We start from the raw sequence: 105,334 nt of genomic DNA, 5'->3' as shown, positions 1-105,334 counted from the left end.
GCAAAGGCAGTGCTAAGAGGGAAATTTATTGCCCTAAATGCCTATATCAGAAAAGAAGAAAAAGCAAAAATTCAGGAATTAACTGTCCACTTGGAAGAACTGGAGAAGGAACAGCAAACTAACCCCAAAGCAAGCAAAAGGAAAGAAATAACAAAGATTAGAGCAGAAATAAATGAAATTGAAAACAATAGAGAAAATCAATAAGACCAGAATTTGGTTCTATGAGAAAATCAATAAGATTGATGGGCCCTTAGCAAGACTGACAAAAAGAAGAAGAGAGAGGACACAAATAAATAAGATCAGAAATGGAAGAGGAGACATAACCACTGACCTCACAGAAATAAAGGAGGTAATAACAGGATACTATGAACAACTTTACGCTAATAAATACAACAATTTAGATGAAATGGACAGGTTCCTGGAAAGGCATGCACAACCAACTTTGACTCAAGAAGAAATAGATGACCTCAACAAACCAATCACAAGTAAAGAAATTGAATCAGTCATTCAAAAGCTTCCTAAAAAGAAAAGTCCAGGACCAGATGGCTTCACATGTGAATTCTACCAAACATTCCAGAAAGAATTAGTACCAACTCTCCTCAAACTCTTCAAAAAAATCGAAGTGGAGGGAAAGCTACCTAATTCATTCTATGAAGCCAACATCACCCTCATACCAAAACCAGGCAAAGATATTACAAGAAAAGAAAACTACAGACCAATCTCTCTAATGAATACAGATGCAAAAATCCTCAACAAAATTCTAGCAAATCGAATTCAACAACACATTAAAAGAATTATACATCATGACCAAGTAGGATTCATCCCAGGTATGCAAGGATGATTCAACATAAGAAAATCAATTAATGTAATACACCATGTCAACAAATCAAAGCAGAAAAATCACATGATCATCTCAATTGATGCAGAGAAGGCATTTGACAAGATTCAACATCCTTTCCTGTTGAAAACACTTCAAAAGATAGGAATACAAGGGAACTTCCTTAAAATGATAGAGGGAATATATGAAAAACCCACAGCTAATATCATCCTCAATGGGGAAAAATTTAAGACTTTCCCCCTAAGATCAGGAACAAGACAAGGATGTCCATTATCACCACTATTATTCAACATTGTGTTGGAGGTTCTAGCCAGAGCAATTAGACAAGAAAAAGAAATACAAGGCATCAAAATTGGAAAGGAAGAAGTAAAACTTTCACTGTTTGCAGACGATATGATACTATACGTCAAAAACCCGGAAAAATCCACAACAAAACTACTAGAGCTAATAAATGAGTACAGCAAAGTAGCAGGTTACAAGATCAACATTCAAAAATCTGTAGCATTTCTATACACCAGCAATGAACAAGCTGAGGGGGAAATCAAGAAACGAATTCCATTTACAATTGCAACTAAAAGAATAAAATACCTAGGAATAAATTTAACTAAAGAGACAAAAAACCTATACAAAGAAAACTACAAAAAACTGTCAAAAGAAATCACAGAAGACCTAAATAGATGGAAGGGCATACCATGTTCATGGATTGGAAGACTAAATATAGTTAAGATGTCAATCCTACCTGAATTGATTTACAGGTTCAATGCAATACCAATCAAAATCCCAACAACTTATTTTTCAGAAATAGAAAAACCAATAAGCAAATTTATCTGGAAGGGCAGGGTGCCCTGAATTGCTAAAAGTATCTTGAGGAAAAAAAACAAAGCTGGAGGTCTCATGCTGCCAGACTTTAAGGCATATTATGAAGTCACAGTGGTCAAAACAGCATGGTATTGGCATAAAGATAGATATGTCGACCAATGGAATCGAATAGAATGCTCAGATATAGACCCTCTCATCTATGGACATTTGATCTTTGATAAGGCAGTCAAGCCAACTCACCTGGGACAGAACAGTCTCTTCAATAAATGGTGCCGAGAGAACTGGATATCCATATGCAAAAGAATGAAAGAGGACCCGTATCTCACACCCTATACAAAAGTTAACTCAAAATGGATCAAAGATCTAAACATTAGGTCTAAGACCATAAAACAGTTAGAGGAAAATTTAGGGAGATATCTTATGAAACTTACAATTGGAGGCGGTTTTATGGACCTTAAACCTAAAGCAAGAGCACTGAAGAAAGAAAGAAAGAAATGGGAGCTCCTCAAAATTAAACACTTTTGTGCATCAAAGAACTTCATCAAGAAAGTAGAAAGACAGCCTTCACAATGGGAGACAATATTTGGAAACGACATATCAGATAAAGGTCTAGTATCCAGAATTTATAAAGAGATTGTTCAACTCAACAACAAAAAGGCAGCCAACCCAATTACAAAATGGGAAAAAGACTTGAACAGACACCTCTCAGAAGAGGAAATATAAATGGCCAAAAGGCACATGAAGAGATGCTCAATGTCCCTGGCCATTAGAGAAATGCAAATCAAAACCACAATGAGATATCATCTCACACCCACCAGAACGGCCATTATCAACAAAACAGAAAATGACAAGTGCTGGAGAGGATGCGGAGAAAGAGGCACACTTATCCACTGTTGGTGGGAATGTCAAATGGTGCAACCACTGTGGAAGGCAGTTTGGCGGTTCCTCAAAAAGCTGAATATAGAATTGCCATACGACCCAGCAGTACCATTGCTAGGTACTTAAAAGGACTTAAGGGCAAAGACACAAACGGACATTTGCACACCAATGTTTATAGCAGCGTTATTTACAATTGCAAAGAGATGGAAACAGCCAAAATGTCCATCAACAGACGAGTGGCTAAACAAACTGTGGTATATACATATGATGGAATATTATGCAGCTTTAAGACAGGATAAACTTATGAAGAATGTAATAACATGGATGGACCTAGAGAACATTATGCTGAGTGAGTCTAGCCAAAAACTAAAGGACAAATACTGTATGGTCCCACTGATGTGAACCGACATTCGAGAATAAACTTGGAATATGTCATTGGTAACAGAGTCCAGCAGGAGTTAGAAACAGGGTAAGATAATGGGTAATTGGAGCTGAAGGGATACAGACTGTGCAACAGGACTAGATACGAAAACTCAAAAATGGACAGCACAATACTACTTAATTGTAATGTAATTTTGTTAAAACACTGAATGAAGCTGCATCTGAGCTATAGTTTTTGTTTGTTTGTTTGTGTTTTTTGTTTTTTTATATACATATTTTTTATTTTTATTTTTTATTATTATTATTTTTATTTTTTTCTCTATATTATCATTCTGTATCTTTTTCTGTTGTTTTGCTAGTTCTTTTCCTAAATCGATGCAAATGTACTAAGAAATGACAGTCATACATCTATGTGATGATATTAAGAATTACTGATTGCATATGTAGAATGGAATGATTTCTAAATGTTGTGTTAATGTTTTTAATTAATAAAAAAACAAATAAATAAATAATAGGGGGAACAAATGTTAAAAATAAATTTAGTTTGAAGTGCTAGTGGTAAATGAAAGCAAGGGGTAAGGGGTATGGCATGTATAATCTTTTTTTTCTGTTATCGTTTTATTTCTTTTTCTGTTGTCTTTTTTATTTTTTTCTAAATTGATGCAAATGTTCTAGAAATGATGAATATGCAACTATGTGATGATATTAAGAATTACTGATTGTATATGTAGAATGGAATGATATCTTAATGTTTTGTTTGTTAATTTTTTTTAATTAATAAAAAAATTTGAAAAAAAAATAAAAAGGGGATATCTATGTAATGCATAAGAATAACCTCCAGGATAACCTTTTGACTCTGTTTGAAACCTTTCAACCACCGACACTTTATTTTGTCTCATTTCTCTCTTCCCCGTTTTGGTCAAGAAGTTTTTCTCAATCCCTTAATGCTGAGTCCCAGCTCATTCTAGGATTTCTGTCCCACATTTCCAGGGAGGTTTACACCCTAGGAGTCATGACCCACGTAAGAGGGCTAGGGCAGTAACTTTGCGTGCCATGCCGTGTCAGCTGAGAGAGAGGCCACATCTGAACAACAAAAGAAGTTCTCTGGGGGTGTCTCAGGGTTAACTTTAAGGAGGCTCAGCCTATCCTTTGCAGGAATAAGTTTCATCGGGGCAAACACCAAGATTGAGGACTTGGCCTATTGATTTGGTTGTCCCCGCTCCTTATTTAATAAAGAATTCTAAGTCAAAAGACCAATTGATTAATGTACTGGAGCCAAACATGCCCAGCTTTGACACCTTTGTGACACTGGGAAAGTTACTTAACATCTCTGGTCCTTTTTTCTCATCTCCAAAATGAGGGAAAGAGTGACAGCCTCATAGAGTGTGATGGCCATTCTGATCGTAAATGTGATGATATGTTTTCAGTAAATTTCATAGCACAGTACCTGGTGTGGTAAATGTTAGCTATTATCATCATTATCATTGTGATTATATCTTGCTTTTCTATAGAATAAAATTCATAGCTTTGTAATAGTTATTTTCCTTTTCATGAAGAAGTCTTTTTTTACATATTTTCTTGAACTATGGTTTTTAAAAAAGGAAAATCAAAATAACTATTTGAATAAATATTTTACATCTTTGATGGAACTTTCAAACTGAAGTGGATCACACCATGGTTGTCACTCAATTTGCCCTAATTTTTCCCACTGATAATTGCAAACAGTCTGGACTTAGAAAACCGCATTTCTATTCTTGGTTGGAGATTGTATACCCAAATTTTCCCCACAACCTTATTTTCAAGTTAGACTGGATTCTGGGGAAAGAGGAATTTAATCTAGGTTTCCCCAACCTCTAGCTTGAAATTTTCTGGTGTTAACACTAAATCAAAGACAAATTTTTCAAGCCTGTTTTTGGTTGGAGATGGTACCAAAACTTGAGAAAATTTTGAAATTGGATGACCCATCATTAGCTTATTTTAATAGTAAAATTACTTCAAAGAGGTCTTTTTACTTGCTTCTACATTCAAGACTATAAATTAGGTTGCTTTTGGTTGCAAGTAACAGAAATCCCAAGTCAAATTGATGTAACTGCCACACCCAGAGCTAAAAAGAACTGAAACACGGTCTGACTCTGTTCTTACTAACTCCCTTGGTTTGGTCTTTTTTCTGAATATTGTTTTCAAACCCTCACTTAGGTCCCTTGAGTAAGGCAGCTGTCAACCACAACGAAAGCTACATCCATTCACTTCCAGGTAGAGAAAGAAAGTGCCCCTGCCCACTTTAATCTTGAGATTTGTACTGATTGGAAAAACTCTTTTGTTTTGTTTCTTTGGTGGAATTTGATAAGCTGATTCTAAATATAAAGGGTCAAGAAGAAACAATATGCTTCTTGTTTGAGAACAAAGTAGAAGGAATTGCTGTACCAGGAACAGAATAAAGAACCCACTAACTTACCTACACATATGGACACTCGCTACCTAACAGAGGTGGCCTGTGTGGAGGGCCAGGAGCAATCAATCAGGCCCAAGCAGGGACAGTCCCCACACCATTGGGGCGGAATGTCCCCAAGAGTTAAACAATAACCAATGTTAGGGAACTGAGGGAACGGGATGTGTTTTGGCAACAGCTAATGGCATTCTTCTGCTTCTATGATACGCTTGCTTGCTAGCAACTGCAAAACCACAACATGGTTTTAGCCTTTATAAGCACATGTTGAAAACCTCTGGGGGCTGCTCTCTGAATCTTCCTTCTTGGAAGTTTCTGAGGCAGTCGCCAGCCGGCTAATAAAGACTCCAAATTGGCTTGCAGTTTTGAATTATGTGGTCTCTCTTTCGATGCACCCCATAACAGCCTGCAGATCTATAAGGAAAGAACAGACTTTTTAATAAGCTGTGCTGATAAAATTGAGCATCCATGTAGAAAATACTGAAGTCGTACTTCTATCTCACATCATGCACAATATACAATTTCAGTGGAACTGACCTAGGTATAAAGGGCAACACTAGAAAGGTTTTAAGACAATATGAGAGAGCATTTCCTGACCTCTACAGGTGGAAGACTTTCTTAAACAATAGTCAGAAAGCACTAACCATAAAGAAAAAGATGAATAACTTTGCTTACTTAAAAATTAAAATTTTCTGTTCTTCTATGGATACCATTATTAGAGCAAAAAGACGAGAGTGATACAAGACTAGTATTTAAATACATGAAGAATTCTAGCAATCCAGTAAAATAGAGACATATAACCCAAAAAGGAAATGGACAAGAGACTCAAATAGGAACTTCACAAAAGATAAAATCTAAAGGTACTTACCTTCATTAGTAATCAGGGAGACACAAATTAAAATTGATGTGATACCATTACATACCAGATTAGCTAAAATTAAGATGAGCATATCAAGTGCTGGAGAGGATATAATATGACAGGCATTTTCATCCACTGGAGGTGGGAACATGTGTTAGTTTGCAGGTTGCCAGAATGCAATATACCAGAACTGAAACGGCTTTTATAAAGGGGAATTTAATAATACAAGTTTACAGTTCTAAGGCAATGAAAATGCCCAAATTAAGGCACCAAGAGGTTACCTTAATTCAAGGAAGGTCCATGGGTTAGGAACGCCTTTGTCAGCTGCGGAGTCATGTAGCTGGCATCTGCCTCTTCAGGTTCGGGCTTGCTTAACGTCTAATGGCGACGTCTGCTGATCTCCAAGCATCTCCAAACATCCATGTCTCTATTCTCCATGTGTCCCTGTCTGCATCAGCTCAGCTGTGAAGTTTCTGTTGGCTCTGTCATTTCTATTGCTTCTATCTTTTCTCCAAAATATTTCCCCTTTTAAGGACTCTAGCAAACTAATCAAGACCCACCTGGAATAGGTGGAGTCACATCTCCAGCTAATCAAAAGTTAATCCACAACTGGGTATGTCATAGCTCCATGGAGATACTCTAATCAAGATATTCCAACCCAGGTGGTTCAGTGGTAGAATGCTCACGTTTCATGCGGGAGACCCGGGTTGATTCCCAGACCATGCACCCAAAAAAAAAAAAAAAAATTATATATATATATATATTCCAACCTACATTATTAAATCAGGATTAAAAGAAAGGACTGCCTCCACAAGACAGAATCAAGATTAAAACATGGCTTTTTCTGTGGTACATAATAGATTCAAACCAGCACAGAAAGTAAACTAAATCAGTCACTTTGGAAAACGGTTTAGCATTATTTGGTAAATATGAAGATACACATATGCTATGACCAAGCAACTCAATCCTAAGTGTATATTCCAGGAAAACTGATGCAAAAATATTTTTCAAAAAAATAGCATCACTCACTAACATCCGAAAATTAGAACAAGTTAACCCTTACTTCTTCAAATAAATAAATAATACCTAACACTTATAGTTCACTTACTATGTGCCAAAGATTCTACTAAGAGATTTACTATATAATTAATCATTACAAATACTAATATAGGATTTACTATGTGCCAGGTAATATTCTAAACATGCTTCATATATTTAGTCATTTTATCTTCACAGTAACCCTATGAAGAGGGTGTACTATGATCCCTATATTTCAAATGAGGAAATTAAGATCAAGAGGTTAACAAACTTATTCAGTTCACTCAGCTACTTAGGGATAAATTTGGGATTCAAAACAAAGCAGTCTGCTTTCATGAATCTTCACTACTAGAAAAGTTTTGCAGGCAAAACCTTAAGAAAACCACTAGGTAAGGAGTTAATCAATGAAGGGAGGCTCAGGGATTTAAAATAAAACAAGGGGGACAGGAACAAAAGTGTTTTTTTGTGGTTGCCAGAGGGAATTGAAAGGAAACATGGAGTAGAGATTTTTTATAACAACTTTATCGAGATATGATTCACATGCCATAAAATTTGCCCTTTCAAAATATACAATTCAGTGGGCTTTATTATATTTACGGAATTATACAATTTTAGAACTTTTTCAATACCCCAAAAAGAAACCTGTACCCATTAGCATTCACTCTGCATTCCCAGTCTTCCCTTCCCCACCCCCGTACCCCCAGTCCTAGGCAAACACTAATCTACTATCTCCGCATATTTGCCTATTCTGGACATTCCATATAATCAGAATCATAATATGTGGTCTTTTGTGATGGCTTCTTTCATTTAGCATGATGTTTTCAAGTTTCATCCATGTTGCAGCATGTATCAGAATCTAATTTTTTCTTATTGCCATAAAACATACCATTGTATGGATAGTCCACATTTTAACTATTCACCAACTTACAGACATTTGGGTTGTTTGTACTTTTTGGCTATTATAAAAAATGCTGCTTCGTATATTCATGTGCAAGTTTTTGCAGGAACATATGTTTTCATTTCTCTGGGAAGTGGAATTGCTAGGAGTGGAATTGCTCAGACATATGGTAAGTCTGTGTTTGATTTTGGAGGAACTGCCAAACTGTTTTCCATAGTGGCTGCACCATTTTACATTCCCACCAGCAACAGAGCAAGGCTCCAATTTCTCCACCTCCTTGCCAACAATTGTCATTGTCTGTCTCTTGATCATAGCTATCTCTAGGGTGTGAAGTAATAATTCATTGTCATTTGGAGTTCTTAACTTTAGGACGGTGTGCCAGTTTGAATGTTATGTACCCTAGAAAAGCCACATTTTAATCCTGATCCAATCTTGTGGGGCATCCATTTCTTTTAATCCTAATCTAACATTATATGTAGAAGTTTTTTATTAGACTATCTCCATGGAGATGTGAAATGCCCAATTGTGAGTTGATGTTTTGATTGGATGGTGCTGTGACTCCATCCATTCAAGGTGGGTCTTGATTAGTTTACTAGCGTCTTTAAAAGGGGGAACATTTTGGAGAAACCTTAGAAATGACAGAGCCGATGCAGACTCTTGGAGAACAGTTGCTTCAGAGCTGATAAGGCCAACACAAGTCCCAGACTTTTGGAAATGCAGGGCCCAGCAGACATCACCATGTGCCTTCCCTTGAGATGCTAAGCAAGCCAGAACCCAAAGTTGTGTCACAGAGGAGCTAAGTGAAGGTCCACAGATGCCAAGTGAGGACCACCCCCACAGGAAATAGAGGCTGAAAGCAATGGATCCCAGGAGCAAGGGACCAGCAAATGACAGCCCTGTGCTTTCTCAGCTGACAGAGGTGTTCTAGATGGCATCAGCTTTTCTTGAATAAAGTTAATCTCTTATTGGTTCCTTAGTTTGCACATTTTCTTGACACTTGAACTGTAAACTTGTAACTTATTAAATTCCCTTTTTAAAAGCCATTCCATTTCTGGTTTGTTGCATTCTGGCAGCTTAACAAACAACTACAGGTGGACTTGACCTTGAACTGCACAGGGGAATTCCCTTTCATCTGCAGACTTCATGTGCCTCCGCCTAGTTAGACTGCAAGGAGGAATGGTTTCCTGCCTATGAGTGAGGATGGGTTAAGTCCTCTATTCTCAATTTAACCTTCCTACGGGTCAGGGGTAGACTTTTGGGTACCCTTGCTTGATGCCCTCAAAACAAACAAACAAAAAAGTTTCTCAGAATCTACCCACAATGAAGAAAGCTATTTTTTCTGTGGTCTGAGCCTGGCATGTCCTTTTAGATAGGATTCCATTCTTGTGTTGAAAGTGTTACCAGTGCTCTGTTGACACCAGAGTCAAGTTCTGCTCCAGGCTCAGAGTCTCACAGGAGAAAGAATTCAAGGACCAAAAAGTAAGTAGCAGTAAGCAGTGAAGTTTATCAAAGGATTAGTACAAGCTAAAGAAATTAGCACTGATGAGCTCAAGAGAGAAATGCACCAAGTGGTGTGAGTTTAGCTTGTTTTATGGGGAGGTTTTGCTAGCAGTGATTTTCCACCTCAACCTCTGAATGCCAGATGTCATCTTTGTTTCAGGAAGAGATAAGTGTCAGTGCTTGTAGTCTCCTGTCACTTGTTTGGGGCACATAGTTTAACAATCTTTATGACCCTGGGGTTTCTGTTATTAACTAAGAGTTCATTTTGGATCCATGATTTTATAAGCTTTATGGTTTGGGGGTGCTTGGGGGCTTTAGGGGGAAATTCTTATTCTAGGAAGTTTGCAATTATGCATTAACCTCTTCAAAGCCAGGTAGGGAACCTGTGACCACAGCCTCAATGCCCTATTCTATCCTGCCTCAAAAGACATTGGATTCCTTCTCTATCCACTTTGGTAAGTTTTTCCCAGAGAAACATTTGGCCTCTATTAACGTCTCTTTATTGCCCTGGGAAAGATTTAATTTGCCTTTGTTAGGAATAGGCATTTGGGGGTGGTTTATTTAATGGGGAAGGGATAAATTCCATCTACCACAGTTACTCAGACATCTGCTATTTAAAAACTAAAATATTTTCAGCCCTTCATATGAAGGAATAGGCCTGTATTACTATTGATGAGTGTAGAGGCTCTTTCTATTAGGACCTGTGTCAATGGGATTTTGAGAAGTAGTCCCCAAGGACATGTGTGTGTCTGGTGAATCAAGGAAGACCCATGGATGTAAGTGCAGGTGGTATATGGAGCCAGAAGGGTTTGGCCATTGACTAGGTGTGGTCATCTTTTCTCTGCCAGTAAAGAGAGAGCCAGAGACACCACTTGCTCTGATAAGGGGACTAGATGGGAAGTTCAAAGACAATTTAATAGATTAAAAAAGAGGTAGAGACTGCTGCCTCTGAGCTCTTTCTCATGCTGTCCTTCTGTTTAAATGGCCCCTGTACTCTACCCACCACCCAAAACTTTTCCACTGTGCTTATGGGCCTCACTTATTATTGGCCGTTGACCCTGGTCAGATGACAGTAACAGGAAGCATCCACTGAACCCTGACACACCTGATTTACCTTCTCCTCAGTGCTTCCAAAGCATCTGGAACTTACTTCCTGTATGGCAATTATCACATTGTGATGAGGTTACCTCTTTATACCAGGGCTCACAAATCCAAATACCTCCAGAGGCCAGAAGATAAAAATAAGTACAGTGGGACAAACATAAGAGTAACCTTGGCTTTAAAACAAAACCAGAAAAAATAGATAAGTGGGAACTCCTCAAAATCTAATGCTTCTGCACCTCAAAAGACTTTGTCAAAAAGGTGACGAGGCAGCCAACTCAATGGGAGAAAATATTTGGAAATCACATATCAGACAAAAGTTTGATTTCCTGCATACACAAAGAAATCATGCAACTCAACAACAAAAGAACAACCCAATTATAAAATGGGCTAAAGATATGAATAGGCATTTTTCTGAAGAGCAAATGCAGATGGCTCAGAAGCACATGAAAATGTTCAATTTCACTGGCTATAGGGAAAATACAGATCAAGACTACAATGAGATACCAACTCAAACCTATAAGAATGCCTGCTATTAAACAAACAGGAAACTATAAATGTTGGAGAGGTTGTGGAGAAACTGGGACACTTATGCACTGCTGGTGGGAATGTATAATGGTGCAGTCATTATGGAAAACTGTTTGGTGTTTCCTTAGGACACTAAATATCAAGCTGCCCTATGACCCAGCAATAGCACTACTTGGTTTATACCCAGAAGAGCTAAAAGCAACAACACAAACAGACATTTGCCCATCAATGTTCATAGCAGCATTATTCATAATCACCAAAAGATGGAAATAAAGCAAATACCCATCAACAGAAGAGTGGATCAACAAAATGTGGTATATACATACAATGGAATATTATGCAGCAGTAATGCAAAATGACATCCTGAAGCACATGACAAGATGGATGAGCCTTGAGGACATAATGCTGAGCGAAATTAGCCAGACACAAAAGGACACATACTGTATGATTCCACTTTTATGAACAGCATAAAGGTATAACCAGAGACTTATAATACAGAATACAGAGGACTTAGTGATACGTAGAAGCTAAAGATGGGTGAACTGTTAGCTAATGAGGTTGAACTTCAATATAAGGGAATAGATAGGAGCAAAGGTGATTCTCTAGTGGGTCTAGAAGTAACATTACCATATTGAAGATGAACTATAGAAAATGCACTATAGAAAAAGAAGACCTACGTGTCCCACTGACTCACACTAGAAATATGAATGAGTCCTTATAAGAATTACATCAAAGATATGATTCTTGTATAAAGAGTGTTTAAGTCCAGGGTACAGGGGGAAAACTGCTATTGCATGCTATGAGCTATGTTCAAAAGTAAGCCACCAGCACTACCACAGCAACAGCAGAGGTAAATAATGGGGTGAGGGACAAGAGTTAAGAGAAGGTTTAGATTTTCTATTTTGCGAGGGTGCATTTATTGATTTTCTGTCTCTTGGGAACAATGAAATTATCTGAAATTGAGAATGTTGACGGACTGTGATGTTTGGGCACTCTACATGATGCTCAATGAATGCAGGTGGCTGAAGGATGCACTGACGGAGAAGTAAGTTGGCAAATGATGGTGTATACTTATGGACAAAGATTGTGCTGCTACAAAAAGGAACAAAGTCATGAGGCATGCAATGATGTGAATAAACATGTGGGACATTTGGTGAGACAAAATAAGCCAGAAACAAAAGAACAAGAATGGTATGGTCACCTTCAGAAAATGCTTATAAGAAAACAGAGACCTAGATTGTAAGCTTTTAGAACAGACACATTAAGTCCAAAGTGGTGATTATTATTTCTGGATTTTGAGAGGCTGTTTTATATGTATAACTTGATATTTAGAGATTAGAATGAAGCCAACAGGTTAGGGTTAAAGTAATTCAGAACATAGGGGTAAGGAAGACAGTGTTTATATTTTAGAACCACACATACTCTTTGAAACCAATGGAAGAAAGGTTTATTTGATCTGGAACTGAAATTTTCTATAGTGCATAATCTAATTCAACCTATCTGTATAGTTCATTTGAACAACTGAAACACAGGGAGCACAGAATGAAAAAGACATCCTTTAATCCTGTATAGATTATTGTAATGCCTGGAAGCATCCTAGAGTATATTAACCAGATAATCAAAAAGTATTGGCAAAGTCCCCTGAGGGATGAGAGAAAGACTATGAAACTATTAAACCTTACCATCAGGGAATCCCCTGATACTGTGTCAGACTTTAGGGGCACCCAAATCAATAGGCCATGCCCCCGATCATGAGGCTTACTCTTGTGAATCTTATGTGGGCAGCATAGAAGCTTAGGCTACCCACAGGCATGCCTAAGAGTTACTTCTGGAGGACCTCTGTTGTTGCTCAGATGTGGCCTCAGTCTCTCTAAGCCCAACTCTGCAAGTGAAATCATTGCCCTCCCCTCTACGTGGGACATGTCATCCAGGGGTGAAAATCTCCCTGGTGACGTGGGAGAGGACTCCCAGGGATGAATCCGGACCTGGCACCGTGGAATCAATAATTCCATCATGACCAAATGGGGGGAAAGAAGTGTAATTAATAATGTATCAGTTCAGAGAGAGTTCAAATATAGTGGAGAGGCTACTCTGGAGGTGGCTCTTTCTCAAGCCTCTTTCTCAGGCAGACCTTGCTACCTAACATAACCTGCCAACCCCCAAGCAGGACCATTCCAGCCAATCCTAAAGAACACCTAGGGCAATTTATAAGATTCCACAAGGGTTCCAGGCACTAGAGTAACTTTCCAGAAACCTACAACCTCCAGATGGGTCCCTGGTCCAGATAAATTCTGAAACCTAGCCCAGCCTCTCCAGAACATTAGATATTTCCATCTCCCTACCCCACATTAGTGACAGACCCTTTCAATATCAAAAATTTAAAATTACCATAGCCCAAACAACCTCAATGAGAGGTATGGAAAGATCAAAGTTGATGGTGGAATTATACATACAAGATAGGACTTAACAAATGAATATGAATGCTGAATCATTAAATTGATATCTGTTTTAGTCTCCAGTATTTCAGAGCAGCTAGAAGTAAAAATCTAAAATTGTGAAATTTGTAACCCATGTCAAAGTCTGAAATATGTTCTACAACTAACTGTGGTGCTGTGCTTGGAAATTTATAGCTTTTTTGTATATATGTTATTATTCACAAAAAAAGAAGGAAAAAAGTCCATTGTGATGATAAAAAAGTATTTAAGCCCTCTAGCCTCCTATATTCTGGAGCAGCTAGAAGGGAAAATATGAGCAGATCATATGCTAGCCCATGACAAACTCTGGAATCTATCCTGTAACCACTTTTTGAAGAGCGCTTTGAAAACTATTGCTTATTTATTTCTTTGCTTTGTATATATGTTATACTATACAGTAAAAAAAAAAATTTAAAAACCAAAACTGTGTGCTGCCTAAAATGCCTTACTGCAAGTTGGAGGACTAATTCAGAAATTACCTGTGAAATTAAGGACAGCCATCCCCATACGGGGATGTATGTACTTTTCTGCTACAGTGCAGCATTTTCAACAACAGCCCCTAAAGTGCAGAAATGCATGATATCCTGAGACCAGTCTCCTACGTGGAAGAACAACACTTTCCCTTCCCTGCGGATGTGACCATATAACTAAGTCTGTCTGTTATATCGATGGATCAGCACATGGCCACTTGCCACAGGGACAGCAGTAGACATATGGACACTATATGGTGGCCAAAGAGCTGAATTAAGGACTCTATGGATGGTCATTGTTCATGAACCAGGAAATGCATTAACTATTTGTGCTGACGATTGGGCAAGGCAATGGGGCCTGGCCATGTGAATGGCCACATGGAAGCAAGAAGAGTGGACCATTGTATGCCACCCCTTATAGGGAAAAGAAACGTGGAAAGATATCTGGACTACCTATTGTTTTTTGTCTCTCCCCATTACACAGATTCTTTACCTGGCAATATTAAAGCAGATGCTTTAGCAAATATTCACAGTCTAAAGCCAATGTCGCATGATGCTGCTGAATGGTTGCATAAAAAAACGACACCACAAGTACCAGATTCTATGGAGACTGGCATAGCAATTCCAGCTGCTCATCACCAGACAATAGTTGAAAGAAGTCGTGGACACCTGCCCCTCCTGTTCGTTGCAACACCCAAGAATGCTTACTCATCAACTCTGTTACATCGGCCATGAGCAGGTAAATTATATGAGGGCCCTCCCTTATCTAAAGGTGCATTATATGCTTTTACATCCATATGTATAGCCACTGGACTATTGCTGACCTTCCCAGCAGGAAAAGCTAACCAAAGAACTATAGTACATAGTTTAGAAAAGCTCACTGAATTCTTTGAGCCCCCCACACATGAGGACAGTGATGGGGGACCCCCTCTTTTGGACAACTATCCCAAGCCTGGTTATTGAACATGATGTCTTCTGGACATTTCATTTGCCTTACAGTGCTATGGCAGTGAGGTTAATTGAAACGATGAATGGGCTTTGTTTTTTTTAATAACATTTTTAATTGTGAAATATGGCAGGTATGCAGAAAGATAATAAATTTCAGAGTATGTTGTGACAAGTAGTTGTGGAACAAATTTCAGAGTTTGGTGTAGGTTGCTGTTCCACAATTTTATAGTTTCCTTCTGGCTGTTCCAAGACACTGGAAACTGGGAGAGGTGTCAATATGATGATTCAGCAATCATTAAAAAAATGTTATCGGAAGATCCAAAAGAAGTATTTTAATATGTTAAATACTGAACTGCATTCCTGAGTAAGAGGAAATACAATTGTAAAGATATCAGTTCTCTCCAAGTCAATTTACAGAACTCAATGTCAATCAAAATTCCTGCAGATATTTTTAAAGAACTCAACAAACAATTATAAATTTCATTTTGAAAAAAAAGGGAATGAAGGGAATATCATTCTTTTTGTTAATTAATTTATTTTTTTTGCATTTTACATAGATTTATTAAACATATTTAACAGGCAATAAAATTCACCCCTTTAAAAGGTATCGTGGTTTTTATACTCATAAAGCTGTGCAACAAACACTACTATCTAATTTTAGAAATTCTTCAACACCCTCAAAAGAAAGCAGCAGTCACCCCCCCTTTCCCACTCTCCCCACTCCCTTATCCCTGACTGCCACTGCCCCGGGTAACCAGTAGTCGACTTTGTCCCTATGGATTTGCCTATTCTGAAAATTTTATATAAATGGAATCATACAATATTTGGCTGTTTGGGACTGGCTTCTTTTATTTAGCATAAGATTTTCAAAGTTCAAGCATGTTGTAACATGCCTTAGTACTAGCTTCCTTTCTATTGCCGAATAATACTCTTTTTATGGATATATCACATTTTATTTATCCAATCATCAATTGATGCATGTTTAGGTTGAGTATACTTTTTGGCAATTATAAATAATGTTGGTATACTACTTTTTCTGTGAACATGTATGATGGCTAATTTATGTGTCAACATGGCTAAACTATAGTACCCAGTTATTTAATCAAATACTAATCAAGATGTTACTCTGAAAATATTTTGGTTACAGATGGTTAACATCTGTAATCAGTTGACTTTAAGGAAAGGAGATTTCCCTTGATAATGAGGATGGGTGTGCTGGTTTGAAAGGATTATGTACCCTGTAAAAGCCATATTTTAATCCTGATCCGATCTTGTGGGAGCACAAGATTAATCTCTAATCAGCACTATAGGTTAGATACTTCATTAGATTATCTCCACGGAGAAGTGACTCACCCAATTGTGGGTATTAACATTTGATTAGAGGGAGCTGTAACTCCACCCATTCCAGTTGGGTTTTTATTAGTTTACTAGAATACTTTAAAAGAGGAAACATTTTGCCCAGAGTCTCTTTTTAGAGTCACCAGAACCACAAGAACCCATACAACCTGAGACCTTTGGAAATGAAGAAGGAATATACTCCCGGGGGAGCTTCATAAAATAAGAAACCTGGATAGAAAGCTAGCAGAGGTCATCATGTGCCTTTCCAGTTGCAAGAGAAATGTTGAACTTCATCAGCCTTTCTTGAGTGAAGGTAACCTCTTTTTGGTGCCTTAATTTGGACATTTTTATAGACTTGCTTTAATTGGGACATTTTTGGCCTTAGAACTGCAAAATAGCAACTTAATAAATTCCCCTTTTTAAAAGTCATTCCATTTCTGATATATTGCATTCTGGCAACTAGCAAACTAGAACAATGGGCCTCATTCAATCAGTTAAGAGGCCTTCAGAGCAAAAACTGCTGTCCTCAAAAAACATCTTAAAGGCTGCAGGATCATTTTGAATTTCCAGCCTGCTGGTCTGCCCAACAAATTTCAAACTTGCCAGCAACCAAAATCACATGAGACAATTCCTTAAAATAGATCTAACTATATCTCTATCTGTCTATCCATCTGTGCCAGTTTGAAGCTATTATGTACCCCAAAAAAGCCAAGTTCTTTAATCCTCATTCAGTATTGCTGTATGGGAGCTTTTTTTTTAAAATTTTTTTATTAATCAAAAAAAAGAAAAGAAATTAACACAATATTTAGAAATCATTCCATTCTACAAATGCACTCAGTAATTCTTAGTATCATCACATAGATGTATGATCATCATTTCTTAGTACATTTGCATCGATTTAGGAAAAGAACTAGCAAAACAGCAGAAAAAGATATAGAATGTTAATATAGAGAAGAGAATTAAAATAATAATACTACTAATATATATATATATATATATAAAGGAAAAAGAAAAAAAACAAAAACAAAAGATACAAACACACAAACAAACAAACAAAAAACCATATTTCAGGTGCAGCTTCATTCAGTGTTCCAACCTAGTTACATTACACTTAGGTATTATTGTGCTGTCCATTTTTGAGTTTTTGTATCTAGTCCTGTTGCACAGTCTGTATCCCTTCAGCTCCAATTACTCATTATCTTACCCTGTTTCTAACTCCTGCTGGTCTCTGTTACCAATGATATATTCCAAGCTGATTCTCGAATGTCGGTTCACATCAGTGGGACCTTACAGTATTTGTCCTTTAGTTTTGGGCTAGACTCACTCAGCATAATGTTCTCTAGGTCCATCCATGTTATTACATGCTTCATAAGTTTAGTCTGTCTTAAAGCTGCATAATATTCCATCGTAGGTATACGCCACAGTTTGTTTAGCCACTCGTCTGTTGATGAACATTTTGGCTGTTTCCATCTCTTTGCAATTGTAGATAATGCTGCTATAAACACTGGTGTGCAAATGTCCGTCTGTGTCTTTGCTCTTAAGTCCCTTGAGTAGATACCTAGCAGTGGTATTGCTGGGTCGTAATCCATTCTGCCATTCTATGTCTTTTGATTGGGAAATTCAGTCCATTAACTTTTAGTATTATTACTGTTTGGATAATATTTTCCTCTACCATTTTGGCTTTTGTATTATATATATCATATCTGATTTTCCTTCTTTCTACACTTTACTCCATACCTCTCTCTTCTCTCTTTTCGTATCTGACTCTAGTGCTCCCTTTAGTATTTCTTGCAGAGCTGGTCTCTTGGTCACAAATTCTCTCAGTGACTTTTTGTCTATAAATGTTTTAATTTCTCCTTCATTTTTGAAGGACAATTTTGCTGGATATAGGAGTCTTGGTTGGCAGTTTTTCTCTTTTAGTAATTTAAATATATCATCCCACTGTCTTCTAGTTTCCATGGTTTCTGCTGAGAAGTCTACACATAGTCTTATTGGGTTTCCCTTGTATGTGACAGATTGTTTTTCTCTTGCTGCTTTCAAGATCCTCTCTTTCTCTTTGACCTCTGACATTCTAACTAGTAAGTGTCTTGGAGAACGCCTATTTGGGTCTATTCTCTTTGGGGTGCGCTGCACTTCTTGGATCTGCAAATTTAGGTCTTTCATAAGAGTTGGGAAATTTTCAGTGATAATTTCTTCCATTAGTTTTTCTCCTCCTTTTCCCTTCTCTTCTCCTTCTGGGACACCCACAACACGTATATTTGTGCGCTTCATATTGTCATTCAGTTCCCTGATCCCCTGCTCAAGTTTTTCCATTCTTTTCCCTATAGTTTCTGTTTCTTTTTGGAATTCAGATGTTCCATCCTCCAGTTCACTAATTGTAGCTTCTGTGTCTTTAGATCTACCATTGTAGGTATCCATTGTTTTTTCCATTTTTTCTTCTTTGTCCTTCACTCCCATAAGTTCTGTGATTTGTTTTTTCAGATTTTCTATTTCTTCTTTTTGTTCAGCCCATGTCTTCTTCATGTCCTCCCTCAATTTATTGATTTGGTTTTTGAAGAGTTTTTCCATTTCTGTTCGTATATTCAGCATTAGTTGTCTCAGCTCCTGTATCTCATTTGAACTATTGGTTTGTTCCTTTGACTGGGCCATATCTTCAATTTTCCGAGCATGATCCATTATTTTCTGCTGGTGTCTGGGCATTTGATCAGATTTCCCTGGGTGTGGGACCCAGCTGGTTGAAAGCTTTTTCTGTGAAATCTCTGGGCTCTGTTTTTCTTTTCCTGCCCAGTAGGTGGCGCTCGTGGCGCTCGTCTGTCTGCACGGCAGTCGGCCCGGGAAACCGCACGTGGAGGCGGGGGTCGCTGGCCGCTGCGGCTTGGGAGAGTGCCGGTCCTAATTGCCCAGCTGGCCCGAAACGCCAAGCGTGACGGGAGGGCCCCGCTATCCAACGTTCCCAGTCAGACCGGGGAGCCACGTGCGTGGAGGGGACCCCAGTCGCCAGCCGCCCCGGCCGGGAAAACGCGCGCCCCTCGGGTATCTCACCGCAGCAGATTCTCCCTGCCCGTTCAGCTGTTCCAGAATGGGGTACGCTGTCTTTTTGGTCTCTGTCGTGACTCCGGGAGCTGTTTCGTATTGTTTCTGTTTCTTTAGTTGCTTTTCTGGAGGAGGAACTAAGACCCGTGCGTCTTACTAAGCCGCCATCTTCTCCGGAAGTGTATGGGAGCTTTTTGATTGTTTCCATGGAGATGTGACCCACCCAGTTGTGGGTGGTAACTTTTGATGAGGTGTTTTCCAAGGAGATGTGTCTCTACCCATTCAAGATGGGGTTGCTTACTGGAGCCCTTCAACAGGGAACCATTTTGGAAAAAGCTTTAGAGCCACAACAACCACCAGAACTGGCAGAGCCAAGAGAGCCCACACAGTCAGAAATCTTTGGAGATGAAGAAGGAAAACACCCCCAGGGGAGCATCATGAAACAAGAAGCTGGGAGAGAAAGTTAGCAGATGTCACCATGTGCCCTCCCAGCTGAGAGAGAAACCCCCGAACTGCATTGGCCTTTTTTTGAATAACAATAACCTCTTGTTGGTGCCTTACTTTGGGTATTTTTGTAGCCTTGCCTTAATTTGGACATTTTCACAAACTTAGAACTGTAAACTTACAACATAATAAATCCCCTTTTTTAAAAGCAGTTCTGTTTCTGGTATATCGCATTCTGGCAGCTTACAAATTAGAACACCATCTATCTATCATCATCTGTCTATTACCTATCTATCTATCTATCTATCTATCTATCTATCTATATATCTATATATCTATATATCTATCTCTCTATCCATGCTGGTTTGAAATTGTTGTGTACCCCAGAAAAACCTTGTTCTAATCCTAATTCAATAGTGTAGGATGGGACCCTTTTGATTGGATTGTTTTCATGGAGATGTGACACACCCATCTGTAGGTGTGGCTTTTTTATTAGATGGAGATGTTACTCCACCTATAAAAGGTGGGTCTTTATTAGTTTACTAGTTTACCCCTTTTAAAGAAGAAACATTTTGGAGAAAGCTCAGAGCCAACACAAGACCCAGATGTTTGCATATGCAGAAAGAAAATGCCCCCCAGGAAAGCTATTTGAAACCAGAATCCAAAGACCCCAGAATATATCAGCCATTTGCCTTCTCAGCTGGCGTTGAGAAGGTGTTCTGGACCCATTGGCCTTTCTTGAATCAAGTAGTTTTTATCTGGATGCCTTAGTTTGGACATTTTTATGGTCTTAGAACAGTAAAGTTTAACTTACTAAATTTCCTTTTTGAAAGCATTTCAATTTCTGGTATATTACATTCCAGCAGCATTTAACAAACTAATACACTATCTATGTATGTATCTCCTATTGATTCTGTTCTCTGAGGAAACCTAGATGGTATAACGACATATGTTTAATTTTATTGGGTATATATCTAGGAGTGGAATTTCTGGGTCAAATGGTAACTGTATGTTCAACATTTTGAGGAACTGCCAAATAGAATAGTTTCCCAAAGCAACTGCACCATTTTACACCAGCAGTGTAAGAGGGGCTCAATTTCTCCACAGTCTCATCAACACTTGTTAATGTCTGTCCTTTTTTTTTTTTATTTTCGTCAACCTAGTGGGTATAAAATGGTATTTCATTATGACTCTCATCTGAGCCTCCCTAATGACCAGTGTAAAGGATTTTTATGTGCTTATTGTTTATTTGTATATTTTCTTCTAAGAAATGCCTATTCAAATACTTTGCCCATCTTTTAACCACATTGTCTTTTTATTGTTGATTTGTAAGAATTCTTTATATATTCTGGATATGGTTCCTTATCCGATATATGATTTGCAAGTGTTTTTTCCCATTCTTTCAGCCATCTTTTAACTTTCTTGATGGTGTCCTTTGAATCACAAAAGTTTTTAATTTTGTTGAGCTACAATTTATCTATTTTCTCTTCTATCCCTCATGGTCTTAGTGTCATATCTCAGCAACTATTGCCTACCCCAGGGTCACAAAGGTTTACTTCTATATTTACTCTGGGAGTCCTATAGTTTTAGTTCATACATTAAGTATATGATCCACTTTAAGAAAATATGTATGTTTAGAGTGAGCTGGAAGTCCTTGTGCTTTTTAACTTGTTCCTCTATCCACTGAATTTCCTTTGAAATGGACCTTAGGTATGACTTTACCATGTAATGGGAGGACTTCAAATTGGAAACATCTAAAGTCAGATTGTCCCCATATTAGTGAGGCTAAAGTGATGTTGGCCAGATCTCTCCATTGTAAAGGTGCATTTTTTCTTTTGCAATTACTAAACAATCTATGGGTCTAACTTTTTAAACCATACTTTAATACAAACCAGTACTTTGATTAAAATATTTTTTGTATTGGGAGAGCATATAAAAGACTTCTAAAAAAGGGAGAACCGTGAGGTAGGGTAGCTGTACTTGTTACCAGAGAATGATCATGAAGCAGCAACAATTAAAGCATAATGGTATCAGAGCATAAAACACTGCTGTTGAAATAAACATACATCATATAGGTGAATTGAAGGTTAATTGGAAGATACCTTGGAAATAAAATTGAATTCAGTTGTCTCACTGTACAGATGCAAAACCTGAAGCTCAAGAAGTTTAATAAATGTTGTTAAGGCTAGAAGAATTCCAAAATGAAGATATTGGTAAGGCTAACTTTCTCCAGAAGTCTGTAGCATTCTGGTGCTGGCTACCTGCAACCCTTGGGGTTCCTTGGCTTGCATCTCTGCCCCCTGTCACATGGCAATCTCTCTCTCCTTATGTCTGCTCTTCTGATTTCTGCTGATCACTGGCTTCTGGCTCCTTTGCTTTTCCTCTGACTTCTGGCTTCCTGTTTCTTCTCTTTATAAGGCTCCATTACCCACCCTGATTGAATTGGTCACAACCTTACCTAAAGAAAACATCTTCAAAAGATACTATTTACAAATGAGGAACATATCCACAGGAACACATATTAAGATTAAGAAAATGCATTTTGTTGGGGCTACATAATTCAGACTACCATACTACCAGATCAAGCTTACATATGATTAATAATCCCACATGTGCCAAAATAGTTTTTTGTTTCCTTTTTGGCTTATATGCTGTGGCAGGTACCCCAGAAAAACATGTCCTTAAATCTAATTTCTTCTTGTGGGTGGGAATCCATTGTAAGTAGAAACTTATGACATAGTTACTTCAGTTAAGGTACATTCAGGATGGGTCTTATGATCTCCAGAACTATTAGAAAACAAATGGATGTTGTTTTAAGCTGCTAAATTTGTGGTGATTTTCTATGCAGCAATAGAAAGTGAATACATCTTCTTTTCCCTTACTTTGAGTCCTTTATAAATGGAATGAAATTCAGAGAGAGAGAGAGAGAGAGAGAGAGAGAGAGAGAGAGAGAGAAAGCCACAGGAAGCAAGAACCTGAAATTCAACAAAAACCAGAAGAGAATGAAGAGGCCACAAGAGGCTGCCATGTGCATTGCCATGTGACAGAGGAACCAAAGACCAGGGATCACCGGCAGCCAGCTCCAGAGCACCAATCTTTGGGAAGTAAGCATCACCTTGATGACACCTTGATTTGGACTTTCTTTTAGCCTCAAAAACCATAAGCTAATTAACTCCCATTGTTTATCTTAATTCAACCCATATTATGGTGTTTTCTTGAACAGCCCAAGAAACTAAAACAACACCCAAGATATCCTCTTCCCTACCCTCATATACATTCCTGGCACAATCCCTGGAGCTGTAAATATGATATCATTCCCCTGATTGTGTTGTATTATGTGGTACAGGTGACCTTAAGAAGATTGCTTGGGTGGACCTAACCTAATCACATGAGCCCCTTAAAAACAGAGTGTTTTCTCTGGATAATAGCAGAAGAAAATGTGAGGGAGATGTGTTCCAGCTGACCTGGAAGAAAGCAAACATCCATGTTGTGAATTGCTTATGGGGATCAGGGGAAAGGACCTGAGAAGTGCCCTCTAAAAGTCAAGGGTGATCCCCTATTTACAGCCCACAAGTAAACAGGGACCTTCATCCTAGCACCACAAGAAACAAGATCCTGTTAACAACAAAAATGAGCTTGGACTGAATTCTGCAAGGAAAATTGTTGCCCTCCTCCCTATATGGGACATTACATCCAGGGGTGAAAGTCTCCCTGGCAATGCGGGACGTGACTCCCAGAGATGAACCTGGACCTGGCACCATGGAATTGACAATGCCTTCCCGACCAAAAGTGGGGATGGAGATGTAATAAAATAATGTATCAGTGGCTAAGAGAGTTCAAATAGAGTCAAGAGCCTATTCTGGAAGCTACTCGTAATGCAAGCTTCAGCTATATGTTGCTAATTACCACAGTTTGCCAAATCCCAACCAAAGTCTTTCCTGTTAACTCTAAAGAACACCTAGGGCTCTACGTGAGATTCTATAAAAGTTTCACACACTAAGGTTACTTTCCAGAAACCTACAACCTACAGCTGGTTCCTAAGCCAGATAAGGTCTGAAACCCAGAGGACCCAGCCTCTCCAGAACATCAGTTAATTCCATCCCCTTATCCAATAATGCTGACACCCCTTTCCAACATAAAAGAGCTAGAATGGGTATAGGCAAAATATCCCTAAAGATTGGGAGAACGATCAAAGGAGAAAAAGGAGTTATAACAAAGAAAATAGGATTTAACAAATGAGTTGATTGCTGAAACATTATATTGATATTTCTTTTAGTCTCCAGTGTTTTGGCACAGCTAGAAGGAAAAACCTGAAATTATGGAACTGTCATACATAGCAAACTCTGAAAACTGTTCTATAATTACTTGTTATGATGTACTTTGAAATGTATTGCTTTTTGTGTATATGTGTTATATTTCACAATTTTAAAATGTTAAAAATATATGTATATTCCATTTAAAAAATGAACTTGGACACAGATTTTTCCATAGAGCCTACAGAACTCAGCCTGACTGACTTCTTGACCTCAGCCTTGTAGGATATCCTGAGGAGAGAACTCACCCCTGATATGCCAGCCTTCTGATCTCCAGAACTATGAGAAAACAAATGGATGTTGTTTTAAGCTGCTGAATTTGTGGTAATTTGCTATACAGCCATAGGAAGTGAATACATCTTCTATTCCCTTACTCTTCTTAAGAATACACATTTTATGAAACCCCTTTGTGACTCTAGAAACCCAAGGAGTGCCCTGAATCACAGTGGTTCAGAATAAATGTTGCTGATGCTGAATGAAGGTAAGTAGGGCTTTTTAATATCTAGGTAGTAGTTTTTAATTTTCATACAGGGTTGCATTTCTGGCATATTGCAATCCAGCAGTTTATAAACCAAAAGAGATTTTGATGCCAGAGAAGTGGGGTGATATTGTGGTTTGCAAATACCAAAATGTTGGAACAGTTTGCTAAATAGATAAGGGGAAGATTCTGAAAGAGTTGTGAGGATTTTGATAGAGGAGATCTGAATTTCTTTGAAAAGATTTTGTAGAATAGACTCTAAAGATAACTCTGATGAGAGTTTAGACAGAAATGATAAATGTGTGTTTCCAAACTGGAAGGAAGGCATTCTTTGTGGATGGAGGGCAGAATTTGACAGTAATAAACTTGGATATTAAGCAGAAAAAAAATTCCAGATAAATGTAAGAAATGCAGTCTAGCTGTTCCTTGCAGCTTTTAGTAAGGTGCAACAGGAAAGGGATCAGTTGAATCGCTTCTCGGCCTTTTGGCTAAGATCAAGTGTAGGAAAGATATAAGTTGAGAACTGAACTCTTGAGTACAAAGAAGTTGATGGTCTGTGAAATTCTAGGCTTCAGAAAATGAGATCCTAGTAGATAGGATCCCACATGAGGATTTAATCAAACATGGAACCAGTTAGCCAATTCAGAAAAAGCCAGAAATGGAGATTGAGTTATCCAGAAAGGGTTTATGGAAAGGCTTATTGTCTGATGGGTATGATCCTAGTATACTGCATAGAAAACTAAGAAGTTTGGATATTTATAAACACAACCACTGCCAGTCTGGACTAAAAGGGACAGTAAAGGGACAAAGTAAAGGGAAAATGTTTCAGAGGAAAAACCATGGAAGCTAAGGTCTGGAGCCAGGTAATCATGGACCAGGAGAGCAGATAAACCCATACATGTGGAAAGGGTGACCTTGCCCCAGAAGCAGAGAGAGGGCCTTCCACTTCATTGCTTGGGAAGAGTTGTGCTGCATCAGTTCTCAGAGAGGCTGGAGTGCACGAACGGGGCATTGAGGGGAGCCTGGCTGCCATCCCATTGTTCTGGAGGGGTTGAGCAGGTGCCTGGGAGATGGCAGAGATCCTGGGTGCTTCCCAGATGTATGGAAAGGGTAAAATGAGAAAAAGGTGGTCCCCACAATGAACCCCAGTGTTGGAACACACCACAGCATTTGGAAAGAGAGCAAGGCCACAGCATAAGCCGTTGGAAAAGTTGTGACTGCTGTTCTCTAAAGTCCTGAGGATAAATGACTCTCAGACTTTGAAATCTAATGAAGTTTGCCCTGCAGGTTTTAGGAACTGTTTGGGTTGGTTGACCTCTGTTTACCTTTAGATTTTTCCTTAAGGTAATGGAAACATGTACCCTATGACTGTCCCTCCTTTGTATATTGGCAGCAGATAACTTGTTCTGAGTTTCACAGGTCCAGAGCCAGAGAAGAATTTTTGCCTTAAAACAGACCATGCATGTAATATACTTTGATAAGATGTCGTACTTGTTTTAACTTTTTATTGTATTTGTATTGGTACTGAAATGATTTAAGGCTTTTGTGGTATTGTGATGGAGTAATGTATTTTGTATATGGAGAAAACATGTCTTTTGGGGTGTTCAGGGGATGGAATGTGCTGGTTTGAAGCTATTATGTAACCCAGAAAAGTCATGTTTTAATCTTGACCCAATCTTGTGGGGGCAGCCATTTCTTTTCATCTTGATTCAATAATGTAGGTTGGAAACTTCTGGTTAGATTATCTCCACAGAGATATGGCGCTCCCAATTGTGGGTGTGACCTTTTGATTAGATGGAGATGTGACTCCACCCATTCCAAGTGGGTCTTGCTTAGTTTACTAGAGTCTTTAAAAGGGGGACCATTTTGGAGAAGTGACAGAAACAACAGAACCAGCAGAGAGAGCAGAGACAGAGATCTTTAGTGATGCTTAGAGCCCAGCAGACATTGCTGTGTGCCTTCCCATGAGATGTTAAGTAAGCCAGAATCTTGAGAGAGCCAAGGGAAGCCAGGAAATAAAAGCCAGCAATGGAGAAGCTAAGGAAGGAACTCTCACAGGAACAGAGGCTGAAAGAAATGGAGCCCAGGAGTAAGGGGCCAGCAGGTGCCAGTCACGTGACTTCCCAACTGACAGAGGTGTTTCAGATCCATCAGCCTTCCTGAATTAAGGCATCTTTCCCTTAATTCATGAGTTAGTTTGGACACTTTTATAGACTTAGAGCTGTAATCTTGTAACTTTTTAAATCCCCTTAGTAAAAGCTCTTCCATTTCTGTTATATTCCAATCTGGTACCTTCAAACGAATAATACAGCAAATCTGATTTTTCTTGGCATATAATTCTATGAATTTTAATGCATACAGATTTATGTAACCATCATCACAAACAGGATACAGAGCAGTTCCATCCCACCTAAAAAACTCACTTGTAGTGGTCACACCTCCCCCCTAGCCCTAAATCCCTGGCCACCACTGATCTATTCCCTGTCCCCTTAGTTTTGTATTTTCAAGAATGCCATTTATGGAATCATAGACTACGTAACCTTTGAGACTGGCTTCTTTCACTAAGTATGACACCTTTGAGATTCATCCAAGTTGTTAGATGTATCAATAATTTGTAGAAAGAGAAATGTTTAAACCTCATTGTTCAGAGGTTTAATTTATTTAAAAAAAAATATCGAGAATAAAAGGGGATCCTGGAGATTATCTGGGCCCTCTCTGTCTTTTTCAGAAGAGAAAACTGAAATCCAGTGAGGGTGAGCTTCTTAGTTTCCAGGCTGCTATGACAAATGCCAAACACTGGGTGGGCTTAAACAAGGGAATTTATTGGCCCTCTGTTTTGAGGCTAGAAGAAGTCCAAAATCAAGATATCAGCAAGGCTTGCTCTCTCCCAGAGTCTGTAGCATTCTAGCCTAGGCTGCTGGCAATCCTTGAGGTTCCTTGGTTTGTATCTTTGCCTCCCATCATATAGTGATGTCCTCTCCCTTCTGGCTTCTGTGACTTCCGGGTTCTGTAAATAAGGCCTCCAGTAACATGGATTAAGGCCTATTCTCATTGAGTTGACCTTACCTTAATTTTTTAAAAAAATTAATCTTCCAGAGTTCCTATTTACAATTGGTTCACACCCATAGGAATGCAAATTAAGATAAAAAAATATGTTTGCTGGTGTACATATTTCAACCATCCACAGTATGGCCCTATCCAACTCGGTGCAGGCATAGGTGATAGGGATACAGTGATGAGAATGAGAGGGTTTTCTGGAAAAAGCGGTTTTATTCACAGACCATACAATCCATCCGGTGTATACAATTAATGGCTCTTAGTATAATCATATAGTTGTGCATTAAATACTACAATCCATTTTAGAATATTTTCAGTGCTCTGAAAAGAAAAACACCATAACCCCCATACCCCCTTACTATTGACTCTTAGCATTACTGTGGTAACCTTGTTACAACCAATGAAAGAATATTGTAATATTACTTTTAACCATAGTCCATAGCTTGCAGTAGGTGTATTTTTCCCCATCTGTTTCTGTTTGCTAAAGCTGCCAGAATGCAATGTACCAGAAATGGATTGGCTTTTACAGAAGGGATTTATTAAGTTATAAGCTGAAATTCTAAGTCCATGGAAATGTCCAATTAAGGCATCAACAAGAAGATGGCTTCATTGAAGAAAGGCCAATGGTGTCTGGGTTCCTCTGTCACATGGGAAGGTACATGGTGACATATGCTGGCTTTTCTCTCCTGGATTGGCTTCAAAATGGCTCTCTCATCTCCTGTAAATCCTTCTGGCTTCTGCTGGAGCACTTTCTTTCTCTAAGAATCTGTGAGTCCTCCCTTAACTTCTCTTCTTCTTCTGGGCAAACTCTAGATTTCATCTCTTGACTTAACATCTCCCGAGGTGTTTTTTCTCTCTAAGTGTCTGTTCTTTCTCCAAAATGTTTCCCTCTTAAAGGACTCCAGTAAGTGGATTAAGACCCACCTTGAATGGGCAGGGTCACAGGTCCATAAAAACAACTTAGTCCAAAGGTACCACTCAACAATAGGTCTGCTTCCACAAAATTGGACTAAAGAAGATAGCTTTTCTGGGGTACATAATCATTTCAAACCAACATACCACCCTGTTATTAACACCTTGCAATAATGTTGTACATTTGTCCTAGTTCATGGAAGAACATTCTTATATTTGTACTGTGAACCACCTTCGTCATCTAAACAGTGTCTACTGTGCTATGCAATCCCATGTTTCATTCTCTAGCTTTCCTTCTAGTGACGTACACAACCCTAAGTTCCCCTTTTAACCACAATCACACACACAATTCAGCACTTCAGTTGCATTCGCAATAATGTTCTGCCATCACCTCTATCCATTTCTAATAATTTACTATCAATCTTACTAAAAATTCTGGACAAATTAAGTATCAGCCCCCCATTTACTAGCCTCATTCTATCATCTCCTAATCTATATTCTAGATATTAACTCCATGAGTTTGCTCATTATACTTAGTTCATGTTAATGAGATCATACAATATCTGTCCTTTTGTGTCTGACTTATTTCACTCAACATAATATCCACAAGGTTGCCCCATTTTGTCACATGCGTGAGGACTTCATTTCTTCTTACAGCTTAATAATATTCCACCGGATATATATGCTACATTTTGTTTATCTATTCATCAGTTGATGGGCACTTGGGTTATTTCTATCCTTTGCAATTGTGATTATGCTATTATGAACATTGGTGTGCAAATATCTATTCACATCCTTGCTTTCAGTTCTTCTGAGTATCTATACCTAGTAGCAGGATTGCTGTATCATATGGCAGTTGTACATTTAGGTCCTCAAGGAACTGCCACACTGTCTTCTATAGAACTATTAAACTCACCATTTTAAATTCCCACCAGAAATATGTTCTCAATAGGAATAAATGTTCCTATTCCCCACATCCTCTCCAACACTTGTAGTTTTCTATTTATTTAGCAGGGGCCATTCTAGTAGGTGCGAAATGATATCTAATTGTGGGTTTGTTTTGCATTTCCCTAATAGCTAGTGATGTCAAGCATCTATTTGCTTTTTAACCATTTGTATTTCCTCTTTGGAAATATGTCTATTCAAGACTTTTGCTTATTTTTTAATTGGATGCTTCATCTTTTTATTATTGAATTGTAGGATTTCTTTATATATTCTTGAAATTAAGCCCTTAACAGATATGTGATTTCAAAATATTTTCTCCCATTGAGTAGGCTGCTTTTTCATCTTTTTGACAGTGTCCTTTGAAGCAGTAATCTTCAATTCTGAGAAGGTCCTATTTTTCTATTTTTTCTTTCATTGCTTATGTTTCCAGTGTAAGGTTAAAGAAACCACCAATGAACACAGGGGTAAAGAGGACACTGTCTATACCACACATACTCTGAGACCAAAGGAAGAAAAGTTTATTTTGTCTGGAACCTAAATTTTCTGTGGCTCATAATCTAACTCAACCTATCTGTATAGCTCATTTGAACAATAAAACACAGGGAGCCGAGAAAGAGGGTCTTTAATCCTGTATAGCTTAATGTAATGCCTGGATACATCCTAGAATATATTAAGCAGATAATAAAAAAGTATTGGCAAAGACCTTTGAGGGATGGGAGAAAAAATATGAAACTATTAAACTTTACCATCAGGGAATTCCCTGATACTGTGTCAAACTTTAGGGACACCCAAATCAATAGGCCATGCCCTTGATCTTGAGGCTTACTGTTGTGATGTTTATGTAGGTATCTTAGAGCAGCTAGAAGTAAAAATCTAAAACTGTGGAATTGTAACCCATGCCAAATTCTGAAATCGGTCCTACAGCTAATTATGGTGCCGTGCTTTGAAATTTATTGGTTTGCTTTTTTTCTTTGTATATGTCATTTTTCACAAAAAGAAGAAAAAGTTGATTATGATGATAAAATGTATACATATTCCTTCTGACCTCCAATGTTCTGGAGCAGCTAGAAGGGAAAATCTGAGATGATGATATGGTAGCCCATGACAAATTCTGGGATCTGTCCTGTAATTCTTGTTGAAGAGTGCTTTGAAAGCTATTGCCTTTATCTTTCTTCGCTTTGGAAAAAAAGAAAAAGAAAAAGAAAAACCCTCAAGACTCGTCTTGCTTCATTTATACTCCACCTACTTCCCTTTCCTCAATATTTTGAAGCAGATCTCATTTATTTTATCACTTTCTCAAGGATTATGCTTAACCCATAATTTCCGTGTACCTAAACATATAATTTAGAACACATATGCACATTGTACATACCAGGAGTTTTCTAAAAGTAACTCTTTAAAGGATAACAAAATACTTTCCCAGGAGTGTTTCACGTGAGAACACAATGTAAAAAAAAAAAAAAAGTTTTGAATGTGAACGTTTTCAGAGCGTCCAAGAACTGTTCATTCGCCGGTTTCACGACTTGCCAATATGTGAAGTCCCCGTCACCTTTTTATTTAATGTGAATAACCCCTGAAGGGTTTTGTGTTTAAGACTCTACTAGGGAAATGGGACTGATTTAGGATAAAAATAACAAAGCTGCACTAAAAAGCATCTTCCTCCAACTTTGTTATTTTGCCTAGGGAAGGTATATGTGATACTTATGCACGTGTGATGTATTTATTCTTCTTAATTGAAGCGATTAGCCAATGATAATTACTTAGTCGGGTTAAACGCGAGCATAATTGTACTACTGTTCAACGAACTACAAATCCCAGAAGGCCGTTCGGCTAAGGCGCCTGCGCTTCGCATGCTCCTTCCTTTCCCCGCCTCGTCGCCGGGAAAGGTCCGCCCCTCGGTGCGGTCGGTAGCGCTGGAAGAAGCGGAAGAAGATGGCGCTCACCAGGTGGGTTGTTGATTCGGGTCCTCGATACGGAAGGCTCTGGGAGAACCCACCATTTTCATTTCTCTGACTACTGTCTCCGGGCGGTAATACGGCCCAGGGCACAGAGCGACGTGGGCTGAGGGCATGGGTAGGCCCTCCCGCCGGCCGCCGCGGCCACTAGGCCTCGCTGAAGCTGGGGTCTCCTCTGGGCGCCTTTTCGGGTTGAGTTCTCCCTGTAAGTGGGGCCACAACCACGGTGTGGCGAATAGTTTTCTGCCCTCAGGTGCTGAGGAGTCGCACATGTTTCTCGGTTAAGTATCTTGGGGGATGCGGAGAGCGACTTGGTGGAAGCAGTGGGGATGTGGAGCATAGTGGCTTGCTTCAGCGGAGTGAAGCTGGAGGGAGGTAACTGAGCTGCTTTCCAGCCGTTTGTCTGCCGAGGTTCTCCTTTCTCCGTCCACTCCTGAAGAAAGGGACCGAGAACTGAAAGGAATTTTAAACTAGTCTCAACAGTGACCGCTATCTACTAATATGCTCCGCTGCTTCCCACTTTAACTTTGGACCTTAGAATTTCTTTCCTGGATAGAACACCTTCAGATTTTTGCTGTTGCCGGTTGCCTTGGTAACCGTATGTAAAGTGGTCCTCGCCTTTGAGAAAATGGTGCTGTAAGTGTGGGATTCTAAAAAGTTATATAACTTCTGCTCCTCAGTGACCTTGTTGCCCCATTTAAACTTGAAAAACTTTTCGTGTGAATTCAGCAGGAAAATTTTACTGACGAAGAGGGCTGGAAAAAAAAGTATCATTTTAGTGGCTATTTTCAAACAAGTGTTGATGAAGATGTGGAATACTTGAATTCACATATACTTACTGGCAGGAATGTTTTGGAAAACAAACTAGCAGTTTCTCAAACTGTTAAATTAGAGTTACCGTGTGATCTAGCAGTTCCGCTATAGGTATGTCCCTAAGAGAAAAAAAATTGTCCATGCAAAGATGATTGCACAAATGTTCGTAGTGGCATTGGTAATAGCCCAAAAGTGGAAACAATCCACGTTTAACAACTGGATAGATAAATAAACTGATATAGTTATACAACGGGTTATTGTTTGGCTATCTTTTTAAAAGTAATCATTTTAGGGCATTGGCTTGAGCTCCCTTAACACTTCATTCAACGCATTTTTCCTGGCACAGTTATGAATCCTAAGTTTTAATCAGAAAATTATTTTGAGAATTGCTTTTGGGTACCTTGCTCCCTCCTAAGAGTTGTGTATATGGAGGGAAATCTGAAATCTTTGGCTGCAGGGAAGAGGACGGGCAAAGCATACAAATGTGAAACAATTGAAGAACAGCACAAAACGCTATTCTTAACCATAAGTGCAAAACCATAAGTGCAAAAAGAGTTGGATGGAATGAGCTGTGCGTATTGGAGAGTTTTCTTTAGTAAATGTTAACAGACAGTGAAGTGTCCTCCAGGTGCAAGGTATTGTGATATAGACTAGTAAAGCTATAAAGGAAGATTTTGTGCAACAGACAGAATTTGAAATGGACACAGAAAAAATACCAAAGATGTATTGTGTGCTTAAAATTGCAACAGCACAATACAGTTTTTAAATGGCTAGTCTTTGAGGACTAAGTAATTTTTTATTTTGTTGAGTTAATTCTAGCTGATTTGATTTTTGGAGATGGTCTCAAACATTTACAGGTGAAGTGTTATGTTATCTCCTACATCTACCAGAGATTCTTAACAGCAGGGTCAGTTACATTCTTGGTGTCACTGGTGATTGTTACTAATACTAACTAAAGGTTTAAAGCCTGATGGATTTAATTTTCGAAATTCAAGTGTGTTTAAGGTTAGTTGTCACATGCATTTGATAGTCTTTTGATACTAAGAGGGAAATGGTAGGCTAGAATTTCTCAACAATGGTATTTTTGTCATTTTGGACTGGATGATTATTTTGTGGTGCTGTCGTGTTGTGCATGGTAGGATGTTTAGCAGCATCCTTGGCCTTTAATAGATACCAGTGATACTGCCCCTCAGTCATGATGGTTAAATACTGTGCACATAACCAACAGTCTGTTTTATTTATTCAACAGCCCTGCTATCAGCCCCCTCCTCCAATGGTAGACTGCCTCTTTAAGGAAATGTCATCCTCTACAGGAAATTACAATGTTAAGGCATTCTGGAGACTAGAGTATGTTCTGACCAAAATCCAGGCACTGCTACCTGTTTACTGGATTGTCCAAACCCTTTGCTTCCTGACAGGCTGCCTGCTTTTGGATCATTTAGTGATGACTTCTTCCAGTAAAAAGTAAAGAGAAATGAAACAGAAGTAAATATTTTGGTTTCTTTGTTGCTTTCTTTTTATCCCTCTTATGTGTTGATTGTATATGGTTTACTGAAAACAAAAATGGAAAAAGCCCAAGACTTCAATTCAATTTATGCATTGATTAATTCATTCATTTAATTAGCAAACATTTGTTGAAAGGTCTGCCGTGTGCCAGGCGCTATTCTAGTGCTGGTTTTATAATACTGAATCAGCCAAGCAAACTCCCTCACCTGACAGAGCTTAAATTCTAGGAGAAACAGACTGTATAAGTCAATAATGCAATTTCAGATAATAAATCCTAGGAATAAAATAATGAAAGAAAAGGAATAGGATAGAGAGTGACTCAGGTTTGGGGTGGAGTGATAACTTATTTAAAACAGGGTGGTCAGAAAATGGTTCTAAGGTGTGATGCAGCAGAGACACGAACATAGCCATGAAAAGCTTTGGGAAAGAGTTTTCTATAAGAGCATTACAGGAAAATTTATTTTTAATAATTTGTGGCAGAGAGAATAGTAGATGTTAAGATTTCTTAGTTCAAGAAAGGTGAAAAGGCTAGGGTGGTATAAAGATGGTATGAGTTAGAGTGAATTCATTTTTCCTTCAAACATTTAAGGAGTCACTGCAGTGAACCAGACAGTGCAAGGGAGATTAGGATGAAAGAATCATAAGGTATGATTCTTTTTTTTTTTTTTTTTTAACATGGGCAGGCGCCGGGAATCGAACCCGGGTCCTTGGGCATGGCAGGCAAGCATTCTTACCTGCTGAGCCACCGTGGCCCACCCATAAGGTATGATTCTTGCCCTCAAGTTGCTCACAGTCTAGTGAGAGAAGAAAAGATAAGTGAACAGATCATAACATGGTAAGATGGATATTGTAGTAGTGGTACACAGAAGATTTGGAGAGATCGGGCAACTGATGCAAACAGGGAATCAATGAACTACTCCAATTAACCAAGCATTTACGGAACATGTATTGAAGAGTATTTAGATACTGTGCCAAATGGTTCATGAATTTTCCTATTATTTAGTATTTGTAACAACATTATGAGGTAGGTACTGTTGAAGCTCTGTCTTTACAGATGAGAAAATTGAGGTTTGAAGAGGTAACTTATCCTTGTTAGTAACTATGTAGGATTTGAGCTCTGCACTCTTAGCCACTGCATTATCTGACCTTCCCCCTACTCCCCAGGCAGGATTAAGCCCTCTGATGTTTGCTATTGTAGCACCTTGTACTTTTCCCTCAACACTTAATATAATGTATAATTATAGATTTGTGTGGATTTGTCTGTGTCTGATAGAAGATTATAAGCTGTGTTTCTCAATGCTATCTTAGTGTCATCGCCTACCCAGCACAGTGCTTGCACTTAAGTATCAATAAATATTTTTGAATAAAAGAATAAGCTCTACTGCTTATTCAGATATGCTCACCAGTCAAGAATTACAAACGAACCTTAATTATTTTTTAAGCATATTATTTATCTGTTAGAATTCTTTTCTGATACTTTAGGGTATCACTATAATAATATTTATAATACTTAAAAGTTGTCAAAAACTGTTTAGTAGATTAAAGATTAGTAAATAACATCTTTAGGGGTTCTGCTTTGGTTCTTTGATCTCTTAAGTTTTAAAAATTGTATTCTTAAGGAGATGCCCATGAAAAAATGCACTTAAACATGCAACTTGTGTTTCTTTTTTTTAATCCACCTCTTTATTACATTCATTTCTTGTCCTTGTTCTTTTATATTGACATTGATGCAGCCTAAAAGTAAGGAGCAGAAAAGTAATAGCTTAAAAGTAAGTAATATAAGAATAAGCAGAGATACTAAGAAAACTGTATACAGGAAATTGGCCCCTGGTTAATTGAGAATGTTTCCTTGCTTCTTACCAGAAAAGAAATTTGGAAGCATAAAGGCACAATCATTTGTCTGTTATGTGAAATATCTGTTAATTTTTTTATTCTAAAACATCATTTGTCTGCCCCCTACATACAGTTACTATATGTCTCCGAATACTTCTTTCTTCCCAGGTTTAATCAAATGACTGGTAATTGAATACTACTGTAAATCGTTGAGATATCTGCTCTGTTGCTCCACAGAAAAAGCCTTATGGGAAATATCTCTGGTAGCCAAAGTGCAATAGTCAAATTAAATGTTTTTTTTTTAATCTAGCTTTTATTATGTTTGCTTATAGCTTTTTACCTGCACCAACACAGCTATCTCAGGACCAGCTTGAGGCTGAAGAAAAGGCAAGATCCCAGAGATCACAGCAGACCTCACTGGTCTCCTCCAGGAGAGAACCTCCCCCATATGGGTACCGGAAGGGTTGGATACCTCGTTTATTAGAGGTAAATATGGATCTTCAGTTTGGATTTACTATTTTATGCTGAGATTACTGTAGTGTCCTTTTTTTTTTTTTTTGCATAGGCAGGCACCAGGAACTATTAAACCTGCCTAAAAGAAACTAACAATCCTTTTATAAATCTAGGGATTATAACATGTGGAAAATAATAGAAAAAATAATGAGTGATGAAAGTGGATGTCATCTTTTGCCTCCCCTCTGCCCAATACCATATAACCCTGAAGAGATTACCTTCTTCCAGGGAAAACTCCAGCAGCTTTTTCTTTTCTGATTTTTTTTTTACCCATAGTATAGTGGAAAGAGCAATGACGGAGTAAAAAAATAAACTAATGAGTTTTGTATCGTGGTTGTGGTATTTACTATTTGTGTCACCCTGGGTAAATTCTAACCTCTTTTAGTCTGTTTTATTTTCTTCAACTTGTGAATGTTAATACATGCCTGCTCTACAGATTAGATAGTTTTAAGAAGGTAGAAGAGACAGAAATTTTGAGTTGGAGGGGTAAAGGAGAAGGAAGAATCTGGAATGACCTTATATCTCTAGCTTGTTTCCAAAGAACAAACACTTGGCAGCGCTTGTCCTTCTAACTGCTCAGGATATTGTACTAGAGTCATCAGTTCAGTATATATTCCTTTTCCTAATTCCAGGTTAGCTTTCCCATGCTCGATCTTTGTTATCTAAGTAAAAAAGCAAGCATTTGAGACTTTAGGTTTTTTTCCCCCCAAGACCTCCTCTTTCATCAAGCTTTCTTCCTCTGCCTTCTCCTATTTTATCACTTCTTTATATTCTGTCCTTATATGGTTACGATTTTTACTTTACAAATGTGCAGGGCTCATACCCTTGGCTTTTTTTCCCATATGCCTCCAGGTGTTAAACATGATGAGCTAAGTATTCATTGGATTAAAGCTTGTTGTTTAGAAACACACAGGAAGATGCTCATATTCTCAGTCTCCCATGTTGGTCATTTTCCTGACTACCAGTATTCATTGTAGATCTAAGATGACCATCAAGCCAGATCATGTCCTTCCTTAACATGTTCCCTGTTTTGTTTTTCCTCAGCTTTCCTTCTGATCCTTATTAAGTCTAGTGTGTGAAAAGCCAGTTTTATTACAGTTATTAAGGGATTTTTGTTGGTGGTGGTTTTGTTTCCATGGATAGTATAATTGGTAAGATGCAGAGCAAAAGTGAAAGATCATCAAGGAAGCTATAATACCCTCCTGTCTGGGGCAAAAAAAAGTAGTGGTTATTATCAAATAGAGGAGTTGTCTTGTGAGGTATTGTAGATAATTTCACTTTGCCTTTCAATTAATTATAGAGTGAATGTGGCAGACATCATTTTATATGCAATGGGATTCTCATCCTTGCTTCCATTTCAGCATTAGCTTTTTAAAATCTTACTTGAATATTAAAGGTTTTATATATCCTGGTGAAACAGAACAGTTTATTTGAAAAACAAACCAAAATGGCCAGCTAATCTGAAAATGCTGTGGATGCTTCTTGAGGGGAGTGAATGTTCTATAGAAGGAGACATTTAGTTCCAGTTTTTAACATAAAAGCTGTGATTTTCTGGCAAGCTTAATGACCGCATAATGCCACCTCTACAGTGCTGAAGTGCTTATTATAGTTGAAGAACTCTAGCAAATCTGTGGATGCATAAGATTGTCAGCCAGGGTACAAGCAGCACTCTTGGGAATGCTTTAACCATTTCTGCCTAATTCACAAGAAAATCTCTCTTTTAGCTCCATTCTGTTTGTTTTGAAAAATTCCAAACCTCTCTTTAGCACGTAAGCATTTGTACCTGAGAAATGATATATTTTGGGTCTAATAGAATATTGCTTTAAGGAGATGTCTTATAAAAGTAGATATTTTCATCAGTTTTTTTCATCAAACTCCTCTAAATGTTTAATATGTTTTTCCTGTCATTTATTAGTAGTACTGATTTGACTTTTTTGAGCTAAAAGAAAGATATTACAGTCTAGTCAAAAAAACATTTTGGGGAAGTCAAAAGATCTGGGTCAGAGGTGCAAAGGTATTTCAGTGGTAGAATTCTTGCCTGCCATACAGGAGACCCAGGTTCAATTTCCAACCCCCGTGCGCTTTCAAAAAAAAAATTTCAGTAAATTTTACTGCAATAACAGTAACATTTCCATTTTCACATGGAAAATGAATAAAATGTGACCCCAACCATACAACATTCCAAAAAAAAAAAGATCTGGATTCTTTTGCCTGGCATAAGCTAGCCATTAGACTTTGGGAAAATCACTTAACCTTTCTAAACCTTGAAAATTATAAGGAATAAATGAGGTAATATATGTACAAATGCTTTATAAATAAGGAACTAAGCAAATTAAAATTACAAAACTAAAAATTATACTTGATAGGCCCATGTTTATGATATACTTTTTTTTTATATTAAACTTCATTGACAGACTTTATTTAGCTTGTTCTACTTTAAAGTCTTAGCTGTCTCTTCTAAATGATTGTATATAGTCACTAGTGGAAATATGGAATAACTTATTCCTGGGTCCTTCCTATTCTGTTTATTTGCTTGTCATCTAACAATGAATAAATGATATCATGTTAATAAAATCTGATTCCAAGAAAAAATTCTTTGCATTTCTTCTTTAGCTGTAGCTTGACCTGTTTCTCAATTAGAAAAATATGTATACTAAAACTGAAATCTTTGCCCTGTCTTAAACATTTTGCTTAGTTTCGTCTTGCCTTCTATATAAAATCCAGATTCCTTACAATGACCTATAAACCCCTTCATGGTTTGGTGTTTGTATGTCCATGCAACCTTTTCACCTATGTGCCACCTCTTCTGTCCTCAATAAGCTCCAGCCCCACTGGGGACTCTTTTCTTGGAACACACCAAGCTTGTTCTTGAAGTAGGGCCTTTACATTTGCTATTTGATCTGCTTAGAAACTGCTTTCCTTGGGTCTTCCCATGACTTGCTTCTTGACATTATTAAGATTTTAGCTCACAGGTTGACTCTTCACAAAGGCAATCCCAGCCACCCTATCAAAAGTAGCCTCATTCCCCAATGCTTATATTACCACCTTGGCCAAAGATAGTTTTTATTTCTCTCTTTAAGAACTCCATGCAATTAGGGACTGTTTTGTTTAGTACTATGTCTCTAACATCTAGCATAATAAGGACACGATAAATATTTGTTGATAGAATAAATATATTTTGAATCTTAAGTAATTATAAGCATACCTCAGATTGCTAGCTCAGTTCCAGAACACCACAAAGTGGTACATATAAAAGTTATGTTTACATTATGCTGTAGTCTATTAAGTGTACAATAGCATCATGTCTAAAAAAACAATGTACAAACCTTAATTTAAAAATACTTTATTGCTTAAAAAAATGATAACCATCATCTTAGCCTTCAGCACATTGTAATCTTTTTGCTGGTGAAGAGTCTTGATGTTGATGGCTGTTGAAGATCAGGTTGGTGGTTGCTAAAAGTTAGGATAGCTATGACAATTGCTTGAAATATGACAGCAATAACATTTGCCACGTTGATTGACTCTTCTTTTCACGAGAGAGTTATCTGTATTATGCAATGCTGTTTGATAGTGTTTTACCCACAGTAGAACCTCTTCCAAAATTGAACTCAATCCTCAAACCCTGCCATTGCTTTATCAACTAAATTTCTGTGATATTCTAAATAATTTGTTGTCATTTCAAGTGTTCTTCTCCAGGTGTAGATTCCATCTCAAAAACCAATTTCTTTGCTCATCCATAAGAAGCAACTCTTCATCTATTGAAGTTTTATCTTGAAATTACAATTCAGCCACATCCTCAGGTTCCACATCTAATTGTAGTTCTCTTGCTGTTTCCACCCGTCTGCAGCTACTTCCTCCACTGAAGTCTTGAAACCTGCCCTCCCCCTTCACCAAAGTTATCCATGAGGGTTGGGATCAACTTCTTCCAAATTCCTGTGAATGTTGATATTTGACCTCCCATGAATCATGAATGTTCTTAATGACATCTAGAATGGGGAATTCTTTTCAAAGGTTTTCAATTTTCTTTTCCTTGATCCATCAGAGGAACCATTATCTATGGCAGCTATAGCCTAATGTAATGTATTTTTTCAATAAGAGCACTTGAAAGTTGAAATTATTCCTTGTCTATGGACTACAGAATGGATATTGTGTTAGCAAGCATGAAAACAGCACTCATCCCATTGTGCATCCCCAACTGAGCTCTTGGGTGACTAAGTCATTGTCATTGAAAAGTAGTATTTTGAAAGAAGTCTTTTTTTCTTAGTAGAAGGTTTCAACAGTATCCTTAAAATATTCATTAAACCATGCTGTCATCAAGGCTTTGTTTTTCCATTTATAGAGCACAGGCAAAATATGTTTAGCATAATTCTTAAGGGCCCTAGGATTTCCTGAATAATAATTGAGCAGTGACTTCATCAGCTGCATTTGCCCCTAACAAGAGAGTCAGCCTGTCCTATGAAACTTTAAAACGAAGCATTGACTTCTCCTCTCTAGCTATGGAAGTCCTAGATGGCATCTTCTTCCCATAGAAAGCTGTTTCATCTACACTGAAATCTGTTGGTTAGGGTAGCCACCTTCATCAGTTATCTTAACTGGATCTTCTTGATAACTTTTGCAGCTTCTACATCAGCACTTGTTGCTTCATCTTGCACTCTTATGTTATAGAGAACGCTTCTTTCCTTAAATCTCACAAACCAACCTCTGTTTGCTTCCATCTTTTCTTCTGCAGCTTCCTCACCTCTGTCAGAATTGAATAGAGTTAAGGCCTTGCTCTGGATTAGGCTTTGGCTTAAGGGAATGTTGTAGCATTTTGTTTGATCTCCTATCCATACTACTAAAACTTGCTCTATATTAGCAGTAAGGCTGTTTGGCTTTCCTGTCATTCATGTGTTCACTGGAGTAGCACTTTTAATTTTCCTTCAGGAACTTTTCCTTTGTATTTACAACTTGGCTGTTTGATGCAAGAGTCTTAACTTTTGGCCTGTCTCTGCTTTGATATGCCTTCCTCACTAAGTTTTAAAAATTTCTAGCTTTGATTTTAAGTGAGAGAAGCGTAACTCACTTTTACTCTAACACTTAGAGGCCATTGTAGAGTTATTAATTGGCTTTTTTTAATATTGTTGTATCTTGGGGAATAGGCCCAAGGAGAGGGAGAGAGGTGGGGAACAGCTGGTTGGTGGAACAGTCAGAACACACATAGCATCTGTCAGTTAAGGCCACTATTTTATATGGGTCAACGCAGTTCATGGTGCCCCAAAATAATTACAATACTAACATAACAGTCACAGATCACTATAACAGATATAATAACGATTTAACAGTTTGCAATATTGCAAGAATTACCAAAATGTAACAGAGACTTGAAGTGAACACATGCTGTTGGAAAAATGGTACCAATAGACTTGCTAGGCCCAGGGTTGCCACAAACCTTCAATATGTTAAAAAACAAACAAACAAACAAAAAAAAAACAGTATCTGCAAAGTGCAATAAAATCTTTTTTCTTTTTCCTTTTTTAAATATATAGGATTTTGGAGATGGCGGTGCTTTTCCAGAGATCCATGTGGCCCAGTATCCACTGGATATGGGACGAAAGAAAAAAATGTCCAATGCCCTGGCCATTCAGGTGGATGCTGAAGGAAAGATTAAATATGATGCAATTGCTCGACAAGGACAGTCAAAAGACAAGGTAATCCTCTCATTGGTTTGTTTTTCCCATTGTTAAATATTTGTAAAGAATATGTACAAGTTGTATAGAAATAATAAATCCCTTACCATTGGGTTTATGTTAAAAGTAGTAGTGACGTATATTTGGACTAACTTCAGTATCCAGCAATGACTTTTTCCTTTGAAATTCCCCAAAGTGGTGGTATCTTGTATATATGTCAGGTTTTTACTTTTTACTTCTTTTCAAAAATATCTTTATTGAGTAACATCCACACAGATACAGTCCAACCATATACAATCAGTGGCACACGGTATCATCACATAGTTGTGTATTCTTCACCATGATCATTTTTAGAACATTGTATCACTCTAGAAAAATAAATAAATAAATAAATAAACTCATACATCCCTTATCCCTTACGCCCCCTCCCTCTCATTGACCCACAGATAAAGAGTAAAAATTGGGTAGCTAGAAATACTGTGGGTCATTGCTTTATGTTTTGGAAACAATTATTTTATAGTATTAGCATTCTAAAACTGCTCTTGAATTTTTTAAATCTACAATCCCACTATCCTAAAAAATCACTTTTAATTTTGTCCACAGTATCTTCTAATTCTCCTCCGTGCACTTATATAATACTTACGTGGATATTTGAACTATTTTAATAGTTCATTTGAATATAATAAATTACACAGCCCTTAATTAAATACAAAACTGGCATCTGCCTTCCAGATTTAGGATGGCCCTGCTTACAAAGTAATCCAAAAGCCAAATATAAAATTTGCTTAAAATAATCTTATCGCAGAGCACCTACATTCCAAGCTATTTTTAAGAAGACCTTGTTTTGTTTCATTTTTCCTCCTTGTAAATAAATACTCCAAAGAAGTAAAAGATCTCTAATTTACAGTTGAGGATATTGGGAAACATTCTTGAGAATCTTCAGTGTCTGTGCTTTGCCTCTTTCTCTCCCCCAAACCTTTTCATTTTACCCTCTAAAATAGCAATAATGAGAGCCCATCCTTTGCTCCAACATCATAGCTCTTGAGCTTTCTGGGGTAAACAATTACGCCATCATGCAAATTTATATCTCCAGTTTCAACTGCCTTTTTCCATCTCTAAGATCTCCAACACGTCTCCATTCCTTCTTTTACAGGTGACTCCCCCATCTATTTAAATACAAAGGCTGTCAGCTTCCTTCAAAACTTCCTTCAGAAGTCACTTTTGACTTTTTCTTTTGTCTCTGTGAGAAATCTATACTTTCTCTAAGTCTGATTTTGTGAATCCTGATCTCATCCTTTCCTTTTTTTTCCTTACAACCTCAGTCTTTTACTTATTCTTCTTACCTCTCCCCTAATGGCTCCTCTTGCTTGCCTTTCTCATCTTTGGGGGAAAAAATTTCCCTGCCTACTCTTATGGTTCTCTCTAGCTATTACCTAATCTCCTTCACTTCTTCTGGATTCTCTGTACTTTTTCACTTCCCTTTCACTCTTCAATCCACTATAATGTGCTCTCACCTCAACCTGTCTACTGCGATAACTCTCAGGCAATCTGACCATATACTCTCCCATCCTAATCTAATTTATTCCTATGGCTTCAGATGACTGCTGAATCTGTGTGTCCTACCCAGTTTTCTCTCCTGAGCTCTAGGCCGTTATATCTTTACTTACTGTCTACAAGGGCAGATCTATTTAGATTTCCCCAAGTTGAATTTAAACAAATCCATACCTAATTGCATCACGTTTTACTTAGTGTGCCTTCTGTATTCTTTTAACTCAGTGAATGGCATTATCATTTTCTTAATCACCTATACCAAAAGTTTAGGAGTCATTTTTCCCCCTTTATTTTACTGATTTTTTTTTTGAATGTACACAACTAATATATTTTCTTTATTAACGATATAAGCAGTATAGGGTGTGTCACAGTGGCTTAGTGGCAGAGGTCTTGCCTGCCATGCTGGATACCCAGGTTCGATTACCAGTGCCTGCCCATGTAATAATAAAAAATAAATAAATAAATAAATTTAAGATATAAGCAGTATACATGCATATATACTGCTTATATCTTTACTTCCCAGAAGTAATTACTGTTACTACAATGATGTATATCTTACTAGGCATTTTCTATAGATTTAGGTATTTATTTATATGTATTCCCACTTCACATACACCCACACATATAAATATACATCTTTTTTCTTAAATCTAGATGGGATTTTAATGTTCATAATTTCCTTTGACTTGCTTTAACTTAATTTGTTTTGGAGATTTTTGTTAGTACATATAGGTCTGCTGAAAAAAAGCCTATATAGAATTCCATGATGTATTTGTGCCCTCCTTTCTAGGCATTTGTTGTTTCCAATTTTTTAGTGTCGCCAAGGTCCATGTACATACTATTCGACATTGTACTGAAACTGCTAACCAGAGCCGTTAGGCAAGCAAAAGAAATAAAAGGCATCCAAATTGGAAAGGAAGATGTAAAATTATCCCTATGATCCTAAATAGAGAAAATCTAGAATAATCTATAAGAAAGCTATTAGAGCTAATAAACGAATTAAGTAGCAGAGTCCAAGATCAATATACAAAGTCAGTAGGGTTTCTATACAATGAACAATTCAAAAGGAAATTAAGAAAACAATTCCATTTGCAATAACAACTAAAATAATCAAATATCTCAGAATAAATTTAACTGAAGATGTAAAGTACTTGTACTCAGATAACTACAAATCATTACTGAAAGAAATTTGAGAAGATCTGTTAAATGGGACAATATTCCATTATCGTGGATCAGAAGACTAAATATTATTAAGGGGTCGATACTGTCCAAGGCAGTTTACAGTTTTAATGTAGTCCCAGTCAGAATTCCAACAGCCTTCTTCACAGAATTTGAAAAGCTAATCATCAAAAATATCCATATGTTAACATCCTGTTTGCACGTGAGTATGTAAATTAAATTGTTACAAGTGAACTTATTGGTGAAAGGATATTCAAATTAGATACATACTGTATGTATATTCTGTGAAAAGTCTTTGCTAGGAATCATTCCAGTTTTTTTGTTTTCCTCAGACCCTCCATCTCTTTAGTCACCATGATCTGTTATATCAATCCTTAATGCTTCTCAAGTATATTCCCTACTCTGCAATTTATAGTTTAGATTATTAACATTTCTTGCTTGGTTTACTGCAGCAGAGTCTGAACCCTTCTCCTTGCTTTCTATCTCACCGCCTGAAAAATCAAATTAATCCCTGTCTGTACCTTTCCGCCGTACCCCCATATGTACACACGTGCATGGACACTTAAAACCTTTCCATGGTCTTTAGGAAATAAGGACCAAACCCCTCATGGTGTGCTCTACTCCTTGCTTATCATTCTAGCTAGCCTTAACTCTACTGGTCAGAATATTGAAATCCAAAAGTAAACAGTCCAGTTTTAAACACTGTTTTCAATACCAAATGATACTATTAAAGTGGTTGTTAGAGAAGAAAAAAATTTCTGGAAACGCCTGCCATGAGGAACTATTTACATTTCCCCAGATATGTCACGTGCTCTCACCTTGGAGACTTCCCATGGGTTTCTTCCTCTACATAGGAAACCCACCCTGTTTGTTTGTTTGTTTGCTGAAATCTATTTCAAATCCCAACTTAGTCTTCACTATTCATTTTTCCATGATATCACTCTGTTTTACCCTGTCCAGATTGAGTATCCCTCCTCTTTACTCTTTATGTTTACTGTATCATAGCAGTCATCACCTTTCATTGCAATTATCTGTTCCCTCATTAGCTATATCATAAACTCTTTGAGGGCAAGAATTATGTCTTCACCTTTTCCCTTTTCGGCGCCTAACCTAGTACCTGACAGCTTGACACACAGGTGTTCATTAGGTGAATGATAGTAGTTTTCTTTGTATTACAGAACACCACTGCTCTTGAAGCCAGTAAGGAAGCATATATAGTTCACTCCTGAAAAGGAAAAATAGGTCCCAGTACATGGAGGACATATATTGAAAATTTTACTCTGCGGTTATGATCTCACAAACTAGCTAGTCTAAATATAGTGGGGGTTTTTTGTGTTTGTCTTTTTTTAACCTCTAAGTAGTTGAATGTGTTGACAGACTTATTCTTTTAGTCAAGCCAGGTCTTTGCCAGTTTTCAAAATGAGAAAAATAGCTGTTTCACAGATGAATTATTGCTTTATCTTCTTCACAAAACTCAGTTCTCCTTATACCTTCAAGGGTTAATTATATCTTTTAGTATAATCCCCAGTCATTTTGTATCCTGAAATATACTGTGTTTCTTCAGCACATTTGGTTCTTAGGCAATAAAAAGTTGGGTGTGTTTATAGTTAATGACCATGAAGGAATCTTGCTCTTCACATGTTCTTCACTCAGCTTTGTGAGATGCTAGGATCTTTTTGATCCTCATTTAAAGGATTATTAATTTTGAATACCCAAATAAGAAGCAGCAAATGGCTCTTGTATGCTAAATTAGTATTGAAACTTTATGTTAAGCATATGTGGCTACTAGGGAGCTTTTTACTTAGAACGTCTTCCTGTTAGAGTTGCTGCATAACCATGAGTAACTCTTGATGGTCTTGGCATTATTTTTAGAGTATTGTTACATAATTTTCAGTTTTTGGAATTATAGGTTTTTCTGTCCTGAAGAGAAATAAAATTTGTGAGGTCAGTTACTAGTTGTGTAACCATAATGCACTGAGCCTCACTCTTCCCATCTCACTAGAATGAGCATGGGGGCCCTTCCAAAATAGATACTCTCAGAGGAAGATAACACTAATACTAATGCCTCACATATCAGTTAGTATATGTTTTGTGCTAAATCGTCTACACTTTCTTACCTGATCTCTCTTTCCTTAGAAAGACAAGCTAAAGATTTTAGTCTGTGTACATGAGATAGTATTTTTTCTGGGAAATCAACAGATTACATAGAAAGTTCTGCAGAGCCTAATGTGTAAACAACTTTCAGCATGAACTAGACCATCTCTAAAATTTGTTCATTCATTAATCCCTACAAAAATTATTTATTGAATGCCTCCTGTTGACCAGACATTGTTATACATACTAGAGATACTTTAATGAACAACAGAGTCCTTATCAATAATATGGATATAATCATTGTTCATACCTCATAGGGTTGATAGAAGGGTTAAATTAGTTAATAAATATAAAATGAAAGAACAGTGGTACACAATTAGTGAATATTAGCTATTATCATTATTACTACTGTTATTTTAATTGAAGAGGCAGATAATAAATAAAATATATAATTTTATACTGTGAATAGTGCTTTGAAGACAGTAAAAAAGGTGCTATGATGCAGAATGATTGAATGAGGTGGTTGCAACTTCAGTAAGGATAACCAGAAGATGCCTCACCAATGCATGACCTTTGATCTGGGACTCAGACGTTGAGAAGTCGCTTAAGAATTTAGAAGAACACTGCGAAGTCCTAAAGTTGAGGTGTAAGACATGTTGTGTACAAGCAATGGGAAAAAAATCTAGTGTGAATGAAGCATAATGAGTGAGGGAGAGAGGTACAGGAAGAGATGAAGTAGTAGACAAAGCCAGGTGATATCAGGTTGTTTAGGCCATAAAATGTTTTTGTTCTGTAGTTTAGAGTGAGAAATTAGGAATAGTCTACATTTCCTTTAAACTGTATTAAAGAATGCCAAATGGTAGCAAGAAGTTTTCTGCAGAAAATTTTTTAACATCTCAAATACCTAGTCATAGGCTATCGTTTCTATCAAAGAATTTCTGCCTAAAGCAACAAAGACTAGAATGTTTATTGTTTGTTAAATTTCAGTACCTATTTTATTCTGTAAAATCTGCCATGTAAGTTTTTGTAAAAGTGCTTGAGAATTATAGATGGACATGAAAGTAAGAAGTACTCTGTTTATCAGGGGCCTGCAACATCGGGATCAGCCTAATAGAACTGTTGGGCCTCATAGAAACCAGATAACAAGCATACATTTGAATAAACAGTGTAAAATAATTTGTGCATATAGAATATATTTTGTTTTTTCTCTTTTTTCCTTTTTTTTTTTTTTTTTTGTGTGTGTGTGGGAGATAGTTTCCTGGGGGTTTTGACTTGTGACATGTGCTCATTTCCTTAGCTAGGAGTAGAATTGATGCCAGAAAAGATAAATATTACACATAGGGTGAGATCAGTGAAATTTTCCAGACCCAATGAATTTGGAAATTGTTTGTAACCAGACTGAAATTTTGATGAGCTTGTAATCCAAGATAATGTGGTATAGGCAATTTATATCATCATTAATTTCAGGTTCTAGTGAGCATCACAAATAGGAATCACTGATATGTAAGATTTTGTCGGCACAATTTATTTAGATACTGACTTAATTAGAAGATCTCAAATAATTTAAATGCATAGGGTCAAGGGAAAATTATTAATTTATGTAGCCACCACAGCATTTTATGTATATATTTTCAGCTTCCTTGGTTGTAAAATCTAAAAGAGAAAATCTGAGTATCATAAATTTAAAATTATATGTGTGCTGAGAGGACATTGATTTCCAAAATGACTTCATAAAGCTGCTTCTTTTCATTCTCTGTTTTTCTTACCTCCTTGTGGTTAAACATTTTAGGTTATTTATAGCAAGTACACTGACCTGGTTCCCAAGGAAGTTATGAATGCAGATGACCCAGACTTGCAAAGACCTGATGAAGAAGCCATTAAAGAGGTAACTGGAAATTGATATATATGATTATTTCAGATGACTTTTTACATCCTTAATGACTTCAAAACCACTCAATATGGTGTTTCTTATTTCAGATAACAGAAAAGACAAGGGTAGCCTTAGAAAAATCTGTATCGCAGAAGGTTGCCGCAGCCATGCCAGTTCGAGCCGCGGATAAGCTGGCTCCTGCTCAGTATATCCGGTATGAGTCAGGTCTTGGAAGTCTAGTTTCATTTTGGACTTGATTGGGCTTGGGAGGTTCTGGTAGTCTTTCACTGTCCTACTTAGTCATATTATAAATGTTATTTTTTGAGTAATAACTTGAAGCCTGTTGATTCTCTTTACAGACAGTTGAAAGCAAAATAATTTTTTAAGATGTTAGCTATTTTGTTACTTTATATTTTTTGTTTTTAAAAATTAACAATTACTTCTAGTATATGACCCAAATCACTACTATTATTTATAGTTTTCCATTTATATATGATAGACATCCTTAGAATTGTAAATTTTAAGAGGGTTTCACTCTACTGAATCTTCTTGCGGCAGGATATTCACAACATAGAGTTATTAAGGGCAAATTCGGAGCTAACAGACCTGCTGCCATTATTCTTTTTTTTTGTTTCACAACCTATGGTTAGTCAAAAACTACTAAATATAATTTGTCTGCTGGGAACATTATGGAGCATTTTTTCCTCATATGTAGACTTTGAAAATAGATACTGTTTTCTAGACCTCTTAGCTATGACACTGAACAGTGTGCTTTCCATGGTGGGAAATGGATCAGAATGGTTATTTGCCAACTAATATCACTCAGTTTACATTTTGCTTGTAACTCATAATTTCTGTTAGTTCCCTTATCTTTGTTATAACCTGCTTTGCCTTAATATTTTGCATTTTTTTTCTGTTCATCCTTTGGAAAAGAATTGAAAATGTGTTCTGCTTATTGTTATATTAGAAGAAAAATACCTATTGAAGGCTTGAAGTAGTTATACCTTTAGTTTCATCTGTATTCTTCAGTTACACACCATCTCAACAAGGAGTGGCTTTCAACTCTGGAGCTAAACAAAGGGTCATTCGGATGGTAGAAATGCAGAAAGATCCAATGGAGCCTCCAAGGTTCAAGTAAGTAGATGGGTTCGTGTGAATGGACCACCATTCTTTAAAAAGATGTTGAAAGAGAAAAGTGCCATAATAGATTTATTTGTAGCCAAAGCCTGGACACAACCCCAAATGTCCACCAGTAGGTGGATGAGTAAACTGTGGTACATCCATATAACGGAAATTCTATTGAGCAATGAAAAGAAATAAACTACTAATACAGCGACATGGATGAATCTCAAAATAATTATTTTGTAAGCAAAAGTAGCCTTACAAAAATGAATATATACTGTATGATTCCATTTATTTGAAACTCTAGAAATGCAAACTGACCTATAATGATAGTAGGTCAATATAAATCAGTAATTTCCTATAGGAATAGAGTGGGAAATGGGAAGAAGAAAGAAGGGGCAATAAGGGGATAACCAAGAACCAAGTAGAAACCACTGGGAGTTATGAGTATGTTCACTATCTTGATTGTGATGGTGGTTTCTCAGGTGTTTACTTGTGTCAAAACTTACCAAGTAGTGCACTATAAATATATGTCGTTAAGTGTATCTTAGTTTTACCTCAGTAAAGTTCTGTTTGTTTGTCTAAGGTAAAAAGTATGTGACTGAAATGATAATGATACTGTGGAGGTGAGGTGGGTATGGGTGATGACAAGGTTAGCCGTGTGTTAGAAATTGTTGAAACTGAATGTTCAGTTTTTAGGTGGATAGGCATTTATTATACTATTTCTGTTTTTGTATATGCTTGAAGCTTTACATAATAAAATAAGAGGAGGGAAGACTTGAGACATATTAACTAAAGTGGGAAAAAAGTGTATTACTCTCTCATTGTGCTTTGGTTTACTCTTTAGGATAAATAAGAAAATTCCCCGGGGACCACCTTCTCCTCCTGCACCCGTCATGCATTCTCCTAGCCGAAAGGTAATCATTGCTATATTCTAAAACCTTTTTTGCTTCTCATGATTATTGATTTTATAAATAACCTCAAGTGGAATAAGATCTAGAAGCCAACGGAGATTCATTTCATCACAGTTATTTTGTTTTTCAAGATCAAATAGGGATCCAATCAAGATTATAAAGTATGCATCCAGGGTGCTTATGAAAATGTATGTAAAGTGTTAGCTGTTAGTTTTATTATTAACCTGATACCCCACTTTTAATGGAATGAGCAGGCTCTGCTGTTCCACATGATGTATGTTACCGTAGTCATAGAAAGTGAGCACATTAGGTCTCTGATAAGCCAAGTTGCTTCTTAAGGTATATTTTATTACCCAACCAAAAGAATAAGTTTTCATCAAAAAGAAGTTAGATAACTTTAAGTATGGAAAAATGCTAGCCAACATTTATAACAGTAAAATAATGTCTAGATTCTTTTTCATTTTTTCCATTAAAGTTATTACTAGAATTCATGATGTGGGAACATAGTATATAATGCTACCAAAACAAATAGAATTTTGATGTTTGACTAAGCCTGTCCGTATTGCAGTGTATATTGACCTGTCTTTGAAGAGAAAGGTTGTCCTTGGGTTTTTAGCTAGACTAAAAATAAAAAATTTTTCTCATTTCACTCTTTTCTCAACTCAGATGACCGTGAAGGAACAACAAGAATGGAAGATTCCTCCTTGTATTTCAAACTGGAAAAATGCAAAGGTACTTAAGTTGTGATAAAATTAGTCTCTTAATATTATAATCTACTGGGAAACACCAAGGAAAGAGCACATCACTTGGCTAAATGTTTTCAAAAAGGAACACCCAATTTATCTGACCTCTATTTTGTAAAATGTGATAAAAGTATTAGTATGCCAGAATCTAATACCCAATAAGTTCTTTCAATAAATTGTAGCTATCAGAAGCATAGATCATGAATATGGAGAATAAAGTACTGTATCAGTAAAATACAGTGTTCTTTATAAAACTCAAATTCATTTCTGAAAATAATTAAACCAGTCTAAATGATTATATGAAAAAAATAGAACAGAGTAAATGTTTGGATATGTTTAGTGCCTTAAATTTCAAACTGTTTTGTTTATAATGTTGCAGGCTAAGGCTGTTTAAATCCAATATATCTGTTGGATAATTAGCAAAACTCTCAGGAGTGATTAAAAACATGTAGAATGATGTGGGGTAAATTTCTTAATCATTATTTCCTCTTTTCTCGAACTCATATTTCATAATTCCATTTTTAATAAGTGAAGAAGTCCTCTTTAACCCATGGATTAAATATAAATTGTTCCTTGAAGCAAATTTTTTACTCAGCCTTAAACAAAAAGGTTGTTGGATGGTCTGATTTGGGTTAATATGTATGTAAGTGTCTGGTATTTTGAGCTGTTTCTATCTCACTCCCTTGTATTGGAAATAAAGACCATGAAATAAAGATCAACATTTGAAATCAGTCAGAAATCTGGAAAAATAAAACTTGTCCTGAAAGCTGCATGGATATTCAAGCATATTCCTTGAATTGTTAAAATGGGATGCAGAATTTGAGAACACAGGATTTTAATTGTGTAGCAAACTTTGTCTTTTTTACATTTACTAAAATTTGTAGGGTTCTAGATCTGATAGTTATTAAAACAGTATGGCAGATTAGAGTACTTGTAGAGTACTTGTAGATTATAGTAGTAATATACCCTATATTATCACTGGTGGTTTAGTACTATTGATGATTTGTTGTACCTTTATATGAGTAGTTTATTTACATGAGGAGCAACAATTAGCTATTTGATAGTGATTTCCTTTTCCTGTAATCTACAGTTACTAATTTGAGAATCTATTTTCATAGAGCTAGAACTATGAAATCATACTAAGTTTAAATCCTAGCTCATCCACTAATTAGCTGTATGACTTTAGGGACATTCTCTAAGCTCTCTATACCTCAGTCTCGTCATCTTTGAGATGGAAATAATAATAGGGTTATTTTGGAAATTAAGTGAGAGCACAGATATAACAGTACTGAAACAGGTTCCACCCTGAACACTGTGTTTGCTGCCATTGTTGTATAATTGTGAAGAAAGCTGTAAGAAAAAGAACTTCAAGTGGTTTTCAAAACAGACGAATTTAAATTCAGTTTTAAAGAACATATTGAAGCTCTTTTGTGACTGCTATTTTCTGTCTGTTTTCATACTAGGGTTATACAATTCCGTTAGACAAACGTCTGGCTGCTGATGGGAGAGGACTGCAGACAGTTCATATCAATGAAAATTTTGCCAAACTGGCTGAAGCCCTCTATATCGCTGATCGGAAGGTTGGTCTGTTATAATTAATTGTTTAATGCTCTTCTCAGTTTGAAAATTCTTGGTTACCTAAGGTACTGCTAATTTACTCACAATTCAGACTACTTATGGTATGTGTGCCAAAGATGGCAGGGGGGCTAGTTGCTGCTCTGTACATGGTCTCAGCTTTTGTAAACTCATCCACATACACAGCACTGGCAATCCATCTCCCTCACAGTGCCAGAATAATGATTCATTAGGCTGATCCGTTTTGTGAAGATTGCTAGTTGCTGCTCTAGATTTAATAATTTTGTTCTACTTTAAATGTAGATGTCCCTCAAGAGGGCAGTAGCAGGGAAAGACAAGCATTCTGATAAATTGAATGACACCAAAATGACATTATAGTAGTCACTGTCTATTAATATTATATTAAATATTAAGGTATTAATATTAATATGCATGTGACCTTGAAGTTCACATACATAATGGTATGTGTTTAGAACAGAGAAGAGTATCTCTGCCTTATCACAATGAGTACCTTTTAAAAATTACCTCTAGCATATGTAGGCTAAGTTTTATCTGGAGTTGTGATGTGTTTCATTTTGAAAATGTTACTAATTCCTGTTGATGTTACTGACCTTGAAAATTGACTCAATGGAATCTTATTTAATTTTATTTTTTATACTGTTTCTGCAAAAGTGTTAGTGGAACACTGACTTAGAAGATTTAATGAGGCCAATAAAGGGTAAACCTTGAACATCTATGTGAAACCAAAAGAAGAAATGTTTATTTGGTACAAAATTTATATTTTTGGTAGTGCATTCTCTACAGAATAGATATTGTCAGTTTATTCAAACACCATAATTACATGGAATCTTGAATAGGGAACGAGATTTTCTCGGTTGGTACAGGTTACTGTGATTCCCTGATATTTCCCAGAGTAATTTGGGCAGAAAAGAAAAAGGATTTTTGTAAGATCCCCTTGGAAGACTGGAGAGAAAGGAGGAAATATTAAACTTACTTATCTGGGGAATTCCTGATATTCTCACAAGCAGTGGGGACAACCAATTCAGTAGGCCCCTATGAAACTTATTCCTGCAAAGAAAAAGCTAAGCCTACTTATAATTATGTCTAAGAGTCACCCCCAGAGAACCTCTTTTGTTGCTCAGATGTGGCCTCTCTCTCTAAAGCCAACACAGCAGTGAACTCACTGCCCTCCTCCCTACATGCAACATGAATCCCAGGGGTATAAATCTCCCTGGCAACATGGGACATGACTTTCAGAAATGAGCTGAGACTGACATTATGGGATTGAGAAGGCCTTCTTGACCAAAAGGGGAAAGAGAAAAATGAGACAAAGTAAAACTTCAGTGCTGAGAGATTTTAGACAGTCAAGAGATTATCCTAGAGTTTATTCTTGTGCCTTATATAGATATCCCTTTTTAGTTTATGGTGTATTGGGGTGGCTGAAGAGAAGTACCTGAAACTGTTGCACAGTCTTCCAGTAGCCTTGATTCTTGAAGACAATTGTATAACTATATAGCTTTTACAATGTGACCATGTGATTGTGAAAAACTTGTGGCTGATGTTCCCTTTATCCAGGGTATGGACAGATAAATTAAAAAATAAGGACAAAAAGGGGGATAAGGGTAGATTGCAATACTAGTGGTCATTGAGAGGGAGGGGTAAGGGGTATGGGATATATGGACTTTTTATTTTTATTTCTTTTTCTGGTGTGATGCAGATGTTCTAAAAATGATCATGGTGATGAATGCACAACTATGTGATAATATTGTGAGCTATTGATTGGATGGTCTGTATGGTGTGTGAAACTATCTCACTTAAAAAAACACATTCGGAATATACACTGTAGTATTTCTAGAAGCTTTATAATAGAATTTTTCAGAACATGTTATCTACCAGATTACAAAAACAAGTTTATATTAAATCTTTTCCCTATTCATATTTTATTATCTGTTTGCACTTTTCTCTCTTCCATATAGTTTCCTAGAAACAGAAAGGGTAGTCTACTTATGGTTAAATACCCAGAATCTAACATGTGCCTTATTCATATATGCTGAATAGATGGTCTTTGAATTTAAAAAAAAAAGATTAATTGGGATCACCATAGCTTCAACCACTAAAACATTTTCCAGAGTAAAAAGACTAAGTCTATAACGTCTTCCTGGCAGTATATCTTTTAGTTGATGAGGATCATTGTTTTAATCAGCAGTAACCAATCTTAATTCTTCATAGCTGTTTTTTTTTTTAACCAGATGCTAGTCAGGGAGTTAGATGATAGCTGTACATACTTATTCCATGATAGTGTCCTATGTAACGTCTGACTTTACTAACAGGCTCGTGAAGCTGTGGAAATGCGCGCCCAAGTGGAAAGAAAAATGGCTCAAAAAGAAAAGGAGAAACATGAAGAGAAACTTAGAGAAATGGCCCAGAAAGCCAGGGAGAGGAGAGCTGGGATCAAAACCCATGTGGAAAAAGGTACGGCATTTTCATTACTGAACTCAATTTCTTTTGTGAACCATTTAAAGCTCATTTTAGAAAATTTTTACTGTTCTTTACTGTATACAAAAATACATAAAAAGAAAACTCATTTCAGGTATAGATAGTGTAGAAATTGAAATATCAGAATAACCTCTATTTCAGCTGAACAGCAGAAAATAAAGTATATATTTACATGTAGGCCCTCAGTAGGGAACTACCCTGGAAATTTTTAAGTTTTGAGCAATCTACCTAAAAAAAATTGCATTACTCAAATGATAGTTTTTGATTTTTCTCTTATTTTAATTTTTTGAATCTCGAAGAAATGAAATCTCCCATTGAATAATTTGTCCCTCTCACATGGTAAAATAGTGTAGAGTTTTTCTTTCTTGCAGACTAATACACCTTTAATCATTAAATCTGCCAGTATCTTCTCTCTGACTTGATTTAAGTTATCTACCATTAGGTAGTAAACGAACTAGAGTAGAAAGATGAATCCTAATTCTAATTCAAGAAAATTTGTTAGGGAGGTGTTTTTTCATTAGGAAATCCTAGATAGTACAACTATTCATTCTTTCATTCAGTTCAGTTCATATTGAGCATCCACTGTGTGCACAGTTCTCTTTTATATGCAAGGTTTTCTGCTAGACAGTGAAAGGGGCAGGATACAGCAGTGAACATTCATTCTAATGAGTGTACATAGACAAAAAAAAGTTAATTATATATTATATTCTAATGTAAAAATCACTATGGAAAAAAATAAAGCAGGGAAGAGGGATAAAAGTTCCAGAAGGAGAGGTGGACTGAATATTCCTCACTGAGATGGTAAAAGCACAGAAAGTATAAAGGAAATAGTAAACCATGTTGTTTTCTGGGGAAGACCAGCCCAGAGAGAAAGAATAACAGTGCAAAGGCCCTGAGTTAGGAGAATGCCTGGCTGTTCAAGAAGAGGGAGACCAAAAATTTGGAGTAGAGTAGGAAAGGAGAATAGTAGATGAGGTTTCAGAGTGGTAAGTCCAAGGAGGAGAAGTAAGGTCCAGTTGATGTGCGAGAATTTGGCTTTTACTCTGACACAGGAAGCAATCAGTAGGTTTTAAGCAGAGTGACATGATCATAGAACCAGGATTTGAATCCAAGTAGGCTGTCTCCAAAGGTCAGGCCTTTTAACACTACTGTACTCTATTCCCTCAGAGAGGAAAGGGTAGAGAAAATGAAAATAAACAAAAACACAGTAGAGATCAAAAGGCAGCAAGCTGCATTAACCTCAAGCAAAGGGTTCTATATTCAGTAGCAACCTTTGAAATTATAAAGGGTAAACTTATGCATAGTTCTTTTTTTCTTGACATTATGAAAAATTTCAAACGTACATAAAAGTTGGAAGAATTGTGCAATGAACACCCAATATCCCTCCCACCTGGATTCTACAATTAAACAATTAACATTGTAAATTTTTTCCTTTATTACATATGAATATATCTGTCCATCTTTCTATCCATCTATCAGTCCAACTTACTTCTCTAAGACATTTCAAAGTGAGTTGAAGAAATCAGTATAGAAGCATCTGATAAACTAGACACTTTAGCTGTTTGCAGAATTCTAGAATTCACATTAAAAATTACATAATATTATTGGATTTAAATTCATTGTAATTTTTAAAAGATTGGATGTGACCACAAAGAAGTTCATGGAATTTTTTGTCTAAGGTGAAAGAATATTCTCTTTTTCACAATATTAATGGTTAAACAGTAATTAAGTAAATTTAAACTGTATCCACACAGAAGATGGGGAGGCTCGTGAGAGGGATGAAATCCGACATGATAGGCGAAAGGAGAGGCAGCATGACCGGAATCTCTCCAGGGCAGCTCCCGATAAGAGGTAGGTGCCAAGTGACATATGCATTACCTTTTAGAGAGGGATTTTGGTCCACTGAGACTATTTTTGGTTTTCTTCCTTTCCTCTTGAGTGTGATTACTTAATAAATTAGCACTTATTTTCTTGCACTTAAATACTTTATCGTAAGCACAAGAATTCACTATCCCTGGAAGTAATCTTTTCTTCCATCACCTTGTAGATTCAGTTAGAATTGAAAATGATGGAGACATAGAAAAGGAAATTCAGATCATGTTTGTGAAAGGGAATTAGTGGATGGCACTGTTCTGGTGTTCTTTTCCTCCTTTAAATGGTAAGAGAAATTTAATATGTTCCTGTTCTTTTGGAGACAAGAAATAAGCTGCCATACCTTTATTGAGATCCTTTTTGCATGTAGAGTTTTGCACAGTGGGGGACAAGGGTAGGTTTTGAAAGAAGTGGAAATTAGCCCCTTTTCATGAGCAATTTAACTTAAAACTCGGAAAAAGAATGTCATATAAAATCATTGGAGAAAATTCACAAAGCACTCTTACAAACTTGTAGCAGACAAACCAAATAAATGTATGGGGACATAAAGTCAAGTAGGGATCAGGAAGATTTGTGGTTCATGAAAGTCTGAGGACACAAGATTGCTGAAAAGTTGAGGAAATGCTGAAAGAGATAGAATTTTAAGTGGGAGTTAAATACAAATATAAAACATTTTCTTCCCAAATGAGCAGCTTTCCATTCTTAGAGCCTATGAACTGATACTATCAGTTCCAAATCATATCTTAAATAATGAAAAAGAAGATTCCTGCCAGTGTTGCTTTTTGTTATTTTAATTGGCCTGTTTTATCTCCCTGGATAAGTGAAGTGATGGAGAAGCAAAGAATCTGAATTTAGAGTTGTGGATAAATGTACAGTATAGAAGAAAGGAATGAAGTGTGAAAGTATATAATTAATGACACTCTTCAGTCTGAAATTTCTAAGTTGTAAAAATTAAAGTGGCCTTGAAGACAATTTAGGCCCTTAAAACCAATACAGTGCTGTAAGTATTGATAACCAAACATCTGTAAACTTGTGACCGAATAAAAATCAGATTTGCCATAGAAACCATTTTAAGACCTGAGTTTCTAGTAAAATAAGTGACCATAATTACTGTAGTTTCATTGCAGTTAAGATTGTGTACATACTAAAACAGCGGGGAAATTAAACTGAATACCAAAGATCAGACTAAGTAATCCAGTCATTGACATTTTCATTAAAATTGTAGTAGGATAAAATTACTAAACTCGGTCATATAAAAGAACTGATTCTAGCTTCTTGAAAATGATTTATGTGATGCACCAAACTTACATCCAGACCCCCCCACCCTCAAACTAGAGTAGCAGTTATAAATGATAGCCATTTCCTATCTCAACGTGCACTGTAAGGTGAATACTCATATTAAAGAATTCCATGCCATGAATGAGATCCTTGGCTGTGCTTTTGAGCTAACAGGAAGGCCACATTATAAAACACTACCTCCTCTAATAATTATTATGCATTATCAGGGAATAGATGTACAGAAAATGAGCACATGATGTATTCATTTCCTTTGCTTCTGAGATTGGTTGTATTTAAATTGAAATATTCAGCTTGTCTTTAAAGTTTTCAGTTAGTGACATTATATTATATCAAAATAGGTCAAAACTGCAGAGAAATGAAAATCGAGATATCAGTGAAGTCATTGCTCTTGGTGTTCCCAATCCTCGGACTTCCAATGAAGTTCAGTATGACCAAAGGCTCTTCAATCAATCCAAGGTACAAGTAGTTTAGAAACAGCATATCTTCTGTGTTGATATGCATACCCATCCTCAGATGAAGAAAATTAACAGTTGGATCAGCCTAAGGTGTGCGGGCATGGTGACAGAAAAAAAAGTTAGAAGTTACGTGTTGTAACTTAAGAGGCAAATGAAACAGCTCTGTGACTTCTTACAGTTGACTGGCTACGATTTGTGACTTTCAGAAAATAGAAGAAATTAGTTGCTAGAACTAGGTTCTGGTATGTCAGTGCTATTTCTGAAATAGAGCCATATCCTATAGAAGTACTTTTTGGGTTATTTTTTGATGATCATCAGTTTTCTTTGGTTTTTAGTGCTATGAAAATATAACTTGAAATCTTTCCAACCAAAGATGTAAAACTAAAGTACTAGAATAGTTGTCAAGGAATCTGATTTCTAGTACTGGCTGCCGTTATCTCGGACACATTAGCTCTGATGGTAGAACCCTTGTGTTTTAATTTACCCCACATTGATAACTCACTATATATATAACTCACAGTGAGATCAAAGTTAGATGCTACCTTTGCCCTCAAGAAACACATTCAGAGTCTGCTGGAGATGACATACTACATATATGCATGCATGCATACATATATACGAGATAAGGAAGTCTGTGGTAAGCGTATAGGAGCATAAAGTACTACCTGAATATAGAAAGAAAAATTAATTATGACTTGGAGGTTTTAGGAAAAGTAGCATTTGAGCCAGTCATTCCAGATAGTAACTAAGGGTGCTTTCTATGTGCCAGGCATTTTTCTACATCTTTACAATTCTTAGAAAAACCCTATGAAGTCATACTATCATTGTCTCCATTTTAAAAGGTGAGAAAATTGAGACACAGGGTATGTCTCTTAGCTAATACAACTTAGGGCTGTCTTAATTCCAAAGCTTGTGTTCTTAACCGTTATGAAACTGTAACTTTTCAGGTAGCGGAAACAGCCTGAGCAAAGGAGATACAAATGTTCTAAGAAAATGGTTTCAGGACAACCGAAGAATAAGCTGAAATCATTTAAAAGTTGAGAGGAAAATTTCTCTATAAAGGCACATCCTTATATTACTGAGTCATCCAGATATATGAAAGAAGTTGATTATTTCTTGATGATTTAAGATTTTCATTGAGAACCTTACCATCTCATGCTGTAATAATGATGTTCTCAGGAAATTAAGGTATATAATGTGAGAACATCATCTGTTACTCTAAATGACACCAGAGAATGTCTTCCAGTTCTCTCATTTTCTTGCCTCCATGTCTATACAAATTGCAGTTGTCAAGTATGGGCTTATAGGAGTACCTTTCAATTTCACTTACGTAGTCAAACTTCTTAACAAGAATATCTGGTTTAATCTAAGGCTCTGGGTAAAGACTGAAAGTTGACACCAACAAGCTTATGGGCTTTGTGATAGTTATTTTATGATGACGTTTTTAATTTATACTTTCAGGTTGTTGAAAATGTGTGCTATAAATGAGCACATTTACTCTTCACATGAATAATCAGATTCAGCTTTTAATAAATCAATACACATATTTTTATTTAATGTAATCCTTTTTTTCACAGGGTATGGACAGTGGTTTTGCAGGTGGAGAAGATGAAATTTACAATGTTTATGATCATGCATGGAGAGGTGGTAAAGATATGGCCCAGAGTATTTACAGGCCCAGTAAAAATCTGGACAAGGACATGTACGGAGATGACCTAGAAGCCAGAATAAAGACCAACAGGTACCAAGGCAAACAGCTCAATTTCAGTCTCTGTATCAGTGAAAACAAAGTTTTTTAATCCTTTCTTTTTTCCCCTAGATTTGTTCCCGATAAGGAGTTTTCTGGTTCAGACCGTAGACAGAGAGGCCGAGAAGGACCAGTTCAGTTTGAGGAAGATCCTTTTGGTTTGGACAAGTTTTTGGAAGAAGCCAAACAGCATGGTGGCTCTAAAAGACCCTCGGATAGCAGCCGTCCCAAGGAACATGAGCATGAAGGCAAGAAGAGGAGGAAGGAGTAAATGTCCCTCTCTTCAATGTGAATGAACTATTATCAATAGCTCTTATGATGCAAGTCAGATAGGAGAATACTTTTTAAATGGTCAGGATAAAAACCAAATCTGGGTGCCAGATCCCAGTGCTAACTTTTGGGGGATGGAAAAATCTACTTTGAACTACTTAGCTTTTTTAACAAATGGGTTGTGTTTGTGCTTCTCCCACCTTTTGGCATTTGTAGAACATACTGCCCAGCACATGAAACTAAGACCACTTCATTTGGTGTGATACAAGTAGTTTGGGGTTAATATTTTGTAGAAGAACTGATTATTATGAATAAAGATAACCCCAACCACAAAGTGTAGGAGGATGTTCACATATTGGGATTGTCCTGCCTAACGAATGTTTACCCCTGTTGTATTCTGTTTTAATTTGGAGTGGGGAAAGTACGCTCTTACTTTGTGAAACTATTTGTTTCAAATAAAGACATTTAGACAATTTTCAGAGTTATGTTTAATTCATTTTATAGGCAGTAAAATCCTCAAAAATTGCTATCTTCGTCAGATGTTTGATCCCCTTGCAAAAGTTTGGGTCTATGAATGTGAACCTGAAGCTGCAAAAAAATCAAATAAGCACTGTAAGCAAAATAAGCATTGTAATGCTTGCAAAAACATTAAAACTTGAATTGCCACATTAACACTGTCTTTCTATTAGGGAGTCAGCACCTGTAACTCAAGGAGATGTTATTTGTTCCTTATCTTCTTTCTTTCTGTCTTTATTAGTGAAGATGTGGGTCTACGGAACAATCATGTATAAAATACAGGATTCCCATATACCACTCCACCACCATCTTGCATTGGTGTGCAACATTTCTAACACATTTAGAAAAAATGACAGCACATTTTTTTTTAATAACTACTATTAATCCAAGTTCATGATTTAACTTAGGGTCCAATGTGTTGTGTAGTTTCGTGGATTTTTTAAAATTTTTGTTACCATATATAATCTAACAATCATATTCATGTATATATTTCAGTGCTGTTAATCATTATTAAGGCAGTTTCAGTTACAAATTTCCCAAACTTCTGACCTACTTAATTGGTACACAGAAATCTCATGATATAATGTAGAAAAATATTTACCTTTACTCCATCAACAATATGATTTTCCTGTTGTAGTACATTCTGAAGTTCTTCTTCTGAAGAAAACACAATCCAGCCCATCCCTCTGTGAAAGCCAGTCTCTTTGTCCTAAAAATTCAAAATACAGGAAAAGCTTAATAAGAACTTAAGAAACAACTTCCATCAGCTCCAAGTCAACCAATTTTGCCATCTGCCAAAACAGGATTACAGGCATTTTAATAAATGTCAATAGTCTTGCTAAATTTAGTACATGTTCACCTTCCGACACATCCAAAAATTTTGGCCTATGTTAAACTTAACATGCTCCCTGCTTTTTTGCTGCCATTGACAAAGTAAAATAAGGGTGATGAGTTTTCTGTGCAGTTGTAGATGGAAATCACCTTCACAGCAATAATTAGGGAAATCTGGATCATAAAAAAATATTCTTTAACTTCCTCATTTCTAGAACTAAAAAATTAAGCCTCAAAACCTAGTGTCAGGGTGGGCCACAGTGGCTCAGCAGGCAGAGATTTCGCCTGCCAGGTCAGAGATCTGGGTTTGATTCCCAGTGCCTGCCCATGTAAATTAAAAAATAAAAAAAACCTAGTGTCATTTCTGGTAATTTCAGAGACTAAGCACCATCATCAGCACACATTCCTAATGAAAAAGAGGAAAGATACATAAAATGCTACTCTTACCTAGTTTCAGACTTCTAGTTAATTTAAATGATTTTGCTATGTTCCCCTGTACAAAAGGAGTTATCATTCACCCTATACATGACCATGTGGGGAAAAGATGTTCTAGTGTACTTGGACACACTCCCCACATCCCCACTATGTAAAGGAAAGACACCAAAATGTCTTGACTGCAGATCATGTGGTCCTTGTCAGTTTCATTATAGTTTATGTTGTACTTTGCCAAAAAAAAAAACAAACACACAAGTTCTTAGAACCTGCCCCTACATATCAAAGCTAACTTTGAGTATTAGCCAAGAATGCAGAGCTTCTCAAAAGTTACATAAAAGTTTCTGATGATGTCCTAGTGATTCATGCATTCCTTACCTTTAATAGATTTGACAATTTCTAAGGCACTTTTCTCCCACCATGTGATCGTTTTCACATATAAAGGCATTTATAAGTTTATTTTTCTGTTAAAACTTAGGTACTATGTGTGATAGGAATTTAGATATCTAATCTGTGTAGTCAATTTTGTTAACTGGATATTAACTTTTCACTGTTTTATTTAGTTTTACCAAGAATCAAAAACTTTTTTTTGTTTCATTCTAAGATCTATTAACTTCAGGTCCTAAAGCATTTTATCTATTCTTTCAGAAAGGGGGAAAAACAATCAGGAAGAATCTATTACTTTCTAAGTGCTCTTCAAAAAATTACAAATTCCATACTTTGTAAAACTTTGTGTTTTTTTAAACTTTTAGACAGTTTTTATGTATATAATAGATGTCTTATTCTTTTAACTGCATAGACTTCCAGTATATCAATAAATATCTATTTAAGCAATCCCAATGATGAACATTAGTTTTTTTCCAATATTTGACATTATTGAGCCATGCTGATGAAACATTCTTGACCACAAATGGGATACATTTCTAGAAATGTAATTGCTAGATCAAAGCAAAAGCAAAGTCTTAATTTTCATAGATTTTGTCAAACTACCCTTCAAAACTGAAGGTACCAGTTAAACTTCTCAACACTGATGAGTACCAATTTCCCTACACCTTCACCAACACTAGCTATGAGTAATTTGTTACATCTTTGGAAGTCAAGTAACATATTAAATGATGAGTAGAATTTAAGCTACTGAGGTTGATACTTTACCACAGGCTTTTCAGTGATGTGAGGAAAGGCGCAGTTTCAGTGAAGCAGTGAGGCACACATAAACTGTATTCATCATCACACCCCAAAAAGCCTTATATTCTAAAAAGCCCACAAAAAATAGAGCCCAGAATAAAGTAGAACAAATTTATAGGTTAATATCTAGGCTCTTGATTTCATTTCTGTCCCCAGCCCTCCTCCCTCTATCATTCTCACATGCAGCTTCATTCAGTGTTTTAACATAATTATATCACAATTAGGTAGCATTGTGCTGTCCATTTCTGAGTTTTTGTATCCAGTCCTGTTGATAAATGAAATCAGAAAGAAAGATAGATGTTAAAGATTGAGATGGTATAATCTAGGAATGCCTAGAGTGTATAATAATAGTGAAATGTACAAGGTACAATTTTAAAAATGTTTTTGCATGAGGAAGAACAAAGGAATGTCATTATTACAGGGTAATGAAAATAGATGGTAATATTTCAAAATGTCACCTTCTGTGTGAGACTAAAGCAAAAAATGTTTATTAGTTACAAAATTTATATTTTGACTGATGCATTTCCTAATATAACTTGTGTAGATAGTTTGCTTGAACACCATAAGTACTTGGAATCTCAGGTAGGACATGAGATTTTGCTGGTTTGTCCAGAGTGATGCCCCAATGAATCCCAGAGTGATTTGATCAGTGAGTGGAAAAGTATCTGCAAAGCCCCCTTCAGGAAGTAGTGAGAATGGGGAGAAATTCACCTTCCTCAAGTTGAATTCTTGATATTTTCACAAGCACTGTGGACAACCAAAACTATAGGCAGAGCCCCCAGTCTTGGGATTTGTGCATATGAAACTTAACCCCGCAAAGGATAGGTCAAGTCTACTTAAAATTTAGGCCTAAGAGTCACCCCCAAGAGAGCCTCTTTTGTTGCTCAGATGTGGCCCCTCTCTCCAGCCAACACAACGAGCAGTCTCACCACCCTACCCCCCTCTACGTGGGACATGACTCCCAGGGGTGTGGACCTTCCTGGCAACGTGGGACAGAGATCTTGGAATGAATGGAGACTCAGCATAAAAGGATTGAGAAAAATCCTAGAATGAGCTGAGACTTAGCATCAAGGGATTGAGAAAACCTTCTCGAACAAAAGAGGGAAGAGGGAAATGAGACAAAGTGTCAATGGCTGAGAGATTCAAAACAGAGTCAAGAGGTTATCCTGGAGGTTATTATGCATCAAGTAGATATCATCTTGTTATTCAAGATGTAATGGAGAGGCTGGAGGGAACTGCCTGAACCTGTAGAGCTGTGTTCCAGTAGCCATGTTTCTTGATGATGATTGAATAATGATACAGCTGTCACAATGTGACTGTATGATTGTGAAAACCTTGTGTCTGATGCTCCTTTTATCTACCTTGTCAACAAAGGAGTAGAACATATGGAATAAAAATAATAGGGGGAACAAATGCTAAAATAAATTTAGTTTAAATGCTAGTGATCAATGAAAGCAAGGGGTAAGGGGTATGGTAGGTATAATCTTTTTTTTTTCTTTCCTGTGTTCATTTTATTTCTTTTTTTATTGTCTTTTTATTTCTTTTTCTGAATTAATGCAAATGTTCTAAGAAATGATGAATATGCAACTAAGTGATGATATTGTGAATTACTGATTATGTATGTTGTTTTATTTTATTTATTTTTTAATTAATAAATTTAAATATATATATATATATATATATATATATATATATAGGCCCTTGAGAGAAAGCAAAGCAAATGTAACTAATATAAAAGCATTGTTTTGTTATATATACTAAAAAAATTAAATCACCATCTCTTAAAATGACACTCAACTTAATGAAAACAAAGCTCAGAATATTCTTTGCCAATTAGTTTTATGATAAAATTATCCTCAACAAGTTCTGATACATGCTACAACATGGATAAACCTTGAAAACCTTTTGCTATACACAAAGAGACAAATATTTTATGAGTCCACTTATTAGAAATATTCAGAATAAGCAAAGTCATAGAGATGGAAAGTAGATGAGAGGTTGCCAGAGGCCAGGGTGAGGGGGATGGGGAGTTACTGCTTAATGGGGTCAGTTCCTGATTGGGATTATGAAAGAGTTTTGGTAATAGATGGTGGTGATAGTACCACAACACTGTAAATGTATGTAATACCATTTAAAAATAGCTAAACTGGGAAACTTTGTGTTTTATATATTTTACCACAATAAGAGCTTTATCTAGCTCAAGTCCTTATTAGAATGCTATAGTAGCCAGAATTCTAAGACGGCCCCACTGATCTCTGCCTCCCCCGGCCATGTTATTTCCTGTATAATCCCCATTCCTGGATTGTAGGTGGAATATCACTCCTTCACTGTCTTTAAAGAAATAAGCTGCCATGTTGTGAGTTAGCCTACTGAGAAAGGCCCCCAGCCAATAGTAAGAAAGCAGGGACCTCAGTTCTAAGGCAGCAAAATGAATTCGGCAAACAACACAGAGACGGAGGTTGGAAATCAACCTTTCCTCACGGGCATCCCTGAGAAGACCATAGCCTCAGTTGACACCTGGACTGCAGCCATATGCGACCCCAAGCCAGAGGGCACAGCTTAGCTGGACTACTGACCTACACAAACTGAGATAATTCATGTCTGTTACTTTGAGTTAAGTTCATGGTAATCTGTTATGAAGCAATGAATAACACAAATACCTATGATAAAGATTTTTATTTTTTAATCAGCACCATCCATTTTACCAATAAGGCTTTAAACAGCTCCATTCCATTTGAAATTAATAAATTGATGTTTTGATTAAAAAATCAAGAATTAAAGAATAAAATTTTTTAAATAATAATACTCACAAAAGGTATAGTACACTTTTGTACATGGCCAAACTGTGCAAAGTGTGCTCTCAGCTCACCTGTGTATGGGGAAAAAAACCATATTAAAGGTAGTTAATACATTTTTTTAACTTTTTTAATTGTATAATATTTATAAAAAGCAAAGCTTTAAAAAGCAATAGTTTTCAAAGCACTCTTCAACAAGTAGTTACAGGACAGAGCCCTGAGTTTTTCATGAGCTACCATACATCATCTCAGATTTTTCCTTCTAGCTGCTCCAGAACACTGGAGGCTAGAAGGAAAATATATTTTTTAATCATCATTTTTTTGTGTGTGAAAAATAACATATATACAAAAAACAATAAATTTCAAAGCACAGCACAACAATTAGTTGTAGAACAGATTTCAGAGTTTTGTACAGGTTATATTTCCACAATTTTAGGTTTTTACTTCTAGCTCCTCTAAGATGCTGGAGACTAAGAAATATCAATATAATGATTCAGCAATCATACTCATTTAACTGTTAAACTACCTTCTCTGTATAACTCCACCATCACCTTTGATCTTTCTCCCACTCTTTAGTGGTATCTGGGCTATTTCCATTTTAACTTTTTCATATTGGAAAGGGCTGTCAATAATAAGGGGTAGGGAAATGGAACCAGCTGATGTTCTGGTGGCCATTCTAGATTGCAGGACTTATCTAGTCCAGGCACCCATCTGGAGGTTGTAGGTTTCAGGAAAGTTTACCTTAGTACATAAAATCTTTACAGAATCTTATATATTGCCCAGTTAATACATTTTGTATTCTCCATCCTAGATTGTAGATAGAAGCCACAAGGGTCCTAAAGTCCCTAAACCTGGGAACAAGAGATACTCTTTATTTCCTACAGCTGTGGCACTGACTATAAAACTGTAATGCCCCAGACTTGGAATGATGGTCAGGCAGGGACCTGGACAGGTTAACTGCTAACCTGACTGCAGCTACCATCCCCAGCAAATACTGAGTGTTTTCATCCTACCAGGTACTATGCATGGATTATAATCCCTGACTGAGACCACAGTCTAGAAGGAAGACAGATAAACAATTACCACGCAATGTGTTGCCAGCTATGTAAGAGATTCCCAAATAAAATTCCAATTTACTGGCCTTTCATAATTTAAAGGTTATACTACATTAAATAGTTGGTACACTAAAATTTGTTGAGTTGCCTCTACGTACTCTTCCTGCCTTATCTCCCACTACTGGCCTACTGCTGCTCTCTAGTACAACAAATCGAACTGTGTATCTGTGCTGTGGATCCCCATCTTTGCTTACTGTTCTCTGTCCCCTGATAAATCAATAATCCTTATCTCCTGCCTAAATGCTAACTATCCTTCAAGACCCGAATCAAATACATCCACCAAGTATTATTTCATTGAGCTCCTACTGCAATATAGGACAATGTACTAGACCTGTGAGGTCTCAGATGAATGGAATATAATCTTAAAAGATAAAAAAATTGCATGACCTCTTTCTCTTCCGAACATCTACAGTGCATATATTTTTGCTAATTGACATTTTACATTGCCTGCTTATTTACCCTAGTTCATATAAACCTCACTGGTTCAACAACTGCCTATTTGTTGTCTGCAAATCTTCCCACCCTGCATCACTACACTGTAGAGATGTCCACAGTGTCTGATACATAGAGGACCTCAACGTTTGCTCAATGAATAAAGAAATGTTCAGTAATCCTTCAGTAATCCACAGGGACTAAATTCCTGAAGGGTTCTAAGGTTTGTCAAGCCAGTGGCAAGATGAGGACCTCACAGAAGATGTTATTGGAAAATAAACAAAATAGTGTTAAATAAACATGTTTTAAGCAAGGTTCTAGAAAACATTCACTGACAAAACAAACCAACTGTGCAAGGTAACCAACCCCTTCCCCAAATCATGTACAGTTGTTCAGGATAAAATAACTGTAAGCACCAAGAACAATGCCTACCGCATAACAGATTCTTCTTAAATGTTTGCTGAATGAATGAATGCACTGAGAGACTGTTTCAAAGTTGTGTGTTTTCCAAGTTCTGTAAGAGTTTTAAGCCAGTCCTTTTTGGTCTGGAAACTTTTTTTTTTCTCTTCAGATGATCCTTCAGCCTTTCCATCAAGTTTCACCAAGGCCTAAGGGAAACTTTTTACCGAGCTGGCTCTTCTCTGACCACATATTGAGAAAGTAGGACACAAACCACTCTTGTCCCGTTCTACTCCTCACACCTGAGTCACAAAAACTAATAAAGGAAAGTAATCACTGTCCTAGCCTTTTATTTACAAAAGGCCATGTGGGGTGGGCCACAGTGGCTCAGCAGAGTTTTCACTGCCATGCCAGAGACCTGGGTTCGATTCCCAGTACCTGCCCATGCAAAATAAAAAAGAAAGAAAAGGCTATCTGATGTATGAATCTGCAAGAAAAGTGACCAAGATTTTTTTTAATTTGGTAAGCAAATACAAAAGCATAATCTCCAAGCCACAGCTGAAAAAAATCTATGTTGGTGAGAGACTTCAGCACTGATTACTCCCAACTCTCCTCTCCAACCTCAGCCTCTACCATGAGCTTTAATTTTAGTAAACTTGACATAACTACCACTTACTGTGTACTTACTCTGCCTCTAGCACAAGTCTAAGTAGTTTACCATCAACAATCCTATGAGGTAGGTATGATTAATTCCATTTTACAGATGATGAAACTGAGGAATAGGGGTGAGCCCTTTTCCCAAATTAACTTCAGTTATTCGGATTCTAAACCAAACAGTCTGGCTTCAGAGTCCACATCTCAATCACAATGATATAGAAAACCTTTCTGTCCAGTTACCTGGCAGAGACTTCACACGCTTCTCAAACTCAGCACATCCACGCTTCACTCCTCATCTTCTCTCAACCCCTGCTCCTCCTACATTCTAATCACGCGATTCACCCACGCCAAAAACCTGTAAGTCATTTCTCCCTCATCCTCATTCCATAACCTTCCTCCATTTAAATCATCACGAAGGGCTATGGATTGCGTTTTGTTAACGTAAGTGGATCTGACTCTCTCCTTTTCATCAGTTTTATCGCTATCCTAGTTCAGGACCTCAGCTTTTACTTAAGCTACTGAAATTGTCTAACACGCCACCAATCTTGCAACTTTGAACCCATCCTCCACGTGGGCTGAACTAGTCCCTTCTTAATCGTACATCTGAAAGTAATAAACCTTTCCACGAAATCTCCCTGAAAGGCAAGAGACCCTGAATTCATGCCCCGAAAGACCGGAGACGATTAACGGCAAACAAAATTTCGTTCTGCTCACTGGCTTGCTCAGGAACAAATTCAGTCTCCTGATCCAGCCATCACATTAACTCAAGTGCTCCGCAGAGCTTTTGAGGATCTTGTGGACCTAAAAATTCTGCCTCTCCCATATTTCCAACACTCACTTGAAGCCGCGGTCCAAGGAATTTTTCTGACAAAAGCAACGGGCCGGACGATTTTCGTACGCAAGGCCGTAACATTCCTAACTGCCGAGGCCGCCATCTTTCGACAGCAGGACCTCGGTGACCCGGGACCCGGGACTGCGACCCCGGAAGAACTTGTTAAGGTTCGGTACTTGGGTATCTGCTTCCGGAGCCAAAAGTGGACAGGCGGCGAGATGGGGAAAATGGCGGCGGCCTTGGGCTCTGCGGCGACGCTAGTAGCGGAGCCAAGGGAGGATGCCTTTAGGAAACTTTTTCGCTTCTACCGGCAGAGCCGCCCCGGGACCGCGGACCTGGGAGGGGTGATCGACTTCTCAGCAGCCCGCGGCACGGCTCCCGTTGCCCACAAGGTACTGTTGAGGAGCAGCGCGCGCTTTCCGATCGCCTATCTTACCTCGCCTCTTGGAGGTTTTCAAAGTCTTTGCCCCTTTTCGTGTCCAGTCCAATTTGCTTTTTTGAGCGATCCCGGACCCACTTGGGCGCGGGGTTTAACTGTCCCCGGAGTGTCACACTTTTGTTATGTAGAGCTGACTGTGCAACCAGTTTTTCCACTCAGCCACTTCCGACGACTACCTCGGTCGAGAACGCCTGGGAACTAGTGTTTATTCTTTCCGTTAATTGTCCATTTACGTTTGTACCTCAATTAGTGTAAAATCCCGTGGAACACATCTTCGTAGACGGTAGGGTGGCGCCCTGCAGCTTGAGAATACCATATACGCGAGTAATGACAACTGTGAGTGATCCAACGTTGTCAGTCAAGCAGTTTGCCCATATAATTTAAGCTCTACTTTCTTCGGACCTTATAGAAAGAAGGCATTAAAGAATTATGAGATTATCTCTCCAAGTTGCAAGTAAACACCCGAGTTCTTATCGCTACCTTTCCCCATGGAAATTAAGAAAGGGAACATACTAAGGGAAGGGACAAGGGAAACCACAACTGTACTGCTGTGTTTATTTTCTTTGCAGTATCTTTAAAACTAAAAGTGAAACAGCAACTTTAAAAGGAAGAAAGTTGCTGTAGCAAGACACCTGAGAAGATCAGTAGAGAAAGTAATGGTTAACAGCCTAGCAAGGGAGAAAGCAGAATAGCTTTTTAAAAGCTCAGTAGTTGGTTCAGTTTAGTGTAAGATAGGTTCACAAACTTGCATCAGCTTTGAAGTTGCTCAGTTACAGTGCAGTATTAAATATAGAAATCATTACAATTTATTTAAAATAAAAATATTTTATCAGCTCCTAGGTAAGCTGGTCAGGACTCTCAGAGTTTCAGAAAAACATTTTATTGTAGAGGCTAGAATATACACCAGCTCCCAGTTGGTATTTTGTCTAGAAATCTCCCCACTTGGAGAAGTTAAATAGGATAAAAGATGATATCTCTGGAAAACTTGAGCGTTTGATATGTTCTAAGGAAAGCCAGACCTTAAGTTTGTTATTCGTGGAAGACTAAAATATATGTTTTTTCTTAATATCCTTAATGTGATGACTGCATATTGGGCCTCTTAGCCGATTTAATGAACCGTCCATAAGGTACTATTATGTGTACAGAAAACTTCGTCAGCCCCAGAAATACTCCTTTCTAAGCAGTTGGCAAAGGCAAAAGTTCTGAGTTTCAGTTTAAAATTTTCATCTAAAAGAAAGCAAATATTGTACTTTATCAGAGCAGGATTCCCAGCATTTTGTTGGGATCTTTTTTCCTGTCTGATTAGAGCATTCTGTTTTTGTTCTCTCACCCTTCCTCAGCCTGGTGTTCCTGAAAGTCGATTTACTATTAACTGTCTGTAAATACTTCAGAAGTATCATCCTTAGCCTTAACCGAAGTAAACAGCATTGTGGCTCAGTCTATTCCAGTGTACCAAACACTTTTCAGGAGTCATAGTCCTTTAACAAATCACAAAGGTAAAGTACCATAGAAAAAGGTAGTCTTGAATGCCAGAATCCTCCTACTTAATGATAGAGCAAAAGTCTTCCCTTGACTGTTAATTTTATATAGTTCCCTTATGCTTGTTTAGTATATAGATGAATAAAATGAGGCTGTGAGAGATTAGTAACTCATCTCATGTCCTAAATCTAGGAAGTGGTAGAGCTAAGGTTAGGTTCCTAGACTTCTGACTCCTGGCTTCGCCCCTTACCAGATATGTTTTTGGAAGTTAGAGGTTCCCAGGATTGATATATAAAATAGCTTTAGCCCTCTGACTTCTGTTTCTTCCCTGCCAGGTGCTCAAATCTCAGCTAAGTGTGTCCTCAGTCAGTGAGCACGATGCACATAGAGCAGGACTTCAGCCAGTCAGCAAGTGGCAAGCCTATGGACTTGAAGGCTATCCTGGTGAGTGCAGCTGACCTCAGAAAATGCAAAAATCACTTAAGGATCATTTGTCTGATTTCAGAAAAGGAGCTGTGAGCATGTAAATAGGCAAAGAAAAGAACTAAACACAAATATTCCACTTCCAAACCCATCCTAAAATTCTGCCTTGTCTAAGATTTTGGTTTATTTAACATTGAATTGTCATTCCCAACACATGTAACAGGTGTCAGCAGTGCCAGCCTTATAAGGTAAAAAAGTGGTACATCAGGTACAAAATCAAGAGTAGGACATTTACTCTGGACTCCCTGCCACAAATCTGAGCTCTGGCATAAGGACATTTTGAATGACTGCATTGCCACTCCAGACACAAAATCGCTATATTCTCAATTGGCATAACAACTTAAAAATTGTACTATCATATAGGCTGAACATTTGATAAAAAGGAATTATAGTTAATGAGATCAAAGTTATAATAGACTAAGTAATCCACAATTCTGAATTTTAGTATTTTGTAGCTTACTTTATAGCTCAAGAAATCAAGATAATGAAGAGAGGGTGATGCCATTGACCTTATCTTCTAGGATCATTGAGCCATTACAGATTCTTATGAACTATTTAGAATATACAGAAATGCCTTATTTAGCCATATAATGCTGGATAATGTGCCGTCCTATTTCCAGATGACATATTAACATTACATCTGTGATCTCAAGTATGGTTTAAAAACACGAGAATTCTCTAAAAAATATTTGGGTTGTACTGATTTCAATGTGTGGTCAAGGAACCGCTCTATTGATATTAAAATCTTACTTAGTATATTATGGCCACTGAAGTATTTTTTAAAATAGGAAAGCATAACAGCTCTAATACTTAATATAAAGGGCCTCATGCACTTTAGTTCTACACTGTGAAATCACAAAGTAAACAGTAAATGAGAGCTTTTATATGAAAGCATTGCTTTCCACAACTGGATAAATGAAGAAGCACACATCACCAGCAGTCTTTTATGCAGTTTTTGTTCTTGAAGACTGCCATTTAACTTTTCAGCCCTAGCTTTTGTTTCAAATCCTTGTTTCTCTGTTGCTTTCCCTTCTGGCCTTAATAGATTGTTCAAATTGCCTATACCAAATTTAGCAATCCATTTGAGTTCATGATGCCTAAATTGATGTGCTTGCTTCTTGAGGTTTTCTGGTATTCACACTTAAGCCACATCATTTGCGTTGATACCTCATTATATCCTTAGAGAATTTCTTCTGTCTTCCTTGCTATTGTAAGTTGCATTTAACAAATATATGACGTTCTAAACATGGAAAATAAGTTTCTTCCTACCCTGAGTTGATCAGGAGAATTGTGTTTACTTTTGGGTACTGCTTATCCTTGAAGGAACCTGTGCTTGGAGAGTGAGTTGGAGAATAATGGATCTGAAAACCAGAAACTTAGTCTGGGGAAGGGTAAGACTTGGGATGGGGCAAGGAAGGGACATGACAGTAACAAACATTTGGAAAGTTGTCATGTACAAGAAGGGATGGGGAGCAGTGTAGACTAGTGGTTAAGACAAAAGTTCTTGTGCCCAAGCTGCCTGAATTCATATTGTGACTGCCATCTACTAACTGATCTTGGTCAAGTTTCTTAGTTTTTCTATGCCTCAGTTTCCTCATATGTAAATGTGTATCAAAACAGGACCTACCTCATGAGGTTATTATGAGTATTAAATGTGAGTAAACATGTAAAGTGTTTAGGTTAGTACATGGTAAGTGCTCAATAAATTGTTAGCTATAAAGGTAAAGATATTTATGAAGAAGAATTAAAACTGGTTTGGAATTGCTTTAGCTGCTAAAATCCATGGAAATTAAAGGGAGGCAGATTTTAACCCAATAAAAAGCTTTTGTAATGCAACACTTGTCTGAAATGGACTGCCTAAAGAGATATTAAATTTCCTGTCACTACTCAGGCTTGTTCTAGATCAGAAGTATTCTTCCTTTAATCTGGTATTTTGAGAGTGGATTTTGTTTTGTTTTGGTTTTTTGTATGCTGTATGGCGGGGTCTTATTTCATTATTTTTCCATGTGAGTATCCCGTTATTGCAGCACCATTTGTTGAATTTTTGTTTGTTTTGCTTGTTTGTTAATTTTTTGGGGAAGTGCATGGACCGGGAATCAAACCCGGGTCTCCCGCATGGCAGGCGAGAATTCTACCACTGAACTATCCTTGCACCCCCGAGAGTGTTTTAATATTCTTTATTTTGTGAAATAATGGTGATAGTGAATGGTAGGTTATTTTAGTACTTTTTAATATCCTTTTTGTCAAAATAGCAGTTCTGTCACTCTCCCAAATTATTTTGAGAATTTTGCTGACACATGAGATGTAAACGTAGGATCCCCTGGCTGGATGACTACTATGGGGAATATTTTAGAGAACATACAAGAATCAGGTGAGTGATTAAGCCAGGTGATAAGTATGATGAATTTCTGTGACTGATTCTCCACATCTTTCAACATCTTTATTTCTCACCTTGACATTTGATTTCCTGTTTCTTTTCTTGCTATATTACTGTATGATCTTCTGCCTACATAATTAAATCTACCAGTAACTTAATTTTTTCTGGGTCGGTAAAAATCTTTGGCTGAATAGGGTTTTAGGTCATTAGGTTAGGTTTGGAGTATATGCTATTGCTAATACTAAATGGGTAAAATAAGATATAATCAACTGCAGTTACTAGCTTATCCTCTCAGGGAACATCTCTAAGCAGTCTAGATTTTTTTTTCCATGGCTATGAGAGTCTAGACATAACAATTTTAAATGTTTTTCATACGATAGTGTAATAGAGGACTCTTCAGGGTTTTTTTTCTATATATTCCTCCCATGTCAGATTCCTTTCTGCTGAACCACCGTGGCTTAGAATCTCTTTGGAATTCTGATAGTGGACCCTTAGTGAAATTGTTCAGAGACTTATGTTGTTAGAGCTTAGTTTTTATAATGGAAAAACCATGTGTTTGTTGCCTATGTGATTTATTGGTTGTTCTAGTTTGCTAGCTGCCAGAATGCAATATACCAGAAATGGAACAGCTTTTTAAAAGGGAGAATTTAATAAGTTGCAAGTTAACAGTTTTTAGGCCGTGGAAATGACCCAATTAAACCAAGTTTATAGAAATGTCCACTCTAAGGCATCCAGGGAAAGATAACCTTGATTCAAGAAGGCCGATGAAGTTCAGATTTTCTCTCTCAAGTGAAAAGGCACATGGCAAACATGGTCAGTGTGTCTCGGCTGGAAGGGCACATGGAGAACACAGTGTTTATCTGGTAGCTTCCTCTCCAGCTCCCCAAGAAGTGTTTTTCTTCATCTCCAAAAGCCACTGGCTGGTGGACTCCCTGCTTCATGGTTCTGCAGTGTTCTCTGTTTGTGGCTTTCTTGTGGCTCTGTTGTTCTTCTCTGCTCTGAATCTCTCTTGTTGTCTAGCTTTTTCCAAAGTGTTTCTTTTAAAGGATTCCAGTAAAGCCAATCAAGACCCACCTGGAATGGGTGGAGACACTTCTCCACTTCATCCAGTTTAACAATAACTCTTGATTGAGTCACATCTCCAGGGAGATAATCTAATTAAAGTTTCAAGCAGGCAGTGCTGAATAGGGATTAGAAGAAATGGCTGCCCTCACAAAATGGGATTAGAATTAAAACCTGACTTTTTCTAAGGTACATAAATCTTTTCAAACTGGAACATTGGTTTTGCTTTGTACCATGGCGACAAACTTAGAAGATGGACCAGGAGAGGGATGAATCAGTGAAGTCATTTTACCTCTCTGAGCCTCTATTCTCTTGTCTCTAAAATGGGTTTAAAAACTACACTTGGAGTTATTGAGGATTGAGATGTATATGGTTCCTAGCACAGTGGCTGACCCTTCTTGGTAGGCCTTCAGTTATTTTGTTATATTTTTTGTGATATTTGCTATGGTGATTAATGACATAAGAAGAATATAATTTATTGTTAATATCTGTTAGAAAACTTTACATTATTCTATACTTAAATTATAGTCTAGACTTTAGAAGTTGGCAAACTACAGCCCAGGGACCAAGCCTGCTATCTGTTTTTTGTAAATAAGATTTTATTGGAATACGGTTGTGCCTATTTGTTTGTTTATTGTCTATGGCTGTTTTCATGCTAGTGACAAAGATGAGTGCAAAAGAGAACATATAGCCCTCAAAGCCTAAATTAAGTAGTTCTGTCTAGTCCTTTAAAGAACAAGTTTGCTGACCCTTGCTATAGACTAGATTTGCAATTCCAACCAGTACTTGAAAACCTTCAAATAATTGCCAGCATTTAACTCAGGAATCCTTGCATTTAGCCTGTTCCTTTGTTTATGCTATCTCTTTGCAGACAGAGAGAAGATACTATGTTAATATATAATGATTACCTTCTGTATCATTTCATTGATTACTTCTTGTTCCTTCAGACCCTACCTTATGGTACCCTCTCTTTGTTATGCAAGTGGCCTTGCTGTGTCTCTGACTGGGAAAGTTAAGTCTTTCAGGCATGGACCCCTTCAGTTTCCAGAGGCATGCTTACAGTCAAATGTTCTCATTCCTATCCTCCAGTTTTACAAGAAGAAGAGTTCCTTCAATTCAAAGTCAGTTCCTTCACCCTTTTGTTCCCATCTTTTACCTCTCCCAGCTTTCAAGACTTGTTCAGTCCCTTTCCTCTCTTTTATTTGCAACAAGTTCCTCCTGCTGACTCTTTACCCACAATCTGTAAACATTCTTAAGTCTTTCCAATCTTTAAAAACCATAAAATTTCCTCCTTTATTCTTTATTCTCCTATGACTCCTCCTCAGTCTTTGTTGTTTCCTTTAATAGCCAGACTTCTAAAAACAGTTATTTGTCTCTACTGACCTATTTCTAGGTACTTCACCAACACAGTGTTTCATCTCTTTATCCCCAATTCTTAAGAAAGTGCCTGGTAAATAGTTTGTGTTTGTTGAATGATGGGTGAATGGAATGAATCCTTACTATGCACTGAATTACAATTAAATATTATTATTTCTCTTTTACAGAGGAGAAAAAAATGAAATTAGGTTACTTTCCAGGTCACAAAGATCTTTTCAACACATGTACCTGTAGTTATTTGCAACAACATACTATGCTGGAAAGATATGCATATCATCTTTCTTCCTTGTATCAGTCAAGGAACAGAAATCACAGCAATAATTTTACTTCATATAATTTAATATAAGGAATTGTTAGCCAGATATTAAACTGAAAAGGCCAAAACGAAACACTGGGATATCCCATCATGCAGGAAGCCACTACCATACCTGCGCCTGGGGGAAAATAACGGAACAGTTTGGGGTTATTAACTTTGCGTAGCTTTGTGCAGGGACCCAATGGAGCTGGAAATCAGACTTTATTGGCTATTTGTAAAAAATTATAAATCAGAACCAATTTCTGTCCTCCAGTAGAGCTCTCATCAGCATCCTCTATAGGCACAAGTTAACAGGAGTCTCCTGGCAAAGGAGAAATATAGTTTTCAGAGTCCTAGCACCATGTTACAAAGGTAAATATAGAAAGATGTATGTGAAACCAAGACACAATAGATTAACCATAGTGTTTTCATTAAATGATAGCTTTCAATTCTATGTTTTAATTAAATTCAATGTCAGAGGTTAGCCTTCTGTACCTGAGGTAAATCAAGTAAGTCTTAAGTGACTCTGTAAATAATGGTACCAAGAAAAACTGTGGAGATACTTTTTAGAGTTTCGATTTTAAAGTTTCTTTTGGGACAGGGGTGATTATAGATAACTAAAATTACAGTTGGTACTTAACCTTATGGAGTATTTGTTTTACTTGAGAATAACCCAAAACAGAGCTATTTGAATAGTGATAGATATCTAACATTCATCAAAACTTGACTTTGCATTAATTTGAAGCATGATCAAAAGGAGATGGGGAGTAAATAACACTAGTAGGTTTAAGGATATCAACAAAATTAATTACCCAAATAACTGATGAAGAATTTCCCCGCTCTCCTTTTCTTCTACCCTTTTTTGCATAGGGTTTATTTTCATCCCAAACCCGTTCCTCCCAGGTTACCAGCAGCACTGGGTGAAACAGTGCCTTAAGTTATATTCCCGGAAACCCAATGTATGTAACCTGGACAAGCACTTGACTAAAGAAGATACCCGAGATCTATGGGAACAGAGCAAAGAGTGCCTGAGGTAAGTCTTATCAGTCACAGCAAAGTGTTACTCTTCAGCTCAGATCTTCACAGATCTTTAAAGGAACTACTCTGTAGCAGTGCAGTGTAAATGATTGGTTTGTTTTCCTTTATTTCCATGCAAATATAGCAAAATTGTAAGCTTTCCCTAGGAAATATATGGACAGATATTTGACAGTTATATTAAATCGAGATCCATTTTAAAGATTTGCTTATATTAGCTGAGATATGAAATTCATCCACATTAATCATCAAATGATCCATTTCTTTCAGCTTCAGTCCTTTTTTTCTACTCACTCAAAATGAGTTTCTTTGAAGACTTTGTATCCTGTGAAAATGTAACTTCAAATGCCCTTCTGCTCTCCTAGATGAAGTTGATGCTACTAGCTGTTTTATGATAGGTCAGTTGTTGCACATGAGAACTTATGGTTTGTAGTTTAATGTTCTTTCAGCATTCATTCCTTCCATTAATATTTGTTGAATGTTAATTGTATCCCAGGCATCATGTTAGCCATTAGAGATACAAAGATAAATATGACACTATCCTAGTACTCAAGAGTGCAGTCTGTAGCAGGAACTCAGTATCTACCAGCATAATTATAATGGAGCTCAGAAAGTATTATGATAGATATTTATAAAAACACTGTTGGAACACAGAGGAAAAAATAATTAATTCTCCCAGGCAGGTAGGATGTGTCAAAAAAAGTACTTTTCAGTTGGGCTCATTATCCTCATTCTTTCTTTCTCACTTTGAACTGGATCTTCAAAAATGATTGGGAGTTTGCTCATCAGAAAAACCAGAAAGCTTTTCAGTGGAGAAAGCAGCCTGAAAAAAGATGTGATGTATGAGACAGTGAGTTTCCATGAGTTTGGAGCACAGAATATATGTGATCATGGGTTTATTCAACAGTTATTGAGTTACTACTATGTACCAGACACTACACTGCATGTTAGAGATTCACAGACAGCTACAACATAGTTCCCACCCTCAAGGAATCTGTAGTTTAGTTGAGGAGAGAGAGACATATAAACAGATAATTAAAAATAGTTTGGCACATACAGAGAGATTTTTTATAAGATGCTGTGGGGATATAGAAGATGGTCACCTAAGTACCTAGGTTGGGTTTAGATTGTGGAAAACGATTCTTGCAAGTCATGGGTAAGATTAGCAAGATATGAATATGGAAAGGTAGATTTAAAGAGTTGAGTGATGTGAACCATTAGTTCTGGAGTCATATTGCCGGGGTTCGCATCACACCTCCACCACTTACTAGCTGTGTAAACTTCAAGTTTCTTAACCTTTCTGTGCCTCATAAGAGTTCTTGCCTTATTGAATAGTTGTGAGGATTAAACAAGATAATATGTGAGAAAGCCCTTAGAAGTGTGCCTATTAACACAATCATACCAGTTTTGTATGCCCTTTTGGGACTAAAGTGGCTCTAATCCATTTTTCAGAAACTCATGCTGATTCTAACAGGAGAAATAAAGGATTTTCTCAAGTTGAAAGGGGAGAGGATAATTAAAATTCAGTGATTTTCCTTTAAAGCCTTCTTGGTTCGTAGTTATGATATAGGCAGAAGAAGTGAGGAAACCCCTATTCTTAAGCTTTTGGTAGTGCCATCCTTAAAACTGAGAGCAAAGTAGAGGAAGATCATGATTGAATGAAATTAGTGAAAGAGAACTTAGAATTCGTTATTAAACCAGACTGTTTTTCCCTCTGATGTGAATGCAGAAATCACAGCTGTCCCTTTCTGTGATAGCTAAGATGAATCTCTTTAATAAATCATCCTAAAAACAATAATGAGAAATCATTTTTTTGGTCCAGTAAATGAGCAGAAATGAAAAATATGATGGTCGTATCTTATGCTGTCAAGAGTTGGAAGAAACCTATATGCTCAGACATTGCTGGTGGTATTGTGTGTGAAAAAACAAGTTAGAAGAATCTGCTAAGCAGAGGGTGGATCGGGAGAGCAGAAGGTATTCCAGTAGAGCATGGGTCAAAGGCACAGCTGTGACAAGTGGAGAGTAGGAGACGTTGCAGGAAATGTTTAGAGGGGAGATTAAAAGAGTTAGTTGGAGCCAGGTTGTAAGGGTAATTCGTGTCATATGTAGAGGAGTGTGGGTGTGGTCCTATAGGCAATGGGAATTCATCTAGATAAAAAATAAGGAGATTTTTCATCTTAGAAAGGTAATCTTCATGGCAATGAGGAGAATGGATTGAAAATACAGTAGCAGATGGAAAAAGCACAATTAAGATTTTAGCTTAATAGTTCATACAAAGATGATAAAGGCATGGAAAACAAAACATGCTAATGAGATTTTGATAAGGCTTGGTGGCCAAGAGATTGTGAGAAGTAAGGGAAAAGAAGAACTTAAGGATTTGTACCGATTTCTAAGTGGCAGCTAGGGTAATACTGAATACTTATTTAATAGAAATAAGGATCAAAGGAGAAGAATGAGCAGGGAATATCCTTAGTGTAATTTGGGTCATAATATTTTAAGTGTCTGTAGGGTATCCAGGTAGAGATGTCTAGCATGGAACTGAGATTGAGAGTAGAATTAGGGTGTGAGAGAAAGAGATGTAGGAGGTCATAGTGAAGTAATGAGAAGGCCATTGGCCCCAGGAAGCATCAGTGTAGGGTGGAGAAAATAGAAGAGAAAGGGACACAGGGCAGCCACAGGAATATGATAAGAAACAGAAGAAAGTGCTGTTAGAAGCCAGAGCAGGAAAATGTTTCAAGAAGAGAAGGGTCAGTCAAATCAAATAGGTACAGGATTTGACAATTAAGAGATATAGTTGAAGCCAGGAAGCTATCTTTGGTATAGTGGTGTAAGCAAAAGCTGAATTGCAATGATGAAAGAAAGTAAAGACAGCAAATACTGAGTCCTTTTTCAAAAGTTTGATTGTAAAGAGAAGGAGAGATAGGGGGTGTAAGAGGTAGTACATAAGCAAGGCAGCTTGATTGTGAGGTAGAACTGGGAATTGGATTTTGTTTTTAAGTATGTGGAAATGTTGAACTTGTTGCAATCAGGAGGAAGAAACAAGGATAGAGGAGAACTTGTTATAAGAGAGGAAAATTATTCACAGAGAAAGCTTCAGAATTTGTCAGAATTGGGTAATAGTATGGAGAGAATTAGTCTGGGTGGAAAGAAATAGGACTACTTCTGAAACTAGAAGCGAGGATGGGGTGAAGGAATAGAGAAGTTTAGAGTGTAGGGAAGGAAAGTTGAAATTTTGTTCATTGGGTCATTTGATCAAGCCTCTTCTTTTCTCATTGACTGGGAAGGAAATAAGAGCCAGGACTAAGAACTGTATATGAATGGTAAGGATTTTACATGAATGGTTAACATATACAACAATAGCTGGAATGTTAGATAAGACTGAACATATACAAGATAGCAAAAAGATTTTAGCATTTGCCAGTGGAGCAATTGCAGTAGTTGACTGGGAGGTTCCGGTTGAGCACATAGGAAAACAGAGCCCTCAAATACTTAAAAAAAAAACACACACACACAGGGCTCTGGAGACAGAGGATAGAAGTTCAGGTTTAATGGAAATGAAAATAGAAAAGGAAGAAGGTCAGATTGTTGAGGTGATTCAGGGAAGTATTTCCATTCACAGTTATGAAGGACACAATTCACAAGCCTTTACAAGTAATTGAGGATGCACGGATGGTTCAGTATAAATGCTCGCCTTCGATATAGGAGACCCGGGTTTGATTCCCAGACCATGCACCCCCCCCCCCCAAAAAAAAAGTAATTGATAAACAAATACCTGCAGTTTTTATCATAAACAATCTTCAGGCTTTATTCTGTCCTGAGTAAGTAGTTTTGTTTTTAAAGTAACTCACTAATGTCTCTTGGAGATAAGAAAGAAAAGAAAATACCAATGCTTCATTATGGCCCCCAAATTCTGTACTAAGCTGAGAGCAGTCAAGAAGGACAGGGTTCATTTCCACCCAGTTATGGTTCAGTTGGAAGTGGTGCTGTAGAAAATAATTGCTGAGAGAACTGTCAGCACTTATGTAAAGCACTATTCATGACAGAGAGTGAGCAAACTGCTATGTGGGCCCATTCACCAGGGAAGCAGATAGTGCCTAGAGGAGGCAGTGGGAATAGGGAGCATAGAGCATTTCTTTTTGTAGAGAGAACCAGTCATTTGGGTCATGCTTGCTTGAAATCATTCTTCAGGATAATTGGATAAAGATTTAAAGTTAGGTTAGGTGCCAACATATTTCCTGTATTGTTCAGTGTGGATATGGAAGCTTCATTGCCACTGAGCATTCTTGGTCTTCTTTTTTGTTGTTGTTGTTTTTTTGCATAGGCAGACACCAGGAATAGAATCCGGGTCTCCGGCATATGGCAGACAAGAACTCTGCCTACTTAGCCACCATGGCCCACCCCCTTGTCTTCTTTTGAACAAGTCAGACTTAAGAATAAAACAGCCCATCCCTTTCTGCAATCCTTCGGTATTTTCTGCTTGAAAATAATCTAGAAACATGTAAATTTGTTTTTGGTCTTATACCATTTGCAGTGCTCAAGATGAACTTTTTGGACTATTTCTTACCCAAGGAACCCATGGGACTAGAGCAGCCCTTAAGTAGTATTTAGAAAAAGAAAGTGTAGAGTTTGCTAGTCCTATGCTCACATCTTGAAAGGAAGTGTTACAGCAGTTGTTGCTAGGGCTTCCAGCAAATATAGAGGCAGAAATTGCAATTGAGTTATCAGAAGAAGATAGGAAATGAAAGGGGGAATCTTGTGCCTGAATGGGGCTAACACATTACCAAATATATATGTATTCCCTTACAAAATGGCACAAACATAACTTATCTTTCACTTAACAATGTTTAAATTTTATTTTGTTTTTTCTTTTTGCTATGAAGACCGGGCTTAATACTTTTGAAAGTAAGGCTTCTTTGACTTGCTTCCATCCTTGGGCAAATCATGTTCTCAGATTTTTTTTCCCTCTGTAATAAAAGGCAAAGCTCAAAGCTTTTTTTATAGTGATATAGTTAGGGTAGAAAAGAGATGGTACTTTACCTTCTTACAGAAAAGAACTAAATTAGAGAAAGTATATTACAGGGTTTCTTATACATGCTTCTTATTATAATTTTGATAAATTTTATTGTAAATAATTCCATAAGTCTTTTTTAATTATAATTATCCCGTTTTTGAAGAACATTAGACTGAATCTTTTTGGCAAAGAAGAGCTTGTTAGAAGCATATTAACTTTCTAAAATACTCCAAAGCTGCATTATTGTTATCTTTATTGTTCAAATTAGTCTGGTTTCGATATGTTTTAACAATATGGGCTCTTTGTCAAGATTAAAATAATCTGTTATTGAGCTAGAAAGACATATGAAGGTTTTGGTTTTAAAATTTTAACTAAAATAGTGGATTTCAAAGTGGGGTCCCAGACCAGTGGCATGAGCATCACTTGGGAATGTGTCAGAAATGCACATTTTCAAGCCCCACCCTACTGAATCAGAATTTATAAGGTTGAGCCCAGTCATGTATGGATTTGTGCGTGTATGTGTGTGTGTGTTTTGGTCTTGTTTTATTAAAAAGTTGTGGGTTTACAGAAAAATTATGCATAAAATACAAGGTTCCCATATACCACCATGTGAAAGCACATGTTTATAATTGTACCATTAACTATAATCCGTGGTTTAAGTCAGGTTTTACTGTTTATGTTGTGCAGTTCCATAGATTTTTTTTTTATTCAAGTGTATTTATACAACCTCAAATTTTCCCTTTTAACCACATTCATACACATATCACTGCTGTTAATTACATTCACAATGTTCTGCTGCCATCAGCACCGTCCATTCAGTCATGTATGTTTTAACAAGCCCTGTAGGTGATTCTGATGACACTGAAGTTTGAGAACCAATGAGTGAAAACTAAGCTTCTTCTATAACTCTTCTTTTTGCCATCTAGATACTAATGGCACCATCTAGTTTGAGTTCTGGATTCTATTTCTTGAAAGTCAAATAGAATAGATCAGCCCCGTCAGGTTGTTATGTAACTCTGGAACCACATTTATATTACTATTAAACCCAAATCCATATGAGACCAGAAATAAGAGGTCATTCTTACTTTCCTGCCTCAGGCTATTAAATTGAACATGTTCTCTAAAGAGGAATGTTAGTGAGTTTTTATTTGTACCCATAGCTGAAGAAACATTAGTAGAATTCAGGTTGCATTAATAACATTGTCGTCATTGTTGTTATTTAATTTTTTACCATCAAAAATAAATAAGTAATCAGTGATTGTTATCATAAATATGGAGATACTAACTTTGGAGACTTGAATTGTGAACAAAGCTATAATAAAAACTTAGTAGGTGTTCAGATCACCTAGTTACAGTCATTACCCAAGCCCTACGTAACTTTTCCCCTAAATTGTTAACAGTTGTCTGTCACCTGTTGTGTCAGGGGTCCCTAATACTACCCCCACTTTCAGTGATCAAGTAGGAGAACTCACAGGACTCATTATGTAGTCATTCTCAACAGCTACAAAATTTTTTTATTCTTTTTTTATTTGTTCTCATTTTTCTAACAGCTACAACTTATTTATTATAATAAAAGTGTACAAAGCTGAATCAGCAAAGGGAAAAGGTATATGGAGTGAAATCCAGGGGAAATCAGACTCAAGCTTCTAAGGTTCCTTTCCCAATCATACAGAACGTGCTTAATTCCCCTCGTAACTAGTGGTAATAACCCATGTAAAATGTTGTCTCCTAGGGAATTTCATTAGAAGCTCAGAACCCAGGTTTTAATTGGGTATGTGTCTGTTTGACATGTACCAAAATCCCAGACTCCCAGAAGGAAAGCATGTGTTCAGTATAAATCATATTGTTTGAATATGCAGTTTAAGCACAGTGAACCACTCTTAGCAGTTTGGGGAATGGTGGTAACTCTGAAAAATTCAAGTTCCAGATGTCAGCCAATGCCGAACTTTGTAAACAGGACTTTCAAAAGATAGAATGTGAGGGTACAGGGGTGGTGCAGTGATAGAGTACGCACTTTCCATGCAGGAGATCTGGGTTCAATTTCCGGACCATATACCTTTAAAAAAAAAAATGAAAAGATAGGGTGAACTCTTCTATGCTGGGGACCCCAGGCCAGACCCCAATGCCAGCAGCCAGGAGTGCTTATTTTTAAGGAACTGCACTTCATCTCCCTACACACCATGCATAAATTCTGTCTGGAGGTACTCCAAGAAAAGCCTAGGCTGAATGTCTTGATCAACAACGCATGGGTCTTCTAGTGTCCTGCATGAAGACTGGAGATGGATTTCAGATGCAGTTTAGACTAAACCATCTGGGCTGCTTCCTACTCGCCAATCTTCTCAGACTCCACAGAAGTTCAGCTCCCATCAGGATTCTGGTAGTTTCTTCCAAACAGTATAAATATGGAGATACTAACTTTGGAGACTTGAATTGTGAACAAAGCTATAATAAAAACTTTTCTTTTAGACTTCCGGGAAGATGGCTGAATAGAGTAGATCAAAATTAGCTCTGCTCCACAGAAAAATTAGAGAAAGGACAGGTCGGCGACTGAGGTGGTGATTCGGAAGTACAGCTGACCTGGTAGAGCCTTTTGCACCTCATAGGACACCCTGATTGCAAAGGCTAAGGAATTGAGAAGCAGAAAGCTGGAGCCTGGCGTGGAGCCTATGGGACTACATGATTGGAGCCTGGGACTAGGAAGTAAGCCAGGCTGCATTCCTTGGGTGTGCTACCCTCACCAGCCCAGCCCTATGACTGGCAACTCTCCCCACAACCCATGTACCCGAACCTACCCACCCATTCCCATTCCCTACATTCCTGGTGCCCCCACTCCACCAGCACATACCTGCCCCATACCTCCACCCCAAATGCAGCCCAACCCACCTCTCCTATACCCCTCCCAAGCACTACCTCCCCTTCCCTGTTCCCTGCAGGCTGTTGACAGTGCATAAAGGCTACGGCCACTAACCTCCATAACCAGGCTACCCCTGTCCCCTTGCCCATAATATCACGCAGCCCCACCTCATCACCCTGGAGCTCTGCACATCAATGTACGGCACTCCTAGGGTGTGGATGCTCACGGGCCCCCAACCACATCATTCAGCTCTGTAAACCACACTTTACAGCAATCCTAGAACTGCACATACACCCAGCCCTCAGCCACACTTCCCAACTCTGAGAAAGTGCTGACCTGCGCAGCTAGGTCACATCAGCCCCCAATCCACAGAGGTATAACACTGACCTGCTGCCACAACTCTACGCATGTGCACAAAGGGCCCTGTGCCTTAGACCAGCACACACCAGGGTTTTGCCCCTCTTAGGCCAGTGCACCCACACGGCTACATCTTTCCTGGCCACTGCGCACCTGTGTTCACAAGCGTCAGCATAACATCCCCAACCTGCACCTATACCTGCCGTGAAATAAATCACCGCACTGAAGCCCCACCCCATACCCTCCTCCCTGCTGTACAACCATCCCACAAACACAAGGCCTTAGACTACTCAAAGAAATAAATCAACTCCCACAGTAAATCAAGATATTTACATGCCACAAAGACAGCAGATCACCAAGCATATCACAGTGCAGGCAGATATAACCCTGCCTAATGACCAAATTAAAACACCAGAGGAGACACAGACATTGAAACAACTAATCAAAGATGTTCATCCAACTCTACTTAATAAAATAAGTGGGACAGCAAATGACATAAAGGAGATCAAGAAGACAGTAGGAGAGCATAAAGAGGAATTTGAAAGAATAAATAGAAAAATAGCGGATATCACAGAAATTAAAGAATCTGTTGACCAAATAAAAAACATACCAGAGGCACACAATACCAGATTTGAAGAGACAGAAGAAAAAATAAGTGATACAGAGGACAGGATAACTGACTTCGAAGACTCAAAACAGCAAATGGCAAAAAAAGATGGAAAAAAGTGAATTGGATCTCAGGGAAATGATAGACAAAACAGAGAATACAAATGTAAGAATCATTGGTGTCCCAGAAGGAGAAGAGAGGAGTAAAGGGCTAGGAAGAGTAGTTGAGGATATAATGGGGGAGAACCTCCCAACCATCATAAAGGACATAAATATACAAGTCAGAGAAGCCCAGCGAATTCCAAACAGAATAAATCCAAATAGCCCTTCCCCAGGGTGCATACTAATCATTCTGTCAAATGGCGAAGAGAAGCAGAAAATCCTGAAAGCAGCAAGAGAAAAACAATCTACTACATGCAAAGGAAACCACATAAGACTGAGTTCAGACTACTCAACTAGCACCCTGGAGATGAGAAGGCAGTGATATAATATATTCAAGATCCTGAAAGAGAAGCTTCCAGCCAGGAATTTTGCACCCAGCCATATTGTCCTTCAAAATTAAGGGAGACAAAAGTTTCACAGGTAAAGAAGTCCTGAAAGAATTTGTCAACAAGAGACCTGTCCTACAAGAAATACTAAAAGGAGTTCTGCCAATTGAAAAAAAAGACAGGAGAGGGAGGTCTGGAGGAGGCCACAGAATTGAAGAGTACCACTAAGGGTAATTTTGGAATACAAAGAGAAAAAGGGGAAAGAATATATAGATCTGACAATAAAAAAGATAAGATGGTAGAATCAAGAAACGGTTTTTCAGTAATAACTTTGAATGTTAACGGACTAAATGTACCAATTAAAAAACGCAGATTGGCAGAATGGAGTAAGAAGCATAATCCAGCTATATACTGCTTACAAGAGACTCATCTTAGACTCAAGGGTACAAATAGATTGAAAGTGAAAGGATGGAGAAAGATTTTTCCACGCAAGTTGTAACCGAAAGAAAGCAGGAGTAGCTATACTAATATCGGACAAAATAGACTTTAAATGTAAAGACATCAGAAGTGACAGAGAAGGATACTCTATACTAATTAAAGGGTCAATTCAGCAAGAAGATATAAAAATCATAAATGTTTATGCTCCCAATCAAGGAGCTCCAAAATACGTGAGACAGACGTTGACAAAAGTGAAGGAAGCGATACATGTTTCAACAATAATAGTAGGAGATTTCAGTACCCCACACTCCTCTGTAGATAGAACAAGCAGACGGGAGATAAGCAAGGAAATAGAAAAGTTAAATAACTTGATAAATGAATTAGACCTAACAGGTCACTGCACCCCAAAGCACAAGGATATACATACTTTAGTGTTCCTGAAACATTCTCCAGGATAGACCATATGCTGAGGCACGAAACAGGTCTTTATAAATTTAAAAACAATGAAATTATTCAAAGCACTTTCTCTGATCACAATGGGATGAAGCTGGCTCTCAGAAACCACCAAAGAATGAGAAAATTCATAAATACATGGAGATTAAAAAACACACTCCTTGTACAAGGATAGTTATTAAATGCACAAATTAAAAAAAAAATGTTTTTGTATGAGGAAAAGCAAAGGAATGTCCTATTGCAGGGTGATGAAAATAGATGGTAATTCATATTTTAAAACTTTAACTTATATACAAGACTAAAGCAAAAAGTGTTTCTTTGGTATAAAAGTTATATTTTGACTAGTACATCTCCTAATATAATGTATATGGACAGTTTAATTGAACACCATAAGTACATGGAACCTTGAGTAGGGCATGAGATTTTGTAGGTTTGTCCGGAGTGATGCCCTCATAAATCCCAGAGTGATTTGAGCAGATATAAGAACGTATTTGCAAAGTCCTCTTGGGGAAATGGTGAAAAAGGAAAGTTCAGCTTCCCCATATGGAGGCCTGATATTCTCGCCAGCAGTGAGGACAACAAAATCAGTAGGCTGAACCCTCAATCTTGGGGTTTTTCATATGAAGCATGTCCCTGCAAAGGATAGGCCAAGCCTACTTAAAATTAGGCCTAAGAGTCACCCCCAGAGGACCTCTTTTGTTGCTCAGATGTGGCCTATCTCTCTCATTCAACACAGCAAGCAAACTCACTGCCCTCCCCCTCACTACATGCGACATGACTCCCAGGGGTATAAACCTCTCTGGCAATGTGGGACAGAAATCCTAAAATGAGCTGGAACTCAACATCAAGGGATTGAGAAAACCTTGACTGAAAGGGGAAAGAGAGAAATGAGACAAAGTGGCAGAGGCTGAGAGATTTCAGAGTTGAGGGGTTATCCTGGAGGTTATTCTTACGTATTATATAGATATCCCCTTTTTAGTTAAGGTGTATTAGAGAGGCTAGAGAAAAGTGCCTGAAATTGTAGAGCTGTGTTCCAGTAGCCATGTTTCTTGAAGATGATTGTATAATGATATGGCTTTCACAATGTGATTGTGTGATTGTGAAAACCTTGTGTCTGATGCTCCTTTTATCTACGGTATGGACAGATGTGTAAAACATATAGATTAAACATAAATAAATGGGGGAAATGTTAAAATAAAATATATATGTATATTGATATTGGGTAGATAGAAATACTAATGGTCAATGAGAGGGAGGGATAAGAGGTATGGTATGTATGAGATTTTACTTTTTATTTCTTTTTCTGGAGTGGTGCAAATGTTCTAGAAAATGATCATGATGATGAATATACAACTATGTGATGATATTGTGAGCCATTGATTGTACACCATGTATGGAGTGGTTTGTATGTTAAGAAGGTATGTGCTTGTATGTTTTATCAATAAAAATTTAAATAAATAAATAAATAATGAGGGAACAAATATTAAAATAAATTGGATAGAGGGAAATACTAGTGTTCAGTGAGAGAGAGGGTAAGGGGTATGGTATGTATGAGTTTTTTTTTTTTCTTTTTCTGGAGTAATGTCAATATTCTGAGAAATGATCATGGTGATAAATATGCAACAATGTGTATATTTGTGTGATGATATTGTGAACCATTGATTGCACACCAAGTATGGAATGTTTATATGTTAAGAATGTTCACATTGTATGTTGATTGATTTTATTAATAAAAATTTAAACACACACACACACTCTCTTAATTGACCAGTGGGTCAAAGAAGAAATGACTAGAGAAGTCAGTAGCTATCTGGAGATGAATGAAAATGAAAATACAACTTATCAGAACTTATGGAATGCAGCAAAGGCTGTGCTGAGAAGAAAATTTATTGTCCTAAATGCCTATATTAAAAAACAAGAAAAAGCAAAAACAGAGGACTTAACAGCCCATCTGGAGGAACTTGAGAAAGAACAGCAAACTAATCCCAAAGCAAACAGAAAAAAGAGAAATAACAAACATTAAAGCAGAGATAAGTGAATGGGAGAACAAAGAATAGAAAGAATCAATAAAACCAAAAGTTGATTCTTTAAGAAAATCATTAAAATTGATGGGCCACTAGCAAGACTGACAAAAAAAAAACAGACAGGGTGCAAATAAAATCAGACATGAGAAGGGGTACGTTCCCACAGACCCTGAAGAAATAAAAGAAATCATAAGAGGATACTATGAACAACTATGCGCCAACAAACTAGACAACTTAGATGAAATGGACAAATTCCTGGAGACACGCAAACAAGCTACACTGACTCAGGAAGAAATAGAAGATCTCAACAAACCAATCACAAAGAGATTCAATCAGTCATCAGAACTCTTCCTACAAAAAAAACCCAGGGCCAGATGGCTTCACAGGGGAATTTTATCAAACATTCCAAAAAGAACTAACACCAATCCTGCTCAAACTTTTCCAAAAATTGAGGAAGAAGGAACACTACCTAACTCATTTTATGAAGCTAATATTATTTTAATACCAAAACTGGGTGAAGATGTTATAAGAAAGGAAAACTACAGGCCAATCTCCATAATGAACATTGATGTAAAAATTCTCAATGAAATATTAGCAAATCAAATCCTACAACTCATTAAAAGAATTATACACCCTGACCAAGTAGGGTTTATACCAGGAATGCAAGGATGATTCAATGCAAGAAAATCAATTGATGTGATATAGCACATTAACAAATTGAAAGGGAAAAATCACATGATCATCTCAATTGATGCTGAAAACGTATTCGACAATATTCAGCATCCTTTTTTGATAAAAACACTCCAAAGATAGGAATCAAAGGCAACTACCTTAATATGATAAAGGGACTATATCAGAAACCAATAGCCAGCATCGTACTCAATGGAGAGAGACTGAAAGCTTTCCCCCTAAGATCAGGAACAAGACAAGGATGGCCACTGTCATCATCACATTATTCAACATTGTGATAGAAGTTCTAGCTAGAGCAATCAGGCAGGACAAAGAAATAAAAGGCATCCAGATTGGAAAGAAAGAAGTAATACTCTCATTATCTACAGATGATATGATACTATACTTGGAAGATCCTGAGAACTCTACAGCAAAGTTACTTAAGCTAATAAATTCAGCAAGTTGGCAGGATATAAAATTAATGTGCAAAAATCAGTAACATTTCTATACCTAAGCAGTGACCTAGTTGAGGAGTCAGTTAAGGAAAAAATTCCATTCAAAATTGCAACTAAAAGAATCAAGTACTTAGAAATGTACTTAACTAGGAACATAAGGACTTGTACACAGAAAACTGCATAACATAGCTAAAAGAAATCAAAGGAGATCTAAATAGGTGGAAAGACATTCCCAGTTCATGCATAGGAAGACTAAATATAGTTAAGATGTCAGTTCTCCTCAAATGGATCTACAGATTCAACACAATACCCATCATAATTTCAACAATCTACTTTGAAGATTTGGAAAAGCTAATTACCAAATTGATCTGGAAGGGAAAGAGACCCCAAATAGCTAAAAATATCCTAAAAAAGAAGAACGAAGTTGGAGGATTAACACTCCCTGACTTTAAAACCTGTTATAAAGCCACAGTGGTCAAAACAGCATGGTCCTGGCCATTAGAGAAAAGCAAATCAAAACCACAATGAGATATCATCTCACACCCACCAGAATGGCCATTATCAACAAAACAGAAAATGACAAGTGCTGGAGAGGATGCGGAGAAAGAGGCACACTTATCCAGTGTTGGTGGGAATGTCAAATGGTGCAACCACTGTGGAAGGCAGTTTGGCGGTTCCTCAAAAAGCTGAATATAGAATTACCATACGACCCAGCAATACCATTGCTGGGAATCTACTCAAAGGACTTAAGGGCAAAGACACAAACGGACATTTGCACACCAACGTTTATAGCAGCGTTATTTACAATTGCAGAGATGGAAACAGCCAAAATGTCCATCAACAGACGAGTGGCTAAACAAACTGTGGTATATACATACGATGGAATATTATGCAGCTTTAAGACAGGATAAACTTATGAAGCATGTAATAACATGGATGGACCTAGAGAACATTATGCTGAGTGAGTCTAGCCAAAACCTAAAAGACAAATACTGTATGGTCCCACTGATGTGAACCGACATTCGAGAATAAACTTGGAATATGTCATTGGTAACAGAGTCCAGCAGGAGTTAGAAACAGGGTAAGATAATGGGTAATTGGAGCTGAAGGGATACAGACTGTGCAACAGGACTAGATACAAAAACTCAAAAATGGACAGCACAATAATACCTAATTGTAAAGTAATCATGTTAAAACACTGAATGAAGCTGCATCTGAGCTATAAAAAAAAAAAAAAGAAAACCAGCATGGTACTGGCACAAAGATAGAATCATTGACCAATGGAATCGAGGGTGCAGAAATAGACCACCAAATCTATGGTCAACTGATTTTTGACAAGGCCTCAAAATCCTCTGAACTGGGACAAAATAGTCTTTTCAATAATTGGGCATGGAAGAACTCGATATCAATAGCCAAAAGAATGAAAGAGGACCCCTATCTTACACCCTACGCAGAAATTAACCCAAAGTGGATCAAACACCTAAGCATAAGAGCTAGCACCATAAAGCTTCCAGAAGAAAATGTAGGGAAACATCTTCAAAGTGTAGGAGGTAGCTTCCTAAACTTTACACCCAAAGCACAAGCAACAAAAAAGAAAAAATAGATAAATGGGAACTCCTCAAAATGAAATGCTTCTGCACCTCAAAAGACTATGAAAAAGGTGTAGAGACAGCGTGCTCAATGGGAGAAAATATTTGGAAATCACATATTGGACAGAGGTTTGATTTCCTGTATATACAAAGAAATCGTACAACTCAACAACAAAAGAACAAACAACCCAACAAAAAATAAATGAAAACTTTTGTTTTAGTAGGAGTAAATTGGCTAACATTTTTTTTTTTTTTTTTACCAGTGAACTTGCTCACTGCTAAAGCACAAACATTACTGTAAATGTTTTACATCCTGCTGTTGGATGAACTAATCTCACGGGGCAAGTAAACATTACACTATTGGTCAAACCACTTTTCAGTTTGGCTTTTTTCAAAACTCCTATACAAGGTGCCCAAACTGCTATTTATTTAACCTGTTCACTTGAGTTAGAAAGTATGTCAGTAAAGTACTTTGGGGATTGTAAAGAGGAAGAACTGTTAACCTAAGTTACGGATGAGTCTGTTGCAAGAAAACTCTGGAATATCAGTGAAGTGATAGTTGGCATATCAAAATAGGGGCAAGTGGTAAAAGAGAACTGTTTATAAAGCTGTCAGTTGTATCCGTGACCAGGAGTAAGGTGGCTTGATCACTTGATCCTTGAAATTGCATTTTTGATTTTACAATGGTACTGCAAAAAGTTTTATGTGGAGATTTTGAGGTAACCAAAAAGTTATTTTTCAGGTAATATAAAATACCAGCAAACATGTTTTAACCATGAACAATTTATAGTTGTTTGTTTTTTGTTTTGTTTTTGGCATGGACAACCTCCGGGAATCAAATATATCCTTTTTTTTCACAGTACATTTTTTAAATTATAATTGAACTAGCATGGGTTACAAATGGTATTAAAGAATTTAGTAACTGAAAAACAGATACTTGGAGAAGTTTCTTTACATATCTCCTAGTTTCATGGCCAAAGTGTCAAAAATTGTTACTATAATGATGATTTTTCTCTGGAAATAATGCCTAGAATATGTGTACAGTTCTTGCTTGGAATACTAATGAAACAAACAAACAGAAAAAAAGATGTCTCTTTTCTGCACACCTGTCATAAATAAATTTTCGTTTCTCCTATTCCTTTTAACTACTGGCCTAGAAGTATATCTGCCTCATGATGCCCTTCCTGAACATAAACTCTGAGGACAGATAGCATCTGTTCTTTAATCTCTTTGCCAAACATCAAAGTGGGTGCCACTTACAGTGTGGGCCTTCAATAAATTTCTTGCTTTTGCTCATGCTGTGTGCACATATTGTCACCTGCATTGCTGCCTATTTAAATGCTGGTCAGTCTTCAGTGCCATGCTCAACTTCCAATTCTGCTGCGAAGCCTTAACTGATTAGGCAACTGACTTTGAGCTCTCCTTTTTCTGAATTCTAGCAGCCCTCTAAGTCTCTGCTATTCATTTTAACACTGGATTTTATACTGAATTGAATTTTCCCTCATTCTTATATGCATCTGTCACCTCCTGTCAGAATATAAACTTCTAAAAGGCAAGGCGTCTCATCATTTTTTTCTAAACACCAGGGGTTCTTGGACAGAAGAAAAAGCTTTTGATTGATTAATGATGTAAATTACATAGAGAAAAATAACTCTAAGTTTATTAGACCTAGCATCTCATGATATTTAGAGATGAACCAAACAAAAAGAAAACTTCCTCTATAGAAAAAGCGTTGTTAAACCCATAGATTTATCAGACGAGGTAGAATTGCAGAAAGGGCACCTCTTGGTTTTGCAGAAACTTCCTATGGTTTGAACAAGGAGTGTCAGCACCAAATCCAGTACAGTGGTGCCTTAATTATTAGCTAAGCCTCAGATTATAAACTATATTATACACGGTTAAAGAAGTCACGTTAAACCATCTATTTTTGACTGCATGTATTTTGCCGAACTTTCTTTTCCTAATTTACCATTCTGGGAAACCGCTATCATTACTGAAATGGTGATAACTGTGAATAATCATACCCCATTTTTAGCAAATCAAATTGAACATGTTCTGTTACCCAAATTTTCAGTTACCCATAGTAGTCTTGTTCCATTTCCATTGAATAGGTAAGACATTTCTGTTGTTTCTCATTATTGAGATGTTAGAGACCATAGAGTGCTTAATCCAAATAAAGGTCTTTTGTTGCCATTTGAGATTAATAAATTCTCCAATCTTTGCAGGCATAAAGAAGTGAATAAACGGAGACCCAGAAGTTTATTAGAGAAACTGCGCTGGGTAACCTTGGGCTACCATTATAACTGGGACAGTAAGGTATATGAATTTTCTTGCTGATTCTGTTTTTTTCCCATTTTTGTGCTTCTTGGGGCCACGTGGTTGGATTTTTTCCTGGCAGGCTTAAAGTATATTATCTATTTGTAAGGAAATCTTTCATGTATTCCCACCTAAAACTTCTCAAAAGGAATGAATAATTTATCAAGAGAAAATTTCTTCTCACATGCCCTCAAATGATATTTCCTCAGAAGTCATCAATGCTTTCTCTGAATAGGTTTCAATAATAGATTTTTCTTTACTGCTTTCAAGAACAGTTCTCCATTATTGTGTTTATTGAGCTCTTTTCTGGATAATATATGCCTGAAGAAAAAAGATAGTATTCTCTTTCATCAACCTACAAAAGAACTTCCAAAAATCTAGATTCTCTTGCCTGCTGTGTAAGAGCTAGGCAGCAGAGACATGGGAAAGAAAATCTTACATTTAAAGTTCCATGTTTTCCTGAGGTGCAATTTCTTCTTTCCTGTCCTATATGCTTCTGAAAATGCTTCTATTATAATAGGAGCATAGTGCCTCTTTTTGCAATAAGATTTTGCCACCAAGTGGAAGGACTAGCTAAAAGAGTAAACTGAATAAACAGATTGGTATAGACCATCATCTCTGTCTAGTAACCAGTTACTTTCTAAAAAGCTCTATATAGTTTCATTCAACCCAACTTATTATTACAAATATATTATATGCTCAAAATAATGATGGCTGTTGCTCAAAATATATTCGGGATATCCTCCTTAATTTCACCTTTATAGATTTAATGGAAAACCAGAATATATTTATATTTGGAGAACTGGCCGTGTAATTTTCTTTGGGTCACACAGTCTGGGTTTGAATTCTGCCTCTAGTGATGATAATGCCTACTTGTCATTCCTGAGGTGGTTTTGAGGATTAAGTGATTAATACCTGTAAAGTGATTGTAACTGTGTCCAACTATTGTAAACAGTTAAATGATCCACACAATAAATTTTAGCTGTTGAGTTTTGTTTTGTTTTCAATTTTATTGTGGTAACTTAAAAAATTGGCCATTTTAACCATTTCTGAAGAGTATAGTTCAGTGGCATTAATTACATTTATAATATGCATATCACCACCATCCATTAAACTGTTGCTTTTATTATTGTTATTGTTATTCACCAGGAACTTCAAATTTTGCCTCATTTACCAAGAGAAGTGGGGAGTGAAAATTATGGTTTCTGAATGGGTAATCACCTGAAGTTAAAACTCACTTCTGGCCTAAGGAAATACATTCTTCCAAGAACTGTCACTTTCTGTGTCAGCTAGCATACTTCAGGGCATTAGTGGAGATTATGAAACAGAGTAGATTTCTTAGCCAGATTTGAGGTTGATTTACATCAGCAAAAGAAGTGTGAGAGAGGAGCATCACCACATAGGAAGAGTCTAGCAGGTAGCTCCAGGCGTATGTAGCCAAATTAGCCCTGAAGCTCATCTGCATAGGAAGCTATAAGTGGAAGTCTTATAACTGCAGCCTTGTCATTCCCATGAATTGCTAACCCACAGATTGTTTAGAGAAGTTGTACATTATGGCCTTTGATTTTTTTAGGGCAAAAGAATATTTGCGATTCTTAGGTGGTAAAAGCAATGCTTTTCAGCTGCCAGTTCAGAACTGTTCAGGGAGAAATAAGAAAATTATTTCCATTTTAAGGTCCTGTCTTGGGCACAGTATAATCAGAGTTTTAATTCAGATGTTTTGAGGATGTCATTCCAGCCAGTTGACCAGTGTAATTGACCGTAAGCTGTTTTCCAAGCTGAGAGCTCAAAAATCAAACTGGCTATGATATTTAAGATGCCTTTTTGTTTTTAATAAATGCTTTATTTTAAAATAGTTCTAGATTTACAAAAGAGGTGGGAAGATAGTACAGCGCTTTCCCGTATACCCCACACCCAGCTTCCCCTCCCTTTGGCATCTTAGTATGGTACCTTTGTCTACAATTAATGAACCAGTCTTGGCACATTATTATTAGCTAAAGTCCATACTTCATTCAGATTCCCTTAATTTTTACTTAATGCCCTTTTTTTGTTCTAGGATCGTGTCTAAGATACTACATTACATTTAGTTTTCATGCCTCCTTAGGTATTCCATTGCTGTAACAGTTTTGAGTTGCCTTTTTACTCTAATCCAGTTGGCATTAAAGTATAATAGAGGGTGATGTAGTAATTGCTTCATGTCCAGACTTCATGAAGGGTGAAGTAGTCTATTTTCACTGGATAGCCGCTGCATAGCACAGTGCCTGCCATATAGATGCTCTAATTCTCTGGGAGCCTCGAGAATGGATGAATAGATAGTACTATTTTAATATTATTTGTAAATTAGATGGTTTCAAAGTGGTATTCTAAGTTAGATGCTTTTTAAGTGGTAATGAATTTTATGCCACAGTTTCTTGTTTTCCTGAGATCATTGTTTTTCTTATTTTCTCTACTTTTACCAAAGAAATACTCAGCAGATCATTATACGCCTTTCCCTTCTGACCTGGCTTTCCTCTCAGAGCAAGTGGCCGCTGCCTGTGGATTTCAGGGTTTCCAAGCCGAAGCAGGTATCCTGAACTACTACCGCTTAGACTCCACACTAGGAATCCATGTAGACAAATCTGAACTAGATCACTCCAAACCTCTCCTGTCATTCAGGTGAGTTAAATCCAGTGATTTGGGGGTTACTTTTAACACTTTGTTATTTTTTCTAAGGCATATCTAAGCTACAATAAATAAATTAAAAAGTTGAAATTTTAAGAACATTTGGGCTCTCTATACATTTTCATTTACAGTACCTTAACTATGTACCATAAGTAAAATTAAGAGCACTGACCAAATTACAGTTGATATTTCTGCTTTAGATGTATAGAATATCTTAAAAGTGAACTAAGTCGAGTGTTTCAGTGGTAGAATGCTCGCCTTCTATGTAGGGGACCTGGGTTTGATTCCCGGTCCATGCACCCTAAAAAAAAAAAATAGTAAACTGGAATGACAAATATAGTAAAGTATTCAATTTTATTGGAATTCTTCAATCTTATAAAGATGCATCAGTAAAACAGTTGGATAAAGCTAAGATCCAATTTTTTAGTTTATTATTTAGCTGCTTTTTAGTATGTAAATTTTATTTTGAATCATTTATGTGAATTGTCATAAGTAAAGCAGCAGATCACAGATGGGTCACTCAGACACAAGCCAAAGGAGGAACGGTCTTAGCTAAGGAGGATTTAGGAGCAATAAATTGAACTGAAATCAGAATATAAAGCAATTCACAGTAACTTTCCTGATCATAGTTTAAAAACAAAACTTACTTGCTTATTGTTTTTACTTAATTTTTTTTATAGCTTTGGACAGTCTGCCATCTTTCTCCTGGGTGGCCTCAAAAGAGATGAGGCGCCCATAGCCATGTTTATGCACAGTGGTGACATCATGGTAATGTCAGGTTTCAGTCGCCTGTTGAACCATGCAGTCCCTCGAGTCCTTCCACATCCTGAGGGTGAAACCCTGCCTCGCTGCCTGGAGACGTCTCTCCCAGCTGTTCTTCCCACAGACTCTGTGGTGGAGCCCTGTTCTGTGGAGGACTGGCAGGTGTGCGCCAGCTACCTGAAAACTGCCCGTGTTAACATGACTGTCCGACAGGTACTGGCCGCAGATCAGAATTTCCCTTTGGAACCCATGGAAGAGAAAAAAAGGCACATCACCACGAGTTACTGTCATCTGGAAGCAGAAAATAGCCAAGTAAAATGGGCCAGATTAAACCCTGACAGCTGAGGGTTGGGGATCCCATTCTTTTACTCAGGCAGGTCTTATAACCATGCCATGGACTTCATCACCAAGACAAGCCACAAAAACAGGGAAAACCTCATCATGCATCACACTGTTGCCTTGAAACATCAATTTACTCGAAGAGTAATTGATTAACCACTTTGCCCAGCATATTTGATGTAGTCCAATCCTAGATAAATACTGATACTAAAGTATGTTGAGAATTCCAAGGAAGTCTGACCTTCACAAAGCCTTCTCAGCATCTTCCGTTACCTCTGAGAGAGGTAGAAGTGAGTTTCCATGGCTGTGGAGTCTTTGAATACCTCAGATTTAGGTGTACATTTTAATACTGGTGTATATTATAGGGACACATAGTGCCCCTCACCTTACTGTATCTGGTGACTTGTGGTTCAGTGAACCAGCCATGAGTCTCAGCTCCTCAAAGCATTCTTTGATCTTCCTTTCAGTCTTTTCTGGCCCTCATACAAGAACACTATACACGTCAAGATACTGGAACTGGAAACCTCATCCCCTAGAAAAGAAACAAAATCACAGCTATCTCTTTAGGCTAAAAGGTAAATATATGTAATATAAGCAAAAAGGAACACAAGTTTCTCCACATGTCTTTGAAGCCTCTATACTCTCCCTGTTGGTGTTAATGGGATTTTAATTGTTGGACTGAAAAACCCCGAGGGTGTTCTGTCAACTATTTTCTCCATGAATAAACTTAGTCGAATTTAAATTGAAGATCTCTATTTTCAAGGGTTAGTATATCTGCGATTTGTTTTTTCCTATTTTTATTTTCTATATTCTTCATACCATTGAAGCCCTAAAGCTGTTCCCCAACCTGCATCACCCTGCCCTGCCCGGAGAGCTTTTGTAGCATATGTCACAGAAGATGATATTTCTGAGTACTCCAGTCACCACTGTCTTTTCTGATAGTAGATGACTTGGAAAATGCATGATGCACTGAGTTTCATCTCAGTGCCCTTGCCAACTCAAGTATCCTGATCCAAGTTATTTTATATTTCTCTAGACTTATCTAAAATGATATTATCTAAAATGATAATATTTACAATCATCCTCCTTGGGTAGAGGGGGCATAGGATTTAAAATAGTTATAGGAATTTAGTGCTCCTTTCTAGAGACATAATATGCCAATATTGTTCTCTCAACATATGGCCTCTTAGACATATCCTAGCTTTTTTGTATGGAAGATTTTGATACCTGCTGCTTGTGACATATCTTGCTGAATTTGCATCTTTTCTATTCCTTGCTTTTTTTCCTTATCAGCATCGAATATTGAGTTCATATGTTAATCCTCAGTAGGTTTGTTTTTGTTTTTTTTAAGAATAGATATTAATATAGATTCATCCCTTTTCTATAAGTTGGGTTCCAAAGTACATGATAGGAAACATAGAATTACCACTGGAAAAATCATGTTAATTTTCCATAAGCTGTATTATATGTGACCCACTGTTCTGGTTTGCTAGCTGCTGGAATGCAACACACCAGAGACAGATTGGCTTTTAATAAAAGGGAATTTATTTTGTTAATTCTTCAGAGGAAACGCAGCTAACTTTCCACTGAGGTTCTTTCTTACGTGGAAGGCACAGGATGGTCTCTGCTGGTCTTCTCTCCAGGCCCCTGGGTTCCAACAACTTTCCCCGGGGTGAGTTCTTTCTGCATCTCCAAAGGCCTGGGCTGAGCTGCAAGTGCCGAGATGAGGAATGCCGAGCTGCTAGGCTGTGCTACATTGCGTTCTCCCATTTAAGCACCAGCCAGTTAAGTCAAACGTCACTCATTGCAGCAGACACGCCTCCTAGCCGCCTGCAGATGTAATTAGCAACAGATGAGGTTCACGTACCATTGGCTTGTGTCCGCAGCAACAGAACTAGGTATGCTCACCTGGCCAAGTTGACAACTGAATCTAACTAACACACCCACCAAAAACAAACCCACTATCATTTAGTAAACTCAACAGAGTCAGCATTAGAATAGATTGCTACTTCTTCAGTTGAATATCTCTTAAAGGCATTGGCTTCTGTTTAAGGATCATGTTTTTCAAAAATTACATTAAACTGTAGATTTACACTCCCATGAAGCATGCTTATTTTATGAGAGGTATGTGGAAATAGACCAACCAGATTCCTGTCTCCCATCCTCTGTTCTAGTGTATGTGTTCATTGAGTGGTATGGCAAACAAATGTTTGCACAATTAAATTTACTCGCTAACTTTTATTTGTACTTATTTTTGCAAAGCACATATACTTAAAGGTATAAACAATGCAACTCTGCTTATATTCTGTCTTTGACAGTATGTAAAATATTACACAACTCGGGGGAAAAAATGAAAAATTGGGGAAACAATTGCCCTGTGTTTATTGAGTTTTATTGGAACGTAGCCACACTTAAATGCATTTACGTATTTTCTGTGGCTACTTTCCTGCTATAACATCAGAACTGAGTGATTGCCACAGAAAATACATGACCCACAAATCCTAAAAGATACAGGATCTGGCCCTTTATGAGAAAGGCTTGCTGATGCCTAGGAAGGAATCTAAAACCAGGAAAAAGGGACCAAGGGGAAATTTTCTTTATTGTTATTTTATGCCAAAGGAAGAAACAGAAATACCAGAGTAATATTCACTACGAACTAGAATGTGCATGGTACCAAAAGTGGAGTCCTGAACATGTAAATTGCTATAGCTGTGGTAGTCAGTTGGGCAACTTGTAAAGTATAACTACATCCCCGTTTGGCCAGGGCAATCCTGGCTGTTTCCTTTTCCTCTAAGAAATAACTGGTTCAGTGATTATATGGTCATCCTAATTATGTCTTAAAATTTATACCCTTTGATCCAACAAATTTCACTTCTCAGAATTTGTTCTAGGGAAATAAATGATCAGCTGGGGTAAAAATGTTTTTAATAGTGAAAATTTGAAGTAAGTTCAGTGTCCAGTAACAAAGAACTGGTAAGTTCATGTATTCACCCAACAAATATTTATCAGGCCCTATTTTATGTGGGCAGCCACTGCACGAGGTACCTGCCTTCATGGAGCATAACTATACAGTGGAAAAACATACCCTTTAGAAAAACATTTAAAGATTTGGAGAAATATTTAGGTGAGAAAATCCAAGTATAAAACTATGCATACTGACCTAATATACAAAATGTTCACATATTAAAAAAATGGAAGGATATGTTTCCCAAAATGTCAATGATGGTGGGATTATAGTTATTATATTTGTGCGTGTTCTAGTTTGCTAGCTGCTGGAATGCAATATACCAGAAACAGAATGGCTTTTAAAAAAGGGAATTTAATAAGTTGCTAGTTTACAGTTCTAAGGCCGAGAAAATGTCCCAATTAAAACATGTATAGAAGTGTCCAATCTAAGGCATTCAGGGAAAGACACCTTGGTTCAAGAAAGCCGAAGTTCAGGGTTTCTCTCTCAAGTGAAAGGGCACCTGGCGAACACGGAGTTTCTCTCATCTGGAAGGACACATGGCGAACACGGCGTCATCTGCTAGCTTCTTCTCCTGGCTTCCTGTTTCATGAAGCTCCCTGGGAGGAGTTTTCCTTCTTCATCTCCAGAGGTCACTGGCTGGTGGAATCTGCTTCTCGTGACCATGTTGTTCTGCTCTGCTCTCTCTGAATCTCTGGCTTTCTCCAAAATGTTTCTTCTTATAGGATTCCAGTAAACTAAACAAGACCCACCCAAATGGGTGGAGACATGCCTCGTCACCTAATCCAGTTTAACAAACCACTCTTGATTAAATCACATCTCCAGGGAGATGATCTGATTACAGTTTAAAACATAACGAATAGGGATTAGAAGAAACAGCTGCCTTTACAAAATGGGATTAGGATTAAAACATGGCTTTTCTAGGGTACATACATCATTTCAAACCAGCACAGTCCACTTCTGTATTTCTGATTTTTTTTCACATCAAAAATGCTTTTTAAATCATTTCTTTAAAAAGAACAAATGTTTGGTTTTTTTAAGATAAGACTGACCTGGTAATTCTACCTCTACCTTAAATTTATTAGAATGCAAATCTAGGTACAGCACATTGTTTAATAAAAGGTAACTTGTTTGATCAAACTATTTTACATAATAAAATACTATATAGCCACTATGAAACATGTATTAGAGGAATATTTAATAATTGGGGGAAATGTTCCATATATTGAGAAAAAATGCTTAAAACAGTATGCAAAGTAGGCCATGCCCTTGATCTTGAAGCTTACTCTTGTGAAGCATATGTAGGTAGCAGAGAAGCTTAGCCTACCTATAGGTATGCCTAAGAGTTACTTCTGGAGGACCTCTTTTTGTTGCTCAGATGTGGCCTCACTCTCTAAACCCAACTCTGCAAGTGAAAACATTGCCCTCCCCCCTACATGGGCCATGACATCCAGGGGTGAAAGTCTCCCTGGCGACATGGGACATGACTCCCAGGGATGAATCTAGCACCATGGGATGAACAATTCCATCCTGACCAAAAGGGGGAAGAGAAGTGTAACTAATAAAGTATCAGTGGCAGAGAGTTCAAATAGAGTCGAGAGGCTGCTCTGGAGGTTGCTCTTATACAGGCTTAAATTAGACATTGCTGCTTATCTTAACCTGCCAAAGCCCAACGGGGACCATTCCAGCCAATCCTAAAGAACATCTACAGCAATATATTAGATTCCACAAGGGCTCCATGCGTTAGAGTAACTTTCCAGAAACCTACAACCTCCAGATGGGTCCTTGGTCCAGATAAGTCCTGAAACCTTATAGGGCCCAGCCTCTCCAGAACATCAGATAGTTCTATCCCCCTACCTATATTAGGGACAGACCCTTCCAACATGAAAAAGTTACAATGGCCATAGCCCAAGCACCCCTAAAGAGGGATAGAAAGATCAAAGGTGATGGTGGAGTTATACAGAGAAGACAGAGTTTAACGAATATGGCTGCTGAATCATTAAATTGATACCTCTTCTAGTCTCCAGTGTCTTAGAGCAGCTAGAAATAATAAACCTAGGAGAAATTGTGGAATTGTAACCCATATCACACCCTTGAAATATGTTCTACATCTAATTGTGCTGTGCTTTGAAATTTATTACTATTTTGTATATATTATTTTTCACAAAAAAGAAAAAAAGTCGATTGTGGCAATAAAAAAATATTTAAGCCTTCTAGCCTCCTCTTCTGGAGCAGCTAGAAGGAAAAATCTGAGAGAATTGTATGGCCCATGACAAACTCTGGGAGATCTGTCCTGTAACTGTTTGTTGAAGAGTGCTTTAAAAACTATTACTTTTATTTCTTTGTTTTGTATATATGTTATACTATACAATAAGAAAGTTAAATAAAAAAATGTATGCAAAGCATTTTAGCAATGTTTTAAAACTAAGTAGAT

General features: G+C 37.2%; 3 protein-coding genes and 1 non-coding gene across 6 annotated transcripts; 2 read left to right on the top strand and 2 right to left on the bottom strand.

Moving 5' to 3' along the window:
- Window positions 1-31,525: 31,525 nt before the first annotated feature.
- SNW1 (SNW domain containing 1) lies at window positions 31,526-61,645 on the top strand. Of its 2 annotated transcripts, none has more exons than XM_077123202.1 (14): window positions 31,526-31,645; window positions 36,139-36,292; window positions 41,845-42,006; window positions 48,599-48,694; window positions 48,787-48,893; window positions 49,709-49,813; window positions 50,649-50,718; window positions 51,382-51,447; window positions 52,922-53,038; window positions 55,364-55,505; window positions 57,284-57,380; window positions 59,039-59,156; window positions 60,733-60,896; window positions 60,975-61,645. In XM_077123202.1, the coding sequence occupies exons 1-14, from the start codon at window positions 31,632-31,634 to the stop codon at window positions 61,171-61,173; spliced, it is 1,611 nt and encodes a 536-aa protein (XP_076979317.1). In that variant the 5' UTR covers window positions 31,526-31,631; the 3' UTR covers window positions 61,174-61,645. The 2 variants fall into 2 exon arrangements, with proteins under 2 accessions (XP_076979317.1, XP_076979318.1); XM_077123203.1 differs by lacking the exon at window positions 31,526-31,645 and adding an exon at window positions 32,185-32,290.
- SLIRP (SRA stem-loop interacting RNA binding protein) lies at window positions 61,646-70,527 on the bottom strand. The gene is made up of 4 exons (XM_077123206.1): window positions 70,373-70,527; window positions 66,947-67,005; window positions 62,290-62,397; window positions 61,646-61,760 (listed from the first exon to the last, which is right to left on the bottom strand). The coding sequence occupies exons 1-4, from the start codon at window positions 70,467-70,469 to the stop codon at window positions 61,689-61,691; spliced, it is 336 nt and encodes a 111-aa protein (XP_076979321.1). The 5' UTR covers window positions 70,470-70,527; the 3' UTR covers window positions 61,646-61,688.
- Window positions 70,528-70,547: 20 nt separating this feature from the next.
- ALKBH1 (alkB homolog 1, histone H2A dioxygenase) lies at window positions 70,548-100,677 on the top strand. 2 transcript variants are annotated; one of them, XM_077123205.1, is made up of 6 exons: window positions 70,548-70,758; window positions 72,620-72,728; window positions 78,782-78,911; window positions 96,083-96,173; window positions 98,635-98,828; window positions 99,515-100,677. In XM_077123205.1, the coding sequence occupies exons 1-6, from the start codon at window positions 70,585-70,587 to the stop codon at window positions 99,939-99,941; spliced, it is 1,125 nt and encodes a 374-aa protein (XP_076979320.1). In that variant the 5' UTR covers window positions 70,548-70,584; the 3' UTR covers window positions 99,942-100,677. The 2 variants fall into 2 exon arrangements, with proteins under 2 accessions (XP_076979320.1, XP_076979319.1); XM_077123204.1 differs by having other exon boundaries at window positions 70,550-70,758; window positions 78,749-78,911.
- On the bottom strand, window positions 74,849-74,919 carry TRNAG-GCC (transfer RNA glycine (anticodon GCC)). Its single transcript has one exon. It is a non-coding gene; the product is annotated as a tRNA-Gly (tRNA).
- Window positions 100,678-105,334: the final 4,657 nt, after the last annotated feature.

This window comes from Tamandua tetradactyla, chromosome 12 (genome assembly GCF_023851605.1).
Source record: "Tamandua tetradactyla isolate mTamTet1 chromosome 12, mTamTet1.pri, whole genome shotgun sequence".
NCBI lineage: Eukaryota > Metazoa > Chordata > Mammalia > Pilosa > Myrmecophagidae > Tamandua > Tamandua tetradactyla.
The sequence above is the reverse complement of the archived record's forward strand: the minus strand, read 5'-3'. Positions and strand labels throughout refer to the sequence as shown.

Coding starts and splice junctions, on each gene's coding strand:
- SNW1 (XM_077123202.1), top strand. Junction 49,814..50,648: donor ATGGAGCCTCCAAGGTTCAA/GTAAGTAGATGG, acceptor TTTACTCTTTAG/GATAAATAAGAAAATTCCCC. Junction 60,897..60,974: donor GCCAGAATAAAGACCAACAG/GTACCAAGGCAA, acceptor TTTTTCCCCTAG/ATTTGTTCCCGATAAGGAGT.
- ALKBH1 (XM_077123204.1), top strand. CDS start 70,585: ATGGGGAAAATGGCGGCGGCCTTGGGCTCTGCGGCGACGCTAGTAGCG. Junction 78,912..96,082: donor CAGAGCAAAGAGTGCCTGAG/GTAAGTCTTATC, acceptor CAATCTTTGCAG/GCATAAAGAAGTGAATAAAC. Junction 96,174..98,634: donor ATTATAACTGGGACAGTAAG/GTATATGAATTT, acceptor CTTTTACCAAAG/AAATACTCAGCAGATCATTA.
- SLIRP (XM_077123206.1), bottom strand. CDS start 70,469: ATGGCGGCCTCGGCAGTTAGGAATGTTACGGCCTTGCGTACGAAAATC. Junction 67,006..70,372: donor TCCTTGGACCGCGGCTTCAA/GTGAGTGTTGGA, acceptor CCCCATACACAG/GTGAGCTGAGAGCACACTTT. Junction 62,398..66,946: donor AAAAGTGTACTATACCTTTT/GTGAGTATTATT, acceptor TTGAATTTTTAG/GACAAAGAGACTGGCTTTCA.